Source organism: Gallinula chloropus, assembly GCF_964237585.1.
Source record: "Gallinula chloropus genome assembly, chromosome: 8".
Classification (NCBI taxonomy): Eukaryota; Metazoa; Chordata; class Aves; order Gruiformes; family Rallidae; genus Gallinula; species Gallinula chloropus.
Window position 1 is genome coordinate 1,320,753 of NC_140093.1, and position 139,150 is coordinate 1,459,902.

The 139,150-nt window shown below is 54.0% G+C and overlaps 3 protein-coding genes across 6 annotated transcripts; 2 read left to right on the forward strand and 1 right to left on the reverse strand.

Annotated features, from left to right (window-relative positions):
• Positions 1-3,333: 3,333 nt before the first annotated feature.
• On the forward strand, positions 3,334-61,369 carry KCNAB1 (potassium voltage-gated channel subfamily A regulatory beta subunit 1; the record flags this gene model as incomplete). 4 transcript variants are annotated; one of them, XM_084267384.1, is made up of 14 exons in its annotated part: positions 3,334-3,605; positions 40,502-40,545; positions 45,426-45,463; positions 47,052-47,131; positions 47,843-47,887; positions 49,218-49,262; positions 49,888-49,931; positions 52,062-52,148; positions 56,395-56,480; positions 57,303-57,423; positions 57,936-58,030; positions 59,549-59,669; positions 60,586-60,674; positions 61,280-61,369. In XM_084267384.1, 14 exons carry the CDS (start codon positions 3,334-3,336, stop codon positions 61,367-61,369), a joined length of 1,257 nt encoding a protein of 418 aa, XP_084123510.1. The 4 variants fall into 4 exon arrangements, with proteins under 4 accessions (XP_084123510.1, XP_084123511.1, XP_084123512.1 ...); XM_084267385.1 differs by lacking the exon at positions 3,334-3,605 and adding an exon at positions 6,394-6,635; XM_084267386.1 differs by lacking the exon at positions 3,334-3,605 and adding an exon at positions 22,670-22,890.
• A 3,646-nt stretch (positions 61,370-65,015) lies between these two features.
• SSR3 (signal sequence receptor subunit 3) lies at positions 65,016-69,049 on the reverse strand. Its single transcript, XM_084267481.1, has 5 exons — positions 68,883-69,049; positions 68,011-68,137; positions 67,255-67,353; positions 66,174-66,305; positions 65,016-65,529 (listed from the first exon to the last, which is right to left on the reverse strand). Exons 1-5 carry the CDS (start codon positions 69,019-69,021, stop codon positions 65,463-65,465), a joined length of 564 nt encoding a protein of 187 aa, XP_084123607.1. The 5' UTR covers positions 69,022-69,049; the 3' UTR covers positions 65,016-65,462.
• A 19,057-nt stretch (positions 69,050-88,106) lies between these two features.
• Positions 88,107-114,502, forward strand: TIPARP (TCDD inducible poly(ADP-ribose) polymerase). The gene is made up of 6 exons (XM_084267450.1): positions 88,107-88,147; positions 90,277-91,277; positions 105,305-105,473; positions 106,850-107,031; positions 111,543-111,818; positions 113,773-114,502. The coding sequence occupies exons 2-6, from the start codon at positions 90,340-90,342 to the stop codon at positions 114,218-114,220; spliced, it is 2,013 nt and encodes a 670-aa protein (XP_084123576.1). The 5' UTR covers positions 88,107-88,147; positions 90,277-90,339; the 3' UTR covers positions 114,221-114,502.
• Positions 114,503-139,150: the final 24,648 nt, after the last annotated feature.

The following is a 139,150-nucleotide window of genomic DNA, read 5'->3' on the forward strand; positions in this document are numbered from 1 at the left end:
ATCTCCTGTTTCTCTTATTTACATCTGAAGAACACACCAGGTCTGACCAGGACGATGTCTGAGGGGCAGGGAACCATGCCAACCCCCGTTCCCATCCCGGAGCTGGTGATGCTGGATGTTGGGCAACATCCTGCTTTGAAACTGGCCCCACGCCCAGTTATGAGTTGGGGGTTTTTTGGTGTTTTTTTAGTGGTTCTGTACCTCTGCCCCCTTGCCATAACCTCCCCTGGTTGCAGGCAGCCCGGGATTGTGTGTTTAATACAGATAAGTGCAGGGCATTACGCTCCACAGCAGAGATTAACCCGGCAGCGAGGGGCTCGGCGGGGCCCGGCCCCTTCCCTGCCGGAAGGGAGCTCATGGGAAACCGCCTGGTGATTAATCACCAGGCCTCATCTGGGAATTAATACAGGGGCTGAGTAGCTGGGTCTCAGGGCGTGCAGGAGTGGGGTGTCAGTAGAATCATAGACTGGTCTGGGTTGGAAGGGGCCCCAAGGGTCCCAGACCCCCAACCCCCTGCCACAGGCAGGGACACCAACCTCCAGGCCTGGAGCTACACAAGGTTGCCCAGGGCCCCAGCCAACCTGGCCTTGAACACCCCCAGGGATGGGGCACCCACCCCCTCTCTGGGCAGCCCCTTCCAGCCCCTCACCACTCTCTCTGGAAAGAACTTCCCCCTAAGATCTAATTTAAACCTCCCCTTCTCCAGCTTCACCCCATCCCCTTGTCCTGCCAGTCTCTGCCCTTTAACAAGCTGATTCCCCTCCTGTTCCTCTGCTCCCTTCAGGGACTGGAAGGCTGCAGTGAGGTCCCCCCACAGCCTTCTCTTCTCCAGGCTGACCCAGCCCAGCTCCCTCAGCCTCTCTCCATAGGGGAGCTGCTCCAGCCCTCTGATCATCTCTGTGGCTCCTCTGACCCCTCTCCACCAGCCCCACACCTTCCTTGTGTTGGGCCCCAGCTCTGGACACAGGACTCCAGCTGGGGCCTCAGGAGGGTAGAGCAGAGAGGGACAATCCCCTCCCTGTCCTTGCTGGCACCAAAGGGGAAGGAGGTTTTTTGGAGGGTTTGGATGATGCTGGTGCAGCAGAGGGCTCATCCTGCCGGGGCTGGGTGCCCACGCTGCTGGGACATGGCACGGTCACCCCCACCCAGTGAGCTGCTGGGGAGGCCATAGCAGTGGGGTATCAATATTTAACAGCAGCTGGGGAGCTTTGCTTTCAGGAAAGCAATCTGCCTGCACTATTCATGAGTTGAGCTGTGGTGTCCTTACCTGCTGGAATATATAATCACCCAAGAAACAATATCTGTGGCGTTACCTACCTAAACGAGGCATTAGGGAACATCTCCCCTCACAATAGCCTGCTGCAGGGCCGACAATGCGCCTCGGGCAGCAACAACCTGGCAGCAGCTGCTTTTAATTGAGTTTGAGTTGGAGGTGTTGGAGGTCTTGGAAGGGCTTCAGGAACAGCCAGGTGCCTCTGGTTAAGGACACGGTAGACGTGGAGGGCTGAGGAAGCGCAGTGTGCCTCTTCCACGGCCAGTTAAGGACTTGGTCTTGCTTTTGTTAGCCAGCTTCCATGTGAAAGGCCTTGAGGAGCTGTATGAGCCTTGGAACTTGTGTACCCATCCAGCTGCTTAGCTGCCTGGCTGCCCAGAGCAGGGGTGGAGTCCCCATCCCCAAAGGGGTTCAAAACGCGTGCAGACGTGACACTGCAGCACATGGGTTAGTTGACATGGTGGGTTGGACAGACGGTCGGACTTGACCTGAGAGGTCTTGTCCAGCCTTAAGGATTCTGTGATTTGGAGGCTTCTGGAGTTGCTGGAAGCCTTTTTTCTTTTCAGGAAGTGCCAGGAAGCTCAGTGCCAGGCAAGTGTAACACCTTGGAGCAGGCACAGAGCTGGAAGTCGCTAACGGCTCCAATTTTGAGTCATTTTTCCAGAGTTTTGCAAAACTTCCAGTGGCTGTTTCAGTGCCATCCCTGCTAAATAGGTCAGGTAGCGCCGCTTTCCGTGGGAGGTAAATTCTATAGGACTTCTTCCAAAAAGGAATGGAACTGTTTTCTTAAAAAGTACCTAAAAAGGGCTGCTTTGCTTTAATAGGGTTTTTTTCTTACTGTGGGCACGTCCTGGAACGCGGTGAACCAGCAGAACACTCTTGCTGTGAGCAGGATGATCCTGTGTTCCTCAGGGCGGGCACGGCCAGCAGACCACCCCCAGCACCCTGTCTGCCTCAGGAGACCCCCAGCCCCCAAAGAGGCTGGAGGGACCCAGATCCAGAAGGGATGGGAAGAGCCAGGCTGGTCCCAGCTGGCCAGAGGGTACCCAGCAGCAGCTGGGAAGTGCCAGGGGCAGGGAGAGGAAGGTGGTGGAGCAGAGGGTAAGGCAGGGGACGCCGACTGCAGCTTTCCTCATGAGACAGGCGCATCCTCCACAGCGCACGGGTGGGCGATTACGCTGCATCTCAACGGCTGTAAAGCCCTGCTTATCTTCAGAGGGATTTTTTATCTCCCTGCCCGCCTCCCTTTCAAAACAAGGATGTGTTTGTGCTCCTAAAGTGGCTGTGGTGATTAGTGCTGTAATCTCCGTATCAGCTTTTGCATTTCCAACGAGAGAGGGAAATTAATTCAATTCTGGTTCCTGCTCCTCTCAGATGTTTCCCCCAAACACCCTTTGCTCAGCAAGCGAATGCAGGGGGGATGAGAGCTGTAACTTGGTTCTTAAGGGGGATCAACCCCCTGAATTTCTCCAAATCCTTTGGAGAATGGAAGTTCCTGCTGGATGGGGCGATCCGAGGAGCTGGAGCACTGCCCGTGGCGGGAGGAGGAGGAGAAGAATGATGATGAGGAGGAGGGATGGAGCGTCCAGCTCAGCTCTAAGGCAGCCAGGTCGGTGCAGACACCGACGCTCCGAGGCCGCGTCCGGCTGGAAGGGCGCTGCCATTTGCCCTGGCTGGAGCCCACGTGGCCGTGGCTTTGCCGTGGAGCCCAGCACCCGCGTGACTTCACCTCATATCTTCCCTTTCCCCTGCCACAACCCACTACTCGAGCCCGAGCCCGGCTCAGGTGCTCTGCTCTGCACGCTGCACGTCGGGCTTTGTCCTTATCCGTGGGGAAGCCGAGCCCGCCGGCCAGCGGGAAGCTGCTGCAGATGTTTCCATGAGAAGGTCGCAGCTCTTCTTTCTGGTTAAGCTCCGCGGACACGTATCTAATTACAGCTGCTGTGGCCGGCGTGAGGTTATAGAGGGAGGAAAGAGCGTGCTGGAAAATCAGTTTAAATGATTTGAGGGCAGCGACTTAGCGCCGGCAGCGCTGCCTCAGCGCCGGGGCAGGACGCGAGATGCTGGCAGCACGCACGGGCACCGTGGGGAATAAAAATGCCGAGGAAGCCCTGAAGCTGAGGAAGCAGTCTGTGCTCTCCCTGGGGAGCAGGGAGAGAGCCTTGAAGAGCTCCTTGGAAAGCGGGAAGGAGGGCCGGGCCCGGGGCAGCCAGCCGCAGCAGCGTGCCCGGCGCCTGGCTCTGCTGCGGGAGCTGGAGATGAACTGGTACCTGCGGGTCTGCGAGCTCTCCCACGAGTACACCATCGCCTACACCACCGGCATGCCCCACAGGTACGTGCCCCGCTCGCTCTTCGGACAGTAGCAGCTCTGATAATCACAGCAACAATAACAGCAGAAAGCTTTTTGGCTTTAGGAGCCTGGCTTTTCCCAGTATCCAGGGTTTCCCCCCCAGCACTGGGGTGGATGCGCGTTACCGAGCTGCAGAAGCTCTGCCAACTCTTTGCTGAGTTCCTGTAACTTTTCAGCTGCCTGCAGTTGCCCAGCCCTGTTTCCCACCAGCTCTTTTGTCCCAGCAACTGTAGTTCCGTTTGAATCCTGTTGGGAAGTTGCTGCTGTTGTGTAGGGATGGGGCGGGTGACGGGAGGAACAGCAGGACAGGAGGAACACCAGGTCCCCGTGTCCTCGTGTGGTGGCTCAGTGTGGGGATGAGCTACTTGGGATGGGAGACCCACAGCTCTGAGTATCTTGTTCCACCAACTTCAGATGCCGCAGCCTCCTGGATCTGATCTAAGGGGATGTCAGTGGAAATGAGATGTGCAGCTCTCTAATCTCCTGTGCAGAGCAAGACCCTTCATGAACTAGGAACCTCAATGTGAGCTGCCCAGTGCTGCTGCCTTAGTCCCTGCGTCCCCAGGCAGCGACTCTGCGCGGACCCAGGGCAGCCCTGGGGGGTGCGCAGGGTGGACGAGGGTCTCGCTCGCCTGGAGGGATGGGGCTGCTGTGAAGGGGCTTTTCAGTGGGGACCTCAGCTGGGAAGTTGGGTGGAACCTTCCCTGATCCCAGGCAGAGGGGAATGGATGCCTGAAGTCCCCGGCACGAACCGAGACCCCGCAGGCACTCTGGGATTCAGAACTGATAAACAGTCACAGCATTAGGATAAGGATCAGAACTGGGGTGACTGAAAAGAAAGCCAGCTAAAACTAGGAGAGGGTGAGAGAGTCGTTATTAAGCACGGAAACCTCTAACGAGCCCAAAGAAGGGCATGAAGGCAGGGGTGCAGGCAAAGCCCCAGAACTGCCTGGGGCACGGTGCCCCCCCAGGCCCTGCCCAGGCACCAGTGGTGGGACTCCACACTACAAAGCAAAGTAACTTTTGGGAAAACTCAGTTTCTGATGGTGCGGATCCAGGTGAGCCCCTCACACCTCCCATGCCTAAAAAACAGAGCTTTGGGGTGATACTGCTTTGCCCCTAGTTCACCCCGTGCTATGGATGAGGAGAGGGCTGGGTCTGACAGGAGGTAAAATTGGAGGGGGGGTGTTTCAGTGAAGAAAGGGGGAAGTTGGGGCTCAGACAAGGTGTCTTGCTGCAGACCTGTCTGTGCTTGCTGAGAGGAGAGCTCCCAGCACGGCTCCCAGCACGGCACGCACTCACATTGCAAAGAGCTCAAGAGCATCACCTGCATCCCAGCATTGATGGGTCAACAGGACCACCCCCATCTTCAGGCAGCAGTGTGATGGGGTACCACAGGGATGGGGTGGCCAGAGCAGGGCCCCTCCCACCTCTCCTGGGAGACAGGGACACTGAGGTCTGTTAGTACCCTCAGGGCCCCGACGCGACAGTTGCAGGGAAGGAATAACCGGGTAATCCAAGCGCCTGTGCCAGGCCCTCCCCTGTGACATTGAATTATAAGCTTTTAAAATATGTTCTGGGTTGGGATCAGTCTTTGTTTATCTGCTTTGAAAGATTTAGGGATTAGTCGAGTTCATGATACATCCATCACTTGATTATTTAACTTATTTTTCCGCTGTTTTGGGGATTGAAATGATGGTCAGGAACTGGGTTGAGTGTTTAAAATGGAAGAGCCTCAGAAATCTGCCTCCGTGGTGTGTGTCGGGCATCACCATGGTCTGCTCACTGTGGGCTAGAAAAGGTTACTGGATGCTGTCTTGACCCATGAAATCTGTGCTGTTTCTCCCCCCAGGGATGAAGGCCCCTGAGAACTGGTGACTTTTTGTTTGCTCTTTAGCAGAATACCTGGGTGTTGGTTTGGCATGCTTGTTTCATAGGCAAAGAGCTCAAAGGTGTGCCTGCTGCCCCATGCTCCGGTTCTGCGGAGCTGGAGGGGTTTTTAAGCAGCCGGTAGCATCTCAGGGGCTTTGCTGGTACCTCCCCACAACGCCTCTCCACCCACACACAGGCTCCCAAAGTTGGTGGCTGTCTCCTGTCCCAGCTCCAATGCCCCTAGCTCATCCCTTTCTCGAGTATTCCCATTTTCTGGTTGTTTTTATGGTATTTTTTAGTTCTTTTCTTGGTTGCTTATTAACTGTCGAAGCCCCTGGAGGCTGTGGGTGTTGGGGGGTGTGAGTGTTACAGACCGTGTAACCTGAGCTGTGTGAGTTCACAAGGGTCCATGAGGAAACAAAACCTCTCAGTGACTTGCAGCGTTCATCTGTCCAGCCCGAGGCCTGACAGGGACCCCGTGCGAATGTGGCTTAGGGCTGCTGGCCTTGGACGGGATCCCAAGCAAATATTTCTCATTATCTAAATATAAGACCTGGGAAACGGGGCTGGTGCTCTATTCCCACTGGCGGTCCTCGTCCCTCGGAGCACTTGACCATTATAGGCTTGAGCAATGAACAGGGTTGCTGATCTTGGCCAGAATCCATCCTTGGGCATCAATTAAAAGGAGCCAATTGCCAGGCTATAAGGAACGGTTGGGAAAGAAGAGCCCCTGCGAGGTCCTGCCGTCCTCTCTGGCGACACGACCCGGCTCACGGCATCTCATGCCGGTGGGAGCAGGATGGTGCTGGGCTCTCCCCTCAGCAGCTCCTGAGGACCCCGCGCTCCAGCATCTGCCAGGCATCGCGGGTCTCTCCCTTCGCAGCTCCAGGCGCGGACCATGCACTTGTACAAGGCCGCCTGTGCGGACATCCCGCCCCACAAGCCGAGCCTGCAGAAGCCGAGCGAAACCCTCCTGAGAGGCAAAAGGCCGAGCGCGGTGCCCAGAGCCCGCCCTCCGGCCGCGGGCTGGCCGGGCACGCTGGGCCCAGCCGCGGAGCTGAAGCAGCTGGAGAAGTTCCTGCACCTGCACGGGCTGTCGCTGCAAGACACCGTCCGGGCTGAGACGGGGATGAAGTACAGGTACTTCTGTGGGGGGCTACGTGGGGCTGCAGGCTTGGCCTGGCAGCCTCCAAACGCTCTGGGGGGGTCTGTGTGCGGCTCCTGGAATGCTGGTGGGATCTGAAGGGCGTGTTGGGTCTAGAAGCGTTTCCTTCTCCAGGTTGGCTGAGGCCTGTGAGAGCGAGCAGGGCTCTGAGCCAGGGGGGGAACGTGTGTGGCCTCGTCTCTGAAGAGTTTGAATTTTGTATTGGAAATAGTGTGATAACGCGGCCTCGAAAGCTGATGGAAATAAGTAGAGGTCTGAGTGCATGGAGCTGGAGTGCTGAAAAGGGAAAATGCCCAAAGGCAACAGGATGGCATCCCAGGGACCCCGTGCTGCTGTGCCAGGAGTAATCCCTGGCGTCACTCGGCGTTAGTGGCCGTGATGCTGTCCCCGAGCAAGAGCCCCTGATTAACTAGCTGGGTTTTTGGGATCTGGAAGCTTGCCTCCTTTCTAATGAGGAATTCTTCTGCTCCCCTTGTGCTGACCCTTGGCATAGCTGTGTTTAAAATGGCTGGTGTTAGTACACACCCAGAAATACCCATTTAGCTTCTTTCTCTGCTAACTCTGTCCTTCCTGAGGCAGTGGTCTGCTCCTCACTTGGTTGAACGCTCAATGTGCCTCAAGAAGCAGAAGTAACCCCCTGGTCACACAGTGTTCCCATAGTTATGATCCAGGGTCTCAAGTTTCCTCCATGGGAGATTATCCTGCAAAGCTCCCTGATGTCCAGGCACCTCCCTGATGCTGAACCTGGCTGCTACTGAGGCAAAACTTGGGGTCATCTCTGCTCGGTGCTGTGCAGAAAACACACCCAGCATGGCAGTGAAAACAGAATCACAGACTCACAGAGCTGTAGGGGTTGGAAGGGACCCCCAGAGCCCATGGGGTACAACCCCCTGCCAAAGCAGGGTCCCTAGGACAGGGCACACAGGTCAGTGTGACAGGACAGGGCTGGAATCTCTCCAGAGAAGGAGACTCCACACCCCCTGGGCAGCCTGTCCCAGGGCTCCCTCACCCTCACTGTGACACCCAACATGCGAAGAGGTCGGGGAACCAACTTCTCCAGAGATGGATACCCAGGCTCTTAAATCCCAGGGAGACCCAGGGCTTTAAGGCACAGAAGAACATAACTAATGGGGTGTTCTGGGACTGTCTTTGCTCCAGGGCAGCTGGTGTTGGCCTTGGGGCTTTACCTACTGCTGGGGGCTGTGACTGCATGCTTGGCTGTAGCGTGGTGTGAATGGCTTCAGGCTCAGCTCTCTCAGCTCCTAACATGGAGTGGTCCTCATCCATCGCAGCCTGTCACCGTGCTGCAACACAGGCTGAGCTCAATTCCCACTGAAGCTGATGGATCCCAGCATACACTTAATTTTAAGTAGGTGCATTTATCACACTTGGCAGAAGCATCTCTAACATCTCGTTCATCACATACATCATCTCCAGGAGAAGGGAGGCAGCGGCAGGAGAGGGAGCCATGCCGAGGGCTCTGCTGTGGGGCCAGAGGGGTTTTCCAGCACTCCCCATTTTCCATAGGCCTTTTGCTCACCTGGCTTGGGAAGCACAGGGGCTCTTCTGCTCTTACCATGAGCTTGAACATTTCCCTTTCCAGCACAGGTTGTTTTGCCTTCCCGACGTTTCTCGGCGATCCACAGGTCTAGTCGACAGGCAGCATAATAAACCCCCCCCTTTTTTTTATTAAGAGCTATTTAATTATGCGTGGAAAGTCATTATTAACAAGAATCACTTACTAAATACTCATAATCTGGTTTATTTATAGGCTGATTAGTTCTTTTTCCCTTTCATTGCTTCAGCAGACACAGCTTAGTTCAGCTCGTTGCTGAACGACCAACGTGCAACAGTGCACGAGGGGAGCTGGGTGCTGATGGCAATAGTGTTTCTCTTAGATGATGAAACGCCATTTCCAAAGTCAGTTTGGAAATGTCTCCTTATCCAATGAGGTGTTTGTTGCACAGCTGCTTTGCTGGGGACCAAACCACCCGAGCTGGGGCTGCCCTCACGGCCGGGAAGGTGGGACCACAGACCTCCTCACTGTCCTGCTCCTGGGTGGATGACACGGTGTCTCTGTGCTTGGGCAGCTGTGGGTTGAGAGCCTGGAGGGGAAATGTGAGATGTACATGTCTGCAAAGCACCTGGGTGACTTTTCCAAACCATGCCCTTGGCAAGTGTTGTGTGTGGAAAGTCTTTATGGAGGTCAGGGACCCCAGAGGCACTGCCGGATTAACCCCCGCTGCAGCCTGCAGAGCTGGGGGCAGAGTGTGCTATGAGCATTTTAGCTATTTTTATACTTATTTGGGGTCTTGTTCAGGGCAGGTGAATTCTTCTTGCAGTACACAGAGCCCCAGGAAGCTCGTTTCATTTGGAGTGATGGCCCTGGGCTGTCCTGCAGGAATCCCCCAGGAGTTCCTGCATCCCAGGAAGGTGCTGGGATGCTCTGCCTGGATTGTGTTGCTTTTCTCAGTTCAGCTAATTAATAACTTGAAATTTAGGAGTGGCCTAACACCCCAGCAGCTCTCCAACCCCTCTGCCATGGCCTGTGGCATTGCCTGGGGGTGTTGTGACCCAAGGGCAGGACTCAGCCTTGCTGAGCTGCGGGTAGATTCCAGGATCCAGCCTGCCCAGATGCCCTGCAGAGCCTTCCTGCCCTCCAGCAGATCCACGCTCCCACCCAGCTGAGTGCTGCCTGTGAACTTACTGAGGGTGCCCTGATCCCCTTGTCTAGACTGTGGCTAAAGGTGTTAAAGAGAACTGGCCCCAGTTCTGAGCCCTGGGGGACACTGCTTGTGACTGGCCACCAACTGGGTTTAGCTCCACATACCACCACTCTCTGGGATGGTCCCTCCAGCCAGTCTTTTAGGGCTCTCCAGTTGAACCTCACCAAGGCAACTTAGGTAACAGGATCAAATCCTGAAATAGCAAAAGGCTTTTGGTGAGCACCAGGGTTTGGTGGGGCCACTCAGGGCTACGACCACTGTGGGCAAAGAGATAAAATGCTCCAGCTGGGAAGTGTGTCCCCCCCAGCCCCTGAGTTATGTGTACAAAAAACAAACACTGTGTTAGGGAAATACAAAGTGTGTAGCAGCAAAGTTGGGGTTGTTTTTATAAGTTTCTGGGAGCTGCAGCTTATAACCACGTGCTCCACACCAGCCATCCCAGTTCCAGCAGACACGGTCAGGTGGGCTGTGGGTAGCAGAGGGCTCTGAGTGATGGGATTGTCCCTGCACCAGGGGATTAAACAGGCTTTTAGCTTAGGGAAAAGATGACTGACAGGGATTACAGCAGATGTGTTTAAAATCAGGAGCAGCCTGTGGTAACTCCCTGTCTCCCATCACACGGGAACTGGGGGGGAATGGGAATGACATTGCTGATGGCTGGGCTGCTGGCGGGCGGTGTGGCTGGCACACAGGGATGCTTCACTCCATGGCCATGCTTATGCTGTGTGACTGGAGACAGGTCAATGTACAGGGGAGCTTGAGCACGCAGATCACACCCTTCAGCCTTCATCCCTTCTCACCCCCCCCCTACCAGGCTGCTGCTGGAGCAGGGAGAGGGGATTTGGGAAGGATCACTTTGCCGTAGCAGCTTTTCCAGGCTCCTGTGGTCCAGCTCACTTTATGCATGGAAGTTTTAAAATATCTAATCTTTAGATGGCAAAATATCTGAAAGCACTTGATGCAGTCCTGTAATCCTGCCCTGTAATCCTGGCCTCATCTGCTCGGCTCGGAGCACGGTCGCGTTATGCTGTGGGGAGGTAGCTGGGAGCAGCGATGTTTTCCTGGTGTCCTGGGCAGGTCGCTCCTCAGAGCCACGTCCAGCTGGGCCCCTTTGGCAGCACCTGCCCTACATATTTGCAGGTTGGGCATTGGGTTTTTGTTGGTCTGCTCAAAGCAAAGTGCCCGCTGCACAGCAGGATGGCAGGTATTCCTGTGGCCATCCTGTTCCCAAAGTCTCCTCACCATCAGAAGGACATGGAGGTCCTACAGTGAGTCCAGAGAAGGGCAGCCAGGCTGGGGAAGGGGCTGGAGGGCAGATCCTCTGAGGAGCAGCTGAGGGAGCTGGGGGTGTTGAGCCTGGAGAAGAGGAGGCTGAGGGGAGACCTTCTCCCCACCTCCCCTGCCCTGCCAGGAGGGTGCAGAGAGGTGGGCGATGGTCTCTTCAGCCAGGGGACAGGAGATGGGACAAGGGGCAATGGGCTCAAGCTGCCCCAGGGCAGGGTCAGCTCAGCTGGGAGGGGAAAGTTCTTCCCTGGCAGAGTTGTGGGGCTGTGGCACAGGCTGCCCAGGGAGGGGCTGAGTCACCCCCTGGGTGTGTTTAACAGAGGGGAGATGAGGCGCTCAGGGATCTGGTTTGGTACAGGACAGGAACGGTTGGACTCGATGATCTTAAAGGTCTTTTCCAACCTTGTGGTTCTGTGATCTGTTTCCCCTGGCTCTGTGTGATGTTCACAGGGATCCTGCCCATGCCACACACCGATGGGAGAGGGTGGAATGAAAGCAGAGGGTGTGTGTGGGTTGGTTAGGGGGTGTGGGGGTTGGTTAGGGTGTGTGGAAGTTAGGGGGTGTGGGGGTTAGGGAGCGAGCAGGGTATCCACCCACAAGCTGCGTGGGTGTTTTTCCTCTGTGCAGTAAGAAATCCTGCTGTAATCCTTCGGCAGAAGGGTGCAGAGAGCCGCTGTGCAGGCTGAGCCCCATCTCCCCGGCTGGGTTTCGGCAGGAGGAGCTCTTTAGCTGCTCAGATGATGCCGGCTCCCCTCCTGCTGCTTTCTGGTCGCCGTCATCTCCCGTGACAGAGCCGCGTGTGGGTGCCGCACACCCGTGTACACCCCCCCCCGTGCGCACACCCTTCCTTTTGCAGGACGAGGTCCCAAACAACAGTGACCAAGCCACGTCAGAGCTCAAATCCACCCAGATGGGACTTCCAGCCTTACTCCAGCCCTTTGCCAGGAAGCTCCCCGCGCTCTCTGTGGGAGACAGAGCAGATCTGGGTCCTCTCATCTCGCCCCCCAGCAGCACACCCCAGCTCGCCCTTAGCTGCGCGCGGAGCAGCAGCTCCCGCCGCTGCCGAGCCGCAGTTTGCAGGTTTGCTGCTGCTTTTCCCACACCTTCTGCTCCCGTCAGGCTCCAGCTCGCACTGCCAGATGCTGAATAAATCACCGGCTCCGTGGGCAGGGTGCTGCCTGCTGAGCCCACTCTCCACTCCCCACCGCGGCACCCGTGGTGCTGAGCGTCTCCAGCATCTCTCCGGGGGGCTGACTCCGAGGTTTGGGGCTATTTATGGGTTTGTTTATAGGCAGGTTTGAAGTCTGTGGTCTGTGAGTGTGCCCCGGAGTGAAACGTGGTCTGTGCAGCCTCGGCCAGAGCAGGTGTTTGTCTTTGGGCTGACTTTGGGAGCTGCTGAGATCGGGATCTTGTCGTGCATCGCGCCGACACAAAGTGCCGCACGGTGCTGGACGGCTGCGGGGCCGAGTTGAGGGAAAATCCCAGTTAAACCTCCTCTGGCAGCTGGTTGCTGGTTGGTTTCAAGGCTCCATCCTTTAGGACATGATTGGAAACCATGAGGCTTTGAGGAGGTTGGTGCTGTGGCAGGCTGAGAGCAGGGCGCAGCATCGCTGACCGAGGTGTGTGCTCCGGCACTGCCGACCCAGCGCTTGTCAGCCCAGGAAAAATCATGGCTTTGGGTCTTCCATGCAAAGACAACACTGGTGCAGACACAGCAATCTGGCTTTGTTTAATTGGCATTAATAACTGAATGCGATGGCATCTTCCTCCCTCCCCGCAGCGACTCTTCCTGCCCCATCCCTCCTCCTGGGATGAGCAGAAAATGCCCCTTTCCAGCCCTGGCAGCGCAGGTTTATGGGCCACGCTGTGCTTAGAGACTTCTCTTGAGTTTCTCTCTTGGTTATTAACCCTGGTTTCTATGCTAATGATCATTAATACTGAGTTTAATACCGAATTCTGCAGGTTGTGTGAGCCTGGGGTAACACAAAGAGGAGCTGTTCCTGGAAGTGGGGCACTCTGTCCAGTCTGGCAGATTCTGAAGGCAAAACAGTTTTCTCCTCACACCCAGAATTTCTCCAGCATCAGGAAATAGTTGCCAGCTCAGGGAAGAGGATGGAGATGGAGGTTATGAAGGGGACGGGGTGCCAGCTCCCAGGGAGGTGCTGGGGGGCTGCCCCATGGCACGGCCGCAGCCTGTGTGCCAGTCTCTGAACCAGAACTTGCTTTTTAAATGTTTTTGAAATTTATTCTACAACTTCAAACAAAGTGACATGATCAGCTGGATGTATTTTAACTATTTGATGTCTTTTCCCCACACTGGGGTGACTACCTTGCTGTCTCAGTCTCCCCATCTGGCTCCTGGGGGTGCGTGGGTGGGAGTGGGGCAGCCGGACCCCCCTCTGCGTGTGGCTGCCTGGGGGGGCTGGCTTGAAAGGCAGCTTTTTCCATGGCTGCACCAGGCACTGCAGCCCTGCTGCTGCCTGATAAGCTCTTTGTTGTTGTTGTTGTTGTTGTGTTCAGTGTGTATCTTTGGAGTTGCTTGGCTCCATCCCCATCCCCAGTCGACAGCACTGCGTTTCTCTCATTCCAGGAGCACGGCCGCTGTTTTCCCTTGGGGTGTTAAAGCTGAAGGAGGGAAGGTTTAAATTAGATCTTAGGGGGAAGTTCTTTGCAGAGAGAGTGGTGAGGGGCTGGAACAGGCTGCCCAGAGAGAGGGTGGGTGCCCTGTCCCTGGGGGTGTTCAAGGCCAGGTTGGCTGGGGCCCTGGGCAACCTTGTGTAGCTCCAGGCCTGGAGGTTGGTGTCCCTGCCTGTGGCAGGGGGTTGGAGCTCTGGGACCCTTGGGGTTCCTTCCAACCCAGACCAGGCTGGTATTCTGTGATTCTATGTTGGTGAAGTACATGGGGGGTCCATGGTGTGTCCCAGTGAGGGGTTTGTTGGGGGGATGTTGCTTCCCCCAGCTGTCCAGCTGCAGGCTGGGTAAGCAGCTCCCCTGACAGCCCTCGGTGTCCCACCCTGCTGAGGTGAGGAAACGCCGTGTGTTCCACTGCAGAAAGAGACACCCCATCCCTTGCAAGGGCAATTCTGCTCCCCACCAGGCCTGACGAGCAGTTATGCATTTGGCAATACGTAACCACCCTCTTGCAAATGCTTTTGTTAATTAAATGGGCGCCGTTCCAGTGGGAAAGTGGTGGTTCGATACCGGTTGGGATGCGCTCGGACATCAGGGACTACTCGCCTGGCCAGCACTGGCCCTGGCAAGTACAGCAGCTCCTTGGCTTGGCAGTGCTTGGCAGTGCTTGGCAGTGCTTGGCCATCTCCTGAAGCCTTCACAGTGCCTTGCATTTAATTTCCTGAAGCGACATTACCACTGCCCTGCGGTACAGTGTGCTCCTGGCCCGGGTGCAAACCTCAACCAGACAAAAAGTCCTTCCCAAGGGCTCTGGGAATGAAAGGAGCGATGCTTTGCCCTTTAGTCCAAAGGGAGTGGAGGGAAAATTAGGGAGTGAGAGATTCCCTGCAGCCCCTGCCTTTTGCCTGCACTCTGCCCGCATCCCTGGCAAGCACAGAGCTGTCCCAACGCCGCTCTGATGGGAGAAGGTGACAAGCATCCCGTTCAGGTGACAAGCAGATCCCAGAAGTCCCCAAACAATGATTTTTAACTCCCTGTGTCAGCTAATATCCAGGCCGTGAAGGGAGTGCTGACTCAGCAGGCTGTGCTGTGCCACGCTGCCACGACAGGACGAATCGGGCTGAAGAGGTTCCTCAGTGATCTGCTGCGCTTCAGCAAGAGCCATTGTTCTGGGTGATGCAGCAGGCTCCTCCGTGACTAATGCCAGCAGATGCCTCTCATTATTTTGGGACTGCTGGAAGATGGGAAGAGTTCTCTCTCCGATGCAGGGAGGGGATGGTACTGGGCTGGTTTTGCTGGGTGCAGCTGGTGGGATTCTGACCCTGTGCCGCTCTGGCTTCGGTAATTAGGGGTGATGTTGTAGCTGAAAGAGAATCTGAGGAGGATTAATTAAGGGGTTTTTTTTCAACTACTATTTTGGAAGGTGATATTTTTATGGTGCTTCTTACTCAGTATCAGTTTATATAAGATAATCACTGGTGGAGACAGTCGCTTTTCATGTAGTTTGCTCCTGACAGCGTGCACGTCCCTGTGCCAGCCAGAGAAGGATGCAGCACAAGGGGAAGCCAAGGGTACCCGGGCAAGTGGGATGTTTGCAGAAGAAAGTTTAGGGAACGACACGGTCTCCTCTCACTTGTCTTTGTCCTGACCCTCTGCCAGCTCAGCTCGAAGAATCAGAAGTTACGGCGTGATCATTACTCATCCATCTGCTAGAGCGCAGCCTGGGAAAGGGCAGAGCAGGGCTGCGTGTTATGCAGCACCAGAGACCTGCACAGCGTTATCTCTCTCTTCAGTCAGAGTTTTGAGTGGTTTCCAGCAAGGCTGGGCTGATGTGGAACGTATCCTGGGCTGAGTTTTAATTGGAATACATTTATTAATTAGTTTAGATTAGATATTGGGGGGAAGTTCTTTACAGAGAGAGTGGTGTGGGGGTGGAACAGGCTGCCCAGAGAGGGGGTGGGTGCCCCATCCCTGGGGGTGTTCAATCCCAGCCCAGTCTGGGATTCTATGATTCTATGATAAATCGGGTCATGCAAAGCACCTGGGGAAAAAACCTGCATTTTCTGCAGTCTGGGTCTGGATTATGAGTGTGGTAAAGTGGCCACCTCGCTGCCCTGGGGGGTGTCTGTCCCCAGGGTGCTGCTGGCACCGGGTGCTGGGCTGGTGAGTGGGGGTCTCGGGCACCCAGGGGGTTGAAAATTAGATGGGAGTTTGTACGTGAATTCCTCATGGGAGGATCTCTGTTGATGTATGGACCGGGGAGAAAACATATAATGAAATGTAAAAAGTGGGGTGGCAGGGCCCCAAAACTGGGTGGGTTTGGGAAAAGGCACCTTTTGTCTTTTGCTGCTCTGTATTTAAACAAAAAAAAGGACCCAAAGCATTCCTGGCAGCATGGCCACAGGTGAGGGTGTCTGCTCTGGGAAAGCAGAGCAGGACCCCCTGGCAGCACAGCCCCTGGGGAAGCCTCTTCACTCTGTTTCACCCCACTGGCACCCAGCTCCATTTAATTGTGATACAGCAAACCTCATGCACTCTTCATGCCAGTTTTCCTTCTGTTATGGTTTCATCCCATCCCAAAGGATCCGTAATGTGAACTCAGGGACCATCCCTGTGGAAGATCAGGGCAGTGTCCACAGATGCACACAGGTTGCCTCTGTGGGGCTGGGACGATGCTGCCTGAGCTATCCCCAGCCCATCAGGCATCCCTCTGGGTACCAGTGCCAGCAGCCTGGCTCTGTTTGCCCACATCGCTCCCTGATGTTCCTGGTTTCAATCCCTTCTGGGAGGATGGAGCCCTTGGAGCCTGGCGTGGAGCTGATACCAGATCTCATGTGCTATCAGAGGCAGCCTGAGCTGGAGACCCGCCAGAATGATGTGTTTTAACTAAAAAACCTTCAGTGGGAATGTGGATCAGCCTTCCCCAAGTGCAATTACACATGCAAATCCAGTGTTTCATGGGAAGCTGGTGGAAACAGGGCTGTTTGCTGGGAAGCACCGGGCTTTTGTTCTGCAGAGTGTCTCCTCGCCAGGTTCCCAGCGTTGTTACAAAAAGGCCCCTGGTCCCTCGTGGGTTTGGGTGCACCCTGAAGGAGCTGGGGGTACCCACGGGGTTTGGAGCTGCTGCTTCTTGGAGGATTGCTCCTCGGCTGAGGGGCACAGCAGAGCCTTGGCTGTTAACTGAAATTAGTGCCAGGGAAGCCCCTTTTGGGAGACGCATCCTGAGGGAATAGTCAGGGTCTGCTAGTGACACAACCCCGGGAGGGGTGGCTGACACCCCAGGGGGCTGTACTGCTGTTCAGCAAGGCCTGGGGAGTTGGAAAGGAGAAGTTTAAAGAGCTTTAACAAGGGCAAGTGGAGGGTCTGGTGTCTGGGGAAGAACCACCCCAGGTACCACTGTGGGTTGGGGACTGGGCTGTTGGAGAGCAGCGTAGGTGAGAGGGTCCTGGGGGTCCTGGGGGACAGCAGGATGCCCATGACCACAGAAATCACAGAAATCACAGAATTATCAAGGTTGGAAAAGACCTAAAAGATCATCCAGTCCAACCATTCACCTATTACTACTAGCTCCCACTAAACCATGTCCCTCAATACAACGTCCAGTCCAATGTACCCTCCTGGCTAAGGCAGCGGATGGCATTCTGGGGTGTGTGAGAAGGGGGTGGTTAGCAGGTCAAGAGAGGTCCTTCTCCCCCTGTGCTCTGCCCTGGTGAGACCCTACCTGGCATGCTGGGTCCTGTTCTGGGCCCCTCAGCTCGAGAAGGACATAGAACTCCTTGAAAGAGCCCAGTGCAGTGCCACCAGGGTGATGAAAGGAGTGGAACACCTTCCTTATGAGGACAGGCTGAGGGAGCTGGGTCTCTTCAGCCTGGAGAAGAGAAGCCTGAGGGGCGACCTCATTAATGTTTATAAATCTGTAAAGAGCAAGAGTCAGGGGGATGGAGCCAGGCTCTGCTCAGGGGTGGCAGTGACAGGACAAGGGGCAGTGGGTGCAGCTGGAGCAGAGGAAGTTCCATGAGAATGTCAGGAGGAACTTTGTCGCTGTGAGGGTGGCAGAGCCCTGGGACAGGCTGCCCAGAGAGGCTGGGGACTCTCCTTCTCTGGAGACATTCAAACCCCCTGGATGTGTTCCTGTGGGATTTAGTCTGGGTGACCCTGTTCTGGCAGAGGGGTTGGATTAAATGTCTCTTCCAACTTCTAAGGCTCTGGGATTCTGTGATCCTAATGCCAGCTAACTCCTGGGCTCTTCTCCTGCTCTCCTGGTGGGTGATGATGCTCTGTCTCTCTCCCCTGTCCCTGTCAGCCCAGTTTATGGAGATGTAACGGAACTGCTGCAGTGGTTAACTAATTAACCCCACAGAAATCCTGCTTTCAAGCAGCTGCTGGGATGGAGTGAATCAGCTGAGGGATGGGCACTGGCTGGGTTTATTGTTGGAGCTTTTTATGGCCTGGTGAAACTCGTCTTGGGACGGGACACAGAAGTCCCCTGAGTGCATCCTGCCGTGCTGCAGAGGACTGACTGTGTGGAAGTCTGAAAATCAAGGGGTTGGGACAGAGTATCAAGATGACTCTTGTGAAGGCCAATCTCGGAGGCTGCTGCCTCAAACGTGGGTGTGGGGTTTCAGAAGGGCCACGGCAAACAGACCGCAGCGGCTGTAGCAAGGTCCAGGCTGGTAGAGAAAATAAAGGAGGACACACTTTTTGGGTGGAAAAGCTTCAAGGGCAGAACTCTGCATTCCCCAGGCTGTTTCTGGAGCAGGATCCTGCTGTCACTGCGCTGCTGGCTGTTTTCTCAGTGCCTCCGTGCAGCTTTCTGAAGTTTGGCTGATCCTATTACCCGCTGAGCACCCGTCACACCACCCCATGTGGCTCAAGCTCTATCGTGAGCACTGGAATGGTATTTTTAATGTGTCTCTGGCCTGGAAGCAGGGACTTCTTCTGTCCTAGTGCATCTTCCCGCTGCCCAGGGCTGCTCTGGCCCGGAGCGTGGGGGGCTGGCACTTCAGGGCTGTGGTGGGGAGGGTGGTCAGTCTTCCTCCAGTACCACTGCAAATGCAAATCCAGTTTTTCATGTGAAACCAGTGAAAATAGGGCTGTTTGCTAGGTAAGTGCCAGGCTTTTGTTCCACATGGGGCGTGGGGGTGCTCGGGACCCCAAGGCTCCTCCAAGCGCCTTACTTGGTAGCACCTGATGTCCCCACCTTGGGGAGGTCCCTATCACCCACTGGGACACCAGCCCACTCACGGAGCTCAGCAGAGTCCCTTCAAGAGCCCTGGGACAGGCTTGCTGCTGCACCACCATAACCTGGTGCAAGCACCAGTGCTCTCAGCACAGCCCCGGGTGCACTGGAAGCATTAACCATGTTGTGTCTCGTGATATACACATAGACACCAGTTAAAAAAAAACCCTAAACTGAAAATAATGCTAAAAAAATGCTAAAAAGGAAGCTTTCTAGCAAAGAAACTTCACTGGGGGCTTCATCTGACATTGGCGCTGATGGGTGCTGTGTTTGCTGCTGTGTTAATCTTCTCTTGCTGCTGAAGAATTTCGGTGAAAGAGCTTAAACCAGCCAAGCTGGCGTTGTCACCGGTGACCTGGATTGCTGGCTAGCATGCAGGGATGTGGCTTTACTTAGTACGTACCCAGGGGCACGTGGCTGGTGTCCAGCTCTCACTCGCATCGCAGCCGGCAGCACCGCCGGCCTCTGGCTGAAATGAGGTGAAAGCGCACTGTGATTCCCTTGGGCTTCCTTGAGGAGGTCCCAGGTCATTGCCCATGTCACTGTGTCCTGGCAGATGTGCCAATCCCCCTCCCTTGCAAGGGAAAGAAATGGGTTATTTGGGTTAGACGGGAGGTGGGCAGCAGGGAGGGCTGATGCAGGGGCCGTACGTGGGGCAGCCTTTCGAGGGACAGAGGGTGGGTTTGTTTCATCAGCTCTTCAGACTCAGTTTCCCAGCACTTGAGACATGAAAAGGCAATTTTTTAAGGAGCAGAGGTTAAGGCTGAGAAATGCTCGGGTTACTTGTAACAGAATCACAGAGCTGTAGGGGTGGGAAGGGACCTCCAGAGCTCAGCAGGTCCAACCCCCTGCCAAAGCAGGGTCCTTAGGACAGGGCACACAGGTCGGCGTTATGTAGATGACATCTTACGTAGGCCAGTGAAAATTCCTGCTTTAGGTTTCAGGTAGAAACGTGAACTTTGTTGCTGGTGGTGAAAAAAAAACCCAATTTCTTTTATAAAAGAAAAAAACAGAAAGCACTGGAGGGGTTTACTTGGTGAGGAAGACCAGCACAGGGAGGGAGGGAGGAAGGGGATCCGCTCTACCCTTCACCCCGTGCTCACCGGCCGAGTAGGCCTCATTCCCTGTGCCGCGAGTAGTGTTTAATTAACACGCGTGGCTGTCAGCAGCACAGCCGGCTGCTGCCGCTGAGGCCTGAGCACAAGGAGGGCGGGAAATTAAGGGCTGCCATCTTAGAGGCCTGACGGGGCCTGCCGGGATTTATCCGGGGTATGTCGGCATCACCCAGAACCACGGGTTTAGCTGGCAAGCGGCTTACAAGTGATGAAAGGAGCGAGGTGCTGCTTGGTGTTTGCCTGGGGAAATGCTCTGCTAGGGCAGAACTCGGCAGAGGAATTGGGGTAAGCGGCCTACGGCAGCCGCCATCCAGACTCGGCCTCATGTTCCGAAGCTGCCTCCCTTTAAGGTGAAATTTAAACGCGATTTAAATGAAGGCCAGCAGGAAGCAGTGCGTCTGGCATGAGCCGTGCCTGGGGGATGGCTCTGCACCAGCTTGAACTGCTTCATCCCACCCAGGCTGACAGGCCTTGCTTGATTCCTCTACTTTGGGTTGCATGAGTGTATTTCCCTCCGGTCGTTACAGCGAGCGCCGGGCAGCTACCTGTGCCCATGCCCCAGCAGCACAGAGCCCCTGTGCCCCCGACCCAGCCGGCGCTGCCAGCCCTGCCTGGTCCTGTCCATCACCCACCTCTGCCACGCTCCGTGCCTCTGCAGGGACCAGACTGGCTCTGAATAAGGTAGTTTTTCTTTCCACAGAGGTTTCCATTCTGCTCGCAGCAGAGATGCTTGTCACCCCACCCCTGCAAGGTCCTGGGTGAAGAAACATACGTCCATGTAGGAGCAGAACATCTGGCTTCTGCGCTTGCCTTGAGCATCCCGCTTCTCTGTCCTTGGCTCCTGCCTTTATTTGGGACCCCAGGATGGATGCAGTGGCTCCTGGGTCGGAGGGGGTAACGGGGATCAGAGGAAAAGGCAAAGCCAGCATGGCCATGAGCATCTGTGTTGAAACAGATTTGCTTGACAAAGCATTTTGAGCGAGTTGCTTAATGAGCGATTGTCATCTTCCTCGGGGGAGGGCATCGTGCTTGGCAGAGAGCTGCTTTCCTAGCGGTTTGGTGGCACTGAGGCGGCACAGAGAGCCTGGCCCGAGGCTCGGGGCTGAGTCTGAGCTGCCACCCCATCCCAGCACCCTTCTCTCCGAGGCTGTCACGTACCTCTTGTTTTATAAGCTCGGGATTTGCATGATACAAAATGATGTTATTCCAACGTTTTAGCCTAGGAGTGATTATCTTGTTCAGGGAACTGAAATAAATCCTGCACTTAAATACATATTTCTTAGGCAGAGCCTGTAACCCTCCAGAGCTAAGAGGCTTCAGTTAATATGCTCTGCGGGCTGTGCCAGTGCAGGATGTGACCGTCCCTTCTGTTCCCTCCTTGGACATCCCCTGACACCCCAAGGCACGGGCAGCAGTGGCAGCGGGGACGGTGACCAGGTCCTGAGCGATGATACCCGGGGAACATCCCCAGGGCCCAGTCCCAGCCGCTGTCTGCACCGGGAACGCTCCAGATGCTTATGGAGCGAGGTGGAAAGAGCACATGCTTTTACCTGAAACATCCATGCCCAGCAGGAGCGTGGTGTATGTCCAGCAGAGACAGACACTGTCCTGGTTTTGTCAGCCTTGCTTTGGGCTCTGAAAGGCAAAGCTGGGCTCCAGAAGAGGGCTGGTATACCTCTATGTTCACTTTATCCTCAAGGAAAGGTGCTGGATAAAGATTAACGAGGTAAATGAGCAGCAGGGAGGTGGCAGCAGCTGTTGTCCATCCCCGCAGGCAGTGAGGAGCCCCGGCGCCCCGTTTCTCACCGGCCAGGCTGGGGAAGGGGCAGCGGGTGGGCGCATCCCCTCGCCCCCCCTCCCTTCGCACCCCTCGGGGAGGGGCAGGGCTGCCGGGGTGACTCCAAGCCCCCTCCGCCCCGCAAGCGGCTCACCGACCCCGGAGTCCGCGGGCCGCCCACCCACCGACCCCCCCGGGAGAGGCGGGTCCCGGCGAGCCCCGGCACCGGGCTCGGGCCGCAGCCCCACCCGCAGCGAGGGACGGCGCCGGTTCGCCCCGGCGCTGCGGCTCATGCGGCGGGCGGGGCCGGGGGAAGGGGTTAAAGCAGCCGCGGGCGGGGGCTGCAGGCTGCGGGGCCCGGCTCAGCCGCGGGTTAACGGAGTAGAGCTCCGGCAGCGCGGCTTGCCTCCCTCCCCCCCTCCTCCCCCGGTCAGCCCGCTCTAGCGCCCGGCCTCGCTGCTCCAGCCCGGTTCCAGCGTCCGCCCCCCGCCCCGAGCACACGGCAGCCCCGGCCCCGTGCTGCCCGCAGGCTCCTGCCGGCCCGGAGCCTCTGCAGAGCCGGGGCCGCCCCCCCATCCCCCCCAACCTCCATCGCCGCCGCCCCCCTCCCGCCCCCGCCGCCAGCCCCGGCGCTCGGGCGGGCTGCGATGGGTGGGATGTAGCGGGCTGGTGCGGCTGGGCAGGGGAGAGCCGATGGGTGTTGCCGGTCCTTAGGGACCGGCTGGCGAGCCCAGGGGGGTGTGTGGGGGGGGGCTGGGTTGGGGAGGGAGGGGGGGGGCTGCCTGTTCAGCAGTTCGTGGTCCAGCGGAGCTGGAGCCAGCGCTTGCAGCATGTCCGCATCCATTTAAAAACCGGCGACCGGGAGCAAGGCTGCATCGGGAGCGAGCGGCGGCTGCTGCCGAGGGCTCAGCATGAAGGAGCAGCTTTGTGTATCCCCACGCACCTGACTGGATGGATGCTTTTGTCTAAGCAGCGGCGGCAGCAGCGATCGCAAGGGGAAGATCCGAGAGCCGGCTGAACACCCGCTCCTGCCATCGCTTTGTCGAGTTTCGGGGCATCTCTCCTCTGCCGGAGGACCCCCCCACACACTTCCCTTGGGTTAGTTCCGTGAGTTCAAGGTCGGCAGGATTCCTCTGCAGCCTTTGGGACCCAGCCCCGCGCTGCCGGACAAGCCTGTGGCTGGGCCGGGGGCTCCGGCCGCGACCCGGACGGTGGCGAGAGGGGTACCGAGGGCGCGATGCAAGTGTCCATCGCCTGCACGGAGCACAACTTGAAGAGTCGCAATGGTGAAGACCGGCTCATCAGCAAGCAGAACACCACTACCCCCAACGTAGTGAATGCAGCCCGGGCAAAATTTCGGACAGTGGCTATTATCGCTCGCAGTCTGGGGACGTTTACCCCCCAGCACCACATTTCCCTAAAAGAATCCACGGCAAAGCAAACGGGCATGAAATATAGGTATGGTCACGGGCTCGGGCTTTGTTACGTTGCAGTGTGATAGCTCTTTACTTTGCCTCTAAAGAATTGCCTGCCTGGGTGCGCCTGGCTTTGCAGAGGAGCTCGCTGCTGAGGTTATTAATAGATTCGTTTATTTATCTTAAAAACTTGTGCGTAAGGGGGCAGCGTTAGTGGGGTTTCTGCAGGCAGCTGTGAGGGTGATTTTACACCAAAGCCCGGGTAAGTCGCATGAGCCGGTGGGGATTTACGACAGTGGTGCTAAGATGGTTTCTGTGAAGGGCTCAATATAACTTGTATGGGTGCTAATGAGCAGAAAAAGCAATTAGCAAGGCACGTTTGAGGCTGGCTGGTAAAAGTTTATTAGCAGTGTGTTGTGGGGACTGAAAAGAAGTGTCTGCTGTGGGCACCGTGTCGTCAGGGGCGGTCGCCTGCTGACTTTCTGCCTGGTTCCCTGGGTGAAGGTGTGATCAAAGCTGGTTTCCAGTGAAATGCGGGAATATTCCCATCAAACGCCTCGTGTGTCTTACAGACCCACGTTCTGAGGCAGGAAAAATAAGGAACAGCTGCGACTTGAGTGTGAAGTGCTCATTGTGGGGAGCTGATGAGCTGCTCTGTCGTCCCTCAGCTGACAAACGAGGGGGATTTCTGTGAGTTTGGTGGTTGGCTTTTGCCTGTTCCGGGTGTCTCCAGCCGCTAGCGGGTGACGTTACTGGGACTGGGAGAAGGGGATGGCCTGGGGATGCTCTGCACACCTTGCCTGCCCCAGGAGCAGTCCTGTGCAGCGCAGGTGTGACTGGGGGGGTCTCCACGGGCAGGGTGGCAAGGGGTGCAGGGCTCCAGCCAACTTCAGCCGTGCTAATTCCCCTCCCACCCAGTAACAGCCAGTGCTGCTGCGTAGCCAGCCGTGCCCGCTCTGGGGGAGTGGTGCGGGGCGAGGATGCAGTTTTGCAGTTCCCCTGGTTTTACGGCTGTGGGTGCAAGGCCACGCTGGCTTCAGCACCCTTATGGGGAACCCACTCTTACTTGGAACCCACACACCATGAGCAGTTTGGAAAATTCCCATATTAACTCTCCAGGAGCCGTGCAGATGGGGCCCGTGGAAGCCGTTGGGTTGGGTGCTCGGGTGCAGTTCGCCGCTGTGAGTTGTTTGGGGGGTTGATAAAGAACACAGAGGCTTTGCTCAAGTGGAAGCCTGGCCTTCCCAGCTGCTCATTCCGGTCCTTTGGCCAGGACCCACTTTTGGCAGGAGTCTTGGGCGCTCCTGACACTTGCTCCCCAGCAGCCCAAGTGGTCCGGCCGGTGTTCCCATCTCCAGCCTGTGGAGAGAGTGGAAATGCTGGTTAATAGATACTAATCCAGGCAGGCAGGGTGCTGGGGGTGGTGTGGTGGGGCAGGCTCGGTGCTCCAGGGGTAAAGGCAGCATTTGGGGGATGGTGATGGGTCCTGCCCGAAGGGAGGCAACTTGGAATGAGTGCAACCTGTCCTTCAGCCAGGTGCCCGCAGGGGCCAGCACAGCGGTGCCAGCTCTCCCTCCTGCAGCCCTGCCCGAGCCACCACACCTCCCTGCCTCAGTTTCCCCTGCAAGCACATCTGTGGGAGCACGTGCCTTTGATCATGTAATTCAGAGGTGTTACCAAGCCGTGGCTTCTGCTCGTTAGGCTTACTAATTGCCAGCAGTTCTCACTGCTGATCTCCCCCAGGCCCCCGGCGCTATCGCCGTACCCACACTCCGGGTAACCGCGACTCTTTGCTGCCCACACGACACAAACGCCCCTGCAGCCCCCCAAGTTGGGCCTTTGTACATCCTTCCCAGCTTGTTTCGAGGTAAGGCTTCAGGAGGGAGGGCTAAATTCTGCTGCTGGTGCTGGATCCCCCGGCCGCGGCTGCCCGAGACCCGGGGAATTGCATCAGGAATAGCTTCTCGTTGGTGACAAGGCTGATGTTTTATCTTTATGACTAATCCCTCTTTCTGCTCCCAGATCTCCCCGTATCTAGAGCTGGTTTCTCCCCCAAGAGAAGAAGGGAAAGGGAATTTGGAGGAAGAGCTGCCTGAAACCCCCCGGGCTCAGCTGCAGAGCTGCTGAATTGAGATAACCTTTAGTTAGGGAAGCCGCCTGCCAAGGGTGATGGAGCTGATATTTCATGTTCATCCCTGGGCCCAGCTCCTCAGTCAGGGGGAAGCCCAGCACCCTGAGAAGCTGGAGGCTGCAACCAGCCCCTGTAGAGCCCTCGGCTCCATTCTGTGTGAAGCCGAAGTCATTCCCAATTCGTTTTCCACTCAATCCATGTCCCTGGCACCAAGCGTGTGTCACTCACAGTGACGTGCCAGCCAAGCTGCCCCTCGCTTTACCCTCAAAATACCCATGGCTGTGCCCCCCACCCCGTTAGACCCCGAGGGGTGCTGCCGCCCCCCTGGCAGGACTCCCTCCCTGCTCCCAGCATCCAGCCCGAGCCTGGCTCTGCCTCCCCCAGCTGCCAGGCGCTCCGGGTGCCGGTGGGATTATATAAAAGGGAGAGACAGGGACTATGCCTGTGACAGGGGTGGGGGCGGGAGAGGAGCCAGCTCGGGGGCTCTTCATCAAGTGACGTGTTTCTGGACCTGCTCCAAGCTCCGAGGCCCAACTGGAATAGAACAGAGAAAGTTTAGGGGAATGAAATGTGCTCCCTGGGGAGCATCTGCAAATATTAGGACTCAGGTGTGTCCCTGCAGCGCTCGCCTGAGCAAACCTCTGCTTTGTACCCCCCCATCCCAGCTCGCTGCCTCCCTGTCAGAGCGTGGCATCAGCTGGGTGGGATCTCCCTTGACATCACCTCCGCTGTCACCATCAGAGGGGACAGAGGAGAGGGGCTGCTCCCTTTATCCCTCGAAATGCTCCGGCTCAGTGCCTGGGGAGAATATTTGGGATCACATCGAGCCTCTCTGTGCAAACAGCGTGGTTGGAGGATTGCAATCTGCCACGTGCTGCTGAAGACAAAGGATGTATTTTTACCTCCAGCATGGCAGGAGGGCTGGCAGGCTGGGTCCTCGCCTGCTTTGGGGCATCCTGGGTTCTCCTCCCTCCTAATTTGATGGGTTTTTAAATAAACCCTGTCATCGGGCCCATCGAGCTGCCAGTGGGGTGGTTCCAGCCCGGATGCTGGTGTGTGGGGCTGTGTGGGGGGAGCCACAGCTGCCACAGAGAACAACTTCTGGAAGTGGGGCTTGTACCAGGCCAGGTTGGCTGGGGCCCTGGGCAACCTTGTGTAGCTCCAGGCCTGGAGGTTGGTGTCCCTGCCTGTGGCAGGGGGTTGGAGCTCTGGGACCCTTGGGGTCCCTCCTAACCCTGACCAGTCTGTGATTCCCATGCTCGCACCGGCAGCCTTGCCATGGCACAGCCAGCAAGGTGCAGCCTCGCCCCAGAGCATCCCGCTCCTGGGACACGGCAGGGAGCTCAGCAGCGCAGCACTCAGGGCTCAGCTCTGGCTCTGTCCATTGTGTTGCTGATTTTGGCTTGTCAGCAGTTTAAAAATAGCCCTTTACCAGAGCTCTGCCTGGCGCGGGCACGAGGGACCCAATTTGCGGAGCTCAACTCTCTATTTGTGTCCATAAATAATTGATGGTGGCAGCCTTGACCATTAACTCCAGTGCCAGCCCAAACAAAGCCATCTTTAACTGCAAAGGGGAGCTGGGGGGGTCACTGGTCTGTGCTCAGCCTGTGGCTGGGGTGAGGTGTGGAGAGGCTGGACACAATCCAATCCAGGATGCCCAGCACCATCTTCATGTTGGTGTCCATTGCGAGTGTGCCACTGCACCAGGGGCTTCTGCCACCACACTAGGGGTTTCTACCACTGCACTGGGGGTTCCTGCCACCGCACTGGGGGTCTCTGAGGCCCGGCAATGTTGGCAGAGCTGCAAGGCAGCAGCAATAGTTACAGCCTGCGTGGGAAACCCAGCCCAGGACCCTCATTCCTGCATGGCCAGGGCTGTGCGGGGCCGTGTCCCGCCACTGCAGGGATGGGGAGGTGGCAGCCCTGGAATGCTGGATGTGCAAGGGTGGCCTGTTGAGTTTTGCAAGGCCTGGAGCATCTTTAGCAGCCAAAGACCTTTCCCAGCTGCCCAGGGGGTGCCGAGCTCTCCCTGGTGCCACATGCTCAGCTACTGGTCAGGGAGGGCACAGCATGGGCACGAAATGCCTGGATGTGGAGGGTCTGGAGGAGCCCAGGCTGTTGGGATGTGTGGGGTGCCACCCATCCCTCCTTTCCCAAGCTGTGGTGCTGCTCTCTCAGCCATCCCGGAGCATGGTGACCTGCTGGATCCTCCTCTTACCGGGGGTTTTTGCCTGGCACACAGCCGGGGTGCTGCCGCGTGCCAGGCTGCGGGCTGCGGGCCCTTCCAGCGTCCCCGGTGGCACAGAGGCAGCGTCCTGGCCATGTTCCAGCGGAGGTCATTGCATCCTGATGGCTAAAAATTCCTCTGCAGCTCCCAGGCGTTTTTTCCCTTCGCTGCGTGCCTGAACTCGTGGGTTATTGTTGGAGTGCATTAATAGAGAGCTGCTGGCGCATCGCGGCGCAGTGCTGGGCGCGTTCCTCCCCTGGCTCCAGTGCCGTGGAGCTCTTCCCCTTCCCAGAAAGGTGGTCGCAGGCTTGGCTGGGCCAGGGTGGGGGCAGCAGTGCTCACCCCGCTTTTCTGGTGAAATAAATACCTGCTGGTGGACACAAGGAAGGTGTGAGACAGGTATCAAGCTCCTGTGGGTAACTCGCACCTTCCCAGAGCTGTGGGCTGGCTGGTCCCAGCCCTGGGGTGGGAGTGATGCTTTGGAACACCTTCCCTCCCAGGATGGGCCAGGAAGGGAGAAACGCAAACTTGTTCCAGGGAAACATCCCACAGGCATCCCCTCCTCCCTGGAGGGGAGAAGTCCATGGCATGGCTGCTGGGTGTGCAGAGGAGGAGCAGCTGCCTGTGCAGGATGGAGCCCAGAGCTGCATCCGAGCCACGTGGGGGCCATCAGGAAGATGACTTTCACCTCTGTGATCTGGGAGACCGAGTGTGTCCCGGGTGACCTGTGGGCTGGGAGGAAAAGAGGTGATGCTTTTAGAGCAGCACAGTACTGTTCAGGCTGGAACTGCACTGTAACAGTGTCGGTGTGCGCGGGTGCCGGGCATCGCACCCGTCCCTGCAGCCGGTGTGAGCACAGGCTTCAGGGACTCACAGGGAAACTCCCACCTGGCCAGTTTGGGCTGCAGGATTAACTTGGACAGAAAAGATCAAGCTCTGGAGCTTTTTCCAGGGCTGGAAGTGGGAGCAGAGATTTCTGAGAGGTGCTTCAGGACTTAGGTCTGTCTTTCCCTCAGGTCGTGCTAGAAGCTTTAACCATAGATGCTGCCACAGGTATCTAGGAATTCAGGGGTTGTTGGAGTCCTTGCTGCAGTTACATGTCCTTTTAAGCACTCACAGGCAAATGGCACAATTGTTTTGATATAAAACTGTGCATGATTTCAGCAGCTCTCCACATCGGGTTGGTTTTTAGGGGTTATCACCTGATCTTTGCTTTATTGTTGTATATTAAGAGCAAACCAGCGAACAGAATGGACTGACACTGACTTCCCAGCATGGGGGGTGTGTGTGTGTGTGTCCCCAGCCCCAGGGCTGTAGGTTGTAATAGGCAAGAAGAAGGGAGAAATAAGTCAGAGAAAGGAACCAGTTGAGCAAACGCAATCTGTGCTGCTCTCAAATCCCTAATGGCTTCCTGGGAGTTTGCAGCTTCTGAGCATCACAGGGATGCAAAAGCAGGGTCAGCCCCACTCCCCCAGCCATGGCAAAGAGGTTTCTTCTGCTCAGGGTTCTTCTTTCTCCCCTCTGTCCCCCGCAGACCCAGCCGGGCCAGAAACCTCCTGTGCTCCTAACTGGGCTTGGGGCTTGGGCTTGTGCCTAAGTGGTGACTTCTTCATCAGTCCCTGCTTCCCCTGTGAGTGCTGTGCACAGGCTGCTTGTTGTCCCCCAGCACAACGTCCTCTGCTCCCCACAGAGTGAGATCTGGGGGTGTCAGGTCGCCCATCTGGCTGTCCAGTGGTACTGGTGGCACTGGGAGTGGGGGGCACACAGCAACAAGCCGGGGCTCGGTCTGATGTTCGGGGGGCTCAATTCCTGACCCCCCTGTTTTAATGCTGAGGGAGAGCAGTGAGCTCAGGAGAATGGGATGGGACTCCAGGGCAAACGGGGTTTTGAAGAGCATCCCTGTTGGGATTTACAGAGCATCCCTGTTGGGATTTACAGAGCATCCTTGTTGGGATTTACAGAGCATCCTTTTGGGTCAGGTTTTGTCCAGCAGAAGCCAAACAATGATATTTTAGGGAGGTTTTTAGTGCACTCCTATGCTGGTGACGAGCTGTGCAGCCTCATGGAGCTTAGCAACAGCCATGGGGCGATGCTGGGCACAGGGTGGTGATGCAGGGAGCATCCTGGATGGCCGTCCCCATCACTGGGGGTGGCTGTCACAGCACCACTGCTCCCTGCATCACCCAGACCCAGGGCAGCGGTGGCTGGTGCCCATCCCGCTGGGATGCAGCAGCGTAGGGCAGCTCCCTGGGAGCCAGGTTCCTAAAGCTCACCCTGCTCCGCTCTGCCTGTCCCGAACCTTTCCCTGCAGCGTGGTATTTTCCATTTAAAATCCTCCTGACAACATTAATCTAATGCTTAAATGGATGGAAGAAAAGCTGTAATGCAGGAACGCTGCTAATTTAATTACTCGTGAAGCGCACAGTTTGGGATATTTAGAATGTATTCTTGGAGCAGGGCTGCTCTGGCAAAATCCAATTTGCATTTTGAGCACGCTTATTTTTATTTTAGACTAACATTCTAAAATGCCATCTGTAGAACATGTTTGTGGAGAAGTTAATTCTCAGCAAGGAGAAGAAAGCGCTGGGCACGAGGCTGGGTATGAGCGTGGAGGTTAAAGCTGGGCTGACGCGTTCCCTGCTCCACGCCTGCAGACATCCCTCTCCCCTTTGCCTGGGGCTCAGCCCGTGCTGTTGTACAGCTCCTGCTCCAGCCAGACCTCCATGTGTCCCAGGGTTTGGTGGATTCTCACCAAACTGGGGGCTGGTGGCGCGGGGCGGTGGGTGGGTACCTGGTGTAAGGCCAGGGGATGGATTTGGGAAGGCACAGAGGGGTCTGGCTGCTGTGGCCATTGTTCCTACTCATCAGGGTGGTTCAGGTGATGCTTCCCATCCCCTGGCAGGAGGGAGAGCTGTGTGTGGAGGGCTCCAGAGGCGTGTGCTCCTGAACAAATCTGTTTAAGAAATCAATCAGAAGCTGCTCTCTATCTGTGTCCTCTGCTGTTGCGTGCCCTGAGGACCATCCCGGGGGGCAGAGAGGATGCAGAGATCCAGCAGCCCCCGAGTCCATGGGTGCACAGGAGAGACCTGAGCCTTTTGGGGCTGGCTCTGCCCTGTCTGTGGCAGAGTTGTGGGGCTGTGGCACAGGCTGCCCAGGGAGGGGCTGAGTCACCCCCTGGGTGTGTTTAACAGAGGGGAGATGAGGTGCTCAGGGATCTGGTTTAGCACAGGACAGGAACAGTTGGACTCGATGATCTGAAAGGGCTTTTCCAAACTTGTGATTCTGTGAATAAAGCAGGACAGACCTGGATGTTGGGACAGGATTAGGGGCACGTTGCTGGCCCGTGAGTCTTTGCCAGGTCTGAGATCTGGAGCAGCACAGGCTCAGGTGCTGCTGCAGGGCCACGGAGAAGCTGTGGGTTAACCCCCACACGGGTGGGCTGGAGATCTCCCCGATCCCCTCTCATTTCTGGAAACAACGGGATTCATTCAAACCCTTTAAGACCTGTGAGATGATTGTTGGGTTGGGTTTTTTTCCCCAGGATAATGTGACTCCCTCAGACATTTGAAACTCTGCACTTTAACAACGTCACTGAGGAATGACAAATGCTTCTCCCTTCCCTCTCTTTCATCCCTGGGTCCCACAGCTGACGAAACGCGGTGGGGGCAGGAGAGCCGTGGGCTGCGCACCGCTCCGGGATGCAGCTGCTGGATTGGGCCCCCCCGCCCCGGCAGAGCTGTTCCCCTGGGAATGCCGGTGCCAGCGCTGCCCCCGCTCCAGCATCCCCATCCCGTGCTCTGGGAAGGGAGCTGTGCAGCCGCTGCACCAAAACTCTCCACAACCATTTCTGCTGCGGGCAAGAGGCCAGCAGGGCAGCATGTGTGTCTGGAGGGGGACTGGCTGTGCCCCCCACCCACTCCCCAGGCAGTGATGGCTCCATGCTGGTGCCAGCGCCCTGCGGATTGCCTCTTGGCCAGGCTGGCCTGGAGCTCGGGCAGGAGGGATGGAGTGGGCAGGAGGGATGGAGTGGGCAGGAGAGCCGCGTGCGGGAGGCTGGCTGGAGGCACGCATCCTGCGCGGGGGGCTGAGCACGCCGGCACGCCTGCGCTTGGCTACGGCCCATCTCCTTTGCCTTATCTACATCCTAATGCGTCATCTGCAACTTTTCTGAGGCTGCAGCCAAATAAGATTCCTGGGGAATTTCAGCTGAAGCGCCCACCCCCGCAGCCGGCGGCCCTACGGGCACGGGAGAGGAGTTGGGAACGTGATGAGAGCCAAGGAACGGGGGCCAGGTGCCATTTAGGCACCTACTTATCCCCCCACTCTGTCCACACTGCCCCTCTTGCTGCCAAGCTGGGGTTTCCATCACCCACCACCCACCTCCTGGCTTCACTGCTCTGGTTTTCCAGCAGATCAGCGATGTCCCATTCTGCCTCTGCAACTGTTCTGCTAGTAATGGAGTGGGAGAGGGGTTGTTTGGGTTTTTTCCCCCCATTTTGTATCGTTAATGTCACTGCTGCAATGATGGGGTTCATGACCAACTCCCCCCAACACCCATGGGACTGCAGCACCCACCACGGAGCAGCCGCATCGCTGCTGATGCTCAGAAGAGCCCCTGGAACTGTGGCACCCGCAGCGGGGAACAGCCCTGGCTGCACCTCCACTGCGTCACCACGGGTGCACAGGGTTAAAATCCAGCTATTCCAGTTCATTTCTAACATCTTGGGCAGAACAGATTATGAAGCAGTTTGTAAAACAGCCAGCATAAGCAGAGCCCACCCCTGCCAGGGTACGGCTGGACCATAAAGCACATTTAAGGATGCACGTGCTCAACCAAGGGAATGAATCAGTGGTTTCAGCTTGCTCGAGCATCCCTTGGGCCATGGACAACTGGTCCAGCTGCTACAGCTCTGCATCTCCAGACCCCATCCAGCAATGAGCCGGTAGAAGGCGGCGCTGGCTGGGAAGGTGGTTGGAAGCATCACTAGAGAGTGGCAGCACCGGGCGAGGTGTGGCACTGGGGGGTTGGGCTACCCAAAATGAAGCAGGGAACGGGGGCTTGTACCCACCCCATGCTCACCGAGGATGCGGGGGGGTCCCGGTGCCACACACACCTTCCTCACTTCGTTGTCTCTGCGCAGAGTGAATGGCCTTAAACTACAGAAAGCAGCAGAGAGCTGCGATCCGGCATCGCTGCAATTACTGCTCACGCAGGCAGTAATCGAGTGGAAACCGCTGTGCGTGTTGTGAAGTGTTTTGTTTGTGGCACAGGGGGGCAGAGAGCATTATGTTTCCTCCCTCCCCACCCACACTGCTTAGATCACCCCCCCTCCTGCCACCACAGCTCACCAGAGGGGCAGCTCCTGCCTGCCCCAAATCCACGAGGCTCTTCCAGCTGACGAGGCAAAACGAAGCCCAGCTGTTAACGAAGGAAACTGCCTGAGTTAATTAAAGAGGAGAAGGAACACCTCCATATCACCTCACCCTCCGTCTGTGGAGTCAGCTGTGCTGGGGGGGGGGCTGTTACTGTCTCAACTCTGTGATGTTGGAGCTGAGCACCCCTTGGCCAGGCAAAGGCAGGACCCGGCACTCCCCAGGCACCTCTCAGCAACGGATGAGGGGAGGAGGTGGGAAGGGGGAGAGGGGCTTTGAGCAGCATGGGGGCAATTGGGAAGGGGTCTGAGTGGGTGCTGATGGATCACTTTAGAGGCTCATGGGGACCACAGGAGGTGGTATGTTTTCCCAGGGAGATCCAGGTCCTGTTGGGCACCACCAGGTCGAGGAGACATCCCTGTGCGTGTCCTGGGAGAAGGAAAAGCCCTGAGGATGTGGTTGGTGAGGGAGGTGTAGGTCACTCCATTGCACTGGGGGAAGCATCACGCAAAGCTTCCAATGGATTTGTACTGGGAAGGCTCAGGAAAGGCTCAGGGATGGGGAGGAGAGTGACCAGGTTGGAGGGGGGTGACCCCTCTGCTGCCTGTCCCTTCCCCTCTCTGCCCCGTTGTGCTGGGTTGCACTGGGCACCCTGTGTCCTGGGGTCCCCACAGATGCGAGGGACAGCCCCTTCCCCACAGGGCAGGGATGATGGGGACACCCCACCCTGCTGTGCTGGGTACAAGCACGGAAATTCGGGGAGTCAATGCAGGGAATGGAGTTGGGGTCTGCAGTTGCCCCCAGCTCCCTTTGCTCAGGGGGTGCCCGCAGCTCTCTGGCCTCTGAAGTGGAGAGGAGCGGGGTGGGATGCAGGGATCCTTGGTGTGGGAGCAGCACCCAGGGAAGCACTGAGGCTGAGCATGGCTCTGGACCTGGGTTACACTTTGTTGGTCCCTGCTCGTGGGTCATGGGAGAAGGATGTTGGATGCACTGCTGTGGGAGGGGGCAAGTGGAAAGGGTCTCTGCTGCCATCAGGGTGGTGTTGTTACTTGAAACAGCCTCTTTTTTTGGTGTGGGGGGAAGAAATGACATATCTTACTCATTTTCTGTGCAGGAAGGAGCGGGTCTGGAGAGCTAATGGGGATGTTTCTAAGCAACGTTGTTTTCCCACCACTGGCTTTGGGAACAGCAACTCCTTTTCCCCTACATTTCAGCAGCCATAAGCCAACCCCCCCCAGTTCATTCACAGGAAAACCTTGTGGTTTCCCTGGTTTTGCTTACTTGGGGGTTGGGGGGCTGTATCGCAGCCCTGGGGCTCACCCTGTGCCCGTGAGGGTGCGTGCTGGCGTGGGAGGAAGGCTCAGGGTGCCCAATTCCTCCTCTCTGGAGGCAGAGGATGGACACAAAGATGCCTGTGTGCAGGTCTCTGCACCTGGGGGTGCTGATGCCTCTCCCAGGCGCTGGCTTCGTGCCCTTCCCGGTCCCCTGCTCCGTTCAAAGCCCCTCTCCCCCTTCCCACCTCCTCCCCCCATCCGTTGCTGAGATGCCTGGGGAGTGCCGGGTTCTGCCTCCCCCACCTGCCTCCCTGGTGCCCAGGCAGTCGGCGTGGCCGTGGGCAGGGGGACCCAGTGATACTTCACACAGGCAACTAGCGATGCCACAGACCCAGGACCCCCACCCACCACCCCTCCCTTGGCACCACCAAGCGTGTGAAAGGGGGTCCCAGGGGGTCACCTGCCCCTGGGGCTCCTTGGTAGGACCGACCCACGCCGGCTCCGTGCCTTTGGCTCTGTGTTTCTGGTTGGGGTTGGCTTCTGTGGGCAAAAGCACCGACGCAGAGCGAGGAGAGCGGGGTTGGAACAGGCACAAACCAGCATTATCTGCTTTCTGTGGAGCTCTTCTGAGCCTGATGATTCTTCTGTGGGTGTGGAGTCGAAAATGTTTTAGTCATTGTATGTGTTATTGCAGAGATTTTATTTAAAACTTGTGTTTTCCCTTAGAAAAACTTTTCTTTTGCTCCCTCCTTCCTGACAGATGGATGGATGGATGCAGGGATGGATGGGTGAACAGGAGGATGGGGAGGATGGATGGACATAGGGGTGGAGACAGGGATGGATGGATGGAGGAAGAATGGACATAGGGGTGGAGACAGGGATGGATGGATGGATGGATGGACATAGAAATGGAGACAGGGAGGGAGGTAGATGGATAGATCAGCTTTGTTTTTTCTGGGACACAATGCTCAGCCTGGTGCCAGGCACGGGGTGAAGCTTACCCCATCCATGGGGGTGGATGGTTTGGGGTTGGACAGGAGCCAGGTCCCCTCTGCAAACCAGCAGGGTGCAGGGGGTTATGGAAGCAGAGACCAATGCTGCTTCAGACACCTGATGATGTGGAGCCCTGCCTGGCACAGTGAGAGGAAGGTTTGGCCTGATTTGGGGGTGGTGTTAATGGAAGTGACCAGACCCAAACTCTCCTCCCCCTTAAACCACAAAGAGCAGTGAGGAAGCAAATCTCCCACCTGGATCACCAGGATGCACTTTCTTATAATTGCTTTGTCCCTTAACAAAAACAGGAACCAGCTAATGAGTTGATTAAGCAGCACAGGTGGCTCAGACCATAAATCCCCACCCTGAGAGCAGTGGGTGCTGGTTGGATTGTGCTCCTGTGTGGAGGCTTGTGGTGGGCATCAGGCTCCTGCTCCTCTGGCTGTGTGAAGGGAAGCATGTGGTACCCAGGTCATGCTGCAGTGGGGCTGGCAGGTGAGGGATGCATAAGGAAGGGATTTGCTCTTCCTGGTGGCTTGTTGGAGGGAAGGGGGTTTGCCCAGCACCAGGGCTGGGTGCTGGGGTTGGTGCTGTGTCCTGTTGTGGTACCTTGGTCTGTGTGAGTCTGGCCCACCATCCTTGGTGGCTGTGGCTCTGTGGGGATGGGGAAACCACCTGCCTGAGGGGTGCTCAGTGCTGCTGGGTGCTGGGGCTGAGCTCAGGGGCTGCTCCTGCTCCCCTGTGGCCCAGGGTCAGGGCTGTCTCTGGCGCTGAAGTGTTTGCTGCTGCTGGGCTCTTACTGACTCACCTACACTAGGATTAATTAAAAGTGAGTAATTACAATTGCTTTCTGCCCTGTGCCACAGGAGACAAATACCATCCCTGCCATATGGCAGGGGCTGCCTGTCTTCTCCCCCTTTCCTCTTAATTCCTGAGGCTGCCAGCTTGGAATGTCCCCTGGACCTGGTGGGGTGCTGGTGGTGGACCCCTGGCTGTGGGCAGCGGTGATGGGAGCCTGACTGGTGGTGTGGGAGGATGTGAAGGGCTCTGTGCATGGTTTGGGGAGTCCCCTGTACCCTGTGAGCTGCAGGAGGTACCTGGCACCCATGTAAATGTGGGGCTTCAGACACAGGAGCCTCTTGCTTGGCTGGGCTCCCCGTGTCCCCCCATCCTGTCCACGCTGCTGTGAGGGTGTTGGTGCAGCCCAGCCGTGCTGCCTGGGGCCCCGCTCAGCAAAGGAGCTGGGAAGGTGCAGGTAGGGCTGTGAGGGCTCAGCCCCTGCTGCCCACAGGACGTGTCTCTGTGTGTTTATAAATATATATATATATAATTATCTGTTCCTTTTAGTGCTGTGCAGCTCTGCCCTGTCAGCAGTCACCCTCCTGGGGAGATAATGAAGCCAAAAGTGACTGTGCAAGGTGCTGAGGAGGCAGAAGGTGAGGGTGGAGGCACAGGGTGAGCACAAGAGGCAGAGTGAGGCCCCCAGTGTTCTTGGTCTCTGACCCCCCTGGTGCTGTACCTGCAGGAAGCAAGGTTTGGGAAGGGGCTGTGTGCTCCTCACCCAGGTGTCACTTCACACCTGAAGGGGCTTTCTCTGCTTGGGTGATGCCAAGCCCTGACGGACCCTGGGGTTATAATTGGCCACCCCACTGTGTACAATTTACTGAGGGTCAGTTGGGGCAGCAGAGTGGTGGGGAAGGGCTGGATTTTCAGGGAGAAACAGCTCGGTGTTGCTTACAAAGCTGGATGAAGTGGAGGAGATCTGGAAGAGGCTTGTGAACAGCAGTGGAGCATGTTAGCAAGGAGCTGTGGGGAGTGGGGAAGGGCTGTCCCTGCAGCAGGGGAATGGCACTGTGTGCCCTGAGACTGCCTGGGCTGTGCTGGCCCTGTGATGCCCGTGGGTGCTCTGGGTCCTGCTGCTGTGTGGGGGGGCTGGCGAGGCTGGAGGGTGGTTGGAGCAAAGCAAGCAGCTAAGGGGAAACCTCCCGACTGCCTCGTCGGTCTTTGTGTTGTTAGAACAACGATTTCAGCCTTGCAGGTTGCTGGTGATGCTCAAGGACGCTGTTCCCATCAAATATCCTCCCTGAGGGGGAGTTAAATGGGGTCAGAGTCGCTGTGTGCTCCAGGTATTCCCACTGCCAAGCACACATCTCGATTTTAAGCCTTGGGTTCTTGTCTTTTAATTAAAACTAATGCTTTGGAGGTGATGTCATTGTCCTACCTGGTCATGTGACATGGAAAGATTCCCTGGGGAGCAGATTTCACCCTCCTTTGCTCCTCAGGCTCCTGAAAAACTGTCATTTTCCCTTTTCCTCTCCCTCTCTGCCTTCAGGCTTTATCCCAGATGCCTCAAGTCACCCACATCCTTCTCAGGTCCTGCAGAAGATGCTAGTCCCCTCCCCTCCCTTTGTTTGCCTTTGACTTCCTGATGCTGAGCCAAAGAGTTTTGGGTGACCAAAACCTGCAGTCTCAGCCCTCCTCATGTGTGTCACACCCCGGGTCCTCAGACAGGCCACACATCCTTCTGACCCACCGTGTGAACCCGATGTGTGTGTCTCTGGTGTCCTCCTTGGTGTTGCCCATAGTCTTGCTCACAGCAAAAGGGTGAACAAGCAAAATGCCTTTTAATCCCCCCCATTTTCTCCCCAGCTTTGGGGCTCTGACAGCTCTTGCAGCCCTGGGGATGTCTGTGGGGCTGGGTCCTGGCTGTGCTCATGGTCTCCATCCCTGCACTGACTGGTGTGTGCTCCAAGCCCCGTCCAGTTTAAGCCCATTTCTGGCAGAATGATTAACTCTGGGCTGTCCAGCCTCACAGTTGGGTCCAGAACTGGGGTATCTGTCCTGAGCCCAGCTTCTCCTGCACCTGAAAACAATAGTGGGTTTTGGTTGGGGTTTGTAGAGGAGCAGCTGTGCTGGGATGCAGGGAGCTGTGCTTGGTCCTGGGCTGCAGCTGCAGAGGGGGAGTGATGCATCTGCTGGGAATGAGGGATTTGGGAATGGGAATCAGGCACCAAAGAGGATCTGAGAGCGCCTCGGGGACCCGATGACTGCAGAGCCTCCATGAGAGGCTGAGCCTGGGTGTCCCAGGTGCTGTTGGAGTAACCCATCACCCACGACCTGACACCCGCTCCTGGGGTGCTGCACGGGCCGAATGCCCAAACTCATCCTGGGCAAAGCCCCTCCAGCACCAGGGCTGGCTCTGAGCCTGGGGAGGGATGATGGAGGAGCAGGTGCAGCGTGTGCACAGCTCTGCCTGCTGGCAAGGGAAAGGAAGAAGAGAACTTGGCAGGTGTTCCCCAAGGAAAGCTGGGCAGCAGAGGGCTTGGTACCCAGCCCTGGGGCTGTGCTGCCTGGATCAGTCCCACAGCTTGAGCTGCTCCTTTGCCGGCTGCGGGATTCTGGTGAGTTCCAGGCCCTGTTTCCCCCCTGGCACACGCTACCCAATTGTTTGCAGGGTGCCAGAGGGCACATAGCAGCAGCAGCAGCTCCTGGAGGATGCTGGTACGTGGCTGCTGCTGTGGGTCTCGGGGCAGCGCTCCCCCCATCGCTGCCCCTCGAGCGCAGCCCAGATCCCTGCGCTTCCCAGGAAGGGGATGTGCCCTCTGCTTGGAAAAGCCTAATCAAGGGGAACGTGGTCCCTGCCTGTGTGCTGTTGTGGTACCTCGGTGTATTTTTAACAACATCCTGAGCCACAAGCTGTGTTGTGGATGAATCAGGCCTTCCTCTCCCAGCGCAATCTGGCGCCACCGGTGCTGCGGGGACGGCTCTGTGAGCTCAGACTCGGGGGAAGTGTCACCTTTGGGCTGTGCTGGGAGGGAAGAGTGGTGTGAAACCAGGGTGTGAGGCTGGGCACGGGACAGGGGGCTGTGTCCCCACGCCTTGTGGTGCCCCCTCTCCCCTGCACCTTTCCCTGGCCCGTCCCACTGCCTGGGAGGTTTCTCCGGGCTCTCCTGCCCTGCACCCAGCTCTGGGCAGCGTGGTGGCACAGGAGCTTCATCTTCAGGTCTTGGCTTTGAAAGCATTTGGGGTGAGGTGTTGAACACCTCGGGGCCTGGCTTCTGGGGCAAGCCTGGGATAAAGCAAGCCAAGCTGGGTGCAGGTGAGCAAGTGGCCAGGTACCACGTACCACTGGCTGCCAGGAGCGAGTATATGGGCAGCACAAAGGGCTCTTACTGCCTGGTCACTCAGAAACCAGCCACTGATGTGAGATTGTACAGCTCCTGTGTGTGTGTGTAATGCCTGCCTGTTGCCTGGGTGCTGCAGAATAGCTGCAGATATGTACTTTTATATCTTTTTTTGCTTGATTTTTGGGAGGTTTTTATGTTTGACTGGGTTTTGGGGTTTTTTTTTAGGGGGGGCAGATGAAATCCAGGTGCCAAGAACCATTGCTCTTCCAGACAGGTGACCCCTCTGCACCAGGACCAGCCATCAGCCCCGTGTCCATACCAGCTGCTGAGCCATCCTGAGCAGGCTGAGCTCTCAGCTGGTGCAGTAGCCCTGTTGGCCACATTGCTTCCATGCCAGCAGCCCATTAATGAGAGCTTTGCCGTGGGCTAAGCAGGGCTGGGAACACTGGGAGGAGCTGGGGGCTGCAGCCCTGCACTGCTCCCAGGCTGGAGCACGGGCTCAGGAAACCTCTGGAGCAGCCTCTGCCCTCCTTTGGCAAGAGGGAGGTTGTGTTGCCAAAACTTGGGGCTTTCAGTGCTGACTCTGGACTATAGGATGTCAAATTTTCCAGGCACCCCAACTGAACCCCCTGGAGGACAGGGCATGACCTGTGCCTTGTCCAATCCCTCTCACCATGGGTGAGCAGGGCTTTTTTTTTTTAATACTAATTATTATTTGGCTTTAAATAATTCATTAGGAATAGGAAGGGAAGCATAAAAGGAGCAGTGACTGTTGGCAGCGCTCTGCAGCGGAAGGTAGGTAGATGCTCCCTGAATTAGACCTTGATCTGGCAAAGAAATTGCCCTGCTTCAGCTGTGATGTAAAGGTTACAGCAGGAGGGTGTCATTAAAGGGGTGTTTCGTGCTGCAGAGACAGGTTTAAGTTGGGGTAGGGCTTGGTGTATGGCACACTTCATGGCCTTGGGGCTAATTATCTTGTCTCCAGCCTGGCTCAGGGAGGAGGGTGATTAACTCTGAGGCTGAAGCACAGCCCAGGTCAGGGATGGAGCTGCTGCTTCCCCAAGGGATGGGAAACTGGGGTGTCTTCTTCAGCCCATGAGCTTGGGACCCCCCTGTGTTAACCAACCAGGGGTCGTCTACAGTGGGTGTGGGGGGTTTGACAAGCACAAAGGTGAATAAAATATGACCTGAGAGGCTGAATAAGGTGACTGGTTCTGTACAGACCAACAGTCAGCAGAGGAGATTCCTCACTGGGCCATGAAGACGTGTGAGTTAATGTATCTAAGGTTATCCCTGCCTGGCCCCCCTGCCCCATGAGCATCTCCCACAGCCTGGTGAGGCAGAGGATGGGCACTATGCATCCCCAGCATCCCACCCTGGGGAGGGTCTGCCCTTTTCACAGGGAAACAGAGGATTTAGATGAAAGCAAAGTGTCCCCTTCTCCAGCTGCTGGTTCCTGGGGGGGTCACTGGAGCTGTGTGTCCCTTGTGCCTGTCAGCGTTTTCCTAACAATTTCCTTTTCCTTCCAGAAACCTTGGGAAGTCTGGACTGAGAGTCTCGTGCCTTGGGCTGGGTGAGTAACCACTGTGGTTCATTTTGGCTGCTCCCATGTTTTGGGAAGAGGGATGTGCTGTGGAGCCCCAGCCTGTGCTCAGGCCCTGGCAGTGGGAGGGGGTGCTTTCCACCCACAGTGCCCGAGTGACACCGTGCAAAGGTTCATTCATGGCAGAAAATCCTTCTAATAGGACCATATCCCCAGGAGGGGTGGCAGAGCCCCCTCCTGAGATGCCTCTGAACCCCCCCAGGAGCTCTGGTCTCCAGGGATGCCCATCTGCCTGGGCTGTGGGCTGGATTTTATGTTCTCTGGTGTGTGCACCTCGTTATTCCTGAAAACCTACGGGATCTTGTATCAATATTTTATGGAGAGGGGCATGTATCAGCACCGTGACATGTGCATGCTGGCCCTGTGGGTCCTGTAGTGATGCTGCAGAGGCTCCCGGGGGCTTCAGCGCATCCTGCCGGGGTGAGCCAGGGGCAGCCTGGCTCCACATGGCTTTACTCAGCCGAGTAATTCCTCTGATGGCAGATGAGCTGCTCTCAGGAAGAGTGCTTAGGAGTGCATATCTCTGTATAAAAACCCCACCAGTGTGGCAAGGAGAAGGCTGGTTTTCTCTCTGTGGGTGTGTTCCCATGTGTTGGCTGGGGCGTCAGGACTGTGAACCCCTCGGGGATGCTCAGGGACGCCTCAGAGATGGATGCTCTGCTCTGTGGGAGCTCCTCCAGCCCTGCTTAGGGCATGGTCCTCGTTCCCTGGTTCAGCAGTGCTGGCTGGGTGTGCTGGGCTCCTGTGCCACTGCCTTGGTGGCAATGGGTAAAGGCAGGAGCAGCAAGGACACAGCCTGTGCTTGGTGCTTGCTGTGGGGAGGGACGCCCCTTCCAGCTCCCCGCTGTGTCCCCAGCCCGTGCTGGTTGTGCTCGCAGGGCAGGTGCCTGGGGGGTTAGCTCACTGATTTAGATATATTTATTTTTTCCCCTGAGGTTTGGTTTTAAAATAGAGTGAGATGTGAAGCTCTCCCCATCAATAAGGCGGATTGCGCTGAGAAGAGCTCTTCTGTTGAAAATAGAGCCCGGCTTTCAAAGGAGTTGTCGTCTTATCTGGTGCAGAGGTTTTATTTATCATCCTTGGAGCTCGCCACGAGCTGCTGTTGTAGTGGCTGAGGAAAGCTAGGGGAAGGAAGTAGCAGCAGGAAAAAGCACTTTGAGGAGCTTTTCTTTGATTTCAAGCATGTGGGGCTGCGGCAGTGGCTAAATATACCCAGCCTTTGGGAGTGCAGCTGCGCAGGGTAAGGGGGGCTGAGGAGGGAGCAAGGGCAGGGCTGGGGGGGGGCTCAGTGCTGGGCACCTCAGCTTTTGGAGGACTGGGGAGCCCTACAGCCCTTGGAGTGCAGGGGAACTGGGGGGAAGAGGAGTGGAAACCCTGAGATTTGATCTCTGTCTTCTGCTGAACGTGCAGGTGTTTCTTCTGCGGCGCAGCTCGTGCTCCCCTCCCACCACAGACCCATCAGGTGTTGGCTTTGAGTGATGCCTGAACAGCTTCTCTTGTGCAGTTCCCTAAAAGATAAGAGCAGGGTGTTTTCCCCTAAACTTCATGCACCGTGGGGGATCTGATTTCAGGTGTACTAAAGTTTTGGGAGTCTCAGCCATCTCCCTTAACAGCCTTCCCCAAACCTCAGCTCATCACCCCCTAGTATGGAACAGCAAGGGGAGAAATAGGTGAAGCAGGACAGAAATCAGAGGCAGGCAGTGCTGAGGGGATGTGGACCCTTTTATTTACCTCCTGCTTCTCCCAGGTCGTGCTCTAATTAATTCATTTGCTGGGCTGTGAAGTGTTGAGCAGCGCGTGAGGTCAGAGGTGTTAGCAGCGTGTTTCACAGGTGAGGAGGTTTGGGAAGGGGGGCTGTGGCAGTGGCTCAGCATCCTCCCAGTATCACTGAGCATCCTCCCAGTATCACTGAGCATCCCTCCTCTCCCACTGGAGCTGGGACCACTTTGCAGGGCTGAGCAACCCTGGGAGCCGGATCCTGCAGCACCCCGGTGCTGAGCCCAGCTCCAGGCTGGGCTGAGCTTTTCCCTCTCCTTTGGGTGAGCTTGGGATGGGTTTTAAATGAGGAGCAGTAACAATCTGGCCTGGGGCAGGGTGGCAGGGGTGGCTCTGAGCCGTGGCTGTGATGAAGGGGAGAAACAAGGTCACGCCTGTCTCGGGGTGAATTTGGAGCGGGTGCTGCCTGGAGAGGCTGCTGGTTGATTTTTGCAGGAGATGCTGAGGCAGCCTCCAAGGATGCAATTAGCCCTGACACCAAGGAAACCAGGGTGAAACCAGCCATCCCAACCCCCCACACCCAAAGTGCAGAAGAACCTTCCCCAAACGATGGGTCCTGCAGCCACCCGCGGGGTGCCCTGTGCTCACAGCCATCTATGAGAGCAGTCACCCTCCTGCCATCGCCTCTCAGCCCCTTTGCTTGGGATACAAAGCTTTTCCCAACCTGGTACAGAGGAGAAACCCAGCCCCAAAGGTCTGCAGGGCTCTGGGATGCTGCACCCCAGGACAGGAGGCATGTGGGGCTGAGCGTTTGCTGGTTGCTGAAGCGCCAGACCAGAGCCACGTGCCAGATCTCCATGTGGCATCATCCTTGCCAGGAGAGAGCCAGGGATAAAATTGTACTGGCAGGAGGCACAGCTTTGGTTTCCAGCCAGGAGCCTTTTTTCACCCTCTTTTTCCCCTGCAGAGGTGACACATCTGCTGGCAGTGACATTACTGAGCGTCAGCAGATAACCCACTGATAGGCACACCTTGCCTGGCTTGGGGTGTGATGGAAATAGAGCCAAATCCAGGTTTAATTCAGGGGTTCCTCTGCCAAAGGGGAGGAGATCCTACTGGGAAACTGCTTTGCAGTGCAAGGGACTGGTGTGATGGGCAAGGGGCAGGACTGGGAGCTCTGCCACTGCCAGGCTGAATTGGGGGGTGGGGGGCACGGGGTTACAAGCAGCAGGTTGGGACAGACCAGAGAAAGGTGAGGACTTGGGAAGGGGAAAAGTCATGATTTTTTTTAAAAAATAGTATTTTTAGTGTGTTGTTCTTCCCACATAAGTGCCCTTGGCTGAGGGGGTGAATTTTCCCACATTTGAGGTGCCTGCTGCCCCTCTCCAGAGTGAGATTTTTGTTGGAGTTGAGCAGTGGGTCCCATCCTGTGCTGCTTTGGGTGTGGGTCCCCCCCACCCCACCTGCTCAGGGTCATGGGAAGGGGATGTGTGTGCTGCCTTCCCTGCTCTGGCTGGGACCCTCACTGAGCAGCTCACTTCCACAGCTGCGTCTGATGCTTCAGGGATCACTTTGCCTGGCAGCCCCCCACTTCTCCACCTGCTTTTTGACAATGAACCCCTCTACCCCATGGGTTCCCCACCTGTTCAGAGGTCCCAGACTGGGATGTGTGGATGTGTGAGGCTGGCAGGGACCTTCAAAAGCCATCTCATCCCACCCCTGCAGTGACACCTTGCATTGGAGCAGGTCACTCAGAGCTTCATCATCCCTGACCTTGAATGTCTTCAGGGATGGGGCCTCCCCCACCTCTCTGGGCAACCTGTGCCAGGGTCTCACCCCCTTCAGAGTGAAGAGCTTCTTCCTCATGTCTCATCCAACCCTGCCCTGCTCTGTCCCTCACCCCATCGCTCCCTGCCCTTACAAACAGCCCTGCCCAGCTGGGCTTGGCAGTCTCAATGTATTTTTTTCCCAGTAGAAATGCATTTTCATAAATTCCTATAAAAACAAGACTTTGGGAGCTTTAGCATGGGAATCAGGCTTCGTTTGGATTGGGGTTTTTCATCTACAGAAAGAAGCTTAATGATAACCCACAGCCTAGTTTTATTTTCCTCTTCACAGTGTGGGACTGGAGCCTTTTACTCCAAGGGTAAGAGAAAGTCCCTCTCCCAGCTCCAGCAGAGCAGAAGGCAGGAAATAGGGGGTTAAAGTCCCATTTTCCTTCATTTTTTTGTGGGGGTGGATCTAAAGAATGGAGAAGGCAGCCCGTGGGGTGCAGAGGCTGGCTAAGCCAAACCCAGATGCTCAGCCCTGGCCTGCCTAAGCCCAGCCTAACCCCTAGGAAGGAGAAGCTCATAGCAAAGCGCTGCGGTGAGGGCTGGGGGCTGCGTGTCGGGGGGCTCAGCCGGTGCTGTGAGTGCTGGATTGGTGCCCTGAGTAAAGGCAAAGTTTGGTGGGGGTCTGTGTGCTCTTTGCTCCTGTTTTACTTTGTGTTTTCCACGGTGTAGGCTGTGTTTGAGGCGTTCCCAGTGTGGGGAAGCCTGGCTTTGCTGGCTCTCCAGCGGGAATCAAGAGTTTTGGTTACAGCACAGGGCAAACTCCCCTCTTCAAAAACAGCTCGATGTGTACCCAAAGGAACCCAGCCTATTAAAAACAAAATAAACCCAGATTGACCCCTTTTTTTCTTTTTTTTGAGGGAAAGGGAGCAAGCTGCTTCTGCTGGAGCTGCTGCCTTTGCTTCTGAGCTGGGCCTGATCAAAGCAGCCGGAGCGTCGGCAGGCGGCACGCTCTCGGCGTCCCCACTCCTGCTCCAGGTTCATCCTCCACACTCGCCAGGAGCTGCCCATGCATTTTTCATGAAGATGTGGGAGCGTTTCTGTATCTGTCACATGGGCCTCTTGTGAGGCAGGGAGCATTTAATCCCCCCAGCCCCAGCTCCCTCAGCAGCATCTGGGCCCGATGCCTCTCCGGTACAGCGATCTTTCCTCTGTCTTGCCCAAATCCAGCTGAATTTTCCACCTCTGGACCTGAGCCCCTCTGCCTTCCTCCTGGAGGCAGGGTTTCCAATCCTGGAGGGTGTTGTGTGATGAGCCCTGTGAGCTTTGACCATAGTAACGGATTGTTTCCTTTCTTTCCAGGCACGTGGGTGACTTTTGGAGGTCAGATCTCAGATGAGGTGAGTGATGCTGGGTGTAAAGTACAATGCACGATGCAAAAACCCAATGTGAGAGATTTTTAAGTGAAACCATGGCTACTGAAGCTGGAGGAGCCTGTCTGTGTGCAAGGCAACAGTGGGGAGCGACTGCTCGGCAACGCTAAGCGCTCTGTGTCTGCTGCAGAGCCCCGGAATGAACCTTGATTCTGTCCAGCCCCCTCTGTCCCTTAACTCCATCCTCTCCTTCCATGCCATTTGGAGTGGTATTTCCTCCCAGAGACTGGGAACTGCTTGTTGCACCACATGTGTAATCGGGGTCCTGGTGCCCAAGGAGCTGCCTGGAGATGTATTTTTTACATACTAAGATGAAACAAATGCAGGCAAGCTGGGGTGTCCTGTGTGCTCCTGCCTGCACCAGATGGCTCTTAATCTGGGTTAATAATCCTCCCAAGGGCTGGGCAGCACATAGGTTTCCCTCTGTCTCAGGTAGGCCACAGGGTGCTGGTTGTCAAGGGGAGCACAGCCCCCTGTCTAACATGGGGCTCGACCCCCAAAATGAGTCTGGCTGAAGGAGAACAGCCTGGGAGTCTCAGCTCAAAGGTGGGTTTGGTTTTTGATTCACTCAGTCTTGGGTGGTGTTTCTTCTGCTGGGGCGGGTCGCTGGGCTTGTCCCTGGCTCTTGGCACTGGGGACTGAAGCCAGATGACTCCTTTCAATTATAAATTTGCTTCCTGGCTCTTGGCTCAGGATAGGTCAATGCAAAATGTTTGTGGATGGAAAGAGGGGACTGAAATGCAGCCCTGTCCTTGAGGGATCACTGGACACCAGCCTGGTGTGGGTGGGAAGGACCTCAGACCCACCCAGTACCCACCCACCTTGGGCAGGGACATCCCCTCAGCCCAGGGTGCCCCCAGCCCCATCCAGCCTGGCCTTGAACCCTGCCAGGGATCCCAGGGCAGCCCCAGCTTCTCTGGGCACCCTGTGCCAGGGCCTCCCCCCTCCCTGGGAAGGATTTCTGCCCCCCTTGAGCTTAAACCCATCACCCCTGCCTACCCTAAGGATGCTGGCTGTACGTGGGTGCCCTGGATGGGTGCCCACCCCCTCCCCAAGCTGCCAGCCCAGCCCCCCTGGGTGAGGATCCCCCAGGGAGCAGCGGGACCCCAGGGTTTGAGCAGGGATCATGTGCAGTGACCTTCAGCTGTGTAAATGCCGCAGGGAGCCTGCTGGGAGCTGTGGGCCAGCCTGTCAGGTAGCCAAAAGAGTGAGTAAATTAAACCCCTGGCAGTCTCCTCCCTGCATTAAACTCCCCAGATCTGCCGAGTCTTCTATAACCCCATCAAATCCTTGGCTGCTTTCCCGTTAGGCAGCCCAGGACTTTCCTAGGAGAGGAGGTTAATTCCTCCTGGGATGAGGCAAAGGGAAGTCAATGTAAAGCCATGATTTGGCGCTGCTTGGGCCAGCACATGGACCCCTGGGTGCCCTGCCCATGGGGCTCACCCCTCCCAGCCCCACCACAGCCTCTTTGCTGCATCCTCAGGGCCTTGTCCCTGTGCAGGACAGCTGCTCAGGCTGGGGCCTGTCCCCCTCACCTCTGCCTCTGTTTCCCCAGGTGGCCGAGCAGCTGATGACCATCGCCTACGAGAGCGGCGTCAACCTCTTCGACACGGCCGAGGTGTACGCGGCCGGCAAGTGAGTGCTTCCCTGGGGCTCCTCCCCTGCCAGCCCCTCCCGAGGGACAGGGCTCTGGCTGTGCTTGGGACACCCCCTTCTTCCTGGGGAGGGGATGGAAAAGCCTTTATATTTGCATCACCCTTTAAAACCACAACAATAAAAGCTGTCCCCGAATCTCTCGTGGCCAGGTGCAGACTGAAGCACATCGCTGCTGCCACGTGCTGTCAGCACGGGAGGAGAGTGTCCTGAGTAGCTGGAATGTCAGCAGACACCTCGATGGCAGTGGGTGGCCTGTGCCAGTGACAGCTCCCAGTGCAGTGCAGAGCTGATGCTCTTAGTGCCACCACAGCACCAGGGGAGCAGCATCCATACCTGTAGTGTATCCGATGGCTGATGTCCACGGCTTTGCATCCCCCTTGCCGGGCACAGGGGAAGTGGGTGAGGGTCTGTCCCCGTGGACAGGGGTGACCAGAACGCTTAGTACCAATGGAGGGGACCTGTCTCGGCCACGGGGGACTGAAATGCTTTGCAGAGGTGGAGGGGACCTGTCTCCATCAGCACTGGGTCACTGTCACCCATGGCGGGGAGGGAAGGGGCAAGCTGTGCCACTGGGAGCTGTGTTGGCATTGGGGTGGCCCTATCTGGGGAAACAGGGGTGGGTGGCTCTCCTGGTGTTGAGCATGCTCCTGCCTCCCCTTATGGGGGTCTCTCTCTCTCTCTGTCACACAGGGCTGAGGTCATCCTGGGAAACATCCTGAAGAAGAAGGGCTGGAGGTACTGTTCTGCTGGCCAGCATGGGGACAACCCTTCTGGGTTTTGAGAAGGGTGCATGTCAGGGGTGCTGGCCCTCTGGGTACCAAATAAACCCCCTCTCCTGCTTTTGTTTTTGGGAGACCTCACTGGTTTCACAGGGCTGCAGTCATCAGCCCATCATGCCACTATTGTACCCTGCGTGTGGCACAGCTAACAATGCATCCGAGGGCACCCATCATCCCTCCTGTGGGTGCACATCCGAGGGCACCCATCATCCCTCCTGTGGGTGCACATCCGAGGGCACCCATCCGAGGGCACCCATCATCTCTCCCATGGGTGCACATCCAAGGACACCCATCATCCCTCCTGTGGGTGTGCATCCGAGGGCACCCATCATCCCTCCTGTGGGTGCACATCCGAGGGCACCCATCCGAGGGCACCCATCATCTCTCCCATGGGTGCACGTCCAAGGACACCCATCATCCCTCCTGTGGGTGTGCATCCGAGGGCACCCATCATCCCTCCTGTGGGTGCACATCCATGGGTGCACATCCGAGGGCACCCATCGTCTCTCCCGTGCACGGTGCCTGGAGGCCGATCGCTGGCGTGTCGGCATCCTTATCTGCGTGCGTAAGGCTGCGCATTAGGGATGCAAAGCTGTGCTGGGCCCTCATCTTGAGTAGCCTGGTAGGAGATGATACCTGATTTAAATGATGTGCATTAGCGTGTGTTGTGTCGGCTTGGGGAGCATTTACATAATCTTTAAAGACCTCCCGTGTGTGTTGTGCTCAGCCTTCAAGTGAGGAATGGGGGTTCTGGCGGGGCTGTCTCCATAGCTGGTGTCCCCTGTGTTTGGGGAGGATCACAAGTGAGACTGACTGACCCCAATACCATGGGAGAAGCAAAGTTCAGTCTGGCCGAAGCTGGAGGAGCTGCGTGTTGTACACGTGCAGCTGCACAGCAAGGCAGTTTGTGATTGATGAATCCTTCACAGAGCATCAGGAGTTGGAAGGGACCTGGAGAGATCACCCAGTCCAACCCCCTGCATCACCCAGACTAAATCCCACATCCTTGGTTTAATATCACGTGGGAATTTATGGATTAATTCAGTGGATGCATCGCTCTTGGAGTTTTGTTAGCTCTGGGAACGCTGCATGGTGATGGGAAGGACTGGAGCTGGGTGCTGGGAGGATGCTGCAGCTCTGGGGTGAGGGCTTGGCCTGGGCAGGGGGGGTGGTTGTAAAGGGGTTGTACCAGCGCTGGCTCCGCTCTGTTGACAAGCCACATGCTGCTTAGCAACATGGATTACACTTATTTCTTAGTGACATGAGTTGTTGTGTTCTGCTTGCAGGAGATCCAGTCTGGTCATAACGACAAAGCTGTACTGGGGTGGCAAGTAAGTGTCCCAGCTGCTGCTGGTGGTACTGTGGCTCCTCTGGTAGAGCTGGGCAGCCAGGCAGAGAGTAACAGCACCTCTGAGGGATGGTTTGCTGCCACTGTTACCTTTCTCCTCATTTTGCCGAGTCTTCTAAGGATTTGGGGCTTGGCAGAGGTGGCAGCTGCCAGCAGAGCACAGGGTGCCATGGGGTATGCTGGCGCCATGGGGTATGCTCCTGCCCTGAGCAGGGAGCAGCTCCAGGAAGGGTAACAGGGTGGTGAGGGCTGCCTTGCTCCCGAATCACAGCCGATGCCGAGGAAGCCTCAGGGGTGCACGCTCAGCCCCATTCCCATCCCATCCCTGTGCTGCCTGGCCCCAGCATCCCCCACTGCCCCACCAGCATCCGTACCCCTTCCCGCTGGGAAATGGCAGCAGGCAGCTTTGCAGTCAGGTGATACCCGTAGCAGGGCTGTTCCCATGGTGGGTTATGGGTGGTATTACTCCTCCCAGATATTTTGGGTACCCAAAGGAGGTTTGGGGTGTCTCTGCTGTACACGCTGCTTGTGGGACGCGCACACCGGAGCATGAAACCCGTGCTGCCCCCCAGCCCCCTAACAGCCCCATACCTGTGCTTCCTCTGCAGGGCTGAGACAGAGCGGGGGCTGTCCAGGAAGCACATCATTGAAGGTACGTGTTGCGTGGGGCGGGGGGCTGGTGCTGCCCCAGTTCCCTGGCGCAGGCACGGTGGGATGCAGCCAGCCGAACGCTGTCCCAGGAGCCAGCTCTGCTTGATGCTGGCACCCAGGGCTCCTCGGTGCCAGCCCTGCATGGAGCAATCCCCCAGCCCAGAATACACTGAAGGGATGTCCCTGCTTCTCTCCAAGAGTGAGAGGAGATGCAGCACACACACAGAGCTGCCTCTGCTGCGTGTCCACGCGTTGTCTGTGGCCGGCAGCGAGCGTGTTGCTTGTGTGTCTCCCTGAGGTCTGCTGACAGCTTTGCTCTGCTGTCCCCAAGCGCAGCCCCCTCAGTCCCCATCCCAGCTCCATGGGGGAGGCAGGGGAGGTCAGGGTTGGTCTGGAGCTGCTCTGTTTGCTCCCCTCTGCTCCTTGCTGCTGGGCTGGTCAGCAGTAGGATGCGGTCAGTGGCTGCGTGGGCTCCCTCAGGGGAGCAGGGAGGGATGAGGACATGGGGCATGATGTCAGTGGGCAGAAATAGCCTCCAGAGCCGTGCCAGGTCCTGTCTGCTGAGCAGCTGGCTGGGGAGGGCTGTGCTTTGCTTCCCATGCTGGTTCTTCTCAGGCACTCCATTTCAGTCACCCCCCAACCCCATTTGGGCTCATGGGAACCACTTTGTGCATCCAGGATGGTCCTGGGGAGTTGTATTCATTCCTGAGTACCCTCAGGAGTCGGCACCATTGGGGTGTGGCGCTCAGACTAAGGGAGAAAGGGCTTTTTAGCAGCATTTCATGGAGTTTTCATCCAAATGAACCCCCTGCCATGGGGTTGTGCCCCGCTCTGGTGCCCCAGAAGCACTCGGGGAGGGGGTGCAGCCACATCACAGGCAGCCCCAACCCCCCATCCACTTGTCACTTCATGTGGGGCTGCTTCATGAACCGGTGGCACACCACTGGCAGCGGCTGCAGTCGCTCCACAGAAAGCACAGCAAACAGTGCTAGGGTCAGTGTTAGCTCTTTCCTATAAATACATTGGGCAAAACTGGCCCTTTTTTTATTCTCCCACCATCTCAGGGAACATTTTCAGACTGCTCTATTTTGGCTCATTCTTCATGAACAGTCATAAAAACATTTTGTTCCTGGGAAGATTCATAGAAAATAAGTGTTAGAAATCCTCTTCTCTCTCCCTCATGTACACACACATATATATATATATATATCTATATCTGTAGGCTTTTGATGCTGTTTCCTGTCAGATCCTCATGGTAAAGCTGCTGCAGCCTGGGCAGAGCTGTGGAATGGTGCCTTGCCTTGCCCTGCAGACCTCTCTCTGCCTTACACGATGCAGGGATGGGCACAGCTTGCTCACCCTGTGCAGAGGGTGAAGCCCTCATGTTGCTTCATCTGCTTGCTGTGACACATCTAATGGGTGTCACTTGTCCTTGACCCCCAGGCAGGGCTTTGTAGGGTGGGACAGGACTTCATTAGGTGGGATGGGGCTTCGTTGGGTGGGATGGGACTTTTGGGGCAGGACTTTGTTAGGTGGAATGAGGCTTCATTGGATGGGACAGGGCTTCATTGGGACAAGGCTGTGTTGGGTGGAACAGGGCTTGGATGGGATGGGACCTCACTGGGACATGGCTTCTTTGTGTGGGATGGGGCTTTGAGTGGTACAGGGCTTCACTGGGTGGGATGGGGCTTCACTGGGTGGGATGAGGCTTTGTTGGGTGGCATGGGACCGAGACAGCGTGCCCTGTGCTCTGGCACAGAAAGGCTACACAGTGGGATTTAGATGAATTCCACTCTGAACAGAGGTGGAGGGGCTGAAGTTGGACCCTGGCCACTACCCCCGGGCTGCTCATGGACATGCTTGGTAAGCAGTGTCAGTTCTGACCCAAACTTCAGCCTAATTAAAGAATCAAACTTCATCTCATTAAGGGGGAGGTGTGGGAGACTCAGTGTGCAGCCAACCCATGTGGACACAGGCAGGACACATGTCCCTCTCACGTGCTGTGTGGCTGGGCATGTAGCACCCATGTAAGTAACTGTGAGCTGTTTTCCCAGCACAGTTCAGCCCTGTGCCCCCTGCTCCTGCCCCACTCTGACCACCCAGGCTCTTGTCTCTGCTCTGCTGTTCCCAGGGCTCAAGGCTTCTCTCCAGAGGCTGCAGCTGGAGTACGTGGACGTGGTCTTTGCCAACCGGCCGGACAACAATACCCCCATGGAAGGTGAGTGGCAGCTTGTCCTAAGGGCTTTCCCTGGCTGATCCTGGCTCACAGGCTGGGATCTGTGATGGTGGGAGATGAAAAGCCATTTTTCTTGTTGTTGTTGTGGAATATTCAGATGGGGCAACTCCAACACAGAGCCCCTCACCCATGGTGTCCACGGGCCCTGTACGTTCACACTCTGGCTCAAGAGATCTGTATCTTTTGGGGGGAAATGGAAGCTTCCTTTACATCCCTGTGGGGGCTTTGGTGTTGTTTGGGTCTTCAATTTCCTTCTCCTGACTCCTTTGGATAAAGGGAGTCTGTGTCTGCAGTGAAGGGAGGTCCCTGTGTCAAACATAGGGGTACACCCCTGCCCCCCTGCTGCTTCCCCAACCTCCTCCCCATCCCGTGCAGAGAGCATGTGCTTCTCCTGTGCTGGAACCAGGGCTGGGACCCAACACAAGGCCAGGAATTGGGAATAACCAGCCTGTTTAAGGCTCCTTACCCTGAGTGCCTGAGCAGCTCCAATGCTGTGTCTCCAGAGGGCTCAGCTGAGCAGCTGTGTGAGGACCCGGGGTCTCCCTGCACACAGAGCAGCGATGCTCAGCCAGGGCTGGGCTCAGCCCTCTGTCCTGGTCCAGAGGGTGCAATGCAGGGGAGGGGGAATGGATTTTGGGACTCACAAGACCTGCAAACATCTGGGTGTGCTTTAATTGTGTTTCCTGGTTGATAAATGCATCTTCTCTCTGGTACATGGCCAGGCAGCCCAGTCATACAGGAGCCCTGGACAATGTGTTTGGGGTCAGTGCCCTATTTAATGGGCACCAGTTCCCCTGCTCCTTTCCCAGTGGAGTTGATTCCCACTGTAGCAGGAGATCAGCTTCCCAGCTAAACAAAAAATAGCAGGAAGAAAGACCTGCAGGCTGCAGGAGCTGCCACGGATGAGTATGTGTAAATCAAACAGGCCTGGAGCTTGACAGGCTCCTTCAAGGCTCTTGGCTTCCCATGGCCATGGCTCCTCTTTTCTTAACGAACCTGGGGCCCTGGGGCCTGGCACGAGCTGTGGGTGGGCAGCAGAGCTGCTGCCCTGCCTGACCCGTGCTGGCAACTGGGGGGGGGTTCAAGGAGCCTGACTGGGATTTTCAGCACCAGAGTAGATTTCATAGCGGCTGATGAGGTCCAGAAAGATGCCGTGTCGTGTCTTGGAGGGAGGGATGACCTCCCTGCTCAGTCAGCTGTCACCTAACAGTGCAGAGTGTGCTCCCCCTGGCAGGGCAGTGCAGCTGATCCCAGGCGTTTATGGCTTTTAAGATGCTCTGGCTGCTGCTGGCAGTGCCGGGGCTTGGCAAGCAGAGAGGGACTGTGGAGCTCAGCGAGATCTCCAGCGGGGTGAGGAAAGGGACGTCTGGATTATGAATGGTGGGGCGTTGATTCTCTCTCTCTCTGCACTCCATGCTCGGGGTTTTGGGTTGTTTTTGTGGTTCACCCACTAAGCCACTTCTATCCTGGAGCATCTGCTGAGCCATCTGTCGGTTCTGCACTCTCTGGCACGCACAAGCAGCGCTGAGCTACCCCCACGAGACGGCACGATCCATCTCCTGCCGTGCCTGGGCTGCTCCTGTGAGCAAATAGCCGCTTCCACCAAGGGAGAAGGTAACCTTAGAGCATCCCTGTGCCCACGCAGAGGGTCCCACTCCAGCATACCAAGCAATTGATGCCGCAAGGTACAAGGGAACTGAAGGGAAAACCCAGCGTGTGCAGGCAGGTGAGGTTCTCCTGTTAGAACTTGGGGTGCTCTGTCTGCTGTGGCATGTCCTGGGGTGTCAGGGATGGAACAGCCGTTCAGAAATACTCCTCTGGTCCAGCCCAGCCAGAGCTCTGAGTGCCCCAAGCCTTGGGGCACAGCACAGGCTGCTGCAGGATGCGTGGGGAGACGGGATTTATTGTGGATTCCCTTACTGGAGGTGATGCTGCTGCAAAGCTTGCTTGATCCAAAGGTCTGAAGCCTGTTAGCCTTTCCCCAAAGTCCTGGGGTGGATTGAAAAGCTTTTCTCTGTAAAAGCAAAGCAGCAGCAGCCTTGGGCAGCAGCTGGGGAGGAGTGTCCCCCCCCCAGAGCCCTGCAGCTGAGCCCAGCGGGTCCCCGGCCGGAACAGCGTGTCCATCCTCACCAGAGTGTGCTGGGGCCAACGGTGCCATGGTTCCTGTCAGGGAACATTCAGCTATTTCAAAACTACAATATTTATGCTGCTGGGGGCTTTTTTCCTAAAAAAAAAATAATTTATATTTAATTTTCTTTTAAAAACATCTCCCCTCCTGAAGCGACGCCGTCTGTCCATCCAGCAGGCAGAGTGACGCTCTGCTTGGGATGCTCTTCCCACACCACCCCCATGGCCATGCCCATGGGGAGAAGAGAAATGTACGGATACAGGGACACACATGGCCCTAGTTAGTTATTTTTTTGCCCTGAACCGACTCCAGTTTTTCTTGTGAGGAGTTAGTGGTGGGAGAAACAAAACCAGCCACAGCCCAAAGCACGTAAGAGGTGCATGATGAAGGGCTTATCCGAACTCCTTAACGGTGGTGTGGCAAAAATAGAGCCCTAAATGCAGGGAGAAGTGTCACTGCCAAGCAGGGAGGGAGGGAGGGAGTGATGGATAGCCTCAGGGAGCAGGGCAGCTGCTGGTAGCCCTGCATTTTGTTGGGCTAGCAAGTGCCTGAGAATAGAACACCTAGAAATTGAGGAGAGTTTGGCTTTGGCCAAAACAAGGGAGGGGAAATGTTTTGCCTGCCCTTTTTTTGAGGGAAATGTCCCTTTCTGGGGGGAAGGCAGGAGCACAGGGGCTCCTGTGCAGCCCTCTGAGGTTATAAATGGAGACTTCATCGTCTTGTCGCTGCCTGCAGGAGACATCTCACAATAACATCAAGATTGGCAGTGTCATCTCCCCTCTGCCAAGCTCCTGGGTGGCTTTTTTTCCCCTTCCATAAATAGGATGAGGATCCTCGTGGTATAAGAGGCAGCTCATGAGGCAGCGCTGCCCAGAGTCATTGTCCCAGGGACAGAGACATGCTGAGGGGTGTAATAAACACTTGGGGCTCCTCAGCATCCCACCAGAGCTGCTTCACCATGGTTAGGTGGGTCAGCAGGTCAGGGTGTGGATGCAGAGTGTTGGGTTCTTGGTGCCTTCCCAAGGGAAGAGCGCACAGTGATGATCAGCACCATGAGGTGCTGCCTGTGGTGGGGGGCAGTGGCTGAGTGTGGCTTTCTCTCGCCCCTCAGAGCGAGCTTGGCCTGCTTTTGTCCCTTTAGATGATGGGATATCAGTGGCCAGGGAGGTGCCAGTGCCCTGGCAGCTGCTGCTCAGCCCCAAACTGGGCAAAGAAGTAGGATGTGCTGGTGGTACTCTTGAGGACAGTGTCCCTGGAGCTGCAGACCCCGCTGGTCCCCTCCTACCCTTGGACCCTGCTTGGTCCTGGGGATCCCTGTCAGTTGCAGTGATGTGATGGGCACTGCCTGGGCTGCTCCTGGGGAGGAACTGGGCTTGGGTGGGCGTTACAAACACTAAAGTGGGGGCTATTTTCTTTGTGCCATTGGAGTGGTGCTGTACCAGGCTCTCCAGCCACGAGGCATGGATGATTTTTCTCTCCTTCTCTTGCAAACTGGAGTTCAGGATGGGTTTCCCCATCCAGCACTGCTCAGCAGAGCTCCTATGGATGGAAATGAATAGATCCTGTCCCAGCACACACAGCCTCACAGGGTTCTGTCCTCCAGAAGCGAAGTGATGGGCTGTGGGGGTGCAGGCAGCAGGGCCCTTGGTGAGCAGGGTTGGGCACCCTGGTCTGTAGCAGCAGCAGAAGCATCCCCACGTTCCCCATAAAAAGGGCCAGGACCAAATATCTTGCTGCCAGCAAGCAAATTTAAAAATAAACACAATTGATCTTTTAGCTCATTTTTCGGCTGTGCTGCCCTCTCGTGTTAAATGTGAGAGGAAACCCTGCAGGGTGACAGCCGGGGGCAGGAGCTGGTTTTAGGGCTCTGCAGGTGAGCAGTGCAGTGTGCAGGTTGGCACAGTCTGTGTTGCACTGTCAGGGCTTCCTCACCCAGGCTCAAGCAAGAGAACTCAGCTGAGAAGTGCTCAGCGTGGAGCTGCTTGGGCTTGGTGGCGTTTCCAGGTGCCTCAGGGCGGGTTTGGTGCTGAACAAGGGGCCTCTCTGCTGTTCTCATATGTCTGTTCCTGTTTGCTCCATCCCCTCCTCCTCCTCCTTTAGAAATCGTCCGAGCGATGACACACGTCATAAACCAAGGCATGGCCATGTACTGGGGCACCTCACGCTGGAGCGCCATGGAGATCATGGTAACGATGATTTTCAGGGGTTCCCCTGTGCCCAGGGAGCTGAGCCCCAGACCTGGGAGCTGAGCCCTGAGCCTGTGCTGCTGAGCCCCCTGCCAGGCTCTGCATGGGGATGGTGGTGTTTTACTCCATCCAGCATCATTTCACATCATTTAAAAACCTGTTCCAGAGCAAGCCCACTGTTAACTGGGAGAAGATGGGCTGTCCTAGTGGGTTTGAGTGTCTTGGCTGGTTTAACTGGGGGGTGTTTCAGTTTGGTTTTACTTGGCTGACATCAAAACTCCTGGTAAAGCATCTCTTTGATGCCTGTGCCTACTGATGCCCTGCTTAAGATGTGGCTCCTGGCAGCAGCTCTGTGACCCACGGAGCCACCAGAGCTGCAGGGTCCCTGCGCAGCATGAAGCCCCTGGGGACAGCACTGCTCTGCCCAGAGGTGCAGGGGTGGCCACAGACAGGCCCAAGTTGGCTTTACCTGGAAGAAGCTGGACTGAGGGAACAGGTCTTGGCCATCCTGAAAGCTTTAAGCATGTAAGTCCAGGTTGCATGGGGCTCTGAGCAGCCTGACCTCGTTGAAGGTGTCCCAGCTCGCTGCAGGGGGATGTTGCACTGGGTGACCTTGGAAGGTCCCTGCCCACTCAAACCATTCCGTGGCTGTGGAGGTGCCAGGACTGCCCTTTGCAGGGATGGGGCTGTGTTCCTGCCCCAGGGCTGTGTGTGGGGATGGTGACACTCGGGTGCGTTGGGTCCTGAGCGCTCGAGGAGCGCTGGCTGGTTGGTTACCTCTTACTCAACAAGGTGCTGTGTCTGCTGATGTCCCTTCTCCAGGAAGCCTACTCTGTAGCCAGGCAGTTTAACATGATCCCACCCGTGTGTGAACAGGCTGAATACCACCTTTTCCAGAGAGAGAAAGTGGAGGTTCAGCTGCCGGAGCTGTACCACAAAATCGGTGAGTCTGAGGCCCCTCGGGTGCTTCATTCACAGGCTGGGCTGCAGCCCTGGCTGGGAGCAGCATCCTCCTCCCTGTGCCTGAGGGCACAGACAAGGGTCTGGCTCCTGACCAAAAATGAACAGAGGCTTCCCATGCCTCTGCCAGAAAAGGGGTGTTAATGGCCACGGCTGTTCCTTACCCCTTGAGACTGGGGTGGTGTGGGTGTAGGAGAGACCTGTGCTGAGAAGCAGGAGTTGCAGGTACTTTGCTGCTGCAGGAGCTGGGAGGGGGCTGGAGGCTCCTGCAAGGAGGTTTTGGATGAAGAAACTAATCAGTGTCTCCCAGGATGAGCATCATCAGGGCATCTCCCTGGGATGCCTGAACATCACCGCCAGCAGCAACAGAAACCAGCAGCAATTGTTTTGCTTTTATTTATTCAGGGTTTTTTTTTTAAGCCAAAAGTCCTGTTTTTTGATACCACTCTGATCTCTCCCAGTCCCCAAAGATCTCCTCCTCTGGTTTCTCTGCAGGGGTTGGAGCAATGACGTGGTCTCCACTGGCCTGTGGGATCATCTCAGGGAAATATGGCAACGGGGTCCCTGAAAGCTCGAGGGCTGCGCTGAAGGTACCTTTGCTGCTGGAGTGGGGGACACGTGCTGGGTCTGTGGGGGCAGGGAGCTGACAGAGGGAAGCCAGCTCCCCGATGAGCAGGCTGGCCTGTGTGCTGCTGTATTGATAGATCAGCTCGGTTTCTCTGGCAACCACACTCCAAAGTGCAGGAGAATCTGGGTTATAACGATGCTTCAGGTTCCCCCCCACCGCAGCGAGCCCATGGCCTGAGCCAGGCTCAGAGGGTCTGCAGGAGGATGCTGTCACCTCCTGGTGACCGACACCATCGATGAGAAGGCAGAGGATCAGGGTTTCTGTTGGGCTTGATGTTCCCTGTGCTGTAATCCACAGAGCTGTGACTCCAGCAGCTCTGAACATGGGCTCAGAACATGGTTCCTTGGTGGCCCTGCCTTTGCCAGGCAGAACAGCAGCATCCTGGACAGGGTTGGCCTTGCAGTGTCACCATGGAGCTTTGTTTCTCCCACGGCTTTCCTGGTTCCATCCTTAGGTGGGGGTTATGGGGTCTCCTCCCACAGCGTGCTAGTGGCAGACAGGTTATCGAGTGGTTTGAAAACTGGCAGAGCTCTAAAACACCACAGATTTGGGAAAAACCCCAACCAGAATGGTGTCTGAGGCTCTGCATCAGCCCATGGGCAAAAGCCAACCTGCCCCACGGGTGCCAGCAGACCGGTGTCCATCCCTGGGTGGGTTCTTGCTCAGCTCAGTGCTGCTTAAAGGAAACCAGCATTTTTTGGGGGGTGGCCTGTCAAAACCTTCTCAAGTTGACTAAAGTTCAGAGAGGCCAAGGGCAAGGTGGGTCAGGGAAACCCTGGCACAGCAACAGGCTGGGTGGGGTGGGTGGGTGGGTGGGTGGATGGATGGATGGATGGATGGATGGATGGATGGATGGATGGATGGATGGATGGATGGAGAGCAGCCCTGAGGAGAAGGACTTGAGGGGCTGGGGGACAAGAAGTGGCCTTCAGCTGCAGGAGGGGGATGGAGAGGGGCTGGGAGGCAGAAATCCTTCCTAGGGAGGGGGGAGGCCCTGGCACAGGGTGCCCAGAGAAGCTGGGGCTGCCCTGGGATCCCTGGCGGGGTTCAAGGTCGGGTTGGATGGGGCTGGGGGCACCCTGAGCCAGGGTGGTTGTCCCTGGCCATGGCAGGGGGACACTGTGGGGGGGCTCTGAGGGCCCTTCCCTCCAAGCTGGGTGTCCTATGAATACTTCCCTTTGTTGCACTCTGTGATGGGATCCAGTGGTATGAAAATAAAAGGGGGGCAGGGGGAGACCCAGACCAAGTCAGTCAGTTGTGTAAAGCCAGAGATGCAGGTGTAGGCTCTCACAGGAGACATCCTGGCCCTGCTGTAATTACTTCAGGCAGCAAAGCACTGTGCTGCTCTGCCCCAGCTGCTCCCTGGGCTGGACACGGCTCTTTAAGAGCTCTTGGTAATTGCCTTTAGTGTTAATTGCCTTAGACTTTGCGTTGTGGAAGATGGAAGCTAACGGCCCACTGCAATGTCATTCCTCTCCAGTGCTACCAGTGGCTGAAGGAGAAGATCATAAGTGAGGAAGGCAGAAAGCAGCAGGGGAAGCTGAAGGACCTGTCGCCCATCGCCGAGCGCCTCGGGTGCACCCTGCCTCAGCTGGCCGTCGGTGGGTGATGGAGGGGGACATCATGACCACATCCCCTTGTCTTGCAGCATGAAGGGCAACGCTGTGAGGTGCAGGCAGAAAGTTTGTGCCTTGTGGGCTGTTGGGAGTGCAGGAGAAACCTTGTCCAACCCCTGAAAGCTCCCGCTGTGGGAGCACCAGAGCTGGTGAGGAGAACGGTGACACAAAGACGTGTTGACTTTCAGCTAGGGCAAAGGGTGGCTTTGTCTCTGCAGTAGCTACAGCTCTGGGTTTTACTGAAAATGGGTGAGTGATCATTTGCTGTCAGGAGTTATGGAACAGAACCCCAGGAAAGTGGAAAGACTGAAGGTGGGATGATGCAACACCTCTTTAGGAGAAGGCTAACACATGGGATATTAAAGTGCCACCTATTGGTGTCCAGGTAACCCCAGCTTGTGAGCCTCACACTAAGGAACTGGGTTTTTTTGAGCAGTAAAGTTAAAATTTACTGAAGATAAGATTATTTCCAGCATCACCATCAGGCTTTGATTGACAAGAGGGCTAGTGTGTGCCAGGACATCCATCGGGTCCAACCCTGACCTACCCATCCTGGGTGGGAGCCCTTGGCTGGGCTGAGGACACCAGGACATGCTGGTTATTAAAGAGATGGGCTTTGGGGGGTGTATTTTTAAGTGATTGTGTCATGGAGAGCTGAAGCTGAAAAATACCACCCACAGCTGGTAGGAAAATGATTCCCAGCTCAGGCAGCCAAGGGGTGAATCCTGGCCCAGGGTCAGGTGGGATGCTGGAAGATGTGCTGGGTGGTTTCTTATCTGACCTGTGCACTGTCCTGGTAGTGCTGGAGGAGTAAAGGGAAGGTTGAGACAAGGACCACTGTCATTAGGGGCTGGAGAGGTGCTGTGTCGTGCTCCTGACTGTCTTGTGCCTTTATTCCCAGCATGGTGTCTCAGAAATGAGGGTGTGAGCTCTGTCCTCCTAGGATCTTCCAACCCAGAGCAGCTGATCGAGAACCTGGGAGCCATACAGGCAAGTGCAGGGGGTGGCGGCGGCTCAAGAGGTGTGTGTGGGGTTTGTAACACCAGATACCTCAAGACCAGCACCTTCCTCCTCTTACTATAATTTTACTACTCTGCATTTTGTTTGAGGCCCCTTCCAGTTGTAGTTACACACGGTGACCAAGCAAAGCTGCTGCGTGTCACCAGAACTCCCACTGCTTGTGGCAGAGCCACATCTAGTGAGGAGAGGGTGACATCAGCAGGTCTAAAGGGTCTGAAAAAGCAAGTGACCCGCTTCCAGGTCACACTGTCATGTAAATTCTGTGCTGGGGCTCCCATGGGGCACAGGGCCCTGGCCCCCACCTCAGTTACTCTGTTGCTTTGCACCAGAGCAGCTCCCTCAGATGCTCTGGCTGCTGGCTCGCTCCCTGCTGCAGAGGAGCAGTTGTGTGCAGGACCCTCGCAGGGTAGAGATACTTGAGTAGTTTTTCCTTTAAGGGAGACAGGTTTTAGCTGCTGATGGGTTATCTATCACACAAGAAGCTGGAGGAAGCATCATTGGGTTCCAAACTACCTTTAAACTTCGGAAAACCCTCAGTGAGGCTCAGTTAACCATCGGTTTTCTTCTACCTTCAGGTCCTTCCAAAGATGACCTCCCACATCGTAAACGAGATCGATAACATCCTGGGAAATAAGCCCTACAGCAAGAAGGACTACAGGTCCTAAGGCAATGCATGAGTTCCCCGGACTGCATGGTGTAACCACGAGCTCTGGACACAAGTACAGCCCCGAATTAATAGCTGGTCATGAGAATCATTCAGCAGCTTGCTGCTCGGTGTCTCCTGTCCCGGGACCCTTCGAGATGTGTGCTGTTGCTACTAACCTGCAGTGAAATTTAAAAGCACAGTTGATCTCTCTTCTAACCAAGAATAATCTTATTTTCTTACCTTCGACTGAATTTCATTAATTTTTACTTTTAGCACCTCATGCTTGTGCTGTGAGAAACACTTGTAAAGCAAAAAAAAATAATAATTTATAACCTTCAGGTACTTGGTAATTAAAGAAGGATGTACAGATCTATTTTTTCAATGAAGAAAAAGCCAGCTGCAACTTCAGGTTTTAATAAAACCACGTTTGGGGAAATCTCCCCTACAAAAGTTTCTTCAGGTTAACAGATAGAAGGGGCAAGCTCAAAGTTGCTGGTTTTCTACGCTGAATATAAGCTTTGGATTTCGTTTGTAGTTGAATCAAGAAGGTAAGACTGGGGATTAGGTAGAAATTAGCTAGCTCAACTCCTAACTATAGGACTGTACTGCTGTGGAGTGCTCCTGGGAAGTATTTCTGAGCACAGTTAGGAAACCCCAACACGCATGTCAGGTTCATAAACACGACGTAAACCAAGAGAAGCCATGAGAAAACACTGGGGTTTGCATCTGTAGAAACCTGCCTCTACTTCTGCCTGCTTGTAGACATAGCTATTGCAAATGTCAATATTCCTGAGCTCCTAAGGCTGTAGGTACTTGTGTATAATATAGAGCTGCTGAAAAATGCCAGGAAAAATCAGGTACGTACTGGGGGGGGAAGGTCACATCTGCTTCAACCTGCTCTGGGATCGGGTGTAAGTTAAGCTCATAGTATTTTTAAGACTCATTTTAAGCAGGTGGGGTTGTTTTTTTTGTGAGCATTTCATCCCTCTCTGGGAGTGGAGCCTACAGCACTTAGCTATTGATTTGCCCATCTCAAGCACCCCGAGTTTGCTCTGTAAAATGCATCTCTGGTTTCAGGACACACTCCTCAGTCGCCCCACGTCCTCTGGGGGCTCAGCCCTGCACAGGGTTTGTAGGACCCTTGTACTCTACTCCCTGGACTCCAGGCGACCTGCGGCGCGTGTGCGGCGTTGGGCGAGCCCCGTGAACGGGTACTGCTCCCCGAGGTGTCTCCTCCTGTACTTAACCCATGAGCTATGGTCTGTGTCAGTGAACTTCCCTGCTGTATATCCCGAAATGCAACCTGCCTTTGGCTTCTGCTTGCACACAATAAAAGCCTTCTGAGCATCTGATTCCATACGTAGAGACCCGTTACTAACGACCAGCCTGGTTCTGAAACAGCCGTGGGTTATGTGGAAAGGGGGTTGGAAACCTCCCAAGGGGAAAGGCTGCTCTTCAGCTGTGCCTGCCTGGGCCAGGGGACAATGTCCTTGGGCCTGGGGAGTGGGTATGGCTGGGGAGCACAGGGCTGGGCTGGCTGCACCCCTCTGCATTGGGTCTCCTGTGGCAGAACCCAGGTGTGTACAACGTTTTAGCCTGCAAGAAATGCAAGGTAAACTTATTCACCTTGAATTTACCAGCTGTGTGGACCTCCAGACCCTGAGCCAAGGTAGAGACCCACTACTCCTCCCCTCCCTGGTGTTACCTTTGCTGCTCTGGGCCAGCTCTGCAGCATTAGCTGTGAAAATTAACTCTTAAAGAACTTTAATACCTGCTTCACAGGCAGCACAGCCATATCTTCCCAGTATAATTCTTTCCCCAGCTTCTTTTTGTACCTCTGGAGGTACAATTTCATGTTTTTTCCACTTCTCAGATCCATAGGAAACCAACAACGTATTAAAAACACATTAATTTCCAACTGTTTGGGTTTTTTTTCCCAGCTGAAATCAGGATGGCATTATCCCTCACTGGGAGCAGAAGCTTAAACATCAGCTTGCCTAACACTGAGGGCACCAGGCTGCCATGCAGTAGCCCACCTTTGGGCTAACCTTCAGCCTTGTACTGAAGAAACTGAGTGCAGATTGTAGTGGGGAGTGCCAGGGATCAAAACACCCCACCAACCAAATTCAAACCCAACCAACAATCCAACCAGCAACAAGGAAGAACTTCCAGGAGCCCACAGAAAAAGCCAAGGCTTGCTGCAGGAAACCAGCCCCCCCACCCACCTGCTTTTGTTTCGGGCTGTCAGCGCTGCACAGCTCTCACTCCAGAGACGTTCTGGCACATGCTCAGCTCCAGGCCAAAACCCCCCCTGAAGGAAGATGAAAAGCTGGTAATAAAAGACTCAGTGAACTGACATAATAGCAGAAGAAAGTGCTGTTTGAAACCTCTCTTCTCTAGATGGCAGACTCTGTGGAAAATAACCCCCCTAAAAATGCTGAGGGGTCAGTCTTACCCCTACCAAGGCCGAAGGTGAAATAATTCAAGGTCTGTGTACTTCTGGTAGGAGCTGAGCAAATCACCAGCAAGGTTCACGTCTCATTGCTCACAGAGCCTGTTTCACTCCTGACCATTTATAAAAGCTTGCTAGGACTTTGCTGAGATGTTAAATATTTTGACTAAAACATATACAAATTGTGTCCTTTACAATATGTGAGAGGGCAAGGAAAGGAAAATTAAGCCAGGCAGGTGCTGGCAATACAGGCAGGCTCTCTGCTGTAACTAATGAGCAGGCAGAAGTGATGAAGGAAAATCCATTTATTTTCAGGGAAAACAAGTCGATCTGAAGAACATCAAATGCTCCAGCAGAGAAGTAACCTCAGTGGCAGCTCTAAAGCACACTGAAACCACTGGGCTTTTCATGATGTGGATAGTACTCACTCTACTAGTAAGTACAAGGAAGTTACGCAGTGGAGAGCTGAGATTGCAGACCCCCATCCCACCCCACAGTCCCAGAAGATGCTGAGAAGTACCAGAACAGTCAGCAGGCACGGTAATTAGGTCAGTGTTTGTGAGACTGCCCTGGTTGTGTCTGTCAGACACTTTACAAGCTCAGCAAACTCCAAGGCAAACCAGCCACACAGCCTCCTGCACCTCAGAATCTGCATTTTGCTGTACTTTACACAACCAGCAATCTTATGCAATTAAAGATTAGCCAAGTAATCCTTACGTTCAATCTGATTATAAATAAGCTTTCTCTTTCTTCCCTGTTTTGGATTCTGAGTCTGTACCAGCAGCATCTGCAGCTTCCATGAACAGGAGCAGAGTTCAGTGTTTAACCCAACAGCTGCTTTAGTGATAGCATGAGACAAGGCAAAGGATTGTCTAATAAACCCATTACAAAAAGCCAGCTAGAGCATTCTTGTTAAGCTGGGCCAGGAAAACCAGCAAGATTTGTTTGTATTTATTTACCACTTTAGAGATAAAGAATTTAAAAAAAAAGAAAAAAAAAGTACACTCAAATCACTTCAAAAGCATTTTTCTGGGAGTTTTAGGGTTTGTCCTGACTCAAAGGTACTTAAAAATGAAGAGGATTGCCACTGAAAACAGTAAACACTCTAGCTTGCAAAAGAACCCTCTCTTCTGGAAGCAGAAACAGTTGACAAACCTACACCCACCCCTGAGAACAGTCGTTAAAAAGAAATAAAGACTGGAAATACAAGGGATTAAATGACAAAAAAAAGCCCTCTTTTTATTAAAACTTCTCAGGTTACAATTACAAATGGTGGATTGTCACTTTTTGTGACCAGCTGGTTCGGCCTCACTCAGTCACCACACTCACAGGGCTTCTGTCACAGGTTTTAACTACAACCACCTGTGCTGCCACGTAGCAGTCCGGTGGTGCCGGGGTTGTGTCTGGCAGCTGCTCACACACCACTTCCTTTCACTGCTAAGTAAAAAAACCCCAATGAATTCCATTCAGTTATCAATACCATGTCAAGACACCAAAAGTAAGTCAAATTAACTCGTTTCAGGCTCAAACCCTCCCCCCACACCCCCCCTTGTGCATTCACACTAAGAACCCCCCCTGTATTCTTACTCCAGCCTTAAACTTTTCTACACCAGTTGAACCCTCTCACAGAAATAAACTGGTGGGTTTTCTTTTTCTTGGTCTACTTGGATCCTGTAGATAGCAGGGCGATCAGTCCAGATGAAGCACTTATAGAAAGAATATAGTTCCTGCAGGGAAAAGGTTAAGGATGTACACTTGGAAAGGTAATGCTGCTTTGGTACAGAACATTCAGCAGCAGTTCTATGGCAACACAAGGGACTGGAAGGGGCTTTCTCTGTGGGAGGTTTGAAACTGCAGCTTGCAATGAAGACTGTTAGCAGGATGCTGAAATGTACTTAACTTCAAAATTAAGACACCCTGTTCTCTTAAAAGGGGTTGTCAATAGTGTTAATGCTGCAGGTCTTTAGTTAACTGCTTTAATTTAATGTGGCCCTGATGGGCAGTACTTACCTACTCCAGTGACAAGAGATTTTTACTCCTGAAGTTACTGAAACTAAGCAATCCTGTAACAACTACCTGTGCAGAGAGGTGGGCGATGGTCTCTGCAGCCAGGGGACAGGAGATGGGACAAGGGGCAATGGGCTCAAGCTGCCCCAGGGCAGGGTCAGCTCAGCTGGGAGGGAAAAGCTTTTCCCTGGCAGAGTTGTGGGGCTGTGGCACAGGCTGCCCAGGGAGGGGCTGAGTCACCCCCTGGGGGTGTTTAACAGAGGGGAGATGAGGTGCTCAGGGATATGGGTCAGCACAGGACAGCTACTAACAACAACACATAAGAACAGGACTGGGCTGTTCCAAGCCTGATGATAAAGGATACACAGTGGGGTTGAAGTTCTTCAGCACAAAAAACGAAGCAATGATGACCAAGACCAGAAAGAGGGTATTGTTGTAGAAGATGGAAAAAGTTGTTGCTTCATAATCTGCCACTTCATTTTTCTTCCACAGAATTCTGGGAACAAGTAGAGACATTATGTCAGGCCCATTTCAATTGATACATATCCTGCACACCACCACTATGAACCCTGATTATATCTACCTACCTATAGGTGCACTCATACCATTCAGAGTCTTGTTTTTCCTGCCAGGCACACCAAATCTAGCCCCTCAGAAGTAATACCTTTCCTGAGTCTGTATCTATCAGCCACTACCAGTGTGTCCAGCAATTAGAAGGGAAGATAGGGTTGGTTTTTTTTCCCAGTCATCAGCAGCACAGTCCAGCAGCATACAGAAATGCTGCTCTGAAGGAACTTGCATGTCACTGAAAAATACATCACACTGGCCTGTCCTTAAGAGAAGGAGCTGCTTATTTCTGAAGGCAGCTGAGATGATTGCTCTTCAGAGAGTTACTACACAAGGCTTGGACAATCAGCCAGTTTGCTTTGCAGCTCAAAGAGTGAGAGGCTGCCTTTCAGGACCTTATTGATAAAGGTTTCAATGTCTGAGAGCTTCCATTGATAACTCACTGTCCTGGTCCTGGCCAGACCAGAATTAACCTCCCCAAGCAGCCAGCACAGGTGAGCTGAGTTACCCCACGTGAGCTGAGTTACCCCGGGCTGTTTCCACACCCCCTGACATCACTTCCCCATAAAAGGTGCTGGCTGGGAAGGGTGAGGGTTTGATGCCTCTGGGACAGTCTGAGGTGTTGGACCTTGTGTTGGGCAGCACTCTGTAATCATCAGGTTGGTAAGGTACTCTGTGTTAGCACTGGGTGTGAGTGTAATTGGCTGTTACTGTCCTCTATTCATGGTCCTTATTCCAACCCATGGGGGGTTCTGTCTCTTTCTCTTCTGGGAGCGAGTGAGCAGCACGTGGTGCTCAGCCACTGGTTGGGGCTGAACCACCACACCACACAAACCAGGCAGCATTATAAGGGAGAGAATGAAGAGCAGAGGGATTACCTTTCATCCTTCTCCTTCCGGGACATCTTCCTATTGTCTGCCTCAGACAGCTTGCGAGTGACTTCCTTGGAAACAGCATCTTCTCTTTTCTGTGCTACTCTGTAAGAAACACCAGTTAAGCTGAAAAATAACCCCCCTGGGGGTTATGTGCAATTGCATATATGGCAAAGAATCATAGTGCATCAAGACACTAAAGGAGGGAAGGTTTAGATTAGATATTAGGGGGAAGTTTTTTACAGAAAGAGTGGTGAGGGGCTGGAACAGGCTGCCCAGAGAGGGGGTGGGTGCCCCATCCCTGGGGGTGTTCAAGGCCAGGTTGGATGGGGCCCTGGGCAACCTTGTGTAGCTCCAGGCCTGGAGGTTGGTGTCCCTGCCTGTGGCAGGGGGTTGGAGCTCTGTGACCCTTGGGGTCCCTTCCAACTCAGACCATTCTATGATTCTAAGACACTGGACAGCTTTGGGATGTTGAAGGGACAGCAAGCAATAACCAAATGACTACAAGCATTACTTAGATATGGCTTGTGGCAATGCCTGCTGAGAAGGAAGGCAGTTTTGCTACTTCACTGTATGCTTACCTGATAAGGCCATTCCATAATTACAAGAGAGTTGGCAGAAACCAAATTAGCTGACAATTCTGTGTGAAACAGGTGTTGTGGTAACATTCTGGACACCCTTATTCACTAAAAAATGCAGTGAGTGCTGCTCTTGTTAAACTGTCCAATAGTAAATTGTACTTCCAGCAGCCACTGAACTTACTTGTGTTTGAGGACAAACTTGACGTTCTTGTATGCAAAAGCCACTAAGTAGGTACTGATCAGGGTCATCACGCTGTACAGGACCGCGGACTGGATGAGATCCATGTGCCATATCCTCCAATACAGCCCTTAGAAGAAGAAGAAGAAGAGGCCCTTGGAGCAGTTGCTCACAGCAAGGTAAGTGTCCCCGTGGCAGCCCAGCACAGCCTTCCATCTCTGCGGTTCAGCTCTGGTTCTGGCGGGCTCGAGCCTGCAAAACCTGCTTGTGGAATGTCTTCCAGCTGTGGTAAAGCTGCTTTAGATCAGAGAAAGGCGCTGGGGCCTTAGAGAGGAGGTGGGACTCAGCCCGCCCGGCCGGCAGCGCTGCTGCTGACACGTCAGTGCTCCGCCGGCACCGCGTCCATCTTTACAACCCACCCGACAACCACCGCGCCCGCCCTTCCCGGCGGGGAGCGGCTCCGAAGCCGCTCTAACGAGCCACGGAGACACCCCCGGTAGCTGCGGCCGGGCCTGGCGCAAAGCCCGCCGGGCCCTGGGCAGGGCGAGCCGCGGCGGGACGGGGATCTGTACTCGGCGGCGGGCCGGGAGACCGAGGCGGGCTGAGGGGGAGTCCCCGCTCCCCCTCGGGGCCCGCAGTGCTCCCCTCAGGGCCCGTCGCCCCGCGCCTCAGGCCCGCCACTCCCCCGCCTCAGGGCCCGCCGCCCCCCCCGCCAACCGCCGCCTCAGGGCCGCCGCACCCCCCCCCCCCCCCGCCAACCGCCGCCTCAGGGCCGCCGCCACCCCCCCCCCGCCAACCGCCGCCTCAGGGCCGCCGCCACCCCCCCCCCCGCCAACCGCCGCCTCAGGGCCGCCGCCGACCCCCCCGCCGCTCACATATGGGAATGGCGGAGACGATGAAGGCGTTGCCGAAGAAGAGCGCGGAGGACTTGGCGGAGAGGTTGCGGCTGAAGTCCTGCAGCAGCAGATCCTCCTCCGACTGCTGCCGCCCGCCGGGGCCGCCTTTGGGAGCCATGGCGGGGCGCGGGTGCCGTCAGCGCCTCCCGCCGCTTCCGGGTCGGGCCGCCAGCGGGGCGGGGAGGCGGGCTCGGACCGCGGCCCTTCCGGGCGGCGGGGCCGCCGGCCTGGCCCCCCCCGCCCACCCGCCTCCCTCAGCGGGAGCGCCGGCGCCTGGCGCTCTGGAGCCCGCCGGGGCACGGTGGCTGAGGCAAGTGAGTAGCGGGAGGGCCCGCACCCCGCGGGGCATGAAGCGGTCGCTGCCTCGGCCGGGGAACGGGCGAAGCTGGGAGGGAACCGGCGTGTTTCCCCGCCGGTTTGCCTTGCCTGGCGCCGCGGGACTCCGGCCCCGCGCGGCCCTTGGCACGGTCCCGCCTTCGAGTCTCGCCAGGGCCTTTTCCAGGCGGCGCCTCAGAGTCGCGGCTGGCCAGGGGGGCCTGGGCAGGCTGCAGAGCTGGGCAGGGGAGGCCAGGGAGGTGTAATAAAAGCGAGTGCAGGGTCTTGTGCCTGGGAAGGAATATCGGCTTGTGTCAGCACAGGCTGGGGTGACCTGCTGGAGAGGAGCTCTGAGGAGAAGGGCCTGGGGGGCCTGGTGGGTGACAGGGTGGCCATGAGCCAGCAGTGTGACCAAGGAGGCCAGTGGGACCCTGAGGGGCATCAGGAAGAGTGTGGGCAGCAGGTGACAGGAGGGGATCCTCCCCCTCTGCTCTGCCCTGGTCAGGCCCCAGCTGGAGTGTTGTGTCCAGTTCTGGGCTCCCTGGGATCAAACAGCCAGGGATCTCCTGGAGAGAGTCCAGAGGAGGGACAGAGATGCTGAAGGGCCTGGAGCATCTCCCCTGTGAGGAAAGGCTGAGGGAGCTGGGGCTGTTCAGCCTGGAGAGAAGCAGCCTGAGAGGGGATCTGATCAATGGGTATCAATAGCTGAAGGGTGGGACCCAGGGGGCCATGGGCAGCCTCTGCTCAGTGTCTGTGGGGACAGGACAAGGGGCGATGGGCTCAAGTTGGAGCACAGGGAGTTCCCCCCAATGTGGGGAAGAACTTCTTCCCAGTGAGGGTGAGGGAGCCCTGGGCCAGGCTGCCCAGGGGGTGTGGAGTCTCCTTCTCTGGAGAGATTCCAGCCCCGTCTGGACACCGACCTGTGTGCCCTGTCCTAGGGACCCTGCTTTGGCAGGGGGTTGGACTCCATGGGGTCTGAAGGTCCCTCCCAACCCCTACAGTTCCCTGATTCTGTGATCTTTTAACCCTGAGAAGCGTTCCCCACATGTGCCCTGGCTTGGGAGGCCCAGGGCAGTCTGCAGGGCTCTCCTGAGGGTGAGGGACCCTCTGTGGGCTGTGGTAATGGGATGTGGGAGCCCACAGAAGTCTAGGGCATGAATGGTTGTGCCTTGCTTGGAAGTGCAGAGGGCTTCCCGGTGCCGTACAGCTTGAGGGATGTTGTCCTGGGGTGACTGTAGCACTCTGTCCCTTGGGACAACGTATTCCTCAGTAGTTGCAGTGGTTTTGAGGAAGCTTCGTTTAACAGAGTGTGTGTAGTTAAAAAAAAGTCATTCTTCCTGCTTATTACCCCCCAGATACTAATGATCTTTGCAAGAAAAGGTCCAGGGTGCACACAGTGAGGAAATGCTGGCTGGAAATGAAGTTAAATGGGTATGAGCAAAACTCATCACTCATCATGGAAAGGATTCATAAGCCATTTAAGTGCAGCAGGACTCTGCTGTTTGACCTTGTAATAAATTTCCAAGACCCCATTGAGAGTGGATTTTTCTGATTCAAAGTGTATTGATCATAGAGCACCAGCAGAAGGGTATTGCTAATGTATTGTCTGCTGGTGAGACCTGCCTGAGCTCAGAAACCCATCAGCAGCTGGGATGGCCAGGCTGGGTTAGCTGACACCTCAGATGAAGTGCCTGAGCTCTGAGGAGCAGCAGAAAGGCCTGTGAGTACTGATGGCAGGTGTGCTGTGGGCAGGAGGTGGGTCTGCAGCTCCCTGCCTGCCACAGTCAGGGGCTCAGCCTTCCCCAGCGTCCTGTGGCTGGTCAGGAGTCGTGCTGCAGGTCTGTGCCAGGGATGGGTGCTCTGTTCCTGGGACAGGTGGGGCCTGGGGATTCCTAACCAGCAGGTGCTGTGTGTGCACCCCTGCAGCTGCTGTTAACTGGCACATGTGGCTTTCCTCTGCTGAGATTCTAACTTTACAGCTCCTTTGCAGATGCTTTTAGTACCTTTGAGCAGTTGGTGATGGCTCCCACACCAAACTGGATTATAGTGTTACTGAGCTCTATGTTCTCCATCCCTAAATATTTCTGTGACTGCTTTAAAAAGTCAGAGTTCTGGTTGAATAAAGAGGTGTAACTTTTCCTTTTGGGCTGAAAAGTCATTCTCTCTGTTGAAATCACTGAAGTCACCAGCAGTGTTTTAGTGGGTTGTTAAAGGCTTTAAGTGCCTCAAGATGCATGTGTGTGTTTCTCAGGACTTCCAGCCATGCCTGACTTACACTGATTTATTTCTTTGTGATGAGTATCTGTTCCATGAAACATGGATATTTGTTTCTCCTGATGTCTCTGTTCCCCCACATCTCTGTGTTGCCAACCTAAAATGGCTTCAGCCCTTCCTGGATTTCACTTGTGGGAAATGCTGGTGTCTTTCTGAAACCTGCACTGAGGATGGTGCTCTGAGGAGAGAGGGGCTCAGTCTTGGTTTCTGTATGAAACACAGTAAAGCTAAATGTGGAGTGGGTAATGCCACTACTGATCTGTCTTACCAGTCATAAGAATCTTCTTACTAAAGAACAGTTGGGGTTGCATAAAGTAGTTGGAAATGATGAGAGAGATGAAGATGGCTTCAAGATTCAGGTGTAATCGTTGACTCTGTTCTTGCACTGATCTCTTCCTTCAGCTCATCTGGGTAAACTTGCCCTGTGTTCTGGTGGAATGTAACTCTAACTTTTTGTTCTTGTTTGGGCTTACATGGAAAGGATTTGGAACAAAATCTGCCTGGTGACCATCTGTCCCTCCAGAAAGATGAAGTATGAGATTGTTTTAGGCAGTGAAATGAAAGATTTTATTGAAAAAACAAATGAGCACTCTGTTTTTTTTAAAGTCCTGGCACTGGGAAGCTGTAGCTTTAAGCAGAACACCACATACAACCAAACAGTTGCTGAAGCTTCACACATACCCCAAAAAGTAAACAGGGGGCCTCCAATTTCTGCCAAAAACAGTTCAAGTTTTTAAGTGCCTAAATCTGCATGGGGCTGACAGCATCTTGTCTGAATCCTCATTCAGAAGCTGCTGGAAATGTAAAGCATCCAGATCAGAGGAACCATAGCTCTGTGACCCAAAAGCAAAAGCACTCCTGCTAACACAAATATTGGTGCTCTTGTTTCGTAATTATGAAGTATGTTTCTTACCAAATTCCTTCTTAAAACACAGGTGCTGTCATACATTTTCTGGAAATGTGGGGATTATCTTTACCACTCTTGATTTTTCCTAAGCTCTAAATTTCCAAGCTTGACCAGGGTTGAAGTTTGACATGAGGGCAGTGGTATTTCCCAGCAGGATTTGTTCAGTGGGTTTCCTTGTTGCCAAGTATGTGTGAAGTACAGGCTCCAAACCACAGCTGTGCCAGACTGGAAAGCAGAACCTCCAAAGCAGGTAATTAAGGTAATAAGCCTGCTCTAGCAAAGTTTGATCATCATCTGTGCTAATATGGATCTTAATGTGCCAAGGTCTAAGAATGTTTTTGATTAATGTGACTGTCTCACAAGCTAACCCCCTCCCATGATACCCTGTTTTTTCAGCTGGTTAATACATGACATCTCTTTCTTTAGGTGCTGAAATCCTAAAAGAATGCCCACTGTGCATAAGGGGTGATTCCTGTAAGACAGCAGAGATGGGGAGCAAGCTCAGGTTGGTAGAGAACAGAACCAGAAGGCTGCTGTGGCAGCTCCTTCCATCACCACACCAAGAAGGGGTGCTGTAGGACTGAAGAGTTTGTAGCTCTGGCAGCAAACAGCCACTGCAGTGATGTGGAGTTGTCCTGACCAGATCTTGGTCCCTTTTCTCCTGCGTGTCTCCATCCAGCAGGTCAGTGCAGGGATTCCTGGGGTGTAACTGGTGTCTGGGCTGTGTGTGGTGGGAGCAGCTGCCCGTTCCAGAGGCAGATGCAGGAGATTATGTAGCTGCACTTCCGTGGCCTTCAACGGTCTTCAGCATCCTGACTGTTACTGGTCGTTGATTAGTAACTTTCTGACCATCTGTTTCTCTCTCTCCTTTTTATTTATACCTCCCAGAGAATTACTATATTACAGAATCTTTTCTTTGCAGCTTTTTCTAACTGCATCTGCTGTGTTCCTTCATGTTGTGTAACGTGACCTGTCAGACTCTGCTTGCCCTTGCCCAGCTGTGCCCACCTAAACCCTTGGGAGCACAGAGAGATCACTTTGTGAGCAAGACTTCTCAACTGCATCCAAAATTCCCTATTGCTGTGAGCTACACTTCTCTCTCCTCATAGCTCTGCTGATAAGATTACAGACTTTTACAGCTTGATGGCTTATACAGCCCTTTTAATCTTGATAACTATGTTTTAGCTTGCAAAACCGGTGGGGAAAAGCTCCCTTGAGATGACTCTGATAGGAGTGAACAGAGCAGATGGGACTGTTTTTGCTGTCATGCAGTTAATGTTAGGACATCCCAGTGTTTCTTAGGGCTAAGTGAATTGCTCTCTCCTTAGTTGTTGTGGGAGCTGGCCCTTTTGGAAGGGTGATGGATTAAAGCTAAAGGAAGGAAGGTTTAGATTAGATATTAGGGGGAAGATTTTTACAGAGAGAGTAGTGAGGGACTGGAAGGGGCTGCCCAGAGAGGGGGTGGGTGCCCCATCCCTGGGGGTGTCCAGGGCCAGGTTGGCTGGGGCCCTGGGCAGCCTTGTGTAGCTCCAGGCCTGGAGGTTGGTGTCCCTGCCTGTGGCAGGGGGTTGGAGCTCTGGGACCCTTGGGGTCCCTTCCAGCCCAGACCAGTCTGGGATTCTATGAATTCTTTAAAATCCTCAGACAGAAAAGTCTCTCAGGAGACTGATGGCTATTGCATTCCAGCAGTAACAGCTGTATCAAAAGAAACACTGTCTGGCAGGAATCCTTTCTGAGTCCCACAGAAAATATTATTTGTGATGAAAATGCTCATCACCCCAGTGGTGACTGTAGCTGGTCTCTGTGGTGGTGTACAGCTCGTGTCCGTAACAGCACCCTGGAACACTGTGTGCTGCGTGGAATTAGCGTGCACACCCTTGTTCTCTCTATAACAAAACAAATGCTCTCAACGTGGACTTTGATACACCCTCTCCCTTGTTTGCTTTTATAACATGAGTTTGTCAGAATAAACCCCCAGAGATACATTGAAGAGATACCTGATATTTTGAAGCTGTTGATTCCAGCCCGTTACAGAACATAAGACAGCAATGAGCCCAGCTGCCTTTCAGTACAGGAGGGGCTCCTTCCTTTGATGTTGTCTCCAGATGCTTGCACATGTTTTTGTCAATAGTACCAGTGGTGTATATTCTGTTACACTTGGGGGGTGTATGTTTTCCTCTTTTAAAGTTAGTCTAATGGGGATATTGTGCCTTTGGCCTCCAGTCAGTGTTTACTCTGGATCTGATGTTTTACTGTGGAGTTGGAGTGTCTGTGCAGTCTATTGCATCTTTCTCAGTTCATTATCTATACCATAGTGCTGTATAGATTTTAGTTTAAATCACACCACAGCCAGAGGAGTGATCCCACTCATATGAAAATACCTTTGTACTTCCCATATGCAGCTACAATGTGAACCTGTATCCAAAGCTATAATGGAAACTTGTCTGACCTTGCATCTGTTCCTTTTGCTGCCTCCTTACCAAGCACTCTGGGTTTGTTTGCTCCCTGAAAGGGGTTTTGCTAACCATAGAAGCAAAGTCTATTATTTGCTTTCAGTAACCATTTCCCTACCAAGTCCTGTGGCTGATCACTTCCTTTTGCCTTGGTTTAATTGTTGTAGCTGAACCTTTCACTTCACAGTTCTGGAATGCCTCTGCCAGCACTGTTGTATTAACTTGGTAATTCACTGAAATGGAGAATTTTGGCTGTATTGCCCTGCTTGGAAACAAAGTTAGTGATTAAGACTTAATCTTGCAGCTGTCTATTGCAGTTCCCAGGGGAAATTGTGTTTTCTCCTTGTTCTGGCTAAAAAATACAGATTTCTTTCCATGATTCCTCTTACCCCCCTCCTCCCAACACTTAGTGGGAAATAAACTCTGTAGTTTTGAAGCTGCTAGGTTTTCACACTCACATCTAAATCTGAATTCAAACTAACTTTCTCTTTGGCGTTTGTTCCAGAGTCAGTGGACTAAACTGTGTCCAAGAATTAGAGCAGAGCAAAAGCTTTGCTACAGTTAAGATTGAAAACCCCTCTTTGTTCAAAATTGCACTCTTCTAATATTCTGAAATCCCCCTGTTTACTTGGCTGTATTGAAATGTGTCATGCAGCAAGGGATTAGTGCTCTGAGTTTTGGATCAGCTGATTGGGGATTGTTGAAATACAAAGGAAAAACCTCCTTTGAGCAGCTTCTGCTGTCTTTGTGTGAACGAGGTGGATGAGCAGCTTTCCAGTTCCTCTCTGGGTGCTGTGCCTTTTATTTTTCTTTAAGCATTCTGTGGTGTCTGAGGTTTAAAACTGGAGGCATAATCTGGCTGTGTTTTTCAGTGTGGTTTAGAATGTAGTCCCAAAAAGAGCACAGCTGGAGGGGCAGTCTGGGGGTTGGTAAGCAGTGGCACTCTTGAACCAGTGTCCTTTCCAGGCAGTTCTGAGCAGACAGCTTGCTTATCTGGCCATTAATTTGGGGAGAATCTGTGACTGTAAGGGGAAGAGAATGTTCCAGTGTCATGAGAAGAGTTGTGCTAACAACTGACATGAACAAACTGGACTACAGTAGCCAGTGCTGTTGCTTCATGAGCTGTTCTCTGTTACCTTCTGAGAACACTGCACTGTATTAATGGATTGCTATGCTCACCTTGAATTTCTACAAGCTAAGACTTGCTGGGTTTCTGTGCCACTTGCTGGATCAGAAGGGAGCTCAGTGTAGCATATGTGACCCATTTTTGGTGTCTGGAAATGGTCTCATCTGCTCCAGTTTCCTCCTTTAGTGTTTTTAAAGCTTGGGTTGATAGGTTCTTCTGCATGTAGACCAAATGAATGAAATAATGCCTGTAAATAGATTCTCAGGGGGCTGGCTTGCTCAGCAGCTACACCAGATAGAGCAGGGAACTGACCACACTTTTAAAAAGCAGTATCAAATGCAATATTTGGATAAAATCCCTAAACTCTGGGTAAGAATGAACTTAATATTCAGTATTTGGAGCATCTGTTCCTCACACATCAAGGTCTGGGTCCCATGTGGCTCTGAGATCTGCAGGATACGCCTGCAGATAATCCAAATAAAAGCATCTGGGAGCAGGAAGTGCAAAGTTTTGGGGCTTTATTTCATCCTTTTGCATATCTTTTGCTTTTTAATTCCAGTCAAGCACAGAATCCCTTGTTCTGGTTCCTGTGGAGGGCTGTGCAGGCTGGCGCTGCAGCCAGGTGTGATCTGGGGATGGCAGTCAAGCTGTTGTGGGGAGGCCACAGGGGAGCTGTAACTTTCACTTGCTCAGGAGGACTCTTCCAGACATGGGGCTTTGTGTGTGCCTTCTGAAGTGGAGGTGGTGAAGCTTTCTTACAGGTCTGGTGTGGTTTTGCCCCAGCTGAGAGCGGGGCACCACGCAGCTGCTTCTTCATTAAGAGTGGGGGGAATTGGGGATTGAGGGAGGGGAGAAGAAAACCCAAGGAACCAAAAGCTCATGGGTTGGGATAAGGAGAGCTTACTGGGATAGCAGATATATATATATATATAAAATAATTAAAATAACAGGACTTTATGGCAAATGTATGAAACTGGTGATGCACAATGCAGTGTCTCACTGAACTGCACAGCTCAGGCTGTACAGCTCAGAGCTGCCCTGAAACCAGACCATCCCCAAAAACCTGTGTCCTGGAGCTGCCTGCCTTTCCCCCCACCAGCCCCCCCTTTTATTCTGAGCATGACATAACTGCCCTGCAATACCCCCTTTGGCCAGTTTGGGTCACCTGTCCTGGCTGTGTCCCCTTCCTTCTCATTAGCAGGGAAACAGGAACAACTAAAGTCTTTTATTGCTGGGCAACAGCTAGAAACATCTGGTGTTGTCAGCACTGCTCCCATCCCAACTCCCAAACACAGCATCCACCTGCTGCTAGAAGGGAATTAACTCTATCCTGGCCAAAACCAGGACAAGGTCACAGTGGCCTCTTCTGATGTGGTAGAGAAACACAGTGTGACAGTAGTCCTGGGAGCTGTGTCATTAATGCTTCAGCACTAGGAGACTGAAGCAGTTGAATGAAAGAGCCTTTCATGTGAGAAGAGGTGCCAAATTGGTACCAGCTGGTAGGCAGTGGGATGGCAAAAGGAGCTGAGGGGGTGACGTGAGGTGGTGAAGCACTGGTCCAGGGCCCAGGTTTGTTGCTGCCTGTGATGACATACTTAGGCACAAAGGATGCCAGGCAATCAGAAATGGGATGGGGACGTGGGATGTCAGCAAATCTGTCTCTCGAGCAGCAAGCAGACTACAAGCGCTCCCCATGTGATCTCAGCGCTAGGGATGTACCAGGTGATGTGCAGGGGGGTTATGCTGGTCCTGTTTGGCAGTCTGAATCCCAGTTAGTGGGAGGAAGTCAGCCAGATGGGATTTCTGAGTCTGAAACGTGTCATCCTGGCACCCACCCACCCTCCTGCTCCATCCTTTAGGCTGTAGGAGGATCTCATGGTAGTTGGGGTCACGTTCACCTGTGAGTTCTCTCTGGGGTTTCCCCCTCCTGCAGCCCTGAGTTCAGTAAAAGTCTTCTGGATCTTGGCCATAGGAAAACTTTAGCCTATGAAGTGTAGTCAGAAGAGCTGGCTATCCATGTGCTGATGGCTCCTAAAATGCTGAAGAAAGATGAACTAGAAACTGAAGTATCATGTGAAGGAGGTTTGGATGAGGGAGTAGAAGGGAGTATTTCTCAGTACTTCATCTTTTGTAACCATATCTAACACAGACTGTCCTTGCCCATGGCAAACAGTTGAACTCACAGTGTTCATGCCCATTTCACTGTAACAGTCTGTACAGAATGAAGTGCACAGAGATCCTGTCCAGCCACTTTTGGACTGGTATAGTTAATAAAAAGCCTGGAGACAAGAAAAAAATCAGAGTGGTGCTGCTGCTGAGGGTTCTGTCAGAGCCAGGCTGGGGTAGCAGTGCTGGCACTGCAAAGGGCATGGCTTTGTAGCTGGGACAGAAAGCTCTCAGGGGATAGCTGTGGCAAGGAAGCAAGACCCAGGTGTGTGCAGATGTGCTCTGCATGGCAGGTCCAGGGAGCCTGCTGTGGACCTGGATCTGATGAGTAGAACAGGAGCCAGGCTAGAGAGCCACTCAGCTCTCTGCAGTGGTGTAGTTCTTCATGTTGGATCTACTAAGCTTAACATAAAGCCTCTGTTACAGGAAAGCAGTTCAAGACATCTGTGGCACAAACTGCTCTCAGCAGTGGAGCAGCTCATGCCTGCAGTGATCTTGAGCTAGCTCTGGAGGGAACTGATCCAGGTTCATTTGTTTCATGCCACATTGGTTGGATGGAGGTTAAGCCATCCACAGAAAGTGGGATTAGCTTTGTGTGTTCTGGCCAGCGTGGAAGGCGTGTGGCCAACAGGTCAACCTGGACCTGTATGTTAGAGGAAATTCTTCCAAGTTATGGGGTTTTTTTCCTAATTTAAAATTTTAAATGAAAAAAGTCTTCATGAACAGAATTATTATAGCAGGGCAGTGTCCAGTACCCTCCTGGACCACTGAATTTGGCAACACAGACTGCTGAGTTCTGGAAATAAAACATTTAGGGTGTATTCCCACACAAGAACTCTTCCATAAAGAAATAATCTTTCAAACTCTGAAATGTAGAGTGTGGCATCTCTCCTCCTTGGTCGCTTCAGGCTGTTTCAGCCAGAGAACATCTGCTGAACGTGGCAGTCAGTTTGCTGGGTTTGCAGATTATCTGACGCTGCTGTGCTGCTTCTGTGCATCCAGCTGATCCCAGCCTCCACAGCAGGCAGGCTCTGGGAGACAACCCTGGCACAAACTGTCTGCTGTGCAGCGCTGGAGGAGGACACACAGGATTTCTAAAGCCTTAAAGTGTGTGTGTGTCTGTTCCAGGTGGTTGCTTACACCTGTACTAGGCAAAATGGAAGGACTCCCCCTGTTTCCTTCTGGGTGGTTTTGTGTCACTACTCAGGGTTAGAACTTCACTGTGCTGCTGCAGCTGATCAGGAGCGATCTGTCCCTAACCCCCTGGATGCCTGTGAGATGCTTCTGAATAATCCTCATTATTACTGCTGCTTTCAGGAGGCAAAAGTGTGAGGATTTGAGCATTAGCAGTGTTTCATCAGCTTCACAGATTGACAAGGTTGGAAAAGACCTTTAAGATCATCAAGTCCAACCATTCCCATCCTAAGCTAAACCATATCCCTGAGCACCTCATCTACCCTGTTCTGAAACACCTCCAGGGAAGGTGACTCAAGCCCCTCCCTGGGCAGCCTGTGCCAGGCCTGAACCATGGTTTGGTTCTTAATCTCCTGCATCTGAGAAGAAAAAACTTGTGTTGAATTTAGTGTTGATTCCTTCTGTTTCTTACTTTACTTCTAACTTTAGATGTGAATGCTGCTATTTTCCTCCCTTCTGTTTGAATCCTGCAGAGCCTGGGAGGAAGGACACTCCACTTTATAACATCTCTCCCTTCTATATTGTAAGGGTTGACCTTTTCAAGGGATATCTATAATTCACACCTTCAGCTTTTCAAGGGGGTTGCAGATCTCTACACAATCAGTGTTTTACTGAGTAAGTAAAGCTCTGATGAAGTTTTGCTGCAGTGAGCAGCTCTTTGCTGCTTAGTCAGATGTAGAATTACTGTATAAATAAGGTGCTACAGAATCTTTGTGATTTGCTGGCATTTTTGGTTGAGGAATGGACCTTATTTGTATGTAGACAGTGAAATACCTGTCTTAGATAGAGCTGGCTGTTAATTTTAGAGCTGTTTAACTTTTAGTTGGCCAACACCTGCAGTGCTGTGCCCAGCTGTGGGGTCCCCAGGACAGGAAAGACACAGAGCTGCTGGAGTGAGTCCAGAGCAGGCCATGAAGGTGATCAGGGGCAGGAGCACCTCTGCTGTGAAGCCAGGCTGAGAGAGTTAGAAGGCTCCAGGGAGACCTAATTGCTGTGTACCAATCCTTAAAGGGGACCTACAGGGATGTGGGAGAGGAACTGCTCACCAGGGAGTGCAGGGACAGGACACAGGGCGATGGCTGCAAGCTGGCAGAGGGCAGGGGTAGGTGAGATGTGAGGAAGGAATTCTTCACTCTGAGGGTGGGGAGACTGTGACACAGGGTGCCCAGAGAGGCTGTGGGAGCCCCAGGATCCCTGGCAGGGCTCAAAGCCAGGTTGGATGGGGTTTGGACAGCCTGGTCTGGTGAGGGTGTCCCTGTCCATGGCAGGGGGTTGGGAGTAGATGTTCCTCGAGGTCCCTTCCAGCCCAAAGCAGTCTGGGATTCTGTGATTCCCAATCTCTTCAGTTTGAATAGGAATCCTCCTAAAGAAGGCACAAAGCTCTGCCATCCATACAGTGCCACTCACTTGTGGCAGGATCCACGCATTCCAGAACAATCAGTGTTTTAGGATCGACCTCCAGAAACCCTCCGAAGTGACACGGTACCGGAGGAACAGTGTATGGATCGCTCGGATTGGCTAAGGATGCCCAGTAGCTGTTGCCTTAGCAACATGGTTTCCACTGAGCCCAGAGACTTCCACAAGAGGGTGCACCAGTTCAACAAAACCCCACGTTACTGAAGCAGCGTGTCCCCATCGAGGGCATATTTTCTGTCATTTTGAGTGTTAACTCGTGTATCCAAAGCAACTTCAGACCTGGAAGGACACTTTCAGCTCTGCAGTGAGGCAGAGCTGTAAGACAGGCAGTACCTGCACAGGTAAGCACGTTGGGAAGTGTAACTCTGAGCAAGAAGGCAGTCTTCAGGCTCCAGTCCCAAGATGCTCTTTAGACTTTTGGGGGGCTTTTACCCCACTGAAACATGTTACCTGTTCCAGAGTTATGCCTGCTGCTCTGCAAGTGCTGGCTATGGGCATTTAAAGAGTAAGGTCTTGGGGTGTTGGGTGACTGCAGGCTGAATGTGAGCCACCAGTGTGCCCAGGTGGCCAGGAAAGCCAATGGCATCCTGGCTTGTGTCAGAAATAGAGTGGCCAGTAGGGCTGGGGAGGGGATTGTGCCCCTGTACTGGGCACTGGTGAGGCTGCAGCTCGAGTGCTGGGTCCAGTGCTGGGCTCCTCACCATCAGAAGGACACTGAGGTCCTGGAGCGAGTCCAGAGAAGGGCAACCAGGCTGGGGAAGGGGCTGGAGGGCAAATCCTCTGAGGAGCAGCTGAGGGAGCTGGGGGTGTTGAGCCTGGAGAAGAGGAGGCTGAGGGGAGACCTTCTCCCCACCTCCCCTGCCCTGCCAGGAGGGTGCAGAGAGGTGGGCGATGGTCTCTGCAGCCAGGGGACAGGAGATGGGACAAGGGGCAATGGGCTCAAGCTGCCCCAGGGCAGGGTCAGCTCAGCTGGGAGGGAAAGTTCTTCCCTGGCAGAGTTGTGGGGCTGTGGCACAGGCTGCCCAGGGAGGGGCTGAGTCACCCCCTGGGGGTGTTTAACAGAGGGGAGATGAGGTGCTCAGGGAGCTGGTTTAGCACAGGACAGGAAGGGTTGGACTTGATGATCTTAAAGGGCTTTTCCAACCTTGTGATGCTGTGATTTTTTCATCATCTTTATCCTTTTCCCTTTGAAGCATCCATTTCTCTCTCAAACTCTGCAACACTGGGCAGTACAGCTGCAGAGGAAAACATCTAGAAACCTGACTTTCTTGAGACACTGCTGACTATAATGTGGCCAGTACTTCTTTCTGGTTCTATCTGATGATGAAATTATTTCTTGTTTCATAAGAGACAACAACTCTTAGTAACACTTCAGCTTAAGTTGTATAACGTCGCTGATACAGTAAAGGCATTAAAATGTCCTCCTGCATGTGTAGGCCAAAGTTCTAGGTCTGTTCCTCTAAGGCTGCAGTCCCAGGCTAGAAAGATACCTGTGGAGAAATGATTAACCCCAGCCTTTCCCAGGAAAAGGGCCCGTTTCTGAAGTGAGTTCCCTGTCCTGATACATGAATCATCCGTGTCTTGCAGAGATAAGATCATCTGATAGCAGAACAACTCTAGGTGTGGTGATACTCCTGTGTGTAATACATGTGGGGTTCATTATCTGAGAATTGCTGGTTTTGCCAAGCTTTCAGGTTTTATTAAATGAGAGAAAGGAGTGGTGTGCTTTTAATTACCAGTACATTAAAGATATTAAAGAAAGGGAATTTGAGACCAAGGAAATGCCTAATGTTTTGTTGCTGCTAGCTGGAAATGTACAAATTGGGCCTGGATTCAAAAGGTTTCATTTACTGTATTGATGACTTGGAGCTACTCTAGTTGTAGTACTTTTACTTGGAGCAGTGTAAAAGAGAAGAACATGAGGTTTCACTAAAAAATCACTGCTGCCCAGTGAGTGTGTCATTTACCTAGTAAGAAGATCTTATTTTAAAGACTCAAAATTAGTCCCCTCCTTCCATTTATAGCAGTTCTAGATTATCATGTGTAAGCAGATGAGGTTTGGGTTTTTTACTTGCTTGTGGTTAGTGCCAGAAGAATAATCTGTATTTATATTTTTCTTAAAAACACTGTGGTTTTAGGTCATCTCTGGCCTTCCAAGAACCAAACCAGTCATATACAGATAACTAAGCAGCATTGTGTGATTCCTGGCTGTATCTGATAGCAATAGGGCACAAGAAGGAATAGTAATTACTATAGTTAGTTACTTACTGATCATTTTAATCTGAATATAATGGCATTTTCAGAGGCAGCTCTGCATTCAGACAGTGCCTGTAACTCAGCCACCTTCAGATACACAACACAACCCCAGCAGAGGCCCAGCTTCTCATCTAGGCTCTGGCATGAAGCATTCACTGCTCCCCAGAGATCCTCCTGACCTGAAGTTACAGCTCCCAGCCTGGCCACAGTGCGATCGCTGCAGAGTGTTTCTAGTGAAGGGGAGACTTTAATTCATACAAAATTTCATCTTGGTATGTTTGAGCCTTGGTTTTTCTGTCCTCCTCTTCCAGATGGACCAAGGCGAGATGTACCCCACTAGGTGTCACTCCAGAAAAGGCTATGGAGTACAGGTGTGGAGGAAGCCTTTGGTGCCCTGCTGGCTCTTGATTAGTGAAAACTGCCTTGCATTGTTTGACTACAGAGAAACACAGCAAGTATTTTTTTTAATGTCTAAAAAACCACGCAACAAACCACAAAAAAAACCCAGTTTAAGTTACCTTAATATTAAGAGGGAGGAAAGAAATATGCATGGAGAGTAAAAATGACAAGTATTTATGCAACTTGTAAGGGAGACAAAAAAACAATCCACATATAATAGGTTGAGTCTGTTGATGTCTCTCATGATGGAGAATGAGCTATTGCAAAAGCCTGGTAGGTATGGGAGAGTTAGCACTGCCCAGTAACGGGCTACACTGACCAGAGGTCCTCTTTTCCCACCTGTTGACTTTTAAAAATGTCTGCACCATAGATATCATACTGTCCTTTGGTACTTGCCTGCCCTGACTTTCTTTCCTTTTTATTATTTTCAACATTCCTATCTGGTGCTACACTGCAAAGACAGAGGTGTATGCACTGGTGTTCTCTCTGACTTTGAAGTGCGAAACAGTGTGTCAGGAGCTGTACTGTGAGTCAGGGGACCTGTGTCCTCTTCCAGTTGCTGCTCACTTACTGCCTGAGCTTGGGTATATCTCATTTTGTATTTCTGCTTCATTGCTGTAATGGACAAGATGAAGAAAATATTAATATAATGAGAGAATATTAAGGTGGAGGAAGCCCTGGAACTGTAGATACTGAGTGGTTTACATGGTAAAAGTACATTCTGATTTCTTGTGCCTGGTGGAAACTCCAGTGCTGTAAAGTGATTAATTTTTTTAAAGCAAACAGGAAAGTGCAAGATGTGTAGTGATTGACTAAGCTGGAGAGATGATAAAGAATTTCTTGAAGGAAACTCTGCTGCCACTGAAGTCAGCTTCATTCTCCTCTTGATTCCATGTGTGCAGTGAGGTGGACTCTGTATGCTCTGTGTATCTAAAGCACACTGGGGACAGCAGCCCTGAGATTCCTCACAAGAGGAATTTTTTTTATGCCTTGAAAGCCCTGAAGACAAACAAAGCACAGCATTATTAGCTACCTCCCAACCCATACAACTTCCTGTAAGCTTGAGCTTCAGCTGTGCAGCCCGGGTGTCGAGATCTGGGAATGATAGCTGTGGCTTTGTGATTATCATACTATCAAGTAAATGAATTCTCTTTTGCATGGTGACCTTGAATCACTTTTTCTGGAAAGGCTGCCTTACGTGCCACGTAACACCACAGAACATCCTGCCTGTGCAGGGCTGAGATCTTCACCTGCTCCATGACTGAGAAGACAAAAACCTAAACAGGTTATAAGTTTGGATGGTTGACTGAACTAGATAATGCTGGCTAGGAAGATATCCCTAAGGGCAGGGAAGCACAAAGAATGGGGAGGGAAGAGGTTTTAAAATGTGTTGGTCTATGTATGGTGCTGCTTTTGCTCCCCAGTGTGTAAGCCCACAACATCCCCAAAACTGCATCTGCAGGGATTCTTAATCTTTAATTGAGAGGGCTTCCCCTCACCACTGCTACCCAAGGCTACCAGCTGTTCCCTCTGATGTGGGCATCACTTATCACTTAAGATAGCTCAGTTTTACCTTTCTGAGAGGAGAGCCATGCTTTTCCCCCCTGTGTTACTGCAAGTGGGCACATCTAGCATCATCTTGGCCCTCTTGTTTAACTTTCCTTCAGGAACCTTTACTTGAAAAGTAAGTTGATGGTGGTTTCTCACTGTTCCTTCCACAATGTGTCCCCTTAAGGGAGTCTCCATTAGAGTAGCCTAGCAGAGGGGGTGAAGAGGTGATCTGCAAGGTGAAGGCATCCCAAGAACATGTGAGGCAACTAGGGAAAAGGTTAGACTCTGATTTTTGGGCCTTTACATTAATTGGGTTATACTGGAACCTTCCTACCACTGCCTGACTTCAAAGTGGTGGCATACACCACTTAAAAGTCAGGCAGTGGAGTCTCCAGTGACTGTTCCTCTCCCCTCACCTCCTGAAAATGTAGGGAGCAAGAGTCTGTGCAGGATGGAGTTGGGAAGTAATAGCTTCAGAGGGACAGGGAAGATGCAGGGCACCTTCTGGGTGCTGCCTTGTTCCACAGCATCCTTCCAGCTTTGTATAAAACATCAGAGAAGGACACCTGGTACTGGGATGTGTTCAAAGAAGTTGAGAATGCTCATTGTGCAAGTCCTGAGGTAGAAAGGGAGGCTTGTGTATGTCACTGGGGGAAAATGTGTTGGGGCCTGAGAACTTGATCTTTTTTTTTAGCATGGCCATTTAAATCTAAGACATTTCCCTCCTTTCATTGGTAAGTGAAGTGTGCATCCTGATTATTCCATTATTTGCAAGTCAGAATTGCAAATTACTGCCTTCACTCTGATGCAGTTTACCATCTGAAAGAAATAATTAAAGCTTGCTTTCTCTTGCTTCAGATTTCACTGTGTACTTAAAAATGAGATCATGGTGATGATAGCTTCTTTATATACTTGTGTGGGGCAGCCTCAGCCATGGGTGTATGATCTGCTGGTGAGCTGTGATGCTTTTTCCTTTAATTATACCTCTGTTCTGAGCAGGATGGTTATTCCAGGCCTCCTCCTTTGCTCCGTGCCATCCTCGCAGTCGCGCTGCAGTGGGAGTTGTGCGTACCTCAGCGTGTCGTTCAGCCATATGTGCTACTTATTTATAGCTCAAGCATGAAATAAGCTGTTCCAAACAGATAATTTCGGGGCTGCTAATAGAGGGTAAATGCGAGCGTGTCTGCAGCTCCTTCTCTGTAAGTGAGGATATGACACACTGCCAGTCACCACGCTCGGTACAGCTCCTGTTTTGTCGAGCCTGTGCCTGTCTGAGCTTTCGCTCAAGACGTCAATTCATTTACAGATGATGATTCTTTTCCAGCTCCTTGTAGATCCAGATGCCTTCTTTGCTCAGCCTCCAGCGTGTCGTTGTAGGAGTCAGCTCCAACTGCACGAAGCTCAGGTTTTTTGGGGGTTAATTTCTTTGTAGAAATGGCATATTTTTCCTGCATTATAAGCGCAGCTGTGGAGTGTTTTCAAAAATGCATGGTACAGCTTGTGCCATCTCCAAATGACAGCTTCTTTCCAGATGCCTGTGTTTTCTGTGTCTATAATTTCATAAAATCACTGAGCGTGAGGAATGAAAGACCAGGCTTTAAAACAAAAAGAGTAATAGATAAATAGGTGTCCCATCCACACAAGTTTCAGCTTTGGAAGTTATTTACCTCTCTGTAAGTTCTTCTATCCGGCCAAGTTAGTGATGCAGATGCACTCAGGGAGCGTGTGAAGTGATGGACATGTCCTCTTGAAATTCCCTCCGGCAGTACAAGGGTGTGATTCACCAGGGAAGCATCCCCCGGCCGTCACACCAGCAGCTGAACTAATCCACCGTGCGCTCTCACACGCACAGCGGGCAGCCAAGAGATGACAGCATGCTCGTGGCTTTCGGACAAAAGGAAAGGCAACTGCGCCCTTAACGAATTCCACCTCGGAAACACGCCGTGTAAATAAGTAGTAACTTACTGTAATTCGCGCTATTTATTTGCTGTACTCGGTGCTTGCTTTTTTCAGAGCCTGGCCCGGGCAGCAATGAGTACAAGCCCAAACCCCGGGTGAGAAGGGGGTGAGCTCACGCCGTGGAGGGTACAGAAAATGAGTCACGGTGACTCTGTTCCAGGAGGGGCTTCTGCTTCGCTTCTTAGTCATTAATTAGCATGCGTTGGGTTACCAGGCGCTGTGACACTCGGGGAGGTTTGAAGTTTGGAACCCTGCCTCTGGCTGGAGTGGGGAGCGGTGGTTGCGGGGTGCTGGGTGACCCGGGACCTGCGGGGAGCTGCGGGGAGCCGCTCCCGGAGCGCCCGGGGCCGCGCTGGCAGCTGCCCGGGGTTCTCACCCCGAGGAAACTGAGCTCGCGAGGTTTTTGGGAGTGAAACGGAACGTGGTAAAGGAGCTGAGGGGGCTGCCTGTCCCCTAGTTGTTGGGAATTGGCCGGGTCCCGGCCCTTTCGGTTCTCTCTGGCCTCGCCAGCAGGGTGCGGGGTTCTGCGCGGGGGCTTCGGACGTGCCAAAGGGCACGGGCGGCTGGCAGGCGTGTGGCACCGGCCGCCTTCCCGCCTTTGTCTCTTCGTGCCGGAGCCCCCGGGGCCGGCTGCTGGCTGGAAGGGGGGAAGGAGGAGGAGGAGGAGGGAAGCTGCCGGGGCGGCGCGGCGCGGAGGGGGCGGGCGGCGGGGAGCAGCTGCGCCGCCGCCTCGGAGCTCCTCCCCGGGCCGCGCAGCTGCCGGCCGAGCGCTCTCGGGAAGCGATACTTAAAACAGGGAGGGGAAACATGTGAGGAGCAGAGAGGGAGCTGCGGGCAGGGCAGGGCGGCGTGCCACCTACCGCGGGGCGGGCAGGGCAGGGCAGGGCAGGGTAGGGCGGCGCTGAGCCTGGCTGCCGCTCCCCGCAGCGCCGGGGCTCGGCGCCGGCTGCTCCCGGCCTGCCTCCCCTCCGGCCTCCGCCTCCCCGCCGTCTCTTGGTAACCCCGAAGGCAACTGGAGAAACAGCCCGGGACGCGCGGCCCGAGACGCAGACGGTTGGGCGGTTTTCAGGTGGAAATACCGGCGGCGAGTGCCGGGCTGCAGCAGCCGCTGAACGTGGGTTATTTTTACACACACACCCCCCTTCCCCCCAGAAGGCCTGGCTGGTTCTGGAAGCGTCCCGGAACTGGGTCGGAACGCAGGAGCCTCGCTGGAGGGGAGCGAAAGCCGGTAGGTTTCATCCGGGGGGAGCTTGAGCTCTGCGGGAAGTTGCAGAGCGGGCTGTAGTCGGGGTTTGCTTCCTCCTGGTGTTGTCAGGTCTTCTGTCGCTTTTATCGTATGAATTTTAGGCTCCCTAGGCTCGGTTTCTTCAGCAGAGGAACAGGAGGTGTGGTTCGCGTGAGCTGGCTGGTACTTGGGGACTGAAATCTCCCCCCCCCCCCAGAGAGCTGGCTCTGCTGAAGTTGTGCAAATGCAGCCTGGCTCTTGGTGGCTGCGAGAGGTGTTTCTGAAACAAGAAGCGGCTGATTTGGGGTCTTAAAATGCTGAAATAGAAACGCAGACAAATTTCTGGTAGTCGTCTCAGTGTTCTCTATGTTGAGAGCTGTTGGGAGGTTGGACTCTCTACGGTAACGCAGTTCTGTTAAAACAGCAGAAATGCTAATCCGGGGAGTGATCACAATAGCGAAACAGATTAAAGACATCGCTCAGAGCGACTGGAAGTCACTTGTTTAGCTCCTGGGCACAGCAGGACCCTTTAGACCCCGGGAGATCCTCTCACAGAGGCTCTTAAAGTTGGGCGCAGTGAAGCATCGGATTCCTTTCGGAGTTGAGGATTCTTAAACCTTTGAAGTTCCTTGAAGTCTTAAAGTACCCTCGGTGGTTTAGGAAGAGACTTGCCTGGTATGTCTGTGGAAGAATAGCAGAGATACCAGTCATTGTGGAGCTTTTCTTAACCGGTAAATAGATACACTAGTTGCTTTAAACTTAATCTAAACGGGGAAAGTGGAGAGGTACAACCCGTCCTTTCCCTGACGTGCTGTTTCCCAGGGTAATGCAAAACCCTTACAAGTGAATGTTCCCCGGCGAGGAGGACTCAGTGAGAGATTTTCCAGAGCAAATGGTCAGTAGGAAGAAACTGTTGCCCAATTCGGGCTGTTTTTCTTGCGATTTTGCTTTATGATGAGCAATTACCGTGCTGGGAATCCAGGAAATAAGCCGTTGTGCGTGCCACTGGGAGCTTGGAGGGGAGATTGGAGAGGGTTTCATGACAAGATGCCCGATTGAAAGTGGAGAGCTTGCTTTCTGGGGACATTCTTTGCGCTTCAGAGAAAAGAAAGGGGTTTTGCATCTGAACAAATAACCGCGGTGGGGTTTGTCGTTCCCTCTTCCCCTTCCTGTGTAACTAGCACCCTTTTGTTTTCTTGGCTGCCAGGTTTGAATTCTCGTTGACTTGGCCGAGCGAGAGGCAAATGAGCTGGGTGCGTGTGGCAGCGGGGTGAGGGAGTGCAGCCTGAGTCAGTGCGAGAGCGTGTGGGCCCGTGCGAGCGGCTGTGTGCGGAGCGGGAGTGCCTGGGCACGTACCAGACTGTGGGTGTCAGATGCGGAGCAGGAGGAACAGGGTGTAAGCACTTGAATTCCTGTGTCTAAAAAAAAAAGAACACAACACACCAGCCCGCCCAACCAACCCCAAACCAAAACCACCACCCCCCTCCCCCCACGCGTTGGGTCCCGGCCCCTGCTGCAGTCAGGAAGAAGTTTGCTGTTTGTTTAAGCAGCTCTCCGAGGATGCTGCTGGGTGGCTGCGTGAGATGGGAGGAGGGAAGACGGGGCTGAATGGGCCGGGGAACGCGTCCGCCTGCCCGCTTCTCCGGTGGAAAGAAGGAGAAGTGGTGCCTCTGCGTGTTGAAGTGTGGGGGGAAGGAGCAGGGCTGCTGTGCCTGCTCGTGGGTCTGTTCTCAGGTCTGCGTGCGAGGGAGGTGTGAAAGCGAGCGGAGCGGTGCTCACTTCTGTGGAATGTAATCAACTGAAGGGCTGTTTAATAATAAACACCGTCACAGGGGGGGAGGACAGCAGACCCATCCCCCTTTCCTGTCGCCCCCCACACACCCCGGGGACTGTGTGTGCGTGCCTGAGTGTCTCTGAGATTTCATGTGTGAGAAGACGATGAGTGTGTGTTTGGGATTAATTAGCTTGAGTTTAGCTGGTTTCATGCTTTACGTGCCTAGGGGCTACCCACAGTCACAGAGAGGGGAGGAGTTTGGTGTTGCTGGCTCAGAATCCTCTCCAGGGGTGATCTTGTTCGTGTCAACCATGAGCAATTAGAGAGATTAACTGTCTTGTTTTCCTTTCTGCCCTAGATTGATTCTTGCGAGGCTCTGGGACGTTTGAAAGTGATTTGGAGAGAGCAAAGTCTGTGCCTGATGGACACCCAGCCGAAGCCAGCGTGTGTGGTGCAGCAGGCGCACTGCCCAGCAATGAAGTGCCCTCCTTCAGAGGACTTTCCTCCTCAGATAAGGCTGACTGAAAAGATCCCGCCAGTGAAGCCTTGTTTCAAGAAGAAGCAGCAGGTGCAGAAAAGACTGGACACAGAAACTCTCCGGGCTTTGAGGCCGATCTTTACCAGTTTGCTGGGAGCTGGGACCTTGGATAGTGTCTTTGTGTCCCGAGGCCAAGGTGGCAGTCGTAGTGATTTATGTGAATCTGCTGTGAAAAAGACCCTGGAACTTGGTACTTCTTGCCCCCAACCAGAAAGTAATGTGACTGTGCTGATGCCAACGGCTCCAGATGTGCAGAGTCAGTTGCCAGGAGCTTGTCCTCCCTCTGGGCACCCTGAGCAGGATGTCCAGGCGGGAGAGCAAGGCTTCTCACCAGAAACCACTCCTGGAACTGCTGCTGATAATAATAACGATTCCTTCCAGGATCACCCTTTGCACTCAGCTGCTACTGATGGTGTGGCTTGTCCATTATTCCCAGACAAGATTCTGGAAAACTGCACATCTGGCTTATGCCAAGAGAGTAGCTGCCTGATGCAATACAGTTTGAACCCAAGCAATAATTTCAGTGCTGGAATATTCCAGGATAAAAGTGAAGAAGCTTCTCTTGATCTGGTATTCGAGCTCTTGAACCAGCTGCAATATCACACCCATCAGGAAGATGGAATAGAAATCTGTGTGGATTTTCTCCAGGGCACTTGTTTTTATGGCAGTGACTGTCCCAAACATCACACAGTCTTGCCTTATCACTGGCAAGTGAGGAGGACAGCAACGCAGAGCTGGCAGAGCGTGACCAACGATTCTCAGGAGCATCTGGAGAGACTCTACTGCAACCCTGACAATGACAGGATCAAAGTGAAGTATCGGTAGGTAACTGAATTTACTCCTTTGCTAGCAAGGGTGCTTAACTGAGTAGCAGTGCAGAAATATAACAATATGTGTTCCTTTTTCCTGGTGTTTTGTGTACGGGGGTTTTGCACACCCTGTGATGATGTTAACTAACAAGCTTGCTGCAACAGAAAATTCTCTTGCACCTATTAAAACTATTATTGATCATCTGGAAAGCCTTCTTTTAAGTTGAAGGGTGTGCAATAAGAAAACTTCAGGAGTTGGGAGCTGACAGACTGTTGTGTAACATCCTTCTTCACCTTTCTAATTAGTCTTTTCTCTGGATTAGAAATAGTGGTGGAGCCTGTCCCAGAACTGAAACAGGAGCGATGCAGCCATTGCTTTCAGTCCCTCTGAATTCAGGTGGACTCTGTGTGCTCCACAAAGACTGTTCACAAAGAAGCAGCAAAAGTCAGATAGGTGTTCTGTCCAGTCTCCCCAGGGGAATCCTCATGTGCTGATAACACGTGGTGATGTTTCAGCGAATTCACTATGATGAACCTGAACTGTAATACCTTCAGAAACGCTGGTCAGCTATATTTAAGTTGTCATCTAAAAAAGCTGAACTGTTTATTAGAAGTTACTGTTTCCTCTGCACATAGTGCTGTTCAGCTACTCATTTTCTGAAATTAGAAATCAGTTTTGAAGTTCCCCTGGTTATGCTATTAATTCAGGCTTGGTCCTGCACCCCAGGGTCTAACCCAAAACGTCTTCAACTTGTACAGTGTGGGTTTCGCTTTGCATAGTGCTGCTGCTTGTGAGTTCATCACATGTCTACAGGCTGTGTTCTTCTGAGTGTGGGGTGCAGGCTGCTCTCTCTCTTTCTGGCAGACACATACAGTGCACATTTCTCATATCTGCCCTGCCAGAGGCTGGAAACCTGGTGCGACTCATTCCAGTCGTAGCCAGTTCAAGTTGCTGCTGCTGCAGTAAAAACTGCAGTTGTGCAGTACAAACCTCACGCTGCCTTGGCCGCCTGGTTCCTTGTGGATCTGCTCTCACTGCCTCTTCTTCCTTCCACTCCCTTCTTCCTTAATGGCTTGATTTTCATTTACTGTGCTGGGATTTCTCGTTAGGCTCCAGAGACCCAATCTCATGCTTCAAGTCAGTGGAGTCTTTCCCCTAACTGGATGTTGGTTTAGGCACTAAAGCTCGGGCTCTGTCAGCCCATGGATTCATCCTTTTTACTGAAGACAATGTCCACATAGAGATACCCCACAGTGCAAATTAGAAATGAAGTTGGAAATAATCACAGAATCACCAGGTTGGAAAAGCCCTTTAAGATCATCAAGCCCAACCATTCCTCTTCTATGCTAAACCATATCCCTGAGCACCTCATCTCCCCTTTTTTAAACACATGCATGGAACGTGACTCAAGCACCTCCCTGGGCAGCCAGGGATCATACTTCATAGGATCATTTTGAAAAAAAAATGCCAGTCTGTTCATTGTGTAACTGTCCAGCAGATAAAATTTGCTGTATCTTGCAACAGAGAAACTTCCCTTTTTCCAAGTATTTGAAATTTATTTCTGAAAAGAAACCAGCAAGTGTAGAAATACTCTTATTTCTACATATCTGCATCTACTCTTATATCTACATATATTTTTAATATCTGCCCATGCAGATAATTCCAACTAGAGCTTTGTGCAAACAAGGAATGGTTTTCTTTCTGGAGCCTGTGTCACAGGCTCTGTCATGACATACCTGATCTATGTGTTCTGAGAGTGATTAATTTGAAACCAGTGCTTAGTCATCCCCAGCCTGTAGAGTTGGCTGAGTAGGGTTGTCTGCCTTTACCCTTACTGTGCAGGTTTCCAGTCTGCTGGGTAGTTCAGCCTCCTGGTACACAGAGTTTCTGTCTGTCTGAACCAGTTGGGAAGAAACTCCTGGGGTGTGTTGCTGGACACACGACGTTCTGTTCTGCTGTGTGAAGCTGGAGAAGCAGGGTGCTGTCAGAAGACCCAAATGTGCTGGGTCAGAGCTCTGCCTGTGGCTCTGCACCCTGCCTGAGACCCTGTGAAGGGGAGGCAGGTTGTTTGAAACTAGGCTTCATCTAACGGACTTGAACTCACCACCCACTGAGTCTCTGCCCACTGTTTTCTTCAGAAAAAAAAGTAGTCTACCAGGACTTAAAACGAATTTAAACAGCAGTATTTTCTAACTAAATTCTGGTTTGGGTTGTTGCTTCTGTATTTTGTGCCCTTCTTCCTTCTCTTCAAGGCCTTTGCTTCAGTCAGGGCTGCAGTCCTGCCCCAGTGCATGGCTGGGTGACTGTTGTGAACGTGCTGTATTTGCTCACCCTGGAATGACAAATTGGGAAGTTCTGTGACTCTTGTGTGTGTTTGTTCCCTTGGAAGAGTTGTGTGTTTGTGGATGGGTGTTGGTGAGAACCTAGGAGTGAAATGCTCCTGAAGACCAGAGCTGCTGATTTCAAACACTGATGCTGATAGGCATGAAAACTTAGACTCAACATGGCTTTGAATTTGATTTTGAAGTGTGGGGTGAACGTCTGGCTGTGTATTGTCCCCAGCTTCTCCCACAATGTCATCTTGCATCAGAAGAACCTGCTAACCCTTCTGATGTGGACTGCTGGGGAGGGACTCGGCGTGACTCTTGGTGGAGTTCAGCGGTGGTCACCGCAGCCTGGCTCCCCCTCTGTTCCTGGGTGATGTTGTGTCTCCTGGCAACAAGATGCAGATAGCAGCCTGTTGAACCCTGCGAGCGGCTGGCAAACATGCTGGAACAGCTCATCGTTCACATGGTTACTGCATTATTTGGCTAAAGCTATTAATCTCTTGTGGTCAGACTAGCTTTACAGGCCTATCTATACAGATTGCATACAACAAGGAAATGTCTGTTCAGCAGTTTGCATGTCCAAGAAAGGCCGTGCAGAAGCCAGCCTGACAACCAGTGGGTGGTTGTTGTTTATTCCTCTTTGTTTTAAACATAGTAAGGAATCATTACAGCCTGCTTGGGTACTGTTGTTGCCGTGTGCTGCTCAGAGAAACTTGGGCTCTGTAAGAAAGTGGTGAGCTGCTGGCTCGATGAGAGACTAAGCTCTAGATTCAAATACCATGTTCTTCAAGTAGCTGTGTGTATAAATACTCATCTCAGTAGCACTGAGATGAAGAGAGAATGTAAAATACACACTCAGTTGTTTCACCTCAGGGAACGTGATCTTCAAGTAGGAGAGGCGGTAAACCTTGTTTAGTTACTTCTTTGTAATGAATAATAATGGTCCAGCTGCCTTGGATGCTCATTGCAGCTTGGCTTCAATCTGAATATAAAGCTCTATCACAGATTGTTTATATCTCTGCTCTAAATCTATCAAGTGTTTAGACCCAAATACCAAGCACCCTCAGCAAATGGGGAAGTATGAACTTCAGCAGGTTCAGATACTTGGAAGCACTCTTGTTTTCCTCATACGTGTGAGGAGAGGCTCTGGAGAACTTCCAGCTTGCAGCTAAGTATTGGAGAGAACAACTCCAAGTCCCGCTTTGCAGCGTGAGAGTACCCGAGCGGGGTATTTTAAGATGCTCTTTAGTGAGGGGAAATACTTGGCTGCAGAACTGAGCAGGTTTCCCCACACAACCCCCGTCCAATCACGCATGCTTTGCTTTTCAAAACAAGCAACAGCAGCACTGCTTACGCCAGGATTTGTTTAAAACAACTCTGCAGTTCCTGACCCATCAGTTCCCCTGCTGGAAATCCCTCTGCCTTCTCTTGGCAAAGAGACATCCCAGCATGCCAGCCTCGTACCCTGACATCTCCAACACACGTGGGACAGCACCTTCTCATGGTGGCTTTGATTGATTGGTTGGTTTTGCCCCCTTCCCCCTGTAATTTCTCTTGAATTTTGTGAAATGGCTCCTCCTAGCTAGAAGAGAAAGGCCAAGAGGAAATGGCTGCAGACAGGGAGAAGCAGGTGGACCTCCAGCAGTACGTGTTCTGCCTGGGAGCAGTTGGCTGATTACTCAACCTGCAGGCATGGCTCTGGGATGAAGTCAGAGTGAATCCTGCGTGTTCCCCAGTGGGGCTGTCAGTGGGTGTATGGAGGCACCCAGAAAGGAAAGGCAAGGACAAAAATAAACTTGAAGGAAACTAGTTGTTCTTGTGTTGGTGGGGTAGCTTGTTACGCTGATGATGTTAGAATATGCTAGTGTGATTTTAATATCATCATTCAGGGACTGCTGTGTGTCCTCTGACTGACTGAGAAGGACATTGAGGTGCTAGAGCGAGTGCAGAGGAGGGCAACCAGGCTGGGGAAGGGGCTGGAGGGCAAATCCTCTGAGGAGCAGCTGAGGGAGCTGGGGGTGTTGAGCCTGGAGAAGAGGAGGCTGAGGGGAGACCTTCTCCCCACCTCCCCTGCCCTGCCAGGAGGGTGCAGAGAGGTGGGCGATGGTCTCTGCAGCCAGGGGACAGGAGATGGGACAAGGGGCAATGGGCTCAAGCTGCCCCAGGGCAGGGTCAGAGCAGATGGGAGGGGAAAGTTCTTCCCTGGCAGAGTTGTGGGGCTGTGGCACAGGCTGCCCAGGGAGGGGCTGAGTCACCCCCTGGGTGTGTTTAACAGAGGGGAGATGAGGTGCTCAGGGATGTGGTTTGGCACAGGACAGGAAGGGTTGGACTTGATGATCTTAAAGGGCTTTTCCAACCTGGTGGTTGTGTGATTGTGAATATTTAAATTTAGGAAGTTCTCTTTCTGATCTGCACAGCTGCCCCGGCGTGTGAGAACTGCTGTGTTAGAACTGCCCTGTTACTGATAACACAGGGGTGAGAGGACAGCTGAACTCCACTGTGCCTGGCAAACTCATGTGTGGCGTTTCCTGAACGTATGCAGCTGGATGGCTCTGAGCTTCTTTCCATTTCCATTCCTCCCTGGAAGGAATGCAAGAGGGGCTGGACAGGAAAAGCACGTGAAGTGATTTTAGAAGTGTTTGCCTTGTGCTTTGTAACAGCACGCTTCACTGAATCCCTGTCTGCTCCGCTGCCTCCTGCCCTTTACATCCAAGCTAAACCTCACTGGCTCCCAGCTATACAAATCTAGGGAAGCTACAAGTGTTAAGATCAACTGCTGTGGGAATTGGCAATTGCTCCTATCCCCCTTTTCTTGTTTCACATCAATAAACAGATCACAGGTTTGGAAACAGCTGTCACCTGGCTTCAGGTTGAGGTCAGGCTGTTCCCTGTGTACTTACGGTAATAAACCAGTCCCTTCTGAAACAAAGATTTATATAGTTGGTGAAACAGATTGCTCAGAGGGGTTGCTTACTGGTAATCCCACAGGCACGATGCCCTGGCATTGCCCACCTGCCTTTGGGCAAGGCTGAGGGACAGGAGGAGCCTGTTACCAGTTGTTGCTCAGCAGGAGCAGCGATCGTGATGTTCCTTCCTAGCTGGGACATGTCTTCCTTGGAATCAGCTCAGGGCCTGAGCTGAGTGGTAATGGCAAACTGGGGTACTTGCAGTTGGGTGCATAAAGGAGCCCTTTTTTGGGAAGCTGCATGCAGAGGGGGTGACGTTCAGAAACTGAAACACCCAGAATGGGTGATCACTAGTCCGTGTTGGACTTACCTGTGTCTGGTCACCTCCTGTAAAGATTCTTTGCTAGAATCGAGACAGTTTCATTATTTATCATAAATCTCAGAGGCATTTTAAGCCCTGAGATCTGGTAGAATTCTGAAAAACACCCCCCCCCAAACCAGGGCTGCCTCTGCAGAACACATTTGAAAAGGGGGGCTTTGAAAATGGGGGGGCTCCATCTCAGTGCTGTGGAAAGGGTTCACATCACAGCCTTTGCCCCTTGTGAGGGACAGCCCTGTGCTCTTCTGGCTCTGTTGCCATGCAGAGCTGTGCTCGTGCTGTCTCACACATCTGCTGAGACAAAAATTAGAGCTAACAAGCAAAACTCTCTGCAAAAACATACCCTCATCCGGTGTGGGTAGGAGAACTTTGAAACCAGCAACCTGCCCCACACAAGGACATCCATATTTGTCCTCTACTGCAGATAGCAGATGTACCTTGGATTTGAGTTATGAAATACGGTACCTGCAGTAATCCTTGAGCATCCTCCTTGCTACAGACTTTTGGGATTTAACAGCACTTCCCACAAAGGAGCACTTCAGGCTGCCTTCTCTTCAGAAGTGGCCAACGGTGGGTGTCTTGGGAAGAGAACAGGACAACCATACTTCTCAGTACAGCCCTTTATCTCCCAGCAGTCATACCTCAACGACTTCCCAATCCAGAGATTGTATCTTTCTGTGTGAGACAGCTTGATAGATTTTATAATTTATTCTTTTTCCCAGGGGTTGGGGCCAGCTTTTCATCTCAGCTGTGCTTGTGTCTGCACCAGTATCCCAGTGGTTCCCGATTTACAAAGATGGGAGTCAGGGCAGAGTCTCTCCCTCTGAAAATTAGAGAAGGTTGCTTGCCCAAGCACCCCGAGTCACCAAGAAAAACTTGCCTTTCCTGCTGTTTTCAAAGTAAATTTAGGAAAAGCAGTAAAGCTACTGCTATATTGATAGATTTGATTTTTTTTCTCTGCTGATAGAGCCTTCTAAGTGGCGAGGTACGTGTTCCTGCAGCACCCCTCTCTTTCCTGAGCCTTTCTCACGGTACACCTCCTGCACAGCTTAGAGCAGCAAGCAGCAGCGTGACACAAGGAGGGAGCAAGCTAAGTAAAGTATGAAACTTAATTTCCTGCCCTGTCACCTCTTGCCCCTCTCTTCAGTTTAAGAATGATGAGATGCTGATAAGATCGAGACTGCAGGCTCGTGTTTACCAGCCTGCTTTTCTTCTTGCCCTTATGCAGTATTGCTTCTCTGAGGGGAGGTTCCTGCCTTCCTCTGCGCTCCTCCAGGCAGCACAAGCTGGGATGGGGCTGTGTTGTCGTTGTTGTGTTGTGGAGAACGTGCCTTGGTGAGTGCTGCAGCCCCTCACTTGCTGTTACTGCCTGTGGAGTCGGTACTGGTTTCAAAGGGAGCCAATTTTGGCTGCTGCTGTCTGAGATCAAACCACCAGCACCTCTGCTTAGAGAGAAGGGTCTCGTTAAGAGGATGTCCTTAGGCAAAGTGCCTTTTCATGCAGTGGGGTTGAAACCCTCGGTCCCTCACCCACAGCCAGGCCACATACAGCCTGTGACTCCAAACCACCCTTTGCTGCCTGTGAGATGAGTTCCTGCCCGTTTTGGGTCACCAGAAGGCACCAACGCCTGACTTCACCTCCACCAGTCGCCGAGTTCGGTTTGACTAATCTTTCACCCTGAAGTACGAAAGGTTTTCATACCTGTTGGGATCTTTTTGAAGCCCGTTTGTTCCCCTGGGTGGCTTTCAGGTTGTTGCTATTGCAGAGAGGAACTGGTTTAGTCATAGAGTGAAAATCAACAGTTTCATCATCTCAAGTGTTGTTTAACTCTCGGTCTTGCTTTGTATCACAGCTGTTCTGATGGGAACTGAGTTTCATTTCCTGCACAGGCCTTTGTTGATCACTGGGCTTCTTTCTTTTCTGAGCCCTGCTTGCGGTAAGGCTCATGACATGTCACTGAACTTAGGAGAAGCTTTGAAACCACATGGCGTTTTCATAGTGCTTACAGAAAATATTGCTCCTAGTCATCTCTCTGTACCTCACATCTAGCACACGTTTGTCCTGGGGAATGGAAAGAGCACAGGAGATTGCACCTTGGACTGGAGGTCTTCAGAAGGGTGTGAGGAAAAGCAAGCCCAAGTATCCTTATTTTAGCAATCTCACTGCAAACGGGGATGTTGTAACTTGCTAGTAGAGGTGCCTGCTCAGTTTGGTGTCTTGAAGAGGTTACATCTTTGTGTTACTACTTATAGTAAAGGTACAGAGAAGATGTAACTTACCCAAGGAGCTGAGTTCTGCTATCAAGAGAGTATCTGTGGAATTCTCTTTTGAACTGCCCTGTCCTACCCCACCAAGTTTGGGGTTGCGTGCTGTGTTCTATATGCTTATTCTTTCCATGCAAATAATTCCATTGAACTGCTTTATTTTCTAAATAGAGACCTTTATTTGGTTAGTCAGGGCAGAGGAGTTCTGAAGAAATCTCGGTTCCCACCTCCCTTGCAGATTCTCTGTGGGACTTTGGAGAAGTTATTTTAGTCTCTCTCTGCATCAGTCTTTCCTGGGGGAAAGTGGGGACAGTGGTTTTCTGCCTCAGAAGCAAGAGGAGGCAAAGTTTGGTGGTGTTTGCAGAGGCTTAAATGACTTTTCTGTTGAAAAAGCCAGCATTGTTTTTACTCCTGGTTCCACGCTGTGCTGCAGGCTGCTCCTGGAGGCACTGGGAGTAACACTTTGCCCCACCAAGGTATTTGAATACATTTCCTGCTTTCCCAAACATCTGGCAGGCTGGAGCCTTCATCATCTCCTTCCTACTCTTCTCCAGACAGACATTTCCAGATCCAGACTGGGAAGTTCATGAGTAACAACACTAATTGGGGTGTGTTTTAATTATATTAGCTACAAAACTCTCATTTGCCTTCACACAAAGAGCAGTGTAAGGACGGATGGAGCCCAATCCTGGAGCTCATCTGTTGGGGTTGGTGCAGAGGAAGCGCTGTGAGGGACCTGCTTCACCCCTGTGCATGGGAGAGGGTTTTAATGGCTGGGGGTGTGATGGGTGCTCTGCCCCATCCCCTGTGTGGTACCTGAGTGTTTCATCGCCGTTGCACCTGAGCATCTCCCGGCCGTGCCGTTGGTGAATCACCACGTGCCTGTGATGCGGTGTTAGGTGTTCCCTTCAGGGCACAGAACAAGGGGATGTGTGCCTTGCTGGGTTATTGTTGGGTTTTCCTTCTCCTAATCGAGGTGTTAGCCATAATCTGAAGGTTGTGGAAGACACCCTTGACTTCAGATAGAGTACTCTGTCTCAGAGGTAGTCAGTCATTGCACGGTGTGGAGATAAAGTGATGTTGTGCTGGAGAAGGTACCAGACAGCTGTGAGCTCCTATCATTCTTACTGGCCTTGAACCCTAAATTTGGGGTCTTTTGCCTGTATTTAGGCCTTGGGTGGGCAGCAGAGAGGTCCCCTTTGCTTTCATCATTGGTGTCTTACAGCCCAAGCCAGGAATGGAATCACCCAATCTCTGGCTGTAATCACAGTTCATCATTTTTTTTCCCTGGCTTTGCATTATGTAAGCTGGTAATAGGCTTTTTAATATACCACAGGGGGGCTTTAACCAAGGAGCTATTATTAAACAACTCTGCTAAATATATTTCAGGATTTCAGAGCTGAAAAGCCAGTAAATGTTATCATTTGAATAAGTTTATACTTGTAAACAGAGAAATGCATTGTCGAAGAATGCAAATGAGCATTGGGGTGATAAATATTTTAGGTGAATCAAGGTGTGAAAACATACCTTATTGCCCATGCTATAATTAGGAAGAAGATCAGGGAGGCTCCTGGGCATGTAGGGTCTTGGCCTGACATTTTTAGCTGTATAAGATAATGCAGTGTTGTTACTCCAAATAATTTATTATTAGGTAGAAAATGTGTGTCAGGGTAAAAAAAACCCCACAACCCTGTAGTTAAAATGATCAGGGAAAAAATAAACCACTGTTGTGTAGCTTTTCTGGCGTTGAGACATTTTGATCACTTAATTATCTATTATAATTAATGGGAAGCAGCATTCCAAACACTTTACTAACTTGACCCATGCACATACCCTTTGTAAAGCATCCCTGATTTAACAGAAGTTTGGATTTCAGGAAGATTCTTCCACAGTTTGCCCTGGAACTGCTGAACTTTTCCCTCCTCAGAGGATCAGGGTGGAGGACACCATGCCAAGAAATAGCTTGACATTTTTTTTTCTTCAAGAAATAATTGGAGAGAAGTTTTTTGGGTTATGAGCTGCAGCTCCTACCCTGAGAAAACCTTGAAGGTTGGTGTAAGTCAGCAAGCAATGGCCATCCTGTCCTCCTCCATTGGCTTACCAGGGAGGGGACTGTGATAGAGAAGAGACAAAACCAGCTGCAGAAATGTAAGAAAACCCCAGGCAGTGGACAGTCATCCCATTGCACAGTGCTGAGAAGGGATTTGGCACACACTGTGCAAGTTTTGCAGAGGAATGGTTGGTTTTCAGAGGGGCTCTTTGCACCGTGAGCTGTGGGTGCCTTGCAAGTCTCAGAGGCAGATGAGATGCACACGTAGCCCTGCACAGGTTTTGTTTGTTGAAGGAAAAAAACCTACCACAGTTTGTTTTATTGGAGTTGTGGGACGTTGTAGCACTGCCAGGAGAAAGCAGTGTAACAAGTGGTTTCCTCCAGGAGAGCTGGAGAGGGACTCTGTCAGGGTGGGATGAGGGGGAGTGGGTTTTAAACTTAAACAGGAGATTGAGGTGAGATATTGGGCAGAAATCCTTCCTGGGGAGGTCCTGGCACAGGGTGCCCAGAGAAGCTGGGGCTGCCCTGGGATCCCTGGCAGGGTTCAAGGCCGGGTTGGATGGGGCTGGGGGCTCCCTGGGCTGGGAGGGTGTCCCTGCCCATGGACGAGACACCCGGACCATTCGATGATTTGAAACCCACCAGTTCCCCAGCGATTTGCAGGGACAGCAACCCCCCTTTTGCATGTGTACCATCAACCCAGGGTTTTAGGAGCTCATCCCCAAGACCTGCTCTGCAGCACAGGCAGGAGGAGAAGCAGCCTCATGCTGTGTCCAGCTGGAACAGCGTTTGTCCTTCCACAGGGTCCCTCCTGTTGTGTTGCTTTGATTCTCCTTGCTTGGCTGCCAGAGACCTGTGTTGGAACACAGTTAAGCCCATGTTAGAGAAACCCAAGTCATGCATCAGCAGCCAGCCACGTTTCCAGGGCCTGGGGAGTTTGTTTTTCAATCTTGAGGATTTTACAAACCTGTGACTTCTCAGGATAAAGGAGCTCAGGACACTAGTGGATCATCTTCATTGTGTTTAGGCTCTGTATTGATTTTCTGATTCTCCTTACTTTGAACTACTGCAAACATTTTCTTATTGCAGTTTTCTCTGTAGCACATGTACAAAGTTAGAATTAAATGAAATAATCCTCTGGGTTTTACCCACCTTTAAAGTAGAATAATTGACTCCTCAAGAAGAGGCTTTCCTTTTCTTTGCACTTCTTTGGGGGTCACAGATCTTTGGTGTGGAGAGAATGGTGTTACTGGATTTGATGTGCACAGGGATTGAAGGGAGAATGATTGTTCAAATTAGGAGGTTTTGCATCAAGAAATGGTTTGATTTTACCCCCAGCTTCTGTGCTGGGGGTCTTGATTCAGGACTCTGAGGTGCAACATAACCCCGAAACAGTGAGTCCAACCCCTCCCTCCAGAAGGATAATATAAACAACATCAATTGCTAAACACCCTTTTCTCAAAACCAGCTGCTTTATCAGGCACTGCAATGCAGGTTGTGGGATTCTGCTTTGATAAGACAAAGCAAATGTACCTAAAGCACCATTACAAACACATTCATGAAAGAATTCACTCAAAACCCGATGCTTGTGGTGGTGTCTGCACACACTATAAATACTAACACAGCTTGGTACTTCAGAGGGATGGTTTCCTCCCCATTTCACACTCTGTTTCCAAATAACGTAGATTGTAGCTGCCTGTTATGGAACAGAAATGCCTCCACAGCACGGAGGAGGGGGGCTCTGGTACTGGCTCCCTCACTCCAGAAAGCAGGTGGGTTGGTTTCAGCCTGACATTTAACCTGAGTCCCTTTGTGCTGGTCATTCATTGCAGTAACTGCTGGTTCTCCTGACCAGATCTGCCTCCCATCACTTACCCCTGATGTGGGTCTTGCCATGCTGCCCTGAGTCATAGAATCATAGAACCACAGTCTGGGCTGGGTTGGGAGGGACCCCAAGGGTCCCAAACCCCCAACCCCCTGCCACAGGCAGGGACACCAACCTCCAGGCCTGGAGCTACACAGGGTTGCCCAGGGCCCCAGCCAACCTGGCCTTGAACACCCCCAGGGATGGGGCACCCACCCCCTCTCTGGGCAGCCCCTTCCAGCCCCTCACCACTCTGCAAAGAACTTCCCCCTGATATCTGATCTCCCCCTTCCCTCCTCCAGCCATCACGCTTTGTGTGCCATTGATGCAAGTAGGGAACACACATTGTGTGTGATAAAGCCTTGTCTTGAGTAAATTTTCATCTTAATTAGTGTGGTTCTGTGACCGTGTTTGGAGAACTGTGGTCTTGGGGCTGCAGAAAGGATGATTTTTGTGTCTGAATGTATTGCAGCTCATGGATTCTCAAGGTGTTTGATTTGACTTTGGGATTGTTTTATATGGGTCCCTTCTCCCAAGTAACTAGCAATAGGATGAGAGGAAATGGTCTCAAGTTGTGCCAGGGAGGTTTAGATTGGCAATTAGAGGAAGTTTCTTCCCTGGAAGAGTGGCCAGGCCTTGCACCAGGCTGCCCAGGGCAGTGGTGGAGTCCCCATCCCTGAAGGGGTTCAGAACACGTGCAGACGTGGCACTGCAGGACATGGGTGAGTTGAGAGATGGACAGATGGTTGGACTTGATGACCTTAGAGGTCTTTTCCAGCCTCAATGATTCAATGTTTCTGTATGAAAGTTCATTGCAGACAGAGCGATGTAAGGCTACCCAACCCTCAGGGATCAGATCCCCGGATCAGGAGCCCATCGGAACGGACACGCCGTGTCTTTGTCTGCGTGGGGAAGCACTTAATGCTGCAAGCTGTGCTTAGCACTAAGAACAGCTATGTGTCTGTACTGGAGAAATCAGGGATCCTTCCAGCTCACCATCGTTTCTAAAGTGGGAACTTGTCAGTAGTTTTCTGAGGAAGTGGAATAATAACACTTCAGCAGGCGGAGTAAGAAATCCCTTGTAAAACTGCCACCCTCCTGAATCCAATCTGCATCTGTAAAATCACATCGATGTTTAGAACAGTTGTCCCTCAGTGAGGCAGATTCATACACTGGATTTCAAGTATCAGCTCAGTCCGTGTTTGCTCTCAAGAATCCAAGGAATTATTTTACATCGTCCCATTGCTGGAGTTTAGTAACTGTTCCTGGGCAGCAGCAAGCTGGCAGCTTGTAAAGGGGTTATCAAATTGGGCATCAGATTCTGTGAACAGCATCAGTGAGGGAATATCCCTGTTCCAAAGGAATTCCTTCTGTAGGGAATGAATATTCCCATCATTTCTTAATCCCTGTTCCAAAGGAATTCCTCCTGTAGGGAATGAATATTCCCACCATTTCTTTGGATTTCTGTGAATCCCTGAAGTCCGTGGCTGCCAGTAAGCCCATGGTTCACAGCTTTGTGCAGCAGCACAGGGGAGAGGCACTTTTGTCTCCCCCTTTATCTAAAGGGTACTCTCTGGGCCTCCATCTGTAACCCTCTGTTGTTGTAGGGTGCTCTGCAAGCAGCAGTGGCTGGATGTGAGGCTGCCTGTCAGCGCTGGTTTCCGCAGCAGCAGTACAGCTCGTCCCGTGCCCCTCAGTGTGAAATCCCCTTCCCTTTTCATACTGGCACTAGTCCTGCACGTGAGGAAGGGTGCTCCAGCTCTCTGGTGGATTGGCAGCAGATGCTCCTCATCTGGAGCCATTTACCTTCTCTTTCCCAGGAATAACCTTTGGGCTGGCGTGCGGCTGCTCCGGCTCTGCGGTGTGTTTGCTCAGCGTGCTCAAAATGTCAAGGATGCACATATTGATTTCTGCACTGTTCAGGCACACTGAATAAATACCACTGGGCTGGGAAGACTGCTGGGGTCAGGATTTTGCCTTTCCATGTTAAAGACCCTGTTTTTCCCACCGCTGTGCATGGAAACTTTGCCCTCACAGCTCTTGGGTGTCCTGCTCTCTGCACTTGTCTCTCTGTCCTGCCCGCTTCAAGCTCGTGGTCATGGGGGAGTTACATGACACAAGCACAGCCAGACAGGGGTATCTCTGAAGAAGACCCTTCCAGCACTAGTCTTGACTGTTGTTAGCTCCAAATGATCTTTCAAATCCATTACCAAAGGTGAGAACTCTTTGTTTTTCTCATTCCTTCCAGGGGACACGAGTTTTGGGTGGATTTGAATGCTATGAAATTATATGACACTGTGGAGTTTGACCAAATGCGGCGGCTGTCCACACCTTCCTGCCCCAGCTCCAGCTCCAACTACTACACAGTCTGGAAATACTTCTGCAGGGACCACTTTGGCTGGAGAGAGTACTCTGAGGTATTTAACAGTCCTACTTTCGGGTTGTAATCCCAAACGCTGTGTTTGGTATCCACCATAAGCTGCGTGTATACACACACACACATAGTCTGCTTTGTCTTCAGTCATTCAGGGCAGCTCTTTAGCCTTGCTGTTGAGGAAGGTAGCCAAGGTGTCTGGTGTTGAACAGAAGGAGCAGTAACAGGAGGATTGCTTTGCTGGGCTGCACCTAGAATTATCCCTGGGAACATCAGAGGCACAGATGCTGAGCAGACTGTCAAACTCGAGAGCAAACTGCCCCTCCTCAATGCCAAGAAAAACCTTTCTAATCCCTAGAAATCTGGTTTTAGGACAGAGGAGGTGGCTTTCTGCAGCCTTAACACCACAGACATTTTGCTTCCCAGGATTTTTAGTTTATTTACCTGACCCCAAAGCCAGCACAACACAGAGTCACTGGGTCCAGGCTGTCGCTGTCTTGTGAGCTGCACTGCCCTGTGGCTGCCAGCCCCTGCTCCTTAGGCACCTTTTCCTGATGGCCAGTTTAATCCATCCAATGATGCTTTAAATGGCAATTTGTGAGGAGTTATGAACATCCTAGTGTCACTGCAGCCCTTTGGTCTTGGACAGCCACAGTTCTCCCTAGCAGGTTTTAAATAGACTTCCTCTCTTCCAACTCTTCAACCCCAGTTGCAGGCAGAGAGGTGACATCCGCTGTCAGACAGTATGTGCTAGACAAAACCCAAACCAGCCAGAATACTTCTGTTCCCCTAATTCCAGTGAGCCCTCCAGTAAGCCTTCCCCATGCCCATGCTAGTTAAGAGCTTGTAAACTAGATCCCCTTCACCTTTTCCATGTGTGATGCTGCCTTTATGAGCGTGGTAGGGAGCTCAAGGCTGAGCACCGTACGCAGTCTGTGTACAGCCTGGAGCTTTGCAGGTTAAAATACTGCAGGAACTGGAGAGAGCCTGGAAGAAAGCAGCCAGCAACCAAGAAGTTTAGGATGCTTGACCTATGAGGAGCAGTCAAAAGAGCTAGGCTTCTCCAGTGTAAAAAAGGAATGATGAGAATATTTTAATATGTAAAAGGTTTTTCTACAGCAGTCTTCTGCTTTTTGCATTCAGCCAGCAAAGGCAGAAAGGGATTTGTGTCAGGGGAGGTGTAGGTTAGATGTTGGGAATAGCATTTGGCATGTAGGAATCCCATGGCACCAGTTATGTAGGGAGACTGGGAAACCTGCCTTGGCAGTGGACCTTGGGGACAGGTAACGGAACATACTAGTGCCTCAGAGTGGGGAAAGGGAGTAGAGGGAGGGGTTTTGGTGGTCTCTGGCAAAAACACTGATCTTTAGGTGTGCCATTTTTCATGTGTCTGTTTCTGGGTTTGTTTTTGTGAAACAGCCTGTTGTGAGATTGATAGAAGAAGCCAGCTGCCGGGGGCTGAAAGAGGTTCGCTTCGTCACCTGGCATAACCAGTACATCTTAAACATCAAGGATGGATTCCAGCAGAACGCCTGTTTCAGAAGAGAGATCAAGAGGAGACCCCTTCTTCGCTCCTGTGTGGTGCTGATGCCGTTCTTACAGTAGGTACCCCAGCAAAAGGGACACCTTGCGTGTGGCCACCGTGGCCTGGCAGTCAGATTTGTGTTCCTTAAGATGGGGCAAGCAGCTAGGCTCCCCTGGGTGGAAAGATCAGAAGAAAAACCCAAAAATCTCTGGCATATTGGCAGCTCTTGCTTGCCATTTTTCAAGGTAGATATTAGCTGAGGAAGTCCTTACTGCTAGGTTGGTTAATGAAAGTTAGAACATGCCTTGTGGGTCTCAGAACATCAGAAGCACAGATGCACTTCAGGTTTGCCCAAGGATCATCCAGCTTTCAGCATCTCATGGGCTCTAGGGATTGCTGGGATGGTGGTTCTAGGCCCTGTAAGAATGGGCTTTCAGAACTACTGTATCATTTTGGAGTGTTGTGTCCAGTGCTGGGCTCCCTGGGATCAAACAGCCAGGGATCTCCTGGAGAGAGTCCAGAGGAGGGACAGAGATGCTGAAGGGCCTGGAGCATCTCCCCTGTGAGGAAAGGCTGAGTGAGCTGGGGCTGTTCAGCCTGGAGAGAAGAGACTGAGAGGGGATCTGATCAATGGGTATCAATAGCTGAAGGGTGGGACACAGGGGGACATGGGCAGCCTCTGCTCAGTGTCTGTGGGGACAGGACAAGGGGCGATGGGCTCAAGTTGGAGCACAGGGAGTTCCCCACCAGTCTGGGGAGGAACTTCTTCCCAGTGAGGGTGAGGGAGCCCTGGGACAGGCTGCCCAGAGAGGCTGGGGAGTCTCCTTCTCTGGAGACATTCGAACCCACCTGGATGTGTTCCTGTGGGATTTAGTCTGGGTAACCCTGCTCTGGCAGAGGGTTGGACTCAGATGATCTTTTGAGGTCCCTTCCAACTCCTAATGCTCTGTGATTCTGTGTGGAGGTGAGTTTGGTCAGAGCCCCAAAACACGTGGTTGTTAGAGATGGTTTTAGATAGTTTGTTCCAGAGGTGCTAGGAGGATGCAGGTACAAAGCCTGAGCAGGGACTTGCTGCTTGTAGCAGTTCTGAGTCTCAGCCTAGTGACAAATTTCAGGTATTCTCCAGACCTTTTCCTACCTGTGGCTGTTCCACTACAGTGTAAATGTGTAATTTTGAGATACACAAAGGTTACACAATTCCCACAGGTGAGGTCCCCACCATAACTGCTCACACCAGCTACCAAACCTATAACCTGAGCTCTGGAATGTCTGTCCTTCTGCAGTAAAACTTTCTCACTTCCTTTGTGTAAAGACCTTGCTGAAAAATCTACTCCTCCTTAGGGGGGAACAGCAGAGCATCCTAAACATTTATGGGAGTTATCCTGGAGAAGTGGATACTCACCTCCACTTCCCACCCAGAGCTACCTGAGGTTTTTATTTCCCTCCCCTCCCACCTGCATAAACCTGTTGTAAACTTGAGAAAGCTTCTGCTGAAGAACTCTGTGGGAGGTGGGTGATGGTGGTTGACAAACGCTGACTTCTCAGTGGTTCCCCTTGTGTAATAAACGCTTACAAATAATTTACACCGGCCAGAAGGAATGAACAAAGTCCACCCAAGGACTGCAGGGGTTTTATTGTGTTTGATGTCTCATTAATCCATAACTTAGTGCTAATCTGAGCTGGGCTTTCCAGTCCCAAGTGTGAGGGGATGAGGTTCTGCAGTGATGTTTTTTACCCCTTGGCTTTAGGGTGAATAAAAACCCACCCTGAAAGAAAAGCACCCTGCGATATTCTAGGCTGCTATTTTAGAAGCCATTCTTAGAAAAAAAATCCATCTTCTGGGTTTCTGTTCAACTATTAATAGAGCAGAATTTAGAGTTGAGTCAAAGCCATGCAAATAAAGCAAGGTCCCTTTTTAGCTGGGAGCAGCAGGTGAAGCCACGCGAAGGCTTTATTGAGGAGCGTGTCTGCGCTGAGAAGTGGGGGTGCTGGCACAGTTTGCTGTCTGTCTGAGCCAAATCAAATGGATCCACTTCAAAATAGGCTTCCCCCCTCCCCCAGCTTTTTCCTCAGAGCTGAAGAGCTCAACCTGCAATGAGAAAATGGCAATAAATGATTTCTGGGTCACACACTGTTCTGCTGGGCTCACGTATCGGGAGCGTTACGTGTCCGGAGAGGCACAGTGCACTGTGTGTCTGTAGGCAGGACGTGGGAGGAGTTGAGATCTTACTCAGGGAGATGGTCGTGTTGGCTCTGCAGAGCAAGCTGAGCAAGGAGGATCAGAAGTTGCTCTGTGATTGTGTGGGGTGTACCTTGAGAAGGGACAGGCTGGGAGCAGGGGTTGCAGCATCGTGCCTGAACAAAGGCAGCTTGATGGAGAAGAGCCACTCCAGGGAGAACGGCTTTGCCTTCAGCAAAGCTTCAAGTGTTTGCTTGTTCTCCAGGAAACTTCCTTTTCCAAGGGGGAGTCCAGTCTGCCTGGCACTCCTGGGTGTGATACCCAGTGTGGGGAGGCAGGATTTAGCCTTGGATGTTGGCAGACCCCAGCTTGCCCAGGATGAGTACACAAAACGTTCCCTCTCCCCATTTCTTCCTGCTCAGGACAGGTTTTCCCCTCCTGCTGTCCTACCAGGACACAAGTGACCTGAGAATCATCCTGAACTTTAATACTCATTAAACTTTAATTTAATGGAATGTAATTTAAGGTCACTCATGGGTTTAGAGACCAGATTCACCTTGTCTCTTTCCACCAGGCAGCAGCCTTAGCACCTCTGAGTTAAGAGCTGCCTCCTGAGCACCCCTCACGTTTGCATTCACCATGGGTTGGTCCTGGAGCCAACATTTATTTCCCTGTAAAAACACTCCAGTAAAACACTGCTCTGGGGAAACACTGAGATAAATTTGTATGTTCTTACAACTGAAAGGGAACGAGCTGAAGAGCTTAAAAGTGTGAAAACCAGAGCCTGAACTTGCAAGCCTTACAGGTTCAAAGTATTTCCATTGACGTAAGCAGGAGAACTCCTGTAAGTAAGGATTATTCAGCTGAGCAAGGCTTGCTTGCTCAGATCATAATCAGGTGAACATAAGCCACAAATGCCACGCTGGTTATCTAAATTTAGCAGCTTTGAGAGTGGGAAAAATTCCACAGAGGTGTGGTATTTATTAAGAACGAGGCCGTGCCACACCACAGCGATGTCCTTAACTGGGCTTTACTGGTGTCCCTTCTTCCCCTGGCATCTGTGCTGCTTGTCTGCCCCGGCCGTTAGAAGCAGGAGCCTCCCCTCCTTCACCCCTCCCCATTCCCAAAGGGGGGGCTGGGCTGGCCCATGAAAATAAGCAACTGCAAATGCAAATCTACATCTGGCTTTTGAGCACGAAAATGAGAGCACCCTTCCCCTGCACGCTGCTGGGTAGGACTGAAAGCAGAGCATCTCCCCTTCCACAGCCTGCAGACACAGAGCTGCAGGCTCTGCCTGTGAAACGCTGTCTGTTGGGGCAGGAAATAGCTGTTTCTGCTCCTTGTGTTGTGAATCCCAGCCTGGTCTGGGCTGGAAGGGACCCCAAGGGTCCCAGAGCTCCAACCCCCTGCCACAGGCAGGGACACCAACCTCCAGGCCTGGAGCTACACAAGGTTGCCCAGGGCCCCAGCCAACCTGGCCTTGAACACCCCCAGGGATGGGGCACCCACCCCCTCTCTTGGCAGCCTGTTCCAGCCCCTCACCACTCTCTCTGGAAAGAACTTCCCCCTAAGATCTAATTTAAACCTTCCTTCCTTTAGCTTTAATCCATCCCCTGAGGGAATCAGGTCAGATGTGGCCACCTTATTTACCTTTTCTTACCCTGCATGTCCCACATGCTGGGTTACAGTCTCCATTCCTCTAGAGCTGACATACAGAGCGCCTGTGTTGGGTGGTGCTCAGCCTGCCTGTAGTGTGTAACACCACTGCAGGCTGCTAAACACCTCTGAGCAGTGTGAGTTCCCTCCCTGGAACAGCATCATGGGCACCCACGTTGTGCCCTGAGCTTGTGTGGATGGAGGAGTTACTGAAATAGTGTGTGTGTTCCACATGAGCATGAGAGATGTGTAAATGAAGAGAACTGGAGAGCAGCTGCTGCTTAAGATCTGTTGGTGATGAAATAAATGGGGTTACAGGCTGAAAGAACTGGGGCTGTTCAGCCTGGAGAAGAGAAGCCTGAGAGGGGATCTGATCAATGGGTATCAATAGCTGAAGGGTGGGACACAGGGGGACATGGGCAGCCTCTGCTCAGTGTCTGTGGGGACAGGACAAGGGGCCATGGGCTCAAGTTGGAGCACAGGGAGTTCCCCCCCAATGTGGGGAAGAACTTCTTCCCAGTGAGGGTGAGGGAGCCCTGGGACAGGCTGCCCAGGGGGTGTGGAGTCTCCTTCTCTGGAGAGATTCCAGCCCCATCTGGACACCGCCCTGTGTGCCCTGTCCTAGGGACCCTGCTTGGGCAGGGGGTTGGACCCCATGGGCTCTGGAGGTCCCTCCCAACCCCTACAGCTCTGTGAGAAGCCTTTCTGGTTGTGAAAGCTTAAGCCCAACCTTTTTCTCTTCCCCTGACTAGGACCTTAGGTGGCAGCTCTCTGGCGCCTTCTCCATCAGTTGAACCAGCTCCCTCCCACGTCTTGTCTCCAACTGCTGTTACCTCTCCAAACTTCTACCCTGAAACCTGGATTAGTATGGATCCATCTCAGGACTTTGTCCAAGTGCCTGTTCTGAAGGAGGACAAAAGCTACAGAACCATTTATAACCTCTTCCACAAGACTGTGCCGGAGACCAAATACAGGATCCTGAAAATCCTGAGAGTGCAGAACCAGTTTCTCTGGGAGAAGTACAAAAGGTAAGGTAACACCAACACCCTTTGCTTACTGCAGGGGGAACATGCCTTGGAATATGTCACTTGGGTTGGAAATAGAAACCCATCAGCAACTAGGATACATAAACTCCAGATTTATCTGGAGGAAAGGAGCATCTTCAGTCAAGCAGCTTTATCCCAAAAAGCCCTCACCCTGAAGTTTCCTGGGTAGTCACTGTTTGATATCCTGGCTGCTGGTAAGTTCTGTGAAACACTTAATGACAGAAACTCCCCAATGCATCTGGTCTCTCTAGTTGAAAGCTCTTTCTGTTCACTTCCAAGTTGCAGTGGGAGGAGTTGTTTCCATCAGAGGGTTGGGCTGAAGATAGGTCTTAGTGCCGTGGTTCCCCTGAATGTGTGAGCCAGGGTCTTGGGGTGGTCTCTCAAGGATCACACTGAACATGCTGTGTCTGAGGGTTACCCTCCCCTGAGCGCTTCATCCTGACATGAGATGAGCTGTGTGGATTCTCCCTCCCTGCTGCACACACCTCGGGAGAAGCCGAGGGATGGGCTGTGGGAGCAGAGACTGAGTCCTTACAGTGTCACCCCGGTCCAGAGCACCTCCTGTCTCTCAGGGGCCTCTCCTGAAGCTGGAGTGACGTTGTTGCTCTGCCCTGGTTTGGTCAGGATGGAGTTAACTTCCTTCTGCAGCAGTGGGTGGAATGCTGTGTTTGAGGGTTACAGTGGGAGCAGTGCTGATAACACCCTGATGGTTTTAGTTGAGTCAGACAGTCAAGGACTTTCTCAGTTCTTCATATTTCTGTATTCATGAGAAAGGAGGGGCAAAGCCAGGACAGGTGACCCAGACTGGCCAAAGAGAGTATCCCATGCCCATTCCATCCTGCCCAGTGTAAAGGGGAGCTGGTTGAGAGGAGGGGGGGCAGCTCCAGGACGCAGGGTTTCTGGGTGGCACGGCCTGAGCTGTGGGTTCAGTGAGATGCTGCATTGTGTACCAACAGCTTCAGAGACGTTTTGCTCTAAAGTCCTGTCAGCATTGTTACATTTGATCTTTCTGCTATTTTAGTAAACTATCCTTATCCCAACCCACGGGCCTTTTAGTTTCTTGGTTTTGGGGTTATTTGCCCCTTCCTTTTCCCTTCCCTTGCCTCACCCCCCTCCTTCCCTGCTCTTTTCCTTTGAAGAGCAGGCAGCTGCGTGGATCTCTGCTCTCAGCCGGGGTAAAACCACGACATTCCAAGGAAGATTTCCTTCCACATCCAAGCTGAGACACAGGCAGAGATACACAAGCAACTCCTCACACTGCTGTGCCTTCACTCAGCCTCCCACAGTGTCATAGAATCCCAGCCTGGTCTGGGTTGGAAGGGACCCCGAGGGTCACAGAGCCCCAACCCCCTGCCACAGGCAGGGACACCAACCTCCAGGCCTGGAGCTGCACAAGGTTGCCCAGGGCCCCATCCAACCTGGCCTGGAACACCCCCAGGGATGGGGCACCCACCCCCTCTCTGGGCAGCCCCTTCCAGCCCCTCACCACTCTCTCTGGAAAGAACTTCCCCCCAATCTCTCATTTCACCCTTCCCTCCTCCAGCTTCACCCCATCCCCTTGTCCTGCCAGTCTCTGCCCTTTAACAAGCTGATTCCCCTCCTGTTCCTCTGCTCCCTTCAGGGACGGGGAGGCTGCAGTGAGGTCCCCCCACAGCCTTCTCTTCTCCAGGCTGACCCAGCCCAGCTCCCTCAGCCTCTCTCTGTAGGGGAGGTGCTCAGGTCCTTTCCAAAACGCTTGCTTCACAGGCAGGAGCTTTGTTTGCAAGTGGAAAACCCTCTCCCCTGTCCGTACCAGAATGTTTCCATGTCTCCTCTCAGTGATGTTCTATTCCAGAGGATAACCCTCCTGCTTCTGAAGAGCTGCAGTGAAACCTGCTGCTGTTCCCTTGCAGCTCCACAGGGAATATTCACCCTGCCTTTCCCTTTTCCATTCCAGGAAAAAGGAATACATGTCCAAAAAGATGTCTGGGCTGGACAGGCTCATGAACGAAAGGCATTTGTTCCACGGCACCTCCCAGGACGTGGTGGATGGGATCTGCAAGCACAACTTCGACCCGCGCGTCTGCGGGAAACACGCCACCATGTTCGGGCAGGGCAGCTACTTCGCCAGGAAGGCCAGTTACTCCCATAACTTCTCCAAACGGTCACCCAAAGGGGTTCATTACATGTTCCTGGCCAAAGTCCTCACTGGCAGGTACGCGGTGGGCAACCACACCATGAGGAGACCTCCGCCCGTGAACCCCGGCAGCATCACCAGCGACCTCTACGACTCCTGTGTGGACAATTACTTTGAGCCCCAGATCTTTGTCATCTTCAACGATGACCAGAGCTACCCTTATTTTATCATCCAGTATGAAGAAGTTAGCAACACTGTCTCCATCTGAAAACTCGTGCTGCTGAATTACTCGGTTTAATAAACTCTTTTCTCTGCCATTTGTAGCAGTTTGTGCAGGAGGAAGGGGGAAAAAAAGACCTTGTGGAACCAATTAAATTTCTTGCTTGGAAGGAAGTGAAGCCCAAACGTAGAGGAGATCTGAAGTGACCAATTGTGCACTTGCTGGTTGATTTGTATGTGCAAATTGTAAATATTTTTCCATTGTTTATAGTTGCAAATCTGTGCCTTTTGTTATAAAACACTGTTTATTTATGTTAGTAAATATTCATGTTTAAAACCCTGTGTGTGCATGATTGCAGTTGAGGTCTGAGCTGGAGACCTGCAGGTTGGCTGTCTCCAGGTGATCAGAACCAGGGGATGGCCATCCTGAGTGTGCTGAGATGCTCCCAAGCACCATCTTTTATTTCTCTTATCTCAGAAGCGTGGGGAGAGGTAACAGCACCATTCACTGAGCTCAGCCTGGGGTAAAACTAGGGAGAGATTGGTGTGACCCACACAGTCAGCGGCAGCCGGGTCCTCGCGCCGTCCCGCTGCGGCAGGGAGGGGAACGCTGGGTCTCTGCTGCTGGACACGTGCTGCCAGCCCCTGGCACTGTTGGGCACCCCCAGTTGCAGGGAAAGGGGGTTCTGGGAAAAGGAACCTCAACCAAAGCTGGTTGGTGCTGAGGCTTTGAGTGCAGTCAAGGATGGACATTCATGTTAAGGTCGCATAGTGAGGCTGATGGGAAATGAGGCTTGAAATGATGGGTAGGTGACATGTAATCCGTGTGTTGTGTGTTTTCCTGGCAGCTGTACCCAGCTTGGTGCTCTTCAGGACCTTCAGCAGCACAGTGGAAAAAAGAGAAAGCACCAAGGGATGCTTGTGGCAGGGCAGGCTGTGTGCTGGGCGGCTCCCAGCTCCCACCCTGCTCTGCCCAGTCAGGGAGTTGGAGGGACAGCGTGTCCTGCAGAACAGCGTGGCAGCATCCTCTGCATCAGTGGGATGGCTCACATCAGGGCTCTGGGGCTCTCTGCACACAGCCAGTCTTAAAGCAGGACTGGAGGGAGCCCTTTCAGCACAGTGGCTTAAAATCCCAGGGAAGGCTGTAGCCCTGGGCTCTGTTCTGACCCCTGGTGTGCCGGGTTCTCAGCTCGCTCTGGTTTCCTCTGAGCACCATGACACAGCAAATCCCAGGGCACACGTGTGCTGGGCCACATCAGGAGCCAGTTCACCCACTGCCTGTCACTGGGCTCCTTCCACCCAAGAAAGTCCCACAGGGCTTGTCAGGGGTGTGCTCAGGGCTCATCAGGGGTGTGCTCAGGGCTCAGCCGCCCTCCCAGAGCTGTAGCTCTGCCCAGCATTATGAAATGGAAGTTGTGTGGTGAGTGACACAGTTTGTACCTCTCCATAATTAACTTTGAGGCTTTGTAATTGCTCACTGCACGCAGCCTGGGCTGCCCTGTCCTCCTTGGGGTGGTTATGAGGTGTTGCCCATCTCATTACAGGTTACACCTGCTGCACTAGCAGAGCTGTGGCCTCCACACGCTCCCTGGAAGCCCCACGGCCTGGAGCTCTGCCCGGGTTCTGGGGTGGGGAGGGGGCTCAGAGCTCTGCACCATCAGCTCCTGGAGCTGCCTGCTGGGATACCCCACCCCATGTCTGCCTGACAGACCCAGCTGTGCTGTGGGAGAGGATGATTTACCTGCAGCATTGGGTCACTCCTGTTTCCTCCAGTAGATAAACCAGCTGCAGGTGAGAGGAGGGGGAAGGTGCAAGCAGCTGGTTCCAATTAACTCCCAGTCTAATGTGGGGAAGCTGCAGTTGGAGGGGGTTTGGCTCAGTGGATGGGAGCTACCAGTGGGGATGTGTGATGCTGAGGAGCTGGTCTGGGCTGAAGCTTTCCTCCCCAGGAGATGACTGTGGAAAGGTGAGGTGGTTTGTGGAGGAAGGGGTTGTCTCACAGCCACTACATCTCCTGGCTCACCTTCCCTTCTTCCCAGTGGCCATGGGGCTTTCCCACAGCAGCTCCACAGCCCCAGTGCTGTGAGGGGCTGGTGTCCCCTGGGGGGGAGTTGGGGCCAGGGGCCAACCCCCCTGATCACTTCCATGCCCTGCAGACACCTCACTGGGTGCTGGGGGCTGCTGTGGGTCCCCCTGCCCTCACAGGGGCTGGGGGAGCAATGGGGCTGGGGGCTGCACTGGCATCACGAGCAGGCTGTCTGGGGCTGTTCTGCAACTGCTGTATCCATGTCTGTGTGTTCCAGAGGTGTCTGTGCCCTGGGATCTGCAGTTCAGTCAGAACTGAGGTTTAAAGCTGAAGCTGGAAGGACCCTGAGTGAGGGTCAGTGTTCCTGTGGCTTCTGCACTCTGTGGTTCCCCCTTGAAGGCTTCTGGCCAGTGGAGAGGTGGGTGAGCAGGATCAGTGTGGCAGGTGGGGCTGCTGCTGGCAGTGGGGCATCGTGGCCCTCAGGGAGGTGTGGGGGGGGGCTCTGGAGCCTTGGGCTGGGCATCGGGGGCTGCCCTCCCTTCCTGAGCCCTCAGCAGGGACATCAGCTGGATCTGCCCTTGGGATGTTGTAACAGGGTTTTGGTTTTCCAGGCCCTTCTCCACTGTGCTCCCAGCTCCCTGCCGGCTGTGCCGGTGCTGCCGGCTGCTTTTCCTCACCCTTCCCCTTGCAGACTCCTCGTGAGCAGGTTGCAGCAGGGATGGGTGACAGCCAGAGCGGGTGACACACCGTGACAACACACTGAAGACATTGATGGTGTTTCCATGCCAACCTGCTCCAAGGGTATAAACCAGCCCTGTGGCTCCTGTCGCCACCAGTCCCGGGGCCGTGCTGGTGGAGATTCGGTGCAGCTGGTGTGCAGAGGATGTGCTGTGGCACCGTGGCACGTGGCAAGGCGCGTGTCAGTGTCCCTCCACATCCATCCATCGCTCTCCCAGGGCTGGTGGAGGATGATCCCAACCTCCCTGTGGGGCAGGACCTGGGCAGGAGCAGTGGAGCTCTGAGCCCAGGAAGAAACACCTCTTTCTTCAACTTTACTGAGAAAGGCAGAGTGAGACAGGGCCGGGAGGGTATCTTGCCGTTGGTGTGGCAGTGGGGTGACTGTGGTCTGGCCCAGGGTTTCCTTTTGCTGGAGGGGAATTCAGTGCTGCTGCCTCTGAGGGCTGAGACCTCACGCAACAACCAGCAGGCTGCTGGAAACCAGGCTTTGAGTCATGAGCCTCCACCAGAGCGTCGTGTGTGATGAGTCTGTCTGCTTCCTGGTCTCAACCCCCCTCCCAGGAGCACGTGCAACGAGGTGTATCTTCCATGTGGGAGTCTGATGGTCTTGCACAGGAGTGAGAGCCGGGTTGTGGAAGTCAGGAGCATCTCTGGTCTGTGGGGAGCATCTCTGGTCTGTTGGGAGCACCTCTGGTCCATCCATCGCTGGCACCACACGGTGCCATCACCACACTAACATCACAGCAGCCCAAAACATCCTCTCCATTGATGTTTTCTTCTCTTATGGCTGCAGACTCTGTTTTTATGAGGATATTTCCCCATGGACAGGACAACAAATGTCAGGCTGACCTCAGGATTGTTCTTCCCTCAATTTCCTTCGGGCTCCCTTTCCTCCAGCTCGCTGGGGACAAGTTGTTTCAAGCCCAATGAGACTGTTATAAATCACCTGCTGCTGCTCCCCTCTCACAAGGAGCACGTCCTGGTGCCTCGACAGATGCTGAGGTTTTTGTGCAATCCCTGGGCCTCCACAGCTGACCAGCTCGGAGCAGCTGCCAAACCTCACCAGAAGGAATCCAAGCTCTTTCTCCCAGTGGTGTTTTGAAGTGGAATCCATCGCCCAGCCGAGTATCCCAGGTGCCAGGTCCCATCAGTGCTCCAGGGTGGGCTCGTGGAAGGATGCAGGTTCAGGCTGGAGGTGGTGACAGCTGGGGCTGGACCTGTCAGGCTGCTCTGAGGGCTGGAATGTTACCAGCTCCGAGACTGAACTTCTTTGTGCCCATCCCAGCTGACAGTGGGGATGTTCTGAACGGTTTCATAGACTCACAGGCTGGTCTGGGTTGGACGGGACCCCAAGGGTCACAGGGCTCCAACCCCCTGCCCCAGGCAGGGACACCAACCTCCAGGCCTGGAGCTACAGAAGGTTGCCCAGGGCCCCATCCACCCTGAAGCGATTGTGGGGTTTGTTTAGGGTTTTTTGGGGGATGGCTTGTGAACAATCTTGCCTTTTAGCCTGGATTTAAAAGCTAATTAAGCCTAATTGTAGCCACTCTACCTGGACAAAGCCTGTTACTGAACTCAGCCCGGCCCTTCCCCTCACTGCAGCCACCAGTGGGGCTGAGGGGCTGCAGGATGGGGCCAGTGGGGCCGTGTCCCAATTCCTGAGCCCTCTCATGCCAGAAGCTTCTCAATGTGGTGATGGAGCCTGTAGGAGGGGGGATGAAGAGCAGAGCACCAGGTGAGGGCTTAGTGCTTTATTGCTTTATGACACCCACCTTCTGCTCTTTGCTCCCAGCACCCTCTGGGGTTTTTAGGGGCTTTTCCCCCCCATCCAGCTCACCTGCCTCGTCCCTGCCCATGGGATCTCAGCGCTGGCAGCGTGGTGATGAGGGGTGTACAGGTGGGTTGGACAGGGACGGTCGGACTCGGTGATCTTAAGGGGCTTTTCCAACCCTGTGACTCTGTGAGCAGAGGGCTGCTGGAGCCTGACGTGCTGCAGGAGGCAGCACAAACCTGGTGCCCCCCACGTGGCTGCGGGGAGACCACTGTGTGCCCCGCTGAGCCGGGGTTGTGGCCACTGGATTCACCATCTCAAGCAGCAGCATCCCAGTCCTGCTCTGCTCCTCCCCAGCGCTGCCACACCAGGTTCCTAGCACATGCTGGGCCTGCCCCAGCCCCTGCAGAGCACAGGCATGTTGGGCCCTGCCCAGGCACTTCTCCCACCCATCCGATGGTGCGGAGCAGCAGGGTGTTGCCTGTCCTGCTCCTTCCCAGGTGGGCAAGCAGCAGCTAAGGAAAGGTGGCTTCTTAACAAGCCCTGAAACAAAACATCCTGGCCCATGTCCTGGCTTTCCTCCCTGGGAAGCTCACTCCAGGGTTGCCTTGTCACCTCTCAAGCTGCTTTGTGCTCCTTGGATCTGGCCAAGGAAATACCTTGTTTGACTAGTTAGGAGAGCAAATCCCAGCCTCTGCCTTGGTTCAGCTCCAGTCCCCTCTTGGTGGCCTTGATGCTGCTCTGGCTGGGGCTGGAGGTGCCATGTAGATGTCCCTCAGGTGCTGAGGCAGGAGGTGGAGGTCAGTAACATCCTGATGGCCCCTTCTCACGTGGGATGCTGCAAGGTCCCACCCAGCAGCGAGGCCTTGGGTGCTGTTCAGTCCTATGGCCAGGGAGGAGGGAGACAAGAAAGGCTGTGGAGGTTGCCTTGGGAAGGAATGGCAACCAGGAAGAGCCAGAGCACACGAGCCCACTGCAGAAGGCAGCGTGCAGAGCAGTGAGATGATCTCTGCCCCAAGAGGCTCCGAGTCCAGCTGAGGGCAGCCGGTGCGGAGGGGAGAGCACTGGGAGGACGTGAGCACAGGGGGGATTAGCTGGGGAACAGCAGCAGATTGCACAGATTAGCTATGCTGGGCAGCACAAGGCTGTGGGGGCAGCGGGGCTGCCACGTCCACAAGGAGCCTTTCTGGTAGCTCCTGTCATCGCTCTCCCTCCCCTCCTGCCCTGGAGCAACCCCGGCTGCAGCTGGGCTGACTTGGATGCCAGGGAGGACTGTGGAGACTCCCAGCGCCCTCCAGCATCTCACATCCTTAGCTGGGATTGTGTCTAAGTCAGAAATGTGTCTAGACAATGGAACTGAAGGGGTTGGGAGGCAACTCCAGAGCCCATGGGGTCCAACCCCCTGCCCAAGCAGGGTCCCTAGGACAGGGCACACAGGTCGGTGTCCAGACGGGGCTGGAATCTCTGCAGAGAAGGAGACTCCACACCCCCTGGGCAGCCTGTCCCAGGGCTCCCTCACCCTCACTGGGAAGAAGTTCTTCCCCACATTGGGGGGGAACTCCCTGTGCTCCAACTTGAGGCCATCACCCCTTGTCCTGTCCCCACAGACACTGAGCAGAGGCTGCCAATGTCCCCCTGTGTCCCACCCTTCAGCTATTGATCCCCATTGATCAGATCCCCTCTCAGTCTCTCCTCTCCAGGCTGAACAGCCCCAGGTCACTCAGCCTTTCCTCACAGGGGAGATGCTCCAGGCCCTTCAGCATCTCTGTAGCCTCCTCTGGACTCTCTCCAGGAGATCCCTGGCTGTTTTACACCAGGGATCCCAGAACTGGACACAACACTCCAGGTGGGGCCTGACTTTCCTCCTGACTGCTCACCCTGAGCATCCACTTACGTTCACCTGCATCTCTGCTCTGCCCCAGACAGGTCTCACCGAACTGGGCTCAGCGCTGGCTGAGATCTCACTCATCACACCTCCTCCCAAGGGCTCAGACCCACCGCTGCCTGTGCAGGAACGGGCTGGTTTCACCAATCTCCTTCTGAAACCCAGCTGCCTTACCCTGGGCTGTGCCCTGCTTGGGGCTCGCTTGGAATATGTTGATTTAGCTCAGAAGAAAAGACCTAATTAGCCTGTCAGGTAGTTCAGCCAGGGCTGAGTGCAGGGAGGAGGGGGACAGGGAAGCCTCTGAATACACCTGGATGCAGAGGAAGGGGCGAGTCAGATCTGTGGGGGAACCTCAGCGTGGGGATATCTGTGAGGAAACCCAGTGAGGAAGGGGCCTGGAGCAGTGTTGTCATCCTCCAGACTGTCTGTGGTCTGTCAGTCCTCTCCCTGCCTGTCCTCAGGTCCCGAGGTGATGGAGAGTGGCCTCATTACCCCATCAACATCGCTGCTTCCCGAGGGCAGGAGCAGGGACCGTGCTGGGCAGGGAGAAGATGCTCCAGCCGCCGTCCCGCAGGAGCCACCCAGGCACTCTGACTGTCACCTCTCCTCTCAGGGCCTGTCACTCTGAAATCAGCTCTGGGGGCTGCATTTCGCATTCCTGCTTTCCAGCAAGCAAAGGCAACAAGGTTTTCTTTCCCAGTTTCATTGTTTTCAGGCCGGCTCTCTCAGGCTATTTTTAGAAGCTGGAGCTTTAAAGCTGCTGGGATTTCCCTTTGCTAACGCTACCCAGACTGAGCTGCACTTTGGTGGTAGCTGTCAGCCAGGAAATCCTCACCCAGTGCCAAAAAAGGGCCTTCTCTCATCAATCTGTGCTGGTTTGAATTTCCTCCTGGGGCAGGGCCGTGCTGGAGCAGCTGCACTGGTTGCCTGACACGCTCTGGAGGAGCATGTTCACTGTGTGACACGACAGGCTTACCTGGAAACCAGAGACCAGAGCTGCCTTGTTTGATTCTGTGGGGATGCACACAGCTGGGGGACACTGGTTTGAAGGAAATCAGGGATGGGGCTGTTTCCTCATCCCTGTCAAGGAGAACAGGGATGCTTTAACGTCTGAAAACACGTCAGGGATGCGCCCTGCGTGGCTAATTGCCTCTAGCACCCACTAACACCCAGTCTTTTCCTCATCCAATGTTTTTCAGGAGGCAAGGAAGCACCAAGGCAGCAGAAGGATCCAGGGATCAGGATCCTCTCCCAGTTCTGCCTGCTGCTTCGCTGTGGAATGGGAATCACTCTGCTCATCCCCTTTTGCGTGGTCTGAGAACGAAAAAAAGCCCTGGGTGAGTAACTTGTGATTATTATTGTAGGGGTTGGAAGGGACCTCTGGAGATCAAGTCCAACCCTCTCTCCAGATCAGTTATTCTCCAGCACACCCGTGCCCTGTTGCTACCACAGCCGGTCTCTTCCCCTCGCCCAGGAAGGCACACTGGGGTAAGGACTGACTGAAGCAATTCTTAAACTTCTCTTTTTAAGAGTTTGGAGAGGTCATAGGTAAATGCTGGCCATTGCCACCCTGAAATGAACCAAAGCAGCAGCCCTGGGCACGCTGCTGCTCCCAGCCAGCAGGAACACGAGCCGTGCGGGGGAACACGGGGCACCAGCAGGGTCCTGGTGTGTCACACCAGCTCTCTGGCACCTCACAGAGTTACAGCCCGTGCAGACGTGGTCTGGCAAGGACTGTGACAGCCAGTTCCTGGAACAGGGGTCGAAAGGGCAGCGGTTTATCTGGGCGGGATGAACTCCCTTCTCGGGGGGCAAAGTTTGGCAGAGCTGTGGGGAGCAGCTCTCCCTGAGGTCTGTGTCCAGCCAGCGCCAGGGAGCCAGGAGAACCATAGACTGGGCTGGGTTGGAAGGGACCCCAAGGGTCACAGATTCCAACCCCCTGCCACAGGCAGGGACACCAACCTCCAGGCCTGGAGCTACACAAGGTTGCCCAGGGCCCCAGCCGACCTGGCCTTGGACACCCCCAGGGATGGGGCATCCACCCCCTCTCTGGGCAGCCCCTTCAGCCCCTCACCACTCTCTCTGGAAAAACCTTCCCCCGATATCTCCTCTCACCTTTCTCTCCTCCAGCTTCACCCCATCCCCTTGTCCTGCCAGTCTCTGCCCCTTTAAAGAGCTCTGGGTAACCTGCACCAAGCTGACCCGTTCAGACACTGCAGGCACCGTGTGGGCCAGTGCTCGGAGCTGCCAGTGGAAGACAGGGGATGTCTCCTGGCTGTGGGTAAAGATGACTGTGAGGGGCGTGCTGCAGGGGTGCTTGGGGTGCTGAGTACTGCACCTTGTCTGCTCACAAGGCTGTATCTCCACAGGCAGGCTTGTGTTCAGAGACAAGCCACTGCTGCCCCAGACAGCAAACAAAAAGGTCCAAAAGCCCCTCCTGCACTTCCCTGCGAGGTCACCCGCTGCCAGGATGTCCTGGGCAGGCGACACCAGCCCGCCCTGGCCAGAAGCTGCTACTCTCACCCATCCCCAGCCCTGGGCTTAGTCACTTCCAGCCGCCGGTCCTGCTTCCTGCCCTGGGGCTGCCCGGGCCTCCCGGATTGTGAAACCCTGTGTGGTTACGTGTGCCCAGCGGTGAGCAAGCAGCACGTAGGTCCCACTGCCCGCCCCAGGCAGCCCGGCCTCCTCCACTGCCTCCCTGCCTCCAACACGCCCAGGCGCAGCACTGCTGGGGGTTGACAGCTGAGGAGTTGCAAAAGAAAGAAGCCAACTCACTTGCCTGGGGTGTCTGAGGAATAGAAACTGAATGTGGGGCTCCCAAGGGTCAAGGACTGGGCTCCTACCCACCAGAAACTCTCTTCTTGCGATGGGGAAAAGGTTGTTCTGGACTTGCCGCTGCAGACAGCATCCCCTGTGCTGCAGGGTGTGGGACTTCCCATCCTGCCTGTGCCTGGAATGCAGAAGGGGAGGATGAGAAATCCTCCCCTGACATCTTGCAGAAGTCAGGCATTTTTGGCTAAGGGTCCTCTTAGACCCTTTTAAGGGTGAGATGAGATATTAGGAGGAAGTTCTTTACAGAGAGAGTGGTGAGGGGCTGGAAGGGGCTGCCCAGAGAGGGGGTGGGTGCCCCATCCCTGGGGGTGTTCAAGGCCAGGTTGGCTGGGGCCCTGGGCAACCTTGTGTAGCTCCAGGCCTGGAGGTTGGTGTCCCTGCCTGTGGCAGGGGGTTGGAGCTCTGGGACCCTTGGGGTCCCTCCCAACCCAGCCCACTCTGGGATTCTATGGTCCTTGTGTAAAACAACCAGGAGGCAGAGCGTGGCTCTCAAACAAAGCCTCCACCCTGCAGCACCACTGATAACCCAACTGGTCTTTCCAGGAGCAGGATTCGTGAACCAGGCAGCTCTGGAGAACCGCCCAGCGTGGCTGGTGAGCCTGAGTGGGGGCTGCATTCTTTCGGGCAGGGACTGGCTCTTATCACACGTTCCTGGAGCACCAGGTACTGCTGACCAACCTCAGTCAGGATGGGGCCTCCAGGCGTGACCGCTACCCAAGCACTGGATGTGCCTTTAATCCCGGGGTGTGGAATGGGACGGTATTCCCAGTGGGAAGCGCTGATCCTCCCTTTGTGGGACTGTGCTTTATGGGACTGAGAAGCTACTCTGGGACTGGCTATGGCCCTGTGAAGCGTCCTTGAAGGGGTGTTGGGCAAGGAGCAAGCAGCAGCTGGGGAGCACTGGTGTTCCTCAGGTGCTGACCCCAGCTCAGCCAGTAAAACACCAAAGTCATGGGGTCTTTGAGCCGTGTTTGACTTGGAGCCTAGAAAGGGGAGGAGGGTCATGTTGTTCACTGCTGTGGGGCAATGGTGAGGGGGAGCACAAGGATGGTGGGGCGCACACTGGGTGCCAGTGAGCTGCCATTCGTGGTTTGGCTAGCAAGGGCTTTCTGCAGGCCTTGCTGAGTGAACCCACAGCCTCTTGCCTCCCATTTGGGAAGAAAGGCCAGCAGGTAAAGGGCAGGAAGCTCGTGTTGCTGTGTAAATTTGTACTTGGAAGGGAAGAACAGCACTGACTGCGAAAGGAGCTGTGGGATGCACGGTTTGGTCTTCTCTGTGGCTTCCCTGGGGCTGGGGACGTGACAGATGGATGCCCTGTGACAGCTCGGAGTCGGCTGCTCTTCCTGCTGCAGCTGGGGACTCGGTGGCTGTTCGCTGGCCCAACGTGGAAGGAAAACCCTTCAGCAATGAGGCTGTTCCTGTGATGGACTTGGAGGATCACTAAAGCTCCTGCCACAACTGCTGGGAACAAGTTCACCTTCATCTATGCACGGCCTTGGGAATAAACTGTGAGTTACGTGTTGTGCGTGTCCCTGAGAGGTAAGGTGTGGGTGTATGTAGTCCTGAACAAGATGTGAATGCCTTTGGGTTTAAGCCCCGAGCTTTAGGATGGATCCTGAAGGCGTGGCACCCCCCCTTCATCACTCTGCTGGAACCCCCGTTCCAGCCCCACTTCCCAGTGAGGTTCAGCCTCGCAGCTGTACCCACGGGATGCAGGCTGTGCCTGGCCATTCTGGATCCCCCGGGGAGCAGTTTGGTACCTGGGCAGCCTCACAGTCCCTCAGCGGGCTCTCAGCCACATCTCCTGCCAGCCCTGGGCACCGCAGCCTCCGCAGCCAGCCCAGGCGCCGCGCGGCCGGCCCTGCACGGCACGGGGAACCTCTTGTGTTTCAGACCATAAGGAAGCCCCAGGCAGGTTTTATCTGCACAGTGTGTGGATGTGGCCTGAAGCTTGTGGCTGCAGCTGGCCAGAGATGGGTGCGGAGCTGCGGTGTTACGTAAACAGGAAGAAAACACACCTGTTCCCTTCGTGTCACCAGGGTGAAGGGAAATGCTGTCCCAGTTCACCATCACCCCCTTCACAAATCAGAATCAGAAAGTTGGAAAAGTCCTTTAAGATCATCGAGTCCAACTGTCCCTGTCCTGTGCTAAACCACATCCCTGAGCACCTCATCTCTCCTCTGTTAAACACCCCCAGGGGATGACTCAGCCCCTCCCTGGGCAGCCTGTGCCACAGCCCCACAACTCTGCCAGGGAAGAACTTTCCCTCCCAGCTGAGCTGACCCTGCCCTGGGGCAGCTTGAGCCCATTGCCCCTTGTCCCATCTCCTGTCCCCTGGCTGCAGAGACCATCGCCCACCTCTCTGCACCCTCCTGGCAGGGCAGGGGAGGTGGGGAGAAGGTCTCCCCTCAGCCTCCTCTTCTCCAGGCTGAACACCCCCAGCTCCCTCAGCTGCTCCTCAGAGGATTTGCCCTCCAGCCCCTTCCCCAGCCTGGCTGCCCTTCTCTGGACTCGCTCCAGGACCCCAATGTCCTTCTGATGGTGAGGAGCCCAGAACTGGACCCAGCACTCGAGGTGCAGCCTCACCAAGGCCCAGTACACCAGGTGAGTTCACCCTCTGTCCTGCCTGGGCAAGGAGGACATGCTGGGCTCAGCATCATGCCGTGCCTCTGGAGTGCCGACCTCTTCTCCAGGAGCGGAGCTGCAGGGCACCTGTGCCTGCCACCAGCAGCACCAAGCCCTGCTGAAGGGCTGGACATTCACCTGCCACGAACCCCAGCAGTGCAGGAATCAGAGCCAAGGTCGCTCCTCTCCCGGAGCCTCGCCAAGGGCGCGTCACTGCCCTGCCGCAGCCCAAGCCCGTAGCAGGAACTGGGAACATCTCTGTGTGTGCACCTCTGATGTACACCAGTCACCACCCCAGCCCCCAGACACCCCCGTGGCTTTTTTGGGGGAGAAACGACAATGAAACCAAGAGCTTATCAAGTGTTTTATTTAAAGTTCCCTTTCTTAAACCCTTTAGGATAATTGCCAGCAGCAAACTCATTATGTAAATCGTGACTCGCTGACAGAGCTGAATTAACACAGTGAATGAACTGTGGTGCTGAGCAGGTCACAGAATCAGGGAACTGTAGGGGTGGGAAGGGACCTCCAGAGCCCATGGGGTCCAACCCCCTGCCCAAGCAGGGTCCCTAGGACAGGGCACACAGGGTGGTGTCCAGACGGGGCTGGAATCTCTTCAGAGAAGGAGACTCCACACCCCCTGGGCAGCCTGTCCCAGGGCTCCCTCACCCTCACTGGGAAGAAGTTCTTCCACAAAGGTCATCGTGCTCTTCTCGTGCTACAGGAGACCTGAACCAACCGCCCTGTAACCTCCTAGTGGCTTTTCACCCCGGTTCCACACATGATGCTGTAGGGACAGGGCTGTATTTCAACCAGAAGGTTGTGGCAACAGTGTGTGATCAGTGTACACACGGTGTACACTCTTTGTGGGAGATGAATTTAAACAGTCTGGCCACGCCATGGAAATGTGACATTCCCGTTTTCCTATCAGGATGTGCCAGGAGGTTCCACTGCAACTGCAAATCATGAGGTACTAACGGGGAGGAAGGAGTAGTTGGCCTACTAGGAGTATTATACACGGTCATTCGGGGTGCCCATAGTGCCAGGAGATGGAGCAGAGCCCGAGAAAAGCTCCAGAACTGTTTCAGCAGCAGGTATCATCATGCAATTTCAGGGCTGGCAAACCCAGTGTCTCCTCAGTATTCCTCATCCCCAGGGATAATCCCACTCCCTTCGTTGCAGGCTGGGAGAGCGATGCGTTGGCTTTGCATGCTGCGATGATGTATACATACTGATCTCACCTCCTAGATCCAAGTCAGCCCCACCAGCCTCCTCAGAACGCTCCATCCTCTGACCATCCAGGCTTCCTCCATTTGTTTGTTTTCCCTTTATCTTTTCCTGTTTCCCAGAGACTCCACAGTTCCTTTGCCGCTGCCTGATGATTCTCCCAGCACCTCACACAGACTGTAAGTAACGTCTGTCTTGTTCCATCCAGTCTCACTCTGTCAATGGGGGGGGGGGGGAGAGGGCTCTGTGTGCCATTTCTATTTTGACAGCATCTTTTTGGGGGGGAAGGTCGTTTTTTTTTAAGCACACAATTATAAAGGTTTTCCTCCCAGCAAACCTGTGTGTTTAAATCAGGCAAAAGCAGATTGCTGGGCTCGTGGATAGGAGGAAGGGGAAAGATTCCTGGGTTCCCATGGGAATTTCCTAGCAGGCCCCTGGGAAACTGCTGAGTCCTGCACAAGTGAACCTCACCCTTATGGCAAAAGTTCTGTTTGGCCCGAGGAGCCATCAGACGTGCCACCATCGTCCCTGTCATCGTCCCGGAGCATTAGGTGATCTTTTAGATCTGCTGAGCCCAGGTCCTTGAGTGCCTTCAAGATAAAGAGTGAAACCTTGAACCCTTCTGCACTGATCTCCTGGGGGTTTGGGCTGTTGCTCAGTCATCTCCTCCTCAACTCCCGCCCTGCTAGTGGGCTGCCCGTGCCCTCTCACCCTTCGTGCCTGGTCGGGACCGCTTGCCTGCTGAGGCTGGCCCCACACTCTGTATTCCCTTCTCGTTTCAGCCTCATGCCCGTGGAGCTTTTCCTGGCACCCTTCCCAAGTCCTCCCGCTGCCAACTCAGACTTGGAGCTTCTTATATTCCCTTTCAAATCCTTTCTATCGCGGCAAATAAACCCACTGTCCTCCACGCACGCTGCTGATATTATCCTTGACAGCTCTTCGCTGCTGGCACTCAGCTGCTGCTTAATCATCCAGATTCCTTCTCTGATTCACCCCGTGCTCTTGAGGCCAAGCCCTTGACTTTGATTTGGCAATGTCACAGCAGGAGCCCTGGGATCTCCTCCCTTACCATCCCGTTCCGGCCTCGCACGCTCCTGTTTCGCTCTGCTGTTTGGGCGGGCATCCCTGCAGAGTCGGGTACCACCACCGCCCGCACCCTGCTCTTCCATGCCTTCCCTGATCTGATCAGTTCCATGCTGCTGCGGAGAGTTTCTCACCCATCTGCACGGAACGACCCAGCTGACCTTGACTCCCAGCTAGCCCTCACCTTCAGATCCCTCCTCCAAACATCCTCCCGCCGCCCAGACCCGCTCTCCCACCGCAGCCCTGTCCTTGTGACATTTGCAGCGGGCTGGGGAGGGGAGGGCAGGGCGAACCCAACAGATCTACCGAGCGGTACAGCTTGAAAACAGGAACCAGCACGATGTGCACGCGGCACCAGAAATAAACCCCGCTGCCATGCTCCGTGCAAGCCCTGTCCTTCCCTTGACCCTTCCCTCTGCACGTCTCCTGCTGTCTCTCCTCAGTTGCGGGCCCCAGCACTGGGACCCCTCCTGCTCCTCTTGAAGCCCCTGTGTAGCTACGGGGCAGGTCTGTGTGGGGAGCACTCGGGGGCTGCTCTGCTCTTGCAAAATGACTGGAGCTGCCGGTGGCTTCCCCAAGGAGTTATTTTCCCCCAAGGAGTTATTTCCAGACACCCCACCCCAAAAAACCCCGCTTCCCCACAGCGGTCAAACACATGAAAGGAGGGCCCAAACCAGGGGACAGTGTACAAACGTGCCTCTCCTCCTACCCGGGGCACGTTCGGGGGTGTGGGCACAGCTACTCCCCCCCACACCCTCCATCCCGGCCCCTCTCGCTTTGTGTGGAGAGGGTGTTGTGTGTTTATCCGCCTTTTTCCCCAGCTGCCCACTGCCGTGGACTTTGCTCCTCCGGGCTGGGATTTCTAAGCAGCGGGAGGCTTTCCACGTGCGTTTGGGAAGGTACAAAGCCTGCCGGAAAACAATGGAAATAGCTGGCTTAGGACTGCTGCCTGTCACGCACGCCTTTCTTGCCCGTTCGGTTGTCCTTGGAGCTGCTCGCGCCGCCTGGAACCTGATCCCCAGCAGTGCCGGTCACTGGGGTTGGCACGCACGCCGGCCTGTCGCCGCGCCACGTGGGAGAGACAAGGCCGGAGTCCGGCCTGGCCTCCCTGCCTGCTGGAGTAGGCAGAGCCCTCCGCCCGCCGGAGCCCCCAGCCACCCCTGAAGTGGTGCAGGGGCTGTCACAGAGCTGGGGGTCCGGGGGGTCCCGCTGGAGGGAAACACTGGCTGCAGGGAGGAGCGGTGGGAGCGGCCTCTGCGGTGTGTGCTTCCCCTCAGGGACGCTGTGGCATGGTGCCTGCCTGGCTCTCCTGGGGAGAGACTGGCTCTCCTCGGGCACAGAACACTTTGGGTCGGAAGGGATCTCAGGGATCACCCAGTTCCAACGCCTTGGTTCAGTTCCAACCCCCTGGTTTTCCATGCTCGTGTAATTCCATACCCAGAGCATGCCTGGGACAGCCTCAGCCCTCCAGGACAGGACCTCCTCGGTCCCCCCAGGACTGGATCCCCTCACCACCACCACCAACCCCAGCACAGCACCCCCAGGACAGGCTCCTCTCAGGCCCCAACAGGCTCCCCTCACCCTGCTAGGGCAGGCTCCCTCAGCACTGGATCATCCCACTACTGGATCCCTCCCCCCAGCACAGACCGCCCCCAGCTGTCCCAGGGGAGGTTCCCCCCAGCACAGGCTCCCTCAGCACTGGATCCCCCCACTACTGGATCCCTTCGGCGCCCCCCCCCCCCAGCACAGACTCCCCCCCAGCTGTCCCAGGGGAGGTTCCCCTCAGCACAGGCTCCTCAGCACTGGATTCGCCCCACTACTGGATCCCCTCAGCCCCCCCCCACAGCACAGACTCCCCCCAGCTATGCCAGGGGAGGTTCCCCTCAGCACAGGCTCCTCAGCACTGGATCCCCCGAGCACTGGATTCCCCCACTACTGGGTCCCCTCAGCCCCCCCCGCAGCACAGACTCCCCCCAGCTGTCCCAGGGGAGGTTCCCCCCAGCACAGGCTCCCTCAGCACTGGATCCCCTCAGCCCCCCCCCGCAGCACAGACTCCCCCCAGCTGTCCCATAGGAGGTTCACCCCAGCACAGGCTCCTCAGCACTGGATCCCCCCACTACTGGATCCCCTCAGCTCCCCCCCAGCACAGACTCCCCCAGGACCGACTCCCTGCGGCACAGCCTCTCCCACAGCACAGCCTTCCCCGCCCCACCGCTGCCCCAGGGCAGGTTCCCCCGCAGCACAGGCTCCTTCAGCCCCGGATCCCCTCAGCCCCCCCATCCCAGCCCCCCCCAGGACAGACCCCCCTGAGCACAGCCTCCCCCAGCCCCCTATCCCATGCCCTCCCGGGGACATCCACCCCCCCAGCACAGCCTCCCTCAGGGCGCGCAGCCGGGGTCGCGGAGGACACGGTCACCGCTCCACCGCCCTCCCTAGATCTCCCTGCGTGACGGCCGCCTCTCCCCCCCCCGCAGCGCCGCGGTGATCCGCGCTGATCTCATCTCCGCGCCGCACGACACCCTTCCCCGGCACGTTAGGCGGCCATCGCGTGAGAGCCGCCGGGCGCCCGGCCCGCCGCCGCCCCCCCGGCCCGCCGCCGCCATCACGCAGGGGGAACATATGCCGGCAAGGCGCGGCCAGGCGCCCCCCCGCTCCGGCCCCCTCCCCGCCCCGATCAAAGGCGCTGCCGGCCCCGGCTCCTTGTTAATGCCGCTCTTAATTAAATACCTCCGCGGGGGGCGAGCCGCCCTTCACACGCAAAGCCCCGCTGCCCGCCCGCAGGGCCCGTGTGGGGCGGGGGCTCTGCCCGCCCCCCCCCCTTACTTCACACCGCGTTTACTTTTACCCCCCCCGGCTGTTCATTCCTCGCGGTGATTTGGGGACATTCCCACGCCCCCCCCCTTCCGGCGAGAGGCTCCCGGTTTGTAACCCCCCCCCCCCTCCCCAAGCCCCCGGTGTGGGGGCACGAAGAGGTTAAGGGAGGTTGGCGGGGAGGGGGAAGCGGCGGGGGGGCTGGGGCAGGCGGCTCCGCTCGCTGCCAGCCCGGGGATTAACGATGCGGCGCAGCACGGAGGTCGGCACGCAACGCGGAGCGGGTCACGCCGGCAGCACACGCGAGGGATGGGGGGAGAAGTGGGGGGGGGTGAGACGGGGTGCAGCCGCCCTGCAAAGCCGGGAGGAGGCACCCGGATGGGCGGCCGGTCCCTCTGTGTGTCCCCCCTCCCCCTTTTTCAGCCCCGTAGCGCCGGCTCGCAGTTTGCCTTTTTTCCCGTAAAATTCACTGTCTTCCTCGACAGCAACACCCCCCCCCCCATAAACCCACCCCTCACCCCTCCTTGCCCCCACGTATGTCATTCCACCAACCCCCCTGTTCCCTCCTCAGCACTGCTCCCGCACCCCCAACACCTCCCGCTCCCCCCGGAACGGGGGCTTTGCCCCCGCGGCGTTACCCCCAGCCCCAGCCTTTGCAGGTCGGAGCCAGCCAGGCACAGAGCCAGCCAGGTTAACCGGCCGGGGAAGGTCCCCTCGAGTGTCACCATGAGCTCGTCCCAGTAATTCAGTGGCTGCCCCTAAATTCCTGTCAGTTTTTCGGGGGGTGGGGGCAGCTTTTTAGTGTAAGTCTTGAAGGGAGTGTTTTGGGTTTATGGGAATGCTTGGGGTATGTCGGGAATGCTTTGGGCGTACTGGGATTGCTCTGGGCGTACTGGGGTCACTTTGGGCAAGCAGTGGGAGGTGAGCTGTGCTTCCGGCCCCTCACCCTGAGCATCCCACGGGCTGTGTGTGCCACGTCCGGGTGCAATCACAGATTCGTTATGGTTGGAGAAGGCCCGAGACCACCGTGTCCAGCTGCCAGCCCAACCCCAACGTGCCCCCTGACCCACGCCCACTGACCCACACCCCCTGACCCACGCTCACTGACCCACACTCACTGACCCACGCCCCCTGACCCACCCTCTCCCGATCTATGGGGTGCCCCTGCCCGGCACAGCCCCAAGCCCCGAGGGTCCGTTTAGGGCTCGACCCCTCCGCCTCTTGCCCCGGGGTCGGGGTACGCGGGGACGCGGCGCCTGCGCCGGGGAAAGGGGGTGCGCGCGCGCGCGCCGGCCACGTGACGCGCGCCGCCGGCCACGTGACGCGCCCGCACGGGGCCTTAGCGCCGTTGCCGTGGTTACGGAGGAAGCCGCGGTAAGAAAATGGCCGCCCCCGGCCGCTTCCCTCCCCCCCCCCCCGTCCCGCTTCGGCCCGGCTGCCCCCGCGCCGCCTCCCGCTGGACGGTCCCGTCCTTCCCCCCCCCCGTTCCCTCGCCCCCGGCGGCAGCCGCGGCCTGTCCCCGGGCCGGCGGCGCGGGCGTGGGGAGGCCGGGCGGGGCTGGCGGGGGGGCGCGGGTTGCGCTGCGTCTCCAGGCCGGGGCCATGGGAAACGCGTGTCCCGTTGCTGACGGCAGGTTCGGAGCCTCCCTGAGACCCTCAGCAGCGTCCCGCCGCCGAGTCGGGAGCCCATGGAGCGGCACGGCCCCCTTCACGCCCTGCCCGAGGAGATTCGGAAGGTATGGGGGGGGTGTGGGTGGGACCGGGACGCACAAACCCGCCTGGGGACCGAGCACGGCAGTGCCCGGGGTGTTTCCCTGCCCGTTCCTGGTGCGGTTTGGCCCTGCGCTGGGGCTGGGTGCGTGCCAGGCTTCGTCAGCGTGTGCGGAGTGTAATTACATGCTGGCGCAGCAGGAGCCCCGGGGAGGAACATGCTCGTCCTGTCCCGTCCCGTCCCTGGCAGGGCAGTTCCAGGTTTTATCCTGCGCGGCTCGTTTTGTTGCTGGGAGTTTGGGATGACTCCAGAGCAGAGTGTGTAATCGCTGGGAAGGAGTGTCAGTGTCACGGAATCACGGAATGTGTGGGGTTGGCAGGGACCTTTGGAGGCCATCTCGTCCCACCCTGCAGCGAGCAGGGACATTGTCACCAGATTAGGCTGCTCAGAGCTTCATCAAGCCTGACCTTGAATGTCTCCAGGGGTGAGGCCTCCACCACCTCTCTGGGCTACCTGTGCCAGGGTCTCACCACCCTCACAGTGAAGAACTTCCTAATACCCAACCTAAATCTCCCCTTTCCTAGTTTTAAACCATCACCCCTCATGCTATTGCTCCATGCCTTCCCAAATAGTTCTTCCCAGCTTTCTGAGAGGCCCTGTGCAGGGACAGGAGGCATGGTAGACCTTTCTGACAACAGGCCCAGGGCTGACCTGTTGTTAGGGAGACACCACTTTGGATAAAACCATATGGACTTAAGGAGTGCCCTGCAGTGTGGGGTCCCATCTGCTCACCCCTGAAACGGGCACACTGGCTCCTGGCTTCACCACAGCCTCAGGCGCCCACGTCCTTCTCTGTGTCCTGACTTCCACCTCCCTCTGCAGTGGGGTCAGGATGTTCCCCCAATCTCTCCTGTGTCTCCTCTTGGTGTGAGAGGCTGTTCTTTTCCTTGGGAGCCAAGGTATCTGTGTGGTAGCACAGCTGTTTGCACAGGTGAACTTTGGGGGGGTCTCTACATGGGGTGATGCACACAAGTAGAACTCGAGTCACTCTTTGTAACACCAAGTTTCTACCCCAGCAATAAAACACTGCCCATTTGGGTGGATGTAGGGGTTTTTGTATGCACCTGATTGATAAGTGGTATGTACTCAGGGTAGCACAGCCCAGAGAAAGTCTCCCTGGAGTAGTGCAGGAAGCTGTGGAGATGATTTCAGGGCCATCTGATGGTTTTGGAGCATTCAAGGGTGGCTAGGACAGTGGAAGGAAGGGAAAAGGCATGTTTGTTCCTAAAGAAGGGGAGGGGAAGAACCTGGGAAATGCCCAGACTCTGTAGTGGGGAAGGTTCAGTGTCTGTCTGCTTAGATCCCAGTCTGCAAACCTCAGCAGGGGCAGGTGGCTGGCCAAACCCTGGGCAGGTGCCTCAGGAAAACACTTGTGCCACGTCATTAGCCCAACACACATCTGGGACCCATTCCAAATCTAGTCCTGCTCCCTCCTCCTGCTGATGCTCCCAGCTGCAGTTGGGTGGCCCTTCACCTGCCTGTGTTCAGTTTGGATCCTGATCTAGCTCCTGGTGTGTGTGCCACGTGTACACCAGTGTGAGGAGCCAGCAGCAGGTGTGAGCACAGGCGCCAACCGGGAGCGGGAAGACAGTGACTTTATTTCTCTTGGTGGGATCCATTGTGATGAGATCTTTGATTACAGAGAGGAAAACACTGATGCCAGTCCAGGAAGGGTTGGGAGCACCTTGGGGACAGCACTTAAACTTGATGGCCGTGGTAAAAAGAAGGTGTATTTACAAAGAGTCAGCCCCACATGGCAATATAAAGCACGTGGTAACTGAGGAAGCCTCCTTGCTGCTTGCCAGACCTGGCACTGAGGTCTATAACCTGGCCTCAGGGGGATTAATATTAACAGAGTGATGTTAAAAATAAATGTAAATTAAATGTGTTGGTGTAGGAACTGCCTGGGGAACTCGGGCCTTTGTCACGCCTGGACTCGGCGCTGTTGTGGGCTCAAGTCTGAGCTGCAGCCTTTGTGGAAATAATGTGATGGATGGAAATGCAGGAAAATGCAAAAATAGTCCAAAACAGTCCAAGATCCTGCCCTGTCAGCTCAGTGGGAGATATGTGAGCACCCAGGCAACAACCACCCAGGAGTGTGGGATCAGCTGAGTGTCGGGGTTTTACACATCCTTTGCTGCTGCTGCTTCCCTCTGTAGCTGCAGTTCAATTACCAGGTGCAGAGCTTGATGACCACTCGTTATCACAGTTTACCATCCCTGCATTTCCTGCCACAGATCAGGCTGCCAAGCTGAGCACGTGCTCCCAAGGTGCAGCTTGCGAGCTAGAGGAACACGTGTGTGTCTGGGTGTTAAGCCTTGTGATCTCAGCTGCAGAATGGGGAGGCAAGGTGTCACTCTGAGTCACCTGGGTGGCAGTGCTGACAGCAGGACCATCAGCAGCCTCGAAAGATGGGATGCAGACAAGATCTCTCATCGTTCCTCTCCCCTGGGCCCCTTGCACATGGAGCTTCATAAGCTCTTTATTGCTGCTTGGAGCTGTGGCATTACTGCCTCCAAAACTGCCCTCTTCTAGAGGATGACGTGGAAAGGGAAGGGAGCATCCTGTCCCAACCTGGCACAACCTAGCCTGCAGCCTGTCCTGCTGCCAGAGAGGAGGATCTGTTCAAGGGATGGCACAACAGAAGTTGAAATCGGCTCCCATAGGTGCTGCCCACTACACTTACTACAGCATCCTTTAATCTGGAGGGGACAAGATTTCTTGGTATTTTATTAATGAAATGATACATACAATGAGACTTAGATTTTCCAGGTTCTGGCCAATTTGGAAAAGCCATCTGGGAGTCTGTCATGACCCTGCTTCTTTCTGTCTCTGTTGTTCCTTCTGCTGCCTTCGCACTGCTTTCACCCTACACGCATCGCAAGGTGGATGCTGTGTGAAAAATACAAACCCTGCTTTGTTTCTAAAGACAGGGAACTTCCCCCAGAGTGGTGACTGTGCTGGCAGCAGCTCTGTCACCTCTCCCAGTGATGCCTGTGGGTGTTAGGAGCGTTGGGAGCCTGCAAGTTTGGCAGGAAGCTGTGGCACAGGGGGGATGGCTCACGCAGACAGCAACTGCTGCGGCTTTGGCAGCAGGTGCAGGAGAGCTGGTGACTTCCCTCTGGGGAAGCCAGTCAGCTTATGGCCTGTGGTGGGTTTTGGGGAGGGTGTTCTCTGCTTCTTGGCCTTATTTTAGGGAGGCTTGTCTACTTCTGAGGGTGATACTTGTGGATTGGTTGTGCCGATGGCTGGTGCTTTAGATAATTGAGTAGGTTGGTTGGTGGATTGCTACATCTTCTCTGTGTCAGCACAGGACTGTAGGAAGAACTTTGCTGAGATCACTGGCCTGTAATTCCTCCTTTTTCATTAATTTACATGTCTTAAAGTTCATGCCCTCAAACTCAGAGAGCATGGGATAGCAAAAAAGAAGTTACTCTTTCCTTTACTCAAGTGTTATGGGTGTGTGTTTTTGGGGAGTTCATTTTTGGTTGTTTGGGGTTGTTCTGTTTTACTTCCCCCCCTCCCCCCCAAGAGAAAAGATGACTATCACATCACACCTTGTTAGTTATCTGTTGCTAGTCTTCTATGTGCTTGTGAACTTGCTAAAGTTCTGGGGTTTTTGGTATTGTTGCTGTCCATTTGATGTAAGCAGCTGGGAAGATGCAGTTTTGCCCTGAAGGTTTTACTGACGTGGGGAAAAAAAACCCCCAGCAGTAAAGACCCCTAGTCTTGAAAATACCAAACAAAACCCTTTGCTTAACATAAATCATAAAATTAATTGAGAACAAGATGCCCTTACAGGAGTAAGTTGAGTAAGAGAAGTCCTAAGGAGTAGTTCTTTCACCACAGGAGCTTAAGCAAGCAGAGAGGACCTCAGAAGCAGAGTTGCACATCAGTACAGGACGTTCCGTGGTGTCTGACTACCCACCAAACATCACGTATGTTGCTAGTAGCAAATGGTTACTTACTAGATATGCCACGTGTGCTGTATCTCGGGCATGCTGTGGTGTCTTTACAAGCACGTTGCGTTACCTTTCCTTGCTGTCCTTGAACCTGGAGTTATTATTTTTTTTTTAATAGGTTCTTACATGGTTTCAGTTGCGTTAATTGGCTGAAGACTCTGTCCTGGCCACCAAGGCCAGCTTTGTAGGAGCGAACAGCATAGCTGTGGATTTAGTATTTACGATACTGATATCGGTACAGATTCAGAAGCAGCAGATTTCCATTCCTGCCCTCCAGATGGACATGGGAATGTCTCCATGCAGAATGGGAGGAGGCCTCTTCAGAGCCCGGTTGTTGTGTGCCTTGGGAACACTTCTCAAGATGATGTTCACGAGTCGCCCTGTGCCCTCTGAAAGTTTTGGGATTTGGCTGCAGAGCAGGTGGAAGGCTCCTAACAATGACCCGGGTAGTTGTTTTGGGAAAACCGGCTCCCAAGTAGTAAAGGCAGGCTGCTTTGCATTGCAGTGTCAGGGGATTTAGATGTGGAACTGTTGGAGAGGGTTCAGAGGAGCCACAAACATGATCAGGAGGCTGGAGCAGCTCCCCTATGGAGAGAGGCTGAGGGAGCTGGGCTGGGTCAGCCTGGAGAAGAGAAGGCTGTGGGGGGACCTCATTGCAGCCTTCCAGTCCCTGAAGGGAGCAGAGGAACAGGAGGGGAATCAGCTTGTTAAAGGGCAGAGACTGGCAGGACAAAGGGGATGGGGTGAAGCTGAAGGAAGGAGGGTTTAAATTAGATATTAGGGGGAAGTTCTTTGCAGAGAGAGTGGTGAGGGGCTGGAAGGGGCTGCCCAGAGAGGGGGTGGATGCCCCATCCCTGGGGGTGTTCAAGGCCAGGTTGGCTGGGGCCCTGGGCAACCTTGTGTAGCTTCAGGCCTGGAGGTTGGTGTCCCTGCCTGTGGCAGGGGTTTGGGGCTCTGTGATCCTTGGGGTCCCTTCCAACCCAGACCAGTCTGGGATTCTGTATTTTGTGGAAGCAAATCTTTGAAAGTGGGATAACATTCTTCTGCTCTTAATGTGAGCGTCTGGATTCGCTGGCAGTCACCTGGGGTTGTAACACACTTTTATCCCTTGTCCTGCTCAGAAAGCTTGGTCTGCATTCACTTCATCCAAGCTTTTCCATCCTTCCCACAGCCACTGTCCGGATGTGCTGCCGGGAGGTGGAGTGACTGCAGCCCCTCTTGCGCTGCAGGGCTGCAGCGAGGAGGGCCGGAGCCGGGCCACAGGCCTGCAGCTAGGATGGCCTTCCCAACAGGCACTGAGCCAGCGCTTGCCAGGCAAAGATCTGGCTAACAATGACCTGCACTATCTCTTCCCTGCTCCAGCACCATGTTTTGGTGCCATGTGCTCCCTGTGTGGGAATTCTCTGGCTATGTCGGGCTGGGGAGCCAGAGTGTGCTAGAGTGCACCCGGAGCGAGCTCATGAGTCCCGGCAAGGCCTACCCCGGCCTGTCAGCCATGTGTTGGATATCTGCAGGGCTTGTACAAGCATGTGTAGTTACTAGCTGTGCAGCACAGCCTTTTATGATTCATTAGTCTGCTTTACTCACAGGCAGGAAAAAATTAAAGCTACCTGAGTATGATTTCCTGTCGTGACAAACGGATTATTTCAGGGTATGCCTTGAGTGAAAATTTGGGAGCAGGATACTCTGCTTTTACTCCAAGCCTATTTCCACATTGTTCATATGTATTCCAAGCAAATGCTGTTTTTTTTTTTTAAATTTTGCAACTACTATTTTATGGGAGTGGAGCAAATAATTACATGTGCAGCATGGTGTAACGTTAAGTCTGTGTTAAAGCTGAGTAGAAAACTTGACTCAAAATAATTACATATATTTTTTTAAAAGAAGTGAAGTTGCTACTGAGATTCTTTAATCTATTCTTATTCAAAGATTTTTATGTCAATCAAATAAGTCTTTCGATTTGCATATATAGCAAAAGGCTCCGCTTTCTTCCTAGAACATGAGCTGTGTGGTCTGAGTAATGATTTCTTTCTGCGTGACGGGGATTAGCTGCTTTGTCAGAAGGACTAACAGCACGAGGAAAGCGAAAGTAGTATGGGAGAGGAGTAAACCAAAAGGAAAGTAGATAAGGCAGAATCAGAATGAGGTGGAACAGAGCAATCGATACACAGATGTAGCTGAAGAGCACCTTGCTGCAGCGTGGTGGTTTGTTTGTTACTTTCTGGAGTTTTCTGTATTCTGCTACAAGTATA

What these genes read in the sequence shown, in the direction of transcription:
- SSR3 (XM_084267481.1), bottom strand. Translation starts at nt 69,021, where the DNA reads ATGGCTCCCAAAGGCGGCCCCGGCGGGCGGCAGCAGTCGGAGGAGGAT. An exon ending in AAGTTTGTCCTCAAACACAA is followed by an intron (nt 67,354 to 68,010) that starts GTAAGTTCAGTG and finishes TGTTTCTTACAG; the next exon opens with AGTAGCACAGAAAAGAGAAG. An exon ending in AAGAACTTCAACCCCACTGT is followed by an intron (nt 65,530 to 66,173) that starts GTATCCTTTATC and finishes TTTTCCCTGCAG; the next exon opens with GAACTATATTCTTTCTATAA.
- TIPARP (XM_084267450.1), top strand. Translation starts at nt 90,340, where the DNA reads ATGGACACCCAGCCGAAGCCAGCGTGTGTGGTGCAGCAGGCGCACTGC. An exon ending in AGGATCAAAGTGAAGTATCG is followed by an intron (nt 91,278 to 105,304) that starts GTAGGTAACTGA and finishes CATTCCTTCCAG; the next exon opens with GGGACACGAGTTTTGGGTGG. An exon ending in CTCTGGGAGAAGTACAAAAG is followed by an intron (nt 111,819 to 113,772) that starts GTAAGGTAACAC and finishes TTTCCATTCCAG; the next exon opens with GAAAAAGGAATACATGTCCA.